Genomic DNA, 144,179 nt, shown 5'->3' with positions numbered 1-144,179 from the left:
CCATAGAGGAGCATAGAAGATGTAAAATAGGAGAACATAGCATACAAAGGACGAAATTTCATTAACTATCAAAGTTTTAGAGAAAAAAACGAGACAATGGAAATTCCTTCATAGCAGATGAAATAATGGTAACTAGAAAGAGAAACTCAAATTGAAGATTGGAAAACTTTCAGCTGGAAATGAGAATGAGAAATAGGGAAACAAATTAAAATACCTAAAAAAATGGGTAAATTTTATTTAGGCGACTTTGAATCACGACTTTACAAGGATTACAAGGAAAAGAAGAAAATAAATCCACCACCAAAAGTCAGGGGAGATGGCCAACAAACCAAGAATCAATGAGATTGCATGCTAATGTAGCACATGGCATATAAAGATTCCGCCATTAAAAATCAAGTCATTCATGCTGTTACATATTACCCAGACATTTACATCAAAGTTTAACCCAGATTCTTCCTTTCCAACTTTGAGAGTGCAATAGATGGCCAGGGACTTCTTATCCGATTTTTCCTTAAACATCAAAATCAGAATTGGTAAAGCGGTGAAGAGATGGGAGAAATAAGAAAGAGGAATTGTCATTGGATTATATTTTGAAAATTTGAAGAGCAATAAAGTGCAAATTTGACAAAAAGGAAGGTTTTGTCAATTATCTAAAAATCTTAAAAGATACTTTAAATAATTTTTCAAACAATACAGTAAGTTTTAATCTATATATGTTAAAATTGGTAGTTTACGCATTTTAATTGGATTGGAGTGGATGCAACCCAAAACACCCTCGGTCCATTTACTTGTCCCATTTACCCATGTCAGTATGTCACCAACAATTTTAACAAAGGGAGGGAGAGAGAGCCATTTTTATCTTTTCTAATAGGAAAGGAGCAGAATGGTTTCTAGCTAGTTGAAAATATACTGGATACCCTTTACCTAAACTAACCTAACCCATTTAAATTGGTTTTGATCATTAAATGCATTCTACAAAATGGATTTGTTAGGTGGGTTAAACTGGTTTGATCGTAAACTTTAAATTGCCACCCCAAAATCTCCAAATGCTTTTGTTTTTCTTTTGGAGGTCGTAGTGTGAGCTCATTTGCATAAATATTTGGGCAAATTTTTTAAATTACTCTTACTGTTTGGTTAATTGACAAATTCTATTTTTACTATTTATATAATGTCTTAAAGTACCCTACTGTTTCTAACAATTGACTAATTACTCTCCTACCGTTAGGGTTTCGTCACAATCTTCTTACGTGCCACACCATGTGATTGTTATATATTGAAAAATGATAATAATACCCTTTCTGTTATAAATTATTGATTTATCATTAAAACCTTTTCTGGTGCTAGAGTGTTTTTAGTAATGTCGCTACTCGAAAATCAGCATCACCTCCGTTAGAGCTGAAATGTCTTTCCTCGTCCCACCAAAACATCTCTCTTCTATTTTCTTCAGATGGAGTCAAAACTAAATCTATGGTTCCAACTGGTCTCTCTCTCCCTTCCCATTCACAGTGAATTAAAACTAGAGAGTGGAGAACCAACCTCTTCCTTCCCCATCTCAATAGTCATTACTCAAAGTTGAATCGATTTTCGTGGCCGCCATTGGGGAGAACCAACCTCCTCCTCCATTAAATGAATCTCATAAAATGTCTTGAAAATTTACTTCCCCTTCCTTAAAATCTCTCCATTTTTACAAGAGGAAAATATTTTTTGAATTTTGAAAAGCTTACTTAGACGTTAAGCAAACAATGGAAAGCCCTTCTTTCTCCTTCATTTTCCTAGTGGTTGCTGCCCATGGACATGATATTTGACAAGACAATGGGAAAAGTATAAAGTAATGATGGACTGTATGGACATTTGCTATTTAGCTTTGCCCTTTGCCCTTTCTCAAAGAATCTTTTGATTATGATATTTTTGCTCAAGAACAAGGTTTAAACACTGAAGATATTTCTTCCGAATGGCATCTGCATTGGGGATAATTATCATGGGCCGATGAGTGGAATCCATCCAAAGTTGACCAAAGCCTATATGATCAGTCCTCTTCCTTGTGTTATTTGTCGTGTATGTGTATGTTTCTTTCCAGAGCTGATCCTCCCAACCATACTGCTTTGTCTTTCTTTTACGGGTCTTTGGCGTTATCGCTCAACACCGCATCACCCACCCCACATGGACACTAGACTCGTACTGTGAGGTAGTGTTTGTTGAATGAATTGGATGAGGAGTTTGAAACAAACAGTTGTGTACAAATGAGGTATGATAAGATGAGATGACAGAAAATGGAGACAAAGGTGGAAATAGAGTAGGAGATGGAGATGGAGATGAAACAATGATTTGCTTCTTATCATCTTGAAATTTTAGGGTTTTATTTTGAAAAATTGAGGAATAATGGAAGGAAAAATTAACATTTTATTATTTTATTAACACTTAACGATGATGTCAATTGCCAAAAATAGTAGGGTTGCTTTAAGACTATATATATACTACTTTAAAAAGCACAAATAGCCTCAAGAATATTTCTAGAATTTTTTGAGTACAGAATTTATCCCTCCATATTTAAATTTATTGATAAAAGATGAGGGCAAATAGGATAATTTGTTATTGATATTAAATGAGATGAAAATAGGTTATTTTAAGATATTCAAATGCATTCAATTCCCTCTCATTAAATCGAACATTTAAGGTATTAACTTGCATTCACCTTCATTTAATTATATATTTAATTCATTTTTATTTCTTTTCATCATTAAATTCTTTAATTAAATCCATACATAATAAACTAATAATTCTAATAACATAAAAACTTATACTTTTAAAATCAACATTGAAAAAGTAATAAATGTAAAATATAGTATCATATATTCGACATATTAAACAATAATAAGTATGAAAATTAATAAATGTTTTTATTAATGATGGAAATGAAATGTAAAATTTAAAACCAATTGGAAATAAAACTATTTTCTTATTCTCTCTAACGCTGTGTTTGGAATCGATGTACTTTTACATTGATGACATTTTACATTGAACCGTGAAGAAGTGATTGTTGCACTTTTGAAAAGCGTGATGTGATCAGTGTAAAGTTTTACGTCGCTTTTATCAATGTAGTATTTACATCGATAATCGATGTAAAACTTTACGTTTGATGAGGTTTTACATCGATTCACGACGTAAAACTCCACTCCATCCAAACATACGCAAAACTGAACCGGAGAGGAGTTTTATGTCGATCATGATTACATACTCCTTCCAAACGCTGACAAAATAGGATCGTTGTAAACTTCTACATCTTTCTTGATTTACACTGATTCCAAATGCAGCCTAATTAAATCTCATATCTAAGATATATTCTCTCATTAAATCCTATATTTAAGATATATTTTTTTATCATTAAGATCTACTAATTACAGCCAAATTAAATCTCATATCTAAGGTATATTCTCTCATTAAATCCTATATTTAAGATATATTTTTCTTATCATTAAAATCTGTTAATTAAATCTACAATATTAATTTTAATAGTATTAAAATAAATATTTTGAAAAATAATTTGAAAACAAAACTACTTTCTTCCTTCCCAATGGTGAGTAAGCAATACAAATATTCAACTATTTGGCGTCAACTGGGTTAATAAATAATGTCATAATTAAATAATAAAAAATAAAACAAATAAAATATATTGTATATTTATTATGCTAAACAAAAATAAGTGTTAAATGTATCGTTGGAAAATCTTCCTCCCTCTGATCTCGTGCATATACAACTACTTTGAGGATACGAATCGAGGACGATGATTCCACTGTGGTAGCTGACTCAGCCGATGCATCCCGATCAGGATTACGCATCCGCCTGCCTGCACCCTCTTTTAATCGCCTGTCCGTTACCAAATGATCCTGGAATCATCACTGGGAAATGGGAATATTCCCCTGATTGCCTGACATGATCGTTATAACGACCTAGTACAATTGTAGCTCGATGTACTGAGCCTTGGAAACCAGAGAATAAAAATATCCCTTTCTTCTTCTTCTTTGGTTGTCCTGTTTTTAGGCTAATCCGTCCCCCTCAGAAAAGTCTGTTCAAACAACCATCATAGTCTTGCATTGGAAATATAATAGAAGTACGGAGATAATTCCGATGCAAGACTATAAAAGTTGTTCGAATAGTGTTCAAACGGGCCTTACACTAACCGAAGCCAATCCCCGTCTTCAACAACTACTATTTCATCTTCTTTCCGCAATGATTTGACAATAGTGTAATTTATTAAGTTGGAGTTTGCAAAAATCACTTCTTCTCTGTCGATTTGAGAAACACATCCAGGTCTAAATCGTTGCACAAAACTTCGAAATGCTTTCTTTGAATCAGATCATATATAAGGCATTTGTTACTTTTCTTGTTGCCTTCTAGACACGGATGTCTTCATTCTGCGGAGAGGATATGACACAGTGACTCAAATCTACAAAAAAAAAAAAATCACTTTTAAAAAAGTTCAGATCTGTTAGAAGAAATCAATTTTATTGATTCCATCCATATTAGCTATAGATTTCTGCATACAAACCAGATCTGACCCTTATAAATACAATGGTTTGTGATATGTTCGGCGGTAGAAAGAAGGAAGGTTTATGGTGTATTTCCGTAAAACATGGAAAGCAATTAAAAAGCAATTGACCAATAAATTGGAATCATAAACCTGTTAGAGAATAAGGTGTTGTTTATCAAAATTCATCGTCAAAACCTATTCCATACAACAAACATAATACAAGGCATTGTATTAATTGTGTGGAAATCTATGATGCGGAAAAGATAATACATGTAACATTTTGTATTACGAAACGGCTAGGGCATTAGGGGTGAGAAAAAAAATTAAAAAACCAAATGACCGAAAAAATCGGTTGAAACCAAAACCAAAACCAAATTTTGGTTAACTGGATCAGTCGGTTCGGTTTCGGTTTCGGTTTGATATTTTTAAAAAATAAAAGGGATCAATTTGATTTTGGTTAACCAATATAGAAAACCAGTGGTTAACCGAATCGACCAGTATACATATATTTCTATATATTTTATATATTTAAGTATATATAATATATATTATAAGTTAATAAATATGCATTATATATAAATATATATTTATATTATATTATATGATATATTATTTATTATTTTATAAAATTTTATTATATATTTTATAATATATTTATATATATAAATTAAAAAACCAAAAAACCAACAAACCTTAACCGACTGGTTTTGATTTAGTTTCAATTACCGATTTTTCAAAAACTAATAGTACCGGTTTAATTCAAAAAAATCCCCACAGTTCGATTAACCGAATCGTGAACATCCCTACAAACCGCTACAATCGAGGAATGCCAAATGCTAAGTAGCCCCATGAAAGTTAAAATAGATTATAGACTTGTGCAAGTCTATATTGAGATTTGAGCACAAAAGCGGTACAAAAGTCATACTTAGACGATTACCGATAGCGTGATGATGTAAAGAAAACAAGTGTGATTGGTGACCAGACTTCCTACTCACTATACAGGGATGCGTGGCTGCAATTCAAAGTCGGGTAGAGTGACTTGATTGACATGGCATAACTAATTAACGTGTCCTCCCAACAATTTTGTCATGATGAGTCTGGATCTATTCCTCACTTAACCCTCTATACCAACCTCACATTAGAAGGGGTGATAAAAAAATCCTAAAAATTGAGCCAAATCATCAAGATTGAACCAAAAACTTTGATTAACCGAATCAGTCGGTTTGGTTTTGGATCAGTATTCTCAAATAACCAGAGGTATTGGTTTGGTTTCGATGTACCAATATAAAGAACTGATGATTAACTGAACCAACTGGTATATATATTTATATATGTTATATATACGTATATTATATATTTTTTCATATATTTTATATTATCTGTATATTATAAATGAATATATATGTATTATATATATAATATTATTATTCATAATATAATATTGTATATGTATTTCTAATTTTTATTATATATTTATATATTTACTTATAATATATTATAAAAACTAAAAAACCCAACAAACTAAATCGGTGGTTAACCAAATTGATCAATCAATTAACTTATCGACTTTAGTTACTGGTTTTTCAGAAACTGATACTATTGGTTTGATTTGGAAATTAAGCTCACATGAGGACCACTACCTCACAACACATCCCAACCCTATAATGGGAACATCTCCCATACTTTTGTGTGTTGTTTTCTTGGGAGATGTCCCCAATACATGGTGGGATGCGCTGTGAAGTTGGTATGAGATGCACTCTATGAGGAGCAAATCCCAGTTCTGTCATGATAGATAAATGTATATGTTAATTATTTGAGAAGATCCAATTCAATATATATGTTAATTATTTATTTATATAAATGTATAACACACACATACAAACATATATATATATAGTATAAATGTATTACTTATATTATATTTTTATAAATTTGTTATATTATTTATTTTTTATAAAAAATATGTATATATATGACAAATAGTTGAAAAATACTTGTAGTTTTTGTTTTTATTTATTTAAGTTGTTATGTTTTATTTTTTAATTATTTATTAAATTTTTATAAAAAAGAAATTGGATTGGATCACATCCAAAAATCCGATTCGGTCCGTTTGCATCCCTACCAAGTTGCCCCTTCTAATTTGTGCATATCTTGAGAAGTAACTTGATTCCTATGCTCATTTCGTTTTATCCCTTTTCCACCTCTTTTTCTTTTACTTAGGCTGTGTTTGGTTGCAATGCAAATTTATTTGCACTAATGCAAAACTATGGCAGTGTAAGTCATGGTTTTCAAAACCGAACCAGACCAGAAAAACTAGGAACCAGTCACCTGACCGGTTCTATTTTTCCCCAAAACCGCTTTTTTCCCCATAACTGTTGATTTTGGTCAGCAAACTGCTGAATCAGCCGGTTAACCGTTAGAATAGTTTTGACCATTTTTCAATTTTTTTTTATTTTTTTTGTTAGAACGGGCCGATCACTCAGGTCAAACGGTCAGACCATTCGAACTAGTAACCGGACCCCTGATCGGTTCGGTCACCGATTCAGTTTTAAAAACCATGGTGTAAATGATTTTAGTACAAATCATGATTTATTTTCATTTCAAAATTTACCTTATCTTGTTTGATTGCAGTACAAATGAACAAATCAAGATTTGAAGTAAAATAAAGTAACACCCAAAACAAAATTAAAGCAGAATTTGAGTTATTTTTATTTGCACTCCCATGCATTTGTACTGGTATAAATAAAATTGCACTACACCCAAACACAGCCTTAGATACAGATTGCAAATTGCAAGACGTTAATGCTGATGTAATCTCCCATAAACCCACTACTCTTTTCCATTTAAACGATGCGACGATGCCTTCCAATTTCATTCAGGTGGATCCATCAATTGTCGGTGCAGCTGGGTCCCACATGTCATAGATATATACCTAGGTTGTAAGATCCATTTGTAAACTCTTACATGAAAAAGACGAAATTTGGATCAACGAAGGAAAAATATTGTATTAATGAAGCTGTGAGCGGGAGTTCGGTTTCAATCGGTGCAAGCCTATGCTCAAATCGTTCCAACAACCTCTTGTTACGTTATATTAGGAATATTTTCTTATAAAATAAAACTCATAAATGTAAAAATATTTCGAATAGAAGGCTGTAAAGATTGTTCGAACGGATTTGCACTGACCGAAGCCCAATTCTGTGAGAGGCGGATCTGCTCTGCTGCTTGGACTTTGGCCGAAACAGGTTTTGATTCCACTTTCGACATGTGGCAGATTGGTAATCTCCCCTAAGAGCGTTCACACAAGTCTTCTTCATTTCATTCAACAAATCGCTTTCTTCACCCCTTTTACTTTTTTTTTTCTTTTTTATGAGAATACAAAATGGGCTGGATCTTGGATGCTGGGAGGCCCACCCTTCACTTTATCCAAATATACAGTACATAGTGGGCTGTGAGAAATGAGATCGATGTGGACATGGACCCTGCACCTGCGACTTATCCGAAGCCCAAGGGCCATCCTTCTGTCCCTCAGTCTTCATCTCAAAAGATCCTCTTCCGGTCTATCCCAATTCTAAGGGTTAAGCTTGTCTTGTCTTAATCTGATTGGGCGCCACCAAAAGAGACTGTTCCGGGGCTGGACGTATTGGTTAAAGATGGTCCAAAATGCTTGCAAGCCCGAAAAAGAAGTGGCACAAGCCCATAAAGGTTCAAAACCTTTTGACAACCTGACTTTCGGTTTTACCAAAAGCTCAACGCAAAATGTCAAAAAATGACAAGGATGATGTGGTAATCGTAATGCCGACGTAGACGAACAACCTAATACGGTAATTACGTGTTCCTCCCGTCGGGAGATATCCAACAACCCAATGCGGTAATGCCGACGTAGACGAACCCTCACCATTCGATATACCCATTCATCAAATATTCTATAATTAAAAAACCCACGAAGCAAGGAATATTAACCACGTGGCACTCTCAGCCAACCCTTGCCTAGTACAGTGTACACGTGTATGATCGAATGATGTGAACGTCATCACTTAACGGCGTTCAACATCTGTCGAATAGCTTTCTGTCAGGACTCCGGTCAAATCAAAATAAACCCGAACACGGCTTTCTTTTGAAAGAGTTCGGTTAACGGTCACCCCCTTTCTATTTTCCTGCCGTCAAATGTTCACCCAACTTTTGCTTTTTACCCCTTTCGGGCTCCAGCTAATGTCTCCGCATTTTCACTCGTGTTTGACTAAAATACCCCTCGTCCTGGACAAATCTGGAACCCAGTTAGGGGTAGTTCAGTCAGTTCAAGAAATGTAAGAGAGAGCTGAAACATCGGCTTCGTCAACGACAAAGTCTAAGCCAAGCTAGATGACAAATATACCCTTATGACCGTTTCTGAAACTCCGAACGTGTAAATCATACTCCCCTCTCTGGTTCTCTCGGGCCTTCTCTATATAAAAGCACGAATGGCTTCCGTTCGCACAAAATCAATCACAGAAGCCAAAAGACTTGACCTTTGCATCTCAACAAGCAAGCTCTTATTGTAGCGTTCAATTCGACCAATCCAACTCTCGAATTTGATGGCAGAGTCCATGGCGGACATACAGGGAAGAAATTCCGGGACGGGGAACCGCCTGAGATCCCCGACGAGACTACAGGAAAAAGCACCGGCATCCATACAGGTGAGCCGGGCGCCGTTCTCTTCCGGGTGGAAGATAGCGATCCCTCTTCTAACGCCGTTGGTGGTGTCGCCCACGTCGCCCAATACAGCGCAATGGATGGTGGAAGTGCTGAGAACTTCTTCGTCTTCTTCGTCTTCTTCATCTTCTTCGTGCTCTGGAGAGGAATCAAGACAGCAGCAGCAGCAGGATCTGCAGATACCAGAGGCGGAGAAGTCCATTTTCAAGGGATGGCAACATCCAGCGGCCCCTTTCTTCTACGAACCGGCTCCTTTGGTGCTCCCCTTTTCATAGAATTCAGAGGAGAGAAATGAGGGCCATGCATATACATTAATTCATGCATGATATTATGATGTATATATGTGTAGTACAGTACACATATCATGTATTTATACTAAGTGTGTAATATATGATTTTGAATTGCAATCTGATCTGTGAATACTAATGAGTAATGACCCAACAACAGCTCATGCCATAGATTTTTCTTCCTCTTCCATGGGACTAATTCTAATGTAATTTTTGGTTATTCTGTGAGAGTTTACATACGGGAAAATCAGATCATTTGAAAGATATGAACGGTTTTTTCTTTTTTTTTTTTTTTGGCAGAGGTTAAAATATTGGAAAGGCTTCAAAATTGTTTCTCCGGCTAATATACACGCCCTAATCCATAAATCCTTTCAAGGGAGACGAGGGAACCATGACCCCCTATGGCTCATAAATCCTCATATCTATTACATTCTCCTATGTATATTTCCCCATTCCCCCACTAATGGTCGGTCCCACCAATGATCCATCCATATTTATTTTCTTCCCCTAGCTTCCCAATCTATTTTAGGTTTTCGCCCCCCCTCATAAAAAAATTCTGTTTCTTCCTCTGGATACGGTGAAGGTAAACCCTAATTGGAACTAGGCTTGTTGTGTGTTTTTTTTTTTAATTAAATTTAAATAGAATTTAAATTAATAAATTTACTTTGAATTCGTCTTGTTGTGTTTATTACTGTTTAAAATTTTTAAAATTTTTAATCTCGTTACTTGTTATTACAAATTAAGTATAATATTACAGTTAAAAAATAGTAATTTATTTTGAATTTTATGTTATGTTAGTCATTTTTAAGTTAAAATTATTACAGTATAAAATAAATTTATTACAACTAATTATTAAATTTTCAATGTTGATATGAAAATTATTATGTATAATTATAATAATTATTTATTTATTAAACTTTATTATTTTTATTATTTGTTTTATTGTATTATTTATTTTATTCTTATCAGCCTTTTAGATAGCTTTTACTCAATTTATTAGTATTTTAGATAGAAAAAGAGAGATAGGGATTGGAAAAGAGACATTAGATTAAGTTGTTTATTATGTGATAGGTTATGAGATGTTTTTGGAGAAAGTCTTAAGCGGGTGAGATAGTTGTTTAGGAGAGGAGATGATTTAGTTGATTAGGAACGTGTTGTATGTCTGTATATGTGAGAGAGAGAGATGGGCAATTAGGTGAAATTAAAAAAAATGAAAAAATAAAAAAAAAGAAATTAACATTGGACAACAAAGAGCAATATATAGAAGAGAAGCCCAAATGGAGTAGTAAATGATTGGCACAATAGCACTAAACAAAGTTGGTGTTGTTCGAAGTGAGGTGGATGAGCAATGGATGGATTTGTTGCTGAGTTGGATAAACTAATATGGATGGTGATGGCGTACAATCCGGCCGGTCCTACCTGTCAATGAACTTGCCTCTGACTAGAGCAACAAGGGGCCTAAAACGGAGAATAAAGTGGGGGATCTCCGGGGAGGAACCCAGTGAGATTGCTCCGAAGCTCAAGTTAGTACTCTCTCAAAGGCAAGATAAAATCAGATGGCGCAAAGTTCACATACCTTGTTCTTGGGGGGTAGGAACCTTTTATAACCACTTCGCGTACTCACTCCTAAGCTTTTGTCAGGTCAGGTATGGTTATCTCTGCGCTCCTGCCAGTTCGGGTGTCATCACTTTTGCTGGGGTAGAACCGCCACTGATCTCTTTGTCGGAGCCATCTCTGTAACTGGAGATGGCGGTGGCAGGTGGCCGTTGAAGTGCGGCTGTCAAGCGATAGATCCCAAGTCAGTCAGGTGCGCCGCCCCTGGATACGGACTTCCTCGGTGTCAAGAATGGTACGGTTGTTCAGTTCGGCATCCTGGAGGCGAAGTGCTGGAGTGGTGAGCGAGGTGAAGTCTTGAGTTCGGATAGAGGTGTGTCCCAAACTGCCATGGGGCAGGCCAGTTTGGGTTATTGCCCTTTGTGTTCGTAAGGCTCGGGGCCTAAGGGAGAGCTCGGGTTCCTTGTGGGGAGTTCGGGCTCCTTGTAGGGAGTTCGGACTGTTGGTTCCTCCTTTTGGAGCTCGCGCCTTGGGCGTGCTGTTGTGCCGAGCTATTGCCTTTGCCACATGTTGAGTGATTACGAGGTTGGGCCAAATCTTCCTTCATCAATTGCCCCCCACTCCTCGCGCTAAGGGACTTGCCCTGACGCAGGGATTTCGCGAGGTGGCGGGTGGATTTGTTCCGTACTTCGAACTGGTTTTGACTGATAGCACGAAGTGCGCGTTCGTCAGGATTTTTTTGGGTTTCTCAAGCGCTAAAAAGACGGGAAACACACCGATCTGTCTATAAATGCTGACAAACATGACGACGCGTGCTTATTTCAAATTTCAAAAAGCGTGCTGCTGGGAGACGTGACAGCAGGCGTCTTTTCAAATTTGAAAAAATGCGCTGCTGCCGCCTTTAATGCGAGGAGACGTGCGCTGGCGTTCTTTCAATTTCAAAAAGATGTGCGGCCAGTCACGTCTTGGTCTCCAGAGATGTGCGGTTAGCGCGACTGTGGGCCGTTGGATTGGCTTTGATACGAGCCGTTGATTCTCAGTTAATATGGGTATAAATAGTGGGGGACCCCAGTCGCTGTCATTATCCTGCGTTTTGCTTCTTGAGCTTGCGCCCAAGTTTTTAGCTCGCGTTCAAGCCTTTATCTTGCGTTCATGTTCCCGTAGTCCGTTTGCTTTTTTCTGGGTGAGTACCTTCCTGGAATCCTTATTCTTCTTCCGATGTCTAGCTCAGATAGCTCATACAGTTCTTCAAGGGGGTCGGATGCAGGTTCTATGAACTGAGTTGCATCCCCCGACAGTCCTAGTGAACTTGAGGTAGAACTCGAGGAAGAGTTCGAACCCGTAGGCCGAGTCACCTCGGGTAGTTTGGCGTCCTCCTCTCGTCGAGGTCGGACATTAGACAAGTTTGGGCCCTCGACCATGACGCATGAGGGGCTTCACTCCCTTATTACCCAGTTCAACTTGCCTAGGGAGTACACCTATTTTATATCCTCGGGCAGTTTTCCTTGGGAATACGGTCTTGATGAGATCGTGATATTCCAGGAGCAGCTCGTTGCGGGGTTGCGCCTGCCTTTCCACCCCCTCATTGTCAAGGTTATGAACCACTTCGGCATTACTGCAGGCCAGCTTCACCCGAACTCCATTCGTAATTTGGTAAGGACAATCTCCCTAATTTGCGAACAGGTCTTGCCTTTAGACATGGAGATATTCTCTTCCATTTTAATGCTTAAGAAGCAAGCGGGTCCCCTTCCCGGGCGTAGGCGGACGTATTAACTGTCTCCTCGCCCGAGTTTTAAGCTTTTACACGAACTTCCCAACAAGGTCCCAACGTGGAAAGGGGACTACTTTGGGGTGCGAAGTGCATTGGGGTGGCCGTTCCAAACCGGGTGGGGGATGGCCGCCCTTGACGCCAGCGTTACGCTTGATAAGGAGACGGCGAAGGGCCTTCGAAAATGGGCACGACTTGGGCTAAAATGCCACCATTATCTAATGGAGGCCAAGCTTATTGAGGCAAGTCTGAGTTTGGGTAGGTTCCTTACTTAGTGGTTTGTCTTTTGTTTTGCTCTGTTCTTTTCATTTTTTCTAATGCTGAGCTCTTTTCGCAGGTGTGATGGACTTAGAGAGGACTCGTGGTGGGCACCTGTTTCACAGCATGAAGAGGAGGAAAAGAGTCGCCAAATGAACTCGTGCTGAGATGCCCCGAGATGCGGAGCCCGAGGTACCATACTACCCGTCAATGGATCCTCCCAGGGAGCCCAAGATGGCCCCTCCAGTATATGAAGCGGCAGGGGCCCCTTATGCCGAGGCTACTTACACGGGGGCTCCCGCTTACTCTGAACCTGCTTATACGCGAGCTGGGCCCTCAGGCTCGGGAGCCCAAGGCGAGTTCAGGAGCGTGTTGTGGCCGAACCACGCTCTTCAGAAGAGTAGGGAGGCCATCTATTTTGAGGAGGTCACGGCATGGACCGAGCTTCCTTTGAACCAGGTAGCTTGTCGTGTTGCCACTCATGCCATGGTGGTAAGTCAGATTTCTTGTCGGGCTCTTTGCTTTTATCTTTCTTGTTGTTGTTCTTTTGATCATTTGTTCTTTCCTTTTGGTAGGTGAATTCTTCTATCCATGCCTTGGCGGCCCAAGTGGAAAGGAGCTCGAGGCAGGCGCGAGCTGCCGAAGAGGCTTTCCGTGCTGCCGAGGCGGCTTTCCGAGCTGCTGAGGCGGCTTCTCGCGCTGCACAGGCCATCAGGCGAGGTCTCAGAGAGATGCCGAGGCCATGGGAGTTGTAGTAAAGCAAATGGCGGACATGAGGCTGGATTTGCAGCATCAGGTTGAACACCTTCAAGAGGATATTAGGGAGAGGATACAAATCTTTTCTCAAGGCATTGAAGATGCCAAAAAGAAGGCCGTCGATGAATATATTGCCCCGTCGCGCTTTGATGACCTGATGGTGGACTCGTATAGAAGGGGCTTTAAACTAAGCCGGTGGATGATCCGGAATACGTACCCCAAGCTCGATATTAGTGCCATATCCACTTTGCGCATTACTCAGGAGATGGCCGACGCCACTGATGGTGAGCTAGATTCTGAGGGCGAGGCAGGAGTTTCGGGTATCATTGAAGTGCCTTCTGATGGTGAAGAAGTACCTCCTGGCCTGCGATTTTCTTTTGATTAAGTGTACACATTATTATTTATTTATTTATTTTTATTTTTATTTTTTGAAATGTACACAGTATTTTGCAATAGAATGATTTTCTTTTGATTAAGTGTTGGTTGCCCTTTCCTCTGAACTGGCTATATTGCCGAACTGACCAAATGCCGATGTCCCTATTAGTTTGTTGTTGGCACTTCGCCTGAGCTTTTAGTTTGCATCTTTTGCCTTTGCTTGTCCATGCCGAGGTCCTTGTTAGTTCGGCATCCTAGCCCTTTGGCTCTAGTAGTGACTTATTCCACTTCGTTTAGTGATCTATAGGTAGTACCGTCTCAAGTTAACGACGTTCCAAGCTTGGGGTACTTGTTTGCCCTCTAAAGTTTCGAGCTCGTATGCCCTCCCGAGCGCTCTCTTTACTTGGTAGGTCCTTTCCCAATTCGGTCCAAGTTTGCCCACACCGGGCTCGGGTGCCATGATCTTACAGAGAACCAGGTTGCCGACGCGGAAGTTTCGCTTTTTTACTCTGGTGTTGTAGTACCGATCTACCTTCTGCTGGTAAGCTACGGTCTAGATGTATGCAAAGTCTTACCTCATCCAGTAGGTCGAGATTGGTACGCAACTCATCTCCGTTTGTTTGATTGTCGTATGCTTCTAGTGGTAGTGTAGGTATTTCGATCTCTGTCGGGATTACCGCTTCAGTGCCGTAGGTGAGTTTAAAGGGGGTTTCTCTTGTGGCAGTTTTTTCCGTGGTTCGGTGAGCCCATAGAACACTTGGTAGCTCGTTTGCCCACAACCCTTTAACTCGATCTAGTCATGCTTTTAGTCCATAGAGGATAGCTCTGTTCATTACTTCTGTCTGACCGTTTGCCTGTGGGTGTGCGACCGATGTGAAGTTCTGTTGAATTCCCATATCTTGGCACCATTCCTGAAACTTGATATCCTCGAACTACTTGCCATTGTCAGAGATCAGTACCCGAGGTAACCCGAACCGACATACTATGTTCTTCCAAAAGAAGTTTTGTACGTGTCGGGCTGTAACTGTTGCCAGCGGTTTAGCTTCTATCCACTCTGTGAAGTAATCTACCGCCACCACTCGGAACTTCCTCCCACTTGTTGTTGGCGGGAATGGCCCCAGGAGGTCGATGCCCCATTGTGCAAAGGGCCATGGACTGGTGAGATACTTGAGGACGGTGGTAGGCTGATGGTGGATATTGGCATACTTCTGACACTTGTCGCATTTTCTGACGAGCTCGACAGCCTCTACCTTCATCGTTGGCCAGTAGTACCCTTGTCGAAGTGCCTTTTGGGCGAGGGCTCTGCCTTCCAAGTGTCCGCCGCACAGACCTTCATGAGTGTCGTGGAGTACGAGCTCTGCTTTGGTAGGACGCAAGCAACGCAAGTAGGGGAGCGTGTAGGACCGTCGGTACAACCATTCGACTATTATGACGTATTTGGCCGCTTGGCGTTGCACCCTCCTAGCTGTATTGTGGTCGGGAGGGTTCCATCTAGCAAGAAACTCACGAGTGGGTCGATCCAGCTCGACTATGCTTCAAGGACGGGAGCGACCTCCTCTGCCCCACCGAGAATGCTAGGCCGAGGTAAGTCTTCTATGTACACGGTTCTCATGGTATTGTGACTCGTGCTGGCTAACCGGGACAGGGCGTCGGCCTCAGTGTTCTCTGACCTCGGGATTTTCCTGATGAAGTGTGATTGGAAGTTGAGCAGAGCCTCCTTTACTTTTTCCAAGTATGCGATCATATTGAGCTCGCGTGCTTCGTATTCGCCCGTAACCTGGTTGACCACGACATGGGAATCACTGCAGATAACTTTGTTTTGCTCTTACTTTTTGCGCTAGGTTCAGCCCGACTATCAATGCCTCATACTCCGCCTCGTTGTTGGATGCCGCGAACTCAAAGCGTAGTGCGTATTCCAATTTCGTGCCACCCGGGCCGTGCAACACTATTCCAGCCCCGTTGCCCTGCTGGTTCGAGGAGCCATCTACGTGGAGGATCCAGGGCTCTTCATCCCAGTTCGCGTTTGGCCTAACCAGGAGAGATGCCACACTGGCTGCTACTTCACGGGGTTCAGACTCTATTGGCTTGGGAGCTCCGGGCTCACTTGAACTGGGGATCTCGGGCTCAACCGGCCTAGGGACTTCGAGGCTAAATGTGCACTCGGTGATAAAATCTGCTAAGGCTTGGGCCTTAATAGCAGTTCGTGGCTTATACTGGAGGTCGTACTCGTTGAGTTCGATGGCCCACTTCGTTAGCCGACTAGAAACCTTGGGCTTGAGTAAGACTTGCCTCAGAGGTTTGTTAGTCAAGATGGTGACAGTGTGAGCCTGGAAATATGGGCAGAGTTTCTGAGTCACAATTATTAGCGCGTATGCTAGCTTTTCTATCTATGGGTATCTTGTCTCTACTCCCTACAGAATTTTACTAACATAATAGATGGGCCGCTGGACCCGATCTACTTCTTTTATTAGTACCGAACTGACCACCTCGTCGCTTGCCGAGAGGTACAGTTCTAAGACCTCACCCTCATTGGGCCTGGCTAAGATTGGAACACTAGCGAGGTAGCTTTTTAGCTCGTCGAACGTGACCTGACAGTCTCGGGTCCATTCGAACCCTTTGCCTTTGATTGCCTTAAAGAAAGGCAGATAGTGGCCTGCCGATTTGGATATGAAGCAGCTCAGAGCGGCTATGCGACCGTTTAGCCTTTGAACCTCTTTTACTTCTTGGGGTGGTCTCATATCTAGGATGGCATTTATCTTGTCCGGGTTGGCCTCAATACCACGCTGGTTGACAATGTACCCTAGGAACTTACCCAAGGTGACACCGAATGCACATTTGTTTGGGTTTAGTTTCATGCTAAATTGACGCAGAATTTGTAAGATAGAATCTAAGTCTTGTATTGATTCCTCTGAAAACTGCGTCTTGGCGACCATGTCGTCTACATAACATTCTATTTTTGTGCCAATTAAGGGCCAAAATAGCTTATTCACAAGTCTTTGGAAGGTCGCCCCAGCATTCTTCAGTCCGAAGGGCTTGACCTTGTAGCAGTACAGGCCGAACTCGGTTATGAAGTAGTCTTTTGGGCAAGCTCGGTTCAGGTCGGTGTAGTCGACGCACATGCGCTAGTTGCCGTTTGCCTTTTTCACCAGCACTGGGTTGGCTACCCAGTTCAAGTAATGAACTTCCCTTATGAAGTCTGTAGCAAGGAGCTTTTCGACCTCCTCGTCGACTGCCCTCCAGCGCTCTAGGGCTAAGTTGTGTTTCTTCTGTCTAATGGGTCTAACTACAGGGTTAGTATTAAGTTTGTGAGTTATAAGGATAGGGTCAATACCAGACATATCGGCCGCAGACCATGCAAAAATATCTAAATTTTGAAGTAAGAAACTCACCAGTTCAGTTCGTAGAGTCTCCTTGACGGAAGCACCGATTTGTAGCGTTCGACTCTGGTTCGTAGCCAAAGTCGGGATTGCGATCGTTTCCTCTGTGGGCGAAGCTCGTTCCTCACCCTTCTCCATAGGCCGCTCTAGCTCGAGGTCGTTGGCCGCCTTGGTTTTTCCCTTCAGGGCGGCAACATAACACTTACGGGACTCAAGCTGGTCGCCCCGCGCTACCCCCACACCGAAGTCTGTAGGGAACTTCATTGCCAAATAGTAGGTGGAGACCACTGCATGTAGGACATGCGTAATTGGCCGCCCTATTATGGCATTGTAGGAGGAGGGGGTCGCGACCACCAGGAAATCGTGGTTGAGTCTGACTGCACAAGGCCATGTGCCAACTTCCACAGGTACTGTTATTTTCCCAAGGGGCCTGACTTCCTCTCCGCTGAAGCCCACCAGAGGAGTGTTCGTGGGCTTCAACTCGCTTCTCTGCAACTGAACCTGGTCAAATGCCGACTTGAAGAGGATGTCTATCAAGCTACCTGAATCCACAAGTATGCGCCTGACTTCGAAGTCGCTGGTCCTTAGTTTTATGACGAGCACGCCATCGTGGGTGTAGTGGACACCTCGCGCATCATCTTCCGTGAAGAAGATCGGTTCTTCCGTCTTCGGTCTCTTTGGAGGGTTCTGTTCTTCTCGGGCTGCTTCGCGAACGGACGTTTGGGCCGCTGCCAAAGTACAACCTACTACCACTGAATCTCCCACTATCACGTGGATAGTTCCCCGAACTGGCCTCTCTTTTGGAGGCTGTTTTTGCGATGGTTCGGCTGGCCTGCTGCTGGGTTCGGGGGCATCTCTTCCGTGCTCCCCTTGCCGACCTGTCTTATTATTATTATTATTATTATTATCATCATTATTATTATTATTATTATTATTATTATTATTATTATTATCATCATCATCATTATTATTATTATTATTATTATTATTATTATTATTATTATTATTATTATTATTATTATTATTATTATTATGCTGTACAAAAATTCTCAAGTACCGGTGGTGGATGAGTCCCTCTATCTCGTCCTGGAGATTATTACACTGTTTGGTACTATGACCGTGATCTCTATGAAAACTACAATACAAGTTTTTATTTCTCTCGTTTGGGTTTCCTTTCAGTTGAGGTGGCCATTTGACGTATGGGGCATCTTTGATCGTCATCAAGATCTCAGTCCGCCTCATGTTTAAGGGTGTGTAGTCCGTCCGAGTTGCTAAGGGAACTCGAAACGGTTGGCTCGGCTTCGCCTCCCGGGCTGGGTTTTTCCTGTCAACTGGGTTGGAGGGCTCACCTTCCCTCTTCCTTTTCTCGATCCCCCTTTCGGTCCTTTGGTTGATCTCTTCCTCTGTTCTCATGAACTTGTCCGCGAGCTTGAAGAATTTGGATACAGTTGCGGGCTGGTTAGCTACCATGTGCCATTTGAACTCCTTGTGCGTTACTCCTCTCTTGGCCACCGCGAGCTGCACCCCGGGGTCCAGCCATGGTATCTACAAGCACACGTCATTGAACCGCTTGATGTAGCCCCGAATGGACTCTCCTTCTCTCTGGACTACTCTGAAGATGCTTTCCTCGGTTCTGGGGCACCGCTTGCTGGTAACGAAGTGTGCGGTGAAGACCTGCACGAACTGGGTCCAGCTTCTTATTGACCCGGGGGCCAGGTTCCTGTACCAAGTGCGGGCCACCCCCCTGAAGGTGGTGGTGAAGGCTATGCACATGCACGATTCACCGGCCCTAGCTAGGTGCATTTGGGACAGGAAGGCATCGATGTGGTCGTTGGGGTCGAAGGACCCATCATACTTGTCTAAAGGGGGGAGCTTGAAGTCTCTGGGCATGGGAACTATGAGGAGTTCTGATGAGAGGGGGGAAAGAACTGATAGAATAGGGGCAACTTTTACCTCGTCTGAGCTTGTCTCTTCTTTACCTCTAAGCTTGGGTTGGACACGGGTGGCAGTTCGGCAACTTCGCCGGCGCCTTCACTGCTGAGTGGGTCTGGTACTGGCGCTGCTGGCCTCTGTGTTGCCAAGCTGGATGGGCCCAGACCGTTTGTAGTCTGCCGCTAGGACGCTGAATCGATTCTCTGTCAGCGGGAGCTCAGACTTGGAGTGTCGAGATACTGACTTGGCGGGTGAGGTCCCCGACCCGCCGGCGAGTTGCGAGGCGGGGGTGATTTTTCTTTCCCGTCGGCCCAGGGATGAGGCCTAGCTCTTGTGGCGGTTCTGAAGCTGGGAAGCTTCTCATCGGTGATGGCGTCCACCCTGAGGGGAGGGCTTAACCGGCTTTGGAGCAGGGTGCCGAGGTGAAAGCAGTAGTTGGAGCTGATGCTGCTGGAATTGTTGCATTTGGGCTTGCATTGCCCGCATGCATTGCATCAGGTCGTCGAACTGGTTCTGGATGGTCATCAGGGGGACAACAGTTGGTTCAGTAAAGGTTATTTCAACAGGGAGTGGAAATGGGACATTCATGGTGGGAAGGTTTACGGGTGCCACCGTTCGTGGCGCATTTAGGCTGGGGATCCCATCCACCGGAAGGGGGATGGTGAACTGTCCAATGCACACCATGGGGACTTGAAGTTGTTCCCTGGTGGTGTTCATCTCCGTGCCACGTCCAGCGTTGCTGGAAGAAGCCATGAGTGTTGGGGTTTTTTTGGGGAAAAAAAGAGGTTACGAGAGTTTTAGAGGGAGACTTTTAGAAGCTTTCCCACAGACGGTGCCAATTGATGGTGCGCAATCCGGCCGGTCCTAGCTATCAACGACCTTGCCTCTGACCGGAGCAACTGGGGGCCTGAAACGGAGAAGAAAGTGGGGGATCTCTGGGGAGGAACCCGGTGAGATTGCTCCGAAGCTCAAGTTAGTACTCTCTCTAAGGCAAGATAAACCAGATGGCGCAAAGTTCACATACCTTGTTCTTGGGGGGTAGGGAGCCTTTTATAACCACTTCGCACTCACTCCTAAGCTTCTGTCAGGTCGGGTATAATTATATCTGCGCTCCTGCCAGTTTGGGTGTCATCACCTCTGCTGGGGCAGAACCGCCACTGCTCTCTTTGTCGGAGCCATGTCTGTAACTGGAGATGGCGGTGGTAGGTGAAGTTGGCAGGTGGCCGTTGAAGTGCGGCTGTCAAGCGTTAGATCCCAAGTCAGTCAGGTGTGCCGCCCCTAGATACAGACTTTCTTGGTGTCAGGCATAGTACGGTTGTTCAGTTTGGCGTCCTGGAGGCAAAGTGCTAAAGTGGTGAGCGAGGTGAAGTCTTGAGTTCGGATAGAGGTGTGTCCCGAACTGCCATGGGGCAGGCCAGTTCGAGTTGTTGCCTTTTGTGTTCGTAAGGCTCGGGGCCTAAGGGAGAGCTTGGGTTCCTTGCGGGGAGTTCGGGCTCCTTATAGGGAGTTCGGACCGCTGGTTCCTCCTTTCGGAGCTCGCGCATTGGGCGTGCTATTGTGCCGAGCTGTTGCCTTTGCCACGTGTTGAGTGATTACGAAGTCGGGCCAAATTTTCCTTCATCAGATGGTTTGATGACCTCTACACACATGAAAGTCAGAAGCTTCGAAGTGGTTTCTCGAAGAGGAGCACTCTGATGCTCAAATCGAAAATGAAAAAGTGGTGATCAGCTGGACTGAGTTTGTTATAGCCATATGAGATGAAGCAAGGTTTTTAAAAACGAATCGAAAATAGAACTGATTAGGGGACCGGTTTCCGGTTAAGCGGTTCAACTGTTCAGCCCGTGATATCATAAATAAATTAAAAAATAAAAAATATATGTTCAATTTTGGGAACCACCCAACCTTCAGTCCTTCGAACCTGAAGGTATAAGACTCAAAAAAAAAAAAAAAACTCGAAATTGGTGTCCCCCAAGGAAAACTTTTGGGAACCACCAATTTCGAGCCTAACACTCTATTGGGAACCACTAATTTGGAAACCCAAAAGCTTTGCATTATTTTTGAAGGTCGGGTGGTTCCCAAAAGTTGTAGATAGAACAAGCATGGCAGAATAGTGGGCAGGAAATATACCATAACCACTGGTATAGGTAACGTTGCAAAATCGTCGGCCGCCGCTATAAGTCGGTTGCCAGACCCGTCACTGCCGCAACCCACAGCTGTTACTATTGGATCTGTTGCAAAATCAACGTTGTCCGCCATAGACGAAGCTCACTGCCGTCGCTAGTCACCGTGAATCACCGTCAGTCGCTGTGTCACCGTCCGATATCGTAGGTCGTGGCCGCCATAGGTGGTCGATTGGGTGTAATGGATGAAAGGAGGAAAGGATTAGAATGAAAATGAGGTCGTTCTAACTATAAACGTAAGAGATGGGATTGGGGATATGGGGTCATTTTGTTTCTTTTTTTTTTTATTTAAATCAGTGAAAATAAAAATAATAATCTGCGAACCGCTGCCCGGATCGAATGGTTTAGCGGTTCAAGGTGATTTTTTGAGTTTTTCAACGAGTTTTAAAGATTTACCGGTTTATAGTATAACGGGACCCGGGGGGCTGAACGGTTACTGGTTTTTCTGGTCCGACACTCCGGTCCGGTCCAGTTTAGAAAAGCATGAGATGAAGAGCTTAAGTGAGCAAGAAAGTAGAGAAATTTAATTAGGGAGTCTGAGAGTTAGAGAGGATGAAAAGGGTCTCACCTTAGGCGGTGTGCCCTTATATACCTACGGGCTACCGGGAGTGTTGTTGTGTTCTTCATGAGTGGGACATGGGACTGGGACCTGTAAGCAATTAGGACCGAGATAGGTTTGAAGAGAATGTGCCATACGTAATAAGTTCCGTGTGAGAAGCTCAGAGACATTGGTGGGCTTCATCTTGTGTTGTTTGTGTCACATGTCCGGATGGCCCTGCATTGTTCGAGGGACGTTGCAAGTTGCAACATGCATCGACATTAGCCTTCAATTCAGGGTGCATGAGGGCGTGCCACATGACCATTCCTTGGCTCGTCTAAATTTTTTCGACTTGACCAGGTGTCAATTTCTCCGTCTTCCACATGGCGGTGGTTCAACCCCGACCTGACTCTCAAGTCTCAACCATATCAATTGCCCCTACTTCTAAAGATGAGGTGTGTAGAGTGCTTGGTACGTACTACATAGTAGTACGGGGACTAGCTCTTGGCAAGCTCGATATGGAAGTACTAAGCCATTATTCGACTGCGTTGACTAATCAAACTTAATTTGGTAATTTCCATATATCATAAGAAAATAGTGCACTAGTTTTTCCCTAAATTCTTTTTCCTATAACCACTTTTCCCTTGTAGACTCACGTCCTAATCCCTAATAAATTGGGGCAAATCCTAAAGAATATATAAAAAATTGAAACCCTAAAATTTTGATCTTAACCCTAACTACCAATTGAAAATAGACATATAACCCTTGCATTCCCCAATAATTTGATTGGATGCCATGATAACATCTAAGTTGTTAGAGCTTCTCAAAAAGGTTCCTTAGATGCCTTATAGGTAGGTATCTTAGAAATAATAAGAAATAATTGTAGGCATTAGTAACCCTCATGTCATTGAAGGCTATCAAGGGTTTGTTTGGCATACGAGAATAGGTACTTGGAATCGAAATCAGAATGATCCATTTTGATTCCTATTGTTTGTTTAGCAGGAGTGAGATTTTGATTTCCATTCTTGGAGGAAATGATTGAAGATGGCTAAATGTTTCGTTTTACAGCTCAAACTCACATGGAAGAAGAGGAGGAGCATCCATGAGAGTCACTACAAGAAAATCGGTCTAAGCCGGCAGTCGCAAGATTAAGAAAAAAAACACAAAATAGTACTAAAAATAAAAGAGAATAACAAAACCACAGAGTAAATGCAAAAATGGACTAGTCCTCTCTTATGCCTTACCAGCTGAAGAATGAACGACCAGAGAAGATAAAGGTGGGAGAGGAGAGGATGAAAGAGAGGCCGAGGTGGTCTTGAAAATCTTGGATAGCATTCTGAGTCTGTGTAGTGAGAAAAATGGTTAGAAATTGGAAGGGGAAAGAACGAAAGAGACAAGAAGAGGGTTCTGGGATGTGGAATTCACTTTTTCAATCTTGCAGATAAGGGCAACTTTTTGCCCTTAATATCAATAAAAAATAATATTTTTATATAATAACTAAAATAGGGTATTTTTTTGAAAAAATATCAAGAAAGGGCATTGTTGTTCGTCTTCCTCCTTTGCTCTTTATCCATGTGAATGGATCATAACATTCCAGCCAAGTTAGAACCAGAAATGCTCTTCACGTATTAGAAAGTTGCCCTTATTTGCAAGAAACCCATATTCACACCACGAATATTTGGGGCTTTTGCCACCACCTCTGGCAAATCGAAATTGATTCCTTCTCGGACATGGGGGTGCTTCTATAGTATCATCTACAGGCAATCTTTGGTGCTTCCACCCACATCCACCAGGCGTTCCACCCCTTTAAACCCATCGTAGCCCTCCAATATCGTCTTAATGAACGGCACTGAATGACACGGGTACCCCCGACCTGTACTCTACTTGTTACTATTGTAAGGTCAAAGATATGGGTAGCAAGAACATCCGAAAGTATGAAGAGTGGGGAAATCAGGTTACCGATGATACAATTTCTCAAATGGAGATAGGATGCCAATAACTAAGGAAGATAGGCGACTTATGAGATATACTGCGGTTTCAAATGTTTCAGGCTAGAATTTGGAAGGATTTTTTTTAGTAGAGCCATTTTGCTCTAGTGTGTGTGGGCAAGAAAGGCAATGAATTATTCCTAAAGAGAGAAGAAGAGGAACAAGCCAATTATGCTAAGTATTGCCATCAATTTGAAGCATTTTAATTTTGCAATCAAATTGATTTTCACCATAGATTTAAATTGAGTGAACAAGAGTGGCACATTTGACTTGCACGTCATAAGATAGATATATGTGTATTTACTAAAAGCATCAACGAAATGCAAATAATAACGAAATCCGTTGATTGAAGAACAAGGAGCGGGGTCCCATACATAAAAGAAAATAAGTTCCAATGGTCTGATAATAGTAGTAGAACTGAGAGAAGGGAAGACTATGGCTTTTGCCGAGTTGACAGTGGTGACAGGGGACAAGCCACTTATTTGTGACAGGTAATTGAAACTTGGTGATGATATGCTGAGTACTTATAGGATTTGGGTGGCCAAGCCTTGATGCTAGATGAATGATTGGTGCGTTTTCCAATGAAAACTCTTGGTCTGCATGGTGAGTGAGGGCATGTTGTTTTTGCATCTGATACAAACCATTTTTAATTGGTCCGTGGAGAAGATTCTCTCCCGTGGCATTAATCTTAGCGAAGAAACCAAAATAATTAAAAACAAGTGTTGCATCATTGTCATGGTAGAATTGAGATACAAAAATCAAATTCTTCTTAATTTGAGACACATGAAGAGTATTTCTTAAAGAGAACCATGTGAAGTAGATAAAATAGCATGACCAATATGCGAAATTTTCAAACATTGGCCATTACCAATAGAGATCTGATCATTCCCACGATATTCTTGGTGTAGAAATTAGTTTTCAAGCTCTGATGTCATGTGATTTGTGGCACCTGAATCTGGGTACCAATTGAGATCATGATTGCAAGCAGAGGAGGAAGCAATCATAGCTGAACCATTGGAATGACCACCAAGAAGATCAAAGAAATGCCTACAGGTATGAATAGTGTGGCCACAATAGTTGCACAGTTGGCATACTACATTGTTGTCTTTCTAATAATTGGAAGGAGAATGATGAGAATTGCTACCTTGATTGCTTCTCTGGTTACTAGTGGTGCGCAATCCGGCCAGTCCTAGTTGTCAACGATCTTGCTTCGGGCTGGAGTAGAAAGTGCCTAAAACAGAGGAGAAAGCGAGTAATCTCCGGGGAAGAACCCGGTGAGAATGCTCCGATGTTTAAGTTAGTATTTCCTCAAAGGCAAGATAAAACCAGATGGCGCAAAGTTATCACATACCTCGTTCTTGGGGGGTAGAGAACCTTTTATAACCACTTCGCGCACTCACTCCTAAGCTTCTGTCAGGTCGGGTATAATTACCTCTGCGCTTCTGCCAGTTCGGGTTTCATCACCTCTGCTGAGGCAGAACCGCCACTGCTCTCTTTGTCGGAGTCGTCTCTGTAACTGGAGATGGCGGTGGCAGGTGGCCGTTGAAGTGTGGCTGTCAAGCGTCAGATCCCAAGTCATTCAGGTGTGCCACATCAGGATACGGACTCCTTCGGTGTCAGGTACGGTACGGTTGTTCAATTTGGCGTCCTGGAGGCGAAGTGCTGGAATGGTGTGCGAGGTGAAGTCTTGAGTTCGGATAGAGGTGTGGCCCGAACTGCCATGGGGCGGGCCAGTTCGGGTTGTTGCCCTTTGTATTCATAAGGCTTGGGCTCCTTGTGGGGAGATCGGACCGTGGGTTCCTCTTTTCGGAGCTCGCGCCTTGGGCGTATTGTTGTGGCGAGCTATTGCCTTTCCACGTGTTGAGTGGTTATGAGGTCGGGCCAAATCTTCCTTCATCAATTGCCCCCCACTCCTCATGCAAAGGGACTTGCCCTGGCGTGGGGAGTTCGCGAGGTGGCGGGTGGATTTGACCCATACTTCGAACTGGTTTTATTGATAGCACGAAGTGCGCATTCGTCGGGATTTTTCTAGGTTTCTCGAGCGCCAAAAAGTCGGGAAACGTGCCAATCTGTCTATAAATGCTGATAGATGTGATAACGCGCATTTATTTCAAAATTTAAAAAACGCATCGCTGGAGACATGACAACGAGCGTCTTTTCAAATTTGAAAAAATGCGCCACTGCCGCCTTTAACGCGGGGAGACGTGCACTGGCGCTCTTTCAGTTTCAAAAGACGTGCGGCCAGTCACGTCTCGGTCTTAGGAGACGTGCGGTCAGCGTGACCGCGAGCCATTGGATTTGCTTTGATCAGAACCGTTGATTTTTTGTTACTGTGGGTATAAATAGTGGGGGGCCCTAGTCGCTTTGTCCTTCTCCTGTGTTTTGCTTCTTAAGCTCGTGTCCAAGTTTCAGCTCACGTCCAAGTCATTAGCTCGCGTTCAAGTTCCCGTAGTCCGTTTGCTTTTTCCGGGTGAGTACTTTCTTGGAATCCTTCTCCTCTCGATGTTTAGCTCGGATAGCTCAGACAGTTCTTCGAGGGGGTCAGATGTAGTTTCTACGAACCGAGCTGTATCCCCCAACAGCCCTAGTGAACCCGAGGTAGAGCTCAAGGAAGAGTTCGAACCCATAGGCCGAGTCACCTCGGGTAGTTTAGCGTCCTCCTCCCGTCGAGGTCGGACGTTAGACAAGTTTGGGCCCTCGACCATGATGCCTGAGGGGCTTTACTCCCTTATTACCCAGTTCAACTTGCCTAGGGAGTACACCTATTTTATACCCTCGGGCAGTTTCCCTTGGGAACACGGTCCTGATGAGATCGTGATATTCCAGGAGCAGCTTGTTGCTAGGTTGCGCCTACCTTTCCACCCCCTCATTGTCGAGGTTATGAACCACTTCGGCGTTATTGTCGGCCAACTTCACCCGAATTCTATTCGTAACGTGGTGGGGACAATCTCCCTATTTTGCGAACAGATCTTGCCTTTACACCTGGAGATTTTTTCTTCCATTCTAATGCTTAAGAAGCAAGCAGACATTTTACCTGTCTCCTTGCCCGGGGTTTAAGCTTTTACATGATCTTCCCATCAAGGTCCCGGCGTGGAAACGAGACTACTTCGGGGTGCAAAGTGCATTGGGGTGGCCGTTCCAAACTGGGTGGGGGATGACTGCCCCTGATGCCAGTGTTACGCTTGATAGGGAGATGGCGAAGGGTCTCCAGGAATGGGCATGGCTTGGACTAAAATGCCACCGTTATTTGATGGAGGCCAAGCTCATCGAGGCCGGTCTAAGTTCGAGTAGGTTCCTTACTCAGAGGCTTGCCTTTTGTTTTGCTCTGTTCTTTCGTTTTCCTGATGCCGAACTCTTTTTGCAGGTGTGATGGACGTAGAGAAGACTCGTGGCGAGAACCTGTTTCACGCCATGAAGAGGAGGAAGCGAGTTGCCAAACGAACTTGTGCCAAGCTGCCCCAAGATGCGGAGCCCGAGGTACCGGACTACCCATTAGTGGATCCGCCCAGGGAGCCCGAGATGGCCCCTCCAGTACAAGAAGCGGCAGGGGCCCCTCACGCCGAGGCTACTTACACGCGGGCTCCCGCTTACTCTGAGTCTGCTTATACGCGAGTTGGGCCTTCAGGCTCGGGAGCCCAAGGCGAGTTCAGGAGCGTGTTGTTGCCGAACCACGCTCTTCAAAAGAGTAGGGAGGCCATTTACCCTGAGGAGGTCGCGCATTGGACCGAGCTTCCTTTGAACCAGGTAGTTTGTCGTGGTGCCACTCATGCCATGGTGGTAAGTCAGCGATTTCTTGTTGGGCTCTTTGCTATTATCTTTCTTGCTATCGTTCTTTTGATCATTTGTTATTTTTCTTTTGGTAGGTGAATTCTTCTATTCATGCCTTGGAGACCCAAGTGGAAAGGAGCTCGAGGTAGGCGCGAGCTGCCGAAGAGGCTTCCCGCGTTGTCGAGGCGACTTCTCGAGCTACTGAGGTGGCTTCTCGCGCTGCACAGGCCAGGCTGGCGAGGTATCAGAGAGATACCGAGGCCATGGGAGTTGTGGTGAAACATATGGCAAACCTGAGGCTGGATTTGCAGCATCAGGTTGAATACCTTCAAGAGGATATTAGGGAGAGGACAAATATCTTTTCTCAAGGCATCGAGGATGCTAAGAGGAAGGCCGTCGATGAATATATCGCCTCGTCGCACTTTGATGACCTGATGGTGGGCTCGTACAGAAGGGGCTTTAAACTATGCCGGTGGATGATCCGAAATACGTACCCCAAGCTAGATATTAGCGTTATAACCACTTCGCACATTACTCAGGAGATGGCCAACGCTGTAGACGATGAACTGGACTCTGAGGATGAGGCAGGACTTTCGGGTATCGTTGAAGTGCCTTTTGATGGTGAAGAAGTACCTCCAGGCTTGTGAGCTCGATATTATATATATATATTTTGGAAATGTACACTCGCTTATTTTGCAATGGAATGACTTTCTTTTGGTTAAGTGTTGGTCACTCTCTTTCCCGAACTAACCGTATTTTCCGAACTGACCATATGCCCAATCTATTTTGCTTGGGTTACTACACTCGTGCGGTCTGTTTTGCCTTTGCTTGCCTATGCCTAGGTCCTTGTTAGCTCGGCATTCTAGCCTTAAGGCTCTGGTAACGACTTAGTCAACTTCGCTTGGTGATCTATAGACGTACTCTAATTTAAGACCACCCAACATATAGTGAATTAGGTCAACATCTGAGGTTAGATAACTCAAAGCTGCCAAAGATTCTGCAAGACCCTTAATTTTTTGTATGTACTTTGCCATCATCATTCCTCCTTTCTGAATATGAGCTAACTCAATTTTGAGATCATGAATGCATGATTTATTAGATGATGAATGCAGATCATGCAGTGCTTTCCAAACAGAACAAGAGGATATGCAACCTACAACTTGGGCCAAGGCTGGTTCTGTAAGTGTTGAAAGAATCCAACTAAGGATCAATTGATCCTATTCATGCCAGGAGATATACTCTGGGTTTACTCTCCTAGAGGAAGACAATTCATTAAAAAACTGAGGACAGGGAAGCTACCATCAACATACCAATGTATTTGAAAATGAACCCATTATGTACCACTGAAATTGGAACAGGCCAAATCCCAGAATAAATTTGTGGCTTCAGTTGAATAAAACGCACAATCATCTTTCAGTCGTTTTAGTTTCGTTTTCTTTTTTCTTTTTTCAAATGGAAAAAGAAGTGTTCTTTTCAAAACATGAACAATTGATGATAAACAAATAACTATTGACAACAAAGAACTTTAACTCTTATTCCTGATCCTTCTAAGTATTAATTAAGATATAATGTGTGCAATTACATTCTAATCACTTAATTTTATACAAGCATTTAAGACAAACTTCACATTCTGGGTCTGTCCTGACACAAAGACCCTCTCAAATATTTTTCTCTACCTGACTTTATTGTTGGATGTGTACTCTGATTCTCATTGAGCAATCAATTGAAGTTTGCCTGACAGCATCAAATATTTTTCTTGATTTCAAAATTTGCAATTGTTCTGGTTTTTAAAAGTTCACAATTTTCAATTGAAGCATGTCAAGCAACCTAAATAGATGCCTCATTCTCCAAAATTCGCTCCAACTTAATCTATCTCCTCTTTTTTATAACTCCATTTTATTTCTTACTTTACAAGTTTCCTCTCCTTATCCTATCATCTCTCAACTCCCTAGAGTACAAATGAAAATATGTAGAGTGCAAAACCTTAGGCTGTGTTTGGTTGCAGTGCAAATTTATTTGCACTAATACAAATGCATGGGAGTGCACATGTAAAAAAAGCAAATTCTTGTTTAATTTTGTTTTAAATTTTACTTTATTCTATTTCATGTCTTAATTTACTTTATTTGTACTGCAATCAAACAAAATAAGCTAAAATTTGAAATAAAAGTAAGTCAGAATTGACACTCAAAACATTTGTACTGCCATGGTTTTGCATTAGTGCAAATTTATTTACATTGCAACCAAACACAGCCTTATGTTTTGTATTATTTTATTCACTGTACATATTTGCATTTGAAAAGAGTATTTGTATGTATAGTACAAATACAAACAAAATAATACAAAATACAAGGTTTTGCACTCTTATATTTTGCATTCTTTTATATAATATTTGCACAGTACATATTTGCATTTGAAAGTTCGATTTGGAAAAAGTATAAATACAAATATGTACAGTACAAATACATACAAAATAATGCAAAATACAAAATTTTGCACTCTACATATTTGCATTTGTACTCCTTCCAAACTGAGCTTTAAGAAATGTTACACGAGCAAGGACAAAGCACCCGAATAACTGCCGAAAGATTAGCAATAACTCAAATGATAATAAAAGGGTTAATTTTACCCTAATAACTTTTATATAAATAAATATTATGAATATATGTCCAAATATCATTACAAAATTCAGGTTCCTTTCTTTTGTTTTTTTTTTTCTCTTTTGCAGCCCTACAAAATGTGTACAAAAAACTTGAATGTTCTGAAAAATACAACAAGATGAAAAGAATAGAAGATTAAAATAAAAATCAAGTACTACCGAGTTTAAGCATGCTAATTTGACGACAGCCTTAAAAGTCAAAATCCCCATTGGCCTGTAATGTTCATTGGGAAACATGAGAAATTAGAAAGATACTACATCTATGCCAAGCTTCAGGTTCATTCTAAAAAAGCGTAATCGTAGGACAATAATATGAGACAAATAATAGTTAATAAATATTTCAAACTTAAATGAAAAAACCTTTCCTCCCCATTTTCCAATAGGCCTTAGGACCTAGTTAAGGAAACTAAAACTGTAATTGGTAATATCTGTTAATCCTTGGTGCTACCAAAGGTAAGCTGCCAAGTCAAAACCAATTAAGTGTCATGATCAGATTTTCTATAATATGCAATAAATTATCAGCCAATCAGTTGGGTCTTACGAACTTCTAGTGATTACGAATAGGAATCCTAGATGCTGCTCAAACTCCTTTCCCATTTTCCATGTTCTTAATGCTCTACAAAGAAAATCTGCTTAGATCTATTACAACAGACCCCCCTCCCCCCAATAGAATTTGGATTAGCTGAACATGATGGCTGTGTAGTAGGCTGTGGACCAATGTTAACACCCCACACCAGTCAAAAAGAATAATGGGGCCTACAGTGAGAGGTGGGTTCCATGTATTTTATGACTGCTTGGTTCCACAGCCCGCTGAACAGCAATTGCAACATCTGGAGGCACAATCTAGAAGCATACATACCATACAGACCCTTGAGGTGTACACCTCCAGCATGGGTGTGTACACTTCCAGCCTGTAGGCATATGAAGTGTATGGCTCTATTGCGCTTTATACACAAGAGGCTTAACCCTACGTGTCACACCTCCATGTGTGTGTATATATATAAATATATAAGAGAGAGTGAAAGTGAGAGAGAGAGAGAGAGAGAGAGAGAGAGAGAGAGAGAGAGAGAGAGAGAGAGGGAGAATTAAAAAATTAACCTTCAATATACACAGGATATATCCATGGTTTTTCATTTTTATATCCCAAGCCCCTATTCTATACTACCCTTCTAATGTATATTTAAGGATAAAGAATCTCACAATTAAATACTAAATTCAATGGTAAGATAACTTCTCCTGCATATAGTTTTGTTCCAAATAGCACTTAGGCAGAAGTCCTTTGCGCATGAACTCTTTTACCATGGATTTTGGGTGGAAAGGGGAAAGGTAAGATCACATGGAGGGCAATGATGCAGGGCAACTACACAAGAATTGAACGATGAAGAGAAACTGAAAAAACCAGTGTATTGTCAGTTAAGGCCACCTTAAACCAAGCCTCACTCTAAAACAGATCTGCCAGTTGAGAGTTCCTGTTACAAGAAGTCCGAGTGATGAGGCATCACCCAAAACAAAAAATAAATACTATATATATATATATATATATAGAGAGAGAGAGAGAGAGAGAGAGAGAGAGAGAGAGAGAGAGAGAGACTTCAAATTCTGTTAGAATCAAAATCCAGTCCAACAGCTTTGTCCCAATGATTGAACATTAACTTCTCCTTGCTTTCCAAGGCTCCTAGCACACTGCAAAGGGGATGCAACTCCACATAATTTTTGCTTTTCTGCATCCATTAAGCACAAGCCGAAGTTCAAAGATTTCTTTAGGCATCCGATGTGACCACCCCTCCATCTTGAAGAGTTGAGAAGTTGAATCCCCAAATGGCCCTTGAGTAGCCACAATCCAACAAATGTAAAATCTGATCCTCTTCTGATTCACATAGAACACACCTGTTTGCTATTTGTGCCCTCTTTTATTCAACTGGTCTTGAGTGAGAATGCTGCCCATTGCCACCAACCATGCAAAAGCTTCCACCCTTGGAGGAATTGGATTACCCCAAAGGCCCAAATATCTCCAACCAAGATCTTTACACTTGATTTTGAGCCAAGGCTTTGCCATTCTTACATTTCTTCTACCACTTTGCATCAGCGCTCCCAGGATTAATTTCCACCTCTTCAAGTCTAGACAGCAGAAACACACATTCATAGTTTTCAAGGCGTCTAGGCGATTCTGGGCGATACTGGGGCGCCTAGGTGCCCACCTAGGCGATAAGAATTTTATAATATAAAAAACTAACTCTTAGATAGCAGCTAAAGAAGGCTATTAACTTTATATGATAAATATTCAAGATGGAAATTAAAATAGAAAAAACAAGGATGGAGTTTCTGTTTTATTTAATTAGAGAGAGAGAGAGAGAATAGAAAAAAAAAAGAACCTCTTTATAATTCTATTCTTTCTTTCCTCTTTCTATTTTTCTTTCTTTCTTTTTCCCTCCTCAAAACCCTTTGATCTTTTAAATTTCAATAGTAAAACATTAAAACAAAGTATAATTGATATATATCATATATTAAAATCTTTTAACACATACATTAATAAGATACAGCAATATAAATGATATTATAATAGGCGCCCACCTTTTCATTTTTGTCACCTAGGCAGGCGCTTAGTCGCATAGAAGGCACCTAGTTACTAAAGTCAAGGCATTTGGGCGAGGTGCCCCTAGCCGCCTAGGCAACAACTTGACAACTATGCAAACATTCTTCCGCTTCCCAATCAAGCAAAGGTCTTCTAAACATTGTGAGAAACCCACACCCTCTCTGCTTAGCCTATACATTTTTGGACATAAATCACAAAGTTCCCCCACTTCAAACCATTCACCCCCCAAACGTAAATGATATTATAATAGGTGCCCGCCTTTTCATTTTTAAAACCTAGGCAGGCACTTAGTCGCATAGAAGGCACCTAGTTACTTAAGTCAAGGCATTTGGGCGAGGTGCCCCTAGCCGCCTAGGCAACAACTTGACAACTATGCACACATTCTTCTGCCTCCTAATCAAGCAAAGGTCTTCTAAACATTGTGAGATACCCATGCCCTCTCTGCTTAGCCTATACATCTTTGGACATAAATCGCAAAGTTCCCCCACTTCAAACCATTCACCCCCCCAAACGTGATACTAGACCCATCCCCCCACCCTCCAAGAAACAAAAGGCTTAAACAAGGATTGAAATTTCATTATTCCTTTTTACACATTTATGCCATATGAAGTTTTCGCCTCCCTTGAATTCCACCCAAAATTCACCACCTCATACTTACAAGCAAAATCTCTCCTCCAAAGTGCCTCCCTTTCCCACCCAAACCTCCAAATCCATTTTCCTAACAAAGCTTGATTAAGTGTTCTAACCCTCCTTATTCCCAAACCCACATCATTCTTGGCCATACAAACCCATTCCCACCTCACCAGGTGATATTTCCTTTGTTCTACATTTATGTTCCACAAGAACTCCCTTTGTGACCTTTCAATTTCTTCTGTCATTGATGCCAAAGCCTTAAGGATAGATAAGTAGTAAATCGGAAGATTAGACAAAACACTCTTATGTGATCCTAGCTCCAAAAGATGCTTCCCCTTCCAACCAGTCAACCTTTTCTTAATTCTATCCCAAACCAGTTGCCAAGTGGATGGTGCCGCAGTTTTTGCCCCAATTGGCAACCCTAAGTATGTGAAAGGGAATTCACCATTAGCAACCCAAAGCTACTGCACAATCTTCAAGAACTGATTGCTGAATGTCACCCACAATCTTCAAGTTCATGATCTCTCAATCTCCTAAAACCAAAGTTCCAACTTAAACCAACTTAGGGAGAGACAATAACAAATCTTCGAATAGGTTAATTTTTAAGTAGATAAAGAGAACACAAAGAGGGGAAGAGGTCTTTGAGACCCAAGTTACCAACCCAAACATCTTCCCAAAAGGGATTGTCTCCAGTACACACATCAACCTAACAAGGCTTATGAATTGAGATAGCATACTATGAATGGCTTTCCACAAACAAGCCAAAGTATCTCACTGCGTAACAACAGCATCCCACCCGTTTTTTTTTTTTAATGAATAAAAATTTGGACCATTTCTCGATTTGTTGCCAACTCTCCCATGAACACTTTCCACTACAATATGCCATAATCTCTCCCTCTCCAATTGCCACCTCCACAATCATTTAACCAACAGAGCTACATTCTTCTTCCCTAGATTTCCTATACCCAAACCTCCATGCTCCTTTCTTTTGCACACTATTTCCCACTTAAAATGATCTTTTCTCTCTTCACGAGGTTCCCACAAGAAGCCCCTCTTCTTTAGTGTCAACACCTCCCTTGGGGAATCTTAAAGACCTAAAGGTATAAGTTGGCAGATTTGTAATGTGGACTTGATCAATGTAATTCTACCTAGCAAAATGTAATTTATCTTCCAAACTGCCAATCTCTTGACAGGCCTTTCCACTATTGTGCTCCAAAACCTACTTTCACTAGAGTTATCTCTTAGTAGAAGACGTAAATATTTCGGTGGCCAAGAAATACATGGAACAACCTAAGGATTCATTTATTAAGTCCAACTCCTCTGTTAGATTAACCCCAGCCACAACTCTTTTTTAAGTTAATTTTCAACTTCAATATAAACTCAAATAACTTCACCACCCATTTTAAGTTCCTTGCCTTCTAGATATTTACTCCCTTACAAAAAATAATTGTGCCATTTGCAAATTGTAAATGTGTGACTATTGCATTATTACTTCCAACACTCTACCCTTTAAAGATACCCATCCTTTTTTTGGTAATAAATAAAAAATAAATTTTATAAAGAAAAAGAAAAACGTATAATAGAGGTCATAAGATATCACCCACTAAGAAAAACAAAAGCACCAAAGAGAAGCCACAAACTCCTGAACCCAAAAAGAGATACAACGACTTTTAACTTTTAACCCTTAGACACTAACCCACAACTTGCTTCAAAAGCCTGCATCCCCACCAATCCAAAAACAATAATGCTCAACCAATGAAACATATCCCCAAACAAAAGCCTCAAACTCTCACCAATCTGAGTTTGGACTTTCAGCACGCATCGGGTACTCTAATATTAATTCCCGAAACACTCTTCTAGTGTAGTCTTCCCCTCCTAGAACCAATCAACCCAACTTCTTGCTAACTTGGATTCCAGCTTCCACTAGTTTTTCCACATACATCACTTTCCAGTTTTACAAACTCTATCAAGCTCCACTCCTTCCTCTTTCTCTTCAGCTTCTTAAACTTCTTCTAAATCATTCTCTTCCCCAAGAATGCCCCTTCTTTTGCCAAAGATTCTTCAGTAATATTTGCCAATTTATCTCCCTTGTCACCACAAACTGGAAAAAGAGTAAGAAGATTCTCAACAATAGTGTCTCTAAGCAAGCAAATTTTTTCCTTCTATACACTCTTGAATTTGCTACTTGGTCCTGCACTTATGAGCCTGTCTTTCAACTTAGAGAAACTTTGGTAATGTGAATTAGATGCCCATTATTCGTGCTCTTCGTCTTCTTATACTTCACCGAGGATTTTGAAAAGGAATTAAATAGTCTCAACAGACCATCTTTTCTTGTTCCCTACTTCTTCCTGCCATGATTTTTTTCCAATTTCCCCACTATTCTGAGAAAATTACCTCTTTCCCCATTATTATACCCTCAGAAATATCTGACCTCAACATTGACACCAATTAAACATCCAAAAGAGAAACCTTACCAAACTCTCGCAAACTAACTTCATCCCTAATAACTTAAGCTTCCACCACTATCTTTACCTCACCCATAGACGGGAAAAACAAACCCTACCTCTCCACTGCAATTGACTTGAGGTTACTCTTGCTCCACCCTACCTCTTCGTTGTCTCTACTTCACCCAACCTGTCAACTATCATAATTACTCTACTAAATACATCTGGCTATTAAGGTGAACAAAAATGGTGAAAGTGGGTCACCTTGTCTTAAACCTCTACTCACTGGAAAGAAATCCTTGACTACCTACCCCATTGATCAACACCAAATAATGACAAATTTTTAAACAACCCTCAATCCATCTACACTTCTCTCCAAAACTATATTTTCTCAACACCTCCAGAAAGACCAATTCACCAAATCATAGGAGGTCTGCAACTGGTTATTGTGCTATGGTTTCAGGGAATAATGTTTTTTTTTGGAAAAGTAAGAATTGTTTGCAATCGCCAGATCATCAGCTAAGCAAAGTACTAGGCAATGGCCCATGGAGTTTTAGAGTTATTGTGCCTTAGATCTCTCCTACAAGAGTTAGGCATTGTTTATGATAAACCAATGATATTATATTGTGATAATCAAGTGACCATAAATATTGCTCATAATCCAGTTTAGCATGCTAGGACAAACCATATTGAGGTGGATAGATATTTTATATGAGAAAGAACATCAGGAGAAATATGCATGCCATTTATTGCCTTTGAGGAACAATTAGCAAATATCTTGATCAAGGGAATCCCAAAGGCAAAGCTATAGCATGATATAAGCAAGGTGGGCATGATCAACATCTATGCTCAGCTTGAGAGGGAGTGTAGAAATATTGGGTCAAATGGTCCCTAACTTGTTTCTTCCTATTTGTTCTTTTATTAAGCTGTATTTTCTTGTAATGGGCCTTAAGTATGTAGGTCCCTTTAATTCTTTTTTGTGTTTAATAAGTCAGCCGCCCTATTAAGGGCATCTATGAAATTACACCATCAGTTAATTACAGATTTATTAAAAATGATTAAGGGGACAGTAAAGAGACACAATATTCTCTTCTCCTACTCCCTCCTTCCACTTTTACTCTTCTTGTTGTGATCTTTCTTCCTTCTTCTCTCTTCTATTTCTTTTGATAAATCCCCAACTTTTTGCTGTTTTTTACTTTCTTTTTATTGGAAACAGGTTATTAAAGTGGTTTCAAAAACTTAGGTCCTCATTTGACTTACATCTAGGGCTGCAACGAATTGAATTGGATTAGATATAGGTAGATCCAAATATAATTCATTTATATTTGAATTTGAATTGGATCTTATCCATCGAATTTATGTCAGATTTGAATCAAATTCAGATTGCAACGGGATATTGAATAGTATAAATAAATTAAACTAAAAATGATCAAAATATTATAGTATTAATAAAATGAACTAAAAACGACTTGGATAATATATTTTATGAAGAAAATTAATCGAAACTACTTATATGAAATTTAATAAAAACACAACATCAAAATAAACATTATCAATAGATACAATATAATGTTCAATCCAACTATAAACACATTGAATTCAGAATGCCCTTAATAGGATCGAATTCAAATTCAGACAATCGGATACCATTCACAACCTTTCTTGGATCTTCAAAAAAACTGATTAGTGGAAATAGAACAAATAAGAAAAATAGAAAGAGTAAGATCTAGAAAGGTTGATAGGAAATTATTACTCACCTTTGTGAACAAGATATCCTTATTGTTCAAACGCATTATACCATCCTTGAGTGTACATTTCCATTTGCTTTTGGTTCTGTTTACCTGAGAAAATACAAAAATTACTTTTCAAAGAGCTACTTTCAAAAATTAAGGATACAACACCACGGATGAGTGTGAAACTAGGATAGCTGCTTTGAACAATCAGTACCATATATTAATTTATTAAAAAGATTATACAGGGTGATTTGATCCAAAAAGGTCACAACCTGAAATTTAGGTTCTAAGATTTGTAAAAGTAAGCTGCAAAGTTTTTGCTGGTACCTTTTCAAATTGCGCCAACACTAGATGGTTTGTATTAGGCTCCTCATCTCCCTGCTCTAAATCATCAACTTCATCATCATCGTCTTCATTTAGAGGTGGTTCTTCATCTTCTGATGCTTCAGCTTTTGTTGGTTTAGGAGTTCCAACTTCATTGCCAGGAATTGGATCTGGAACAAGAAAAGGATTTTTGCTTATCCTTTCTGTCAAAATATGCTATTCACAAATAGAAATCACAGAATATTTGCTCAGAAAAGAGCATTCAGTAAGTACAACAAATAAATCCATCTAGCTTTTACCATAGTATGATGGTGTATTGTAATCTTCAGTGCGGACACCCTTTCACCAAATTATATAGAAAAAAAGAGAGGAAAGTATTAGATATTTAACGGATGTAAAATAAAACATTTAGAAGTACTTTAAGTGCTTTGTCACTTACATCATCATAAACATCATCAAAGCCATCACATTGTGGAATGGTTAGAGAATGCCGCCTCATTCTAATTATTGAAGCAATTGCAGCATCAGCTTTCTTTCTTTCTTGGAGCTTTAATCTGTTATGGAGAGTCCCAGCATATGCCTCATTCGATGAGTTCTGTGCAATTGGGTTCTTCATAAGATTCAGTTTCCTCCATGGAAAGGCACAAACAACAGAGTTGAATCTGCAACTTAATGGCAATCTATTTTAACAGTTCATCTGTGAGACATTTAGTGCAAACATGGAAAGTGATTTCTCTGTAATTCAGTTATGATAGCTCTATCATTTTATCCTTTCCTTTTACATTCAAAAACAAAATATTTTATCATGCATCACTGGACTGCAAAAGTGGCAAATGGTAAGTCACACATGTTTGCTGCCTATGTGTGAAGCTCCACCACACTCCCAGCCAAACTCCCTAGGTCAACTGTTAAACCTCAAAAGACACCATTCTGATGATACAGATTGAAAGAATCATTAAGAGATAAATTCTGTGTTGTTTGACTTCAAAGTCCCTGATCAGACCTTACCACTATCACTAAGATATTAAAATCAAGCGCAATAACCGATATCACCACCCAACACTATGCTTGGTATATGGAGGGAAAGTGAACCACATTCTAACACTCTAGCCATTTGTCTGGCATTGAGTTCTCTGTCATCAGAATGTGCAGAATCTCCGCAAAAGTACATTTTGCAAAGCTAGAGGTACAGCTTTGTCAATGTACATTTTGCATGTGTTTCTTATAAAGGAAGAAACAAGTTCAAAGAATAAAGATAAGACACTCTGTCATGCAGTGATTTGATCAGACATGGTAAATATGAAAGGGATTATAGTAGCTAATCAGAATAGATGATTATCTTTAATGGATATTCTCTATACAGATTGCATATACTGAATCATTGGATTCCCTTATGTGAACTCCATTAAACTAAACTTTATGGTGATTCCCTAGGCAAACCAGGATCATCAAGAATTGGAGAATTTAGAGAAAAAGCCCTTGCATAGTAATTCTCATTTTCTTTTTTAATTCCATTTTAAGTTTTCCCTATTGACAGGCCGGTATATTTTGATCTTACTTCTTTATGGGCCTGATTTATGAGTTATTATGTTTTATGTTCACTTTTTGACGTACTACAATGCTGCCGCTTATGAGGGGCTCTTCCTTCCACTTTCCATCTTCCCTCCACTTCTCTTACCGTTCGAAGTACTTTTCTGCTTGTTCCTTGGCTGCACACTGATTCTCTCTGATTTTACATTTTAGTGGCTGAAATATACAAGTACTTTTCCACCCAGCTGCCTCCCTGTGCATCCTGCTCATCCCCTGTTACTCTATTTAAAGGAATGCCAAATTTAGTTTACAGTTCAGTCCTGTATTCAGGTTATTCAATCCAATACCATCCCAAAAGCAGCCCACACAGTAATTGCTATATCCATAAAACAAAAGGACTTTGTAGAGAAGATGGGCCGAATGGCCCATAGGCTGTTACTGTATATTATCTTTATGTTCTTCTCTGTAATGGGCCTTATTCTGGGCCCATACTCTTTTATGTTCCTTTTTGTAATTTCTTGTCCAACCAAGGACCTCTCTTGTAATTACTAAAAGATTAACTTAATAAAAGAGTATTAGAGTGTTAGAGGGAAGTTAAGTTCGAACACCTCATCCACTAACCCTTCTTGCCGCAGCTCTCTCTTCTTCTCTAATCTTCTCTAATCTTCTCTTGCTAGTTTTCTTTGTTTCCAACACAGTCCCTACTTCTAGGACTGTTTTTCAATTTGGTATCAGAGCAGGCCATTGCTTGGCATATCCCTCATGTGGTTCTAGTTCAGCCAACTACATGAGGAGGTTCTAGGGCTGAAAGTTTACAGTCATCCGCCTGGTTCTTGGAGGTCATTGGAGGGTGCCCAAGCTTCTACACACTTGGAGAAGGGTTCGGTGACCAGGAAGAATCAGAGAACAAGTTGTTTGGCCTGATTTGAAATCAGAGAAAAGGGTTTTCGAAATCATCTTAGAGAACAAGTGTTCGGCCTGGTTTATAATTCAAACCAGAGACTCTCTTACTGTAAGTCTTTTCTCAGTCCTTTGCTGGGTTATTTCTTGTTGTTTGGAAGAACTGTTAAAGCATTTAAAGCCCTCCTCCATTTAAAGTCCTCCTCCATGTGAACTGTATCTCCTATATCCATGAAGGTTAAAAACTCATTCCATCAGAATGGTGCAAGTCAGAAAGGTCTTTTGACTAAATGAAATCATAAAATAAATTCACTTGCAAAAAGTATCTACATGACTTCTGGTAGAACACAAAAGCATAAAGCAAAAGCAAAATATGAAATTTATCTTTCAATACAAACCAGAACCATGGAGACATTGTATACAGAAGGTCCACATTACAAACCAGAGCTATCAAGACCTAACAATCATTTTTAGGGAGAAAAAACTGAACTAGATAAACATATCGCCTTTGCTATCTGATGCATTAGAAGTAAAAATATAGTCTGATTTAATCCAACTTGATATTCACAGCTAAATATGATTCTTGAATAGTAATCTATTTTTTTTGGTAACCAAGTAGTAATCTATTCAAAACACTACATGTTCCCCCAATTATAAGGTTACAATTTCTTTTCCTACAAATTGCATAACTATTATCTAATTTTTATTTCTTGCAGGAAGTTGTAACCATTACATTGTGTGTTATTATCATATAAATTCCATACACAGAATTGTAGCATTGTAAATACAAAAGGAAAGATTGAAGGTACCACGGCTTGCTAACAGACTAATAGATGGTGTGGCAAAAGAAGAGGCATTAAGCAATCAGATGTTCTGGGGGACAAAGGGGGATTGTAATTGAATATTAAGGAGGTTATCAACTGAATCTAACCACCTCTTCTGGAGTACTGATGATGTAATGAAGCACATTGCACTCTAAACTTTTTTGTTGCTTTTATCAATATAATTTAGACAATTATTATTAAAAAATGCCTCATCTTTTCATTTTTTTTCTTCATATTACAAGTGTATTCAATTTCCACTTATAAAAAGCAACTTGAATAGCCTCATCTTTTCATCTTTTTCTTCATATTACAAGTGTATCAATAAAATTTAGTCTTCCTTGCCATAAGGATGGTTTTAATATACCCTTGATATGATTTCCACTTATCATATCATGTCACTTTGGAACATATACAAATTATTCCAAGGCCATGCCTAACATTAGAGCCTCAGCAACTATGCCAATCATATTAAAAATAAATTACGGATGACGTCCATTCCTATGCAATAGACCAATAAAACTATGCATTTTTCATTGGCAAAAGTACAAACTAGAAAATAAAAAACATATAGGAAAATGAGAAATGTTAATACAGGAAAGGATGATCCTAGAAGAGGAAGGCTCCCCATAAAGAGGGGGGAGGGGGAGGAGGATGGCACAATATAAAAAACAACTTGAATTGCCTGTACAGAGCCATATCCCAAATTCCTAGCTATATGTGATCAGTTAAATGAATCTGGTTGATTCCCTTCTGTCAAGGAACATACCCTCTAAGTTGTGAACTCTCAAATAATCTGTCATTTTTTGGCCTTTCCCTACCTCTCATAGAAGTGGAGCAGAAAACAAATCAGATTTGGATTGAAACAAGGTACATAAGAATTCAATGGATAAGTCGAATACTTATCCTGGATTGGATCTGAAAACCAGAAGCTTCCCACTTAATGTTAGTGTGGATTCAGCTATAAATTCTAATATTTGAATTCTATCCTAATTCAATTTTTAACAGAAATAATAATCAATATCTTATTAATTCAATTTTTTAACAGAAGCAATAATTGATATCTTATTAAAATCATAAATTCAATAAAAAGCTCCCACTTTTTAATGTCTCTTGAAATGAAGTACAAACAGCCAAAGACTGACTGAAGACTACAAATGAAACACACTTTCTTACATTTAAGCCTTTACATTTGCATATCTTAACAAACATATGAGTGTGGTGGGATCAGTTTATCAGGTTGTCAGGAATGATTTTGTCATCTTAATTAGGTTCTGGTTTTGTTTAGGCTTGGGTGAGCAGTAGGATTGATAAGACTGGGATTGTGCAGGATTATTGATAATCTTTGTTATGTCAGAGCGGTGTTGATGTTTTTGGGAGGTTATATTGCAGGTCTTTGTACTGTGTTGCCGATGCCTCATCACCTGAGCTTGCATCCTATCTTCCTTTTAAATGAAAATTTTCTTGTTAATATGAAAAACTATTATCCCCCCTAAAGAAATGCAACTTTTTATCCACATCCTCAATTTTTCCAAAACCTCTCTACACCCTATCCTAAAAAAAAAACTCTAACATCGGGTACATCTCTAATATTATACATACATCATGTTAAACAAAAATAAGTGAAAATAAGAATTAATACTATTAATAATGGAATTGCAATAAAAAATCAGAAAAAAAATCTAATCTGTAACCCCACTGACCACATCAACCAGTTCAACAATTTATCAATCAAGTCATTGGGTTGTTGACCAAGACAGTTTTTTTTTTTTTTTTTTCTTTTTGCAAACAAGCAATTTGGTGGTGAAATGGACTTGAGAGTCTCAGAATCTTGGTTAGGTGATGGGTTGACTAGTCCAACTGGCTGATTTATCTGCAAGTTGAAAACAATGATAAAATTCAATTTGAACCTCCATGTAGTGGGTCAACAGTTGAACTGTCCAAGTCAAACAAGTCAAAACGTGATATCCTAAATTAAAAAATAAAAATAGAAAAATATAGAACATTTGATAAAACATATAGAAAAATTGGGCATGCCTCTCATATTATATATTCATCATATTAAAAAAACATATGTACGATAAATTATTATTGCATGTTCACATTTTACAATGTTGGATAAAATGATCCAGGACAAGGTAGAACCATTCTGCACCACATCCTATCAGTTCTATAATATCAAACCAATCATTAATCAGGATAATCAAATCTGACCCGATTAGATTCAATTATACTTGAATTCTATAGTTACCTATAATATAACAATTTGGAAATTCATTTTCAACAATATAACCTTAATAAAAATGACAGGAAATAGAAACTGTTTATATGTTCACAAAAAAATGTTTTTTAACTAATATTATTGTATATACTGTTTATGAAACTTACCTTTTTAGACAAAGATTACAAGGAAATATATTATAAATTACATAATTGGATTGTGTGTTAATCTGTTCAGAATAGCAAGAAATGGTCCCAACACAACATGCGGATGTAAAAAAGGAACTGGTACAATCAGTTTGGTTTAGTTCTAGTGAGTACACCCAACCATTGACATCTCCAAAAAATAGGTTGAATATGTTTGTACTTCTATAGCCTCGTGTGAATCCATAGATCCATAGACCAAGATTTAAATTTAACAAGGTATATCCTAGTTCCTATATCAATAGTAATTTGCATCACCTACATGTGTAGAAACATCAATTAAGGTGCTAATCAATGGATACACAAGTGAATTGTGAAATGGGGGATCTGCTATGTTGGAACTTAGTGCTACACCCAAATTCCAAATAAAATACCATTAGATTAAAGAAATATGAATTATATCCCATTATAATTGAATTAAATATGGATGCACTCCAATCCAATAAATACTTGTATACATGGTTTGCAATATCAACAATATCTGGCGAAATTTCCCCAAAATATCCCCACTTTACTAGATGGTGATACAAAATCTCCTGGGAACCTTTTTTTCCCAAATATCCCCGATATTTTGCCAATATGGAGGTAATATTTCAGATTTCATTGATAGACTATATATTTAAGGTTTAAATTTTTAGAATATTATTAAAAACTTTATGATGTTTGATTAAAATCATCATAACTGCATATACCTACAAAAGAGTATTCTTAATCTAATCAAAATTCAAAACATATAGTAACAATAAAGGCAAAAATCAAAATGGCAAGTAATTACATATTTAAGAAACAGAAGATGGCTAAAGACCAAAAGGGAGGCAAAGAGAAAGATATCTATTATAGTTTCTTAATTTTCTCCTACTTGATTTATACAATTCTTTCCCATAGTTTTTTGGGCCTTAGTGTGTAATTATTTTTCTTCAAATGATTTCCTGAAGGTTTATTAACTAATTCTACATTTCTATAAAAATTTCTTGATTTCTTAGGCTTTCCAAATATCTTATAGAAATTAGCAAAGTATCTCCGAAATTTCTCCAACTCTACATGGCAAAATGTCCATCGGTATCAAAATTGCAAACCATGCTTATATCAAGATTAAATTAATATATATCTAAGAGTAAAGTTAATTTGAATGCTGTAAATTTACGAAAGAGTTTTAAGTTCAAATCTGATAAAAGTTATTTCTATGCAATCGCATTTATGATAGATATATCAAGCTTTATTAGATTATTTTATTAATGGTGTTCAATTTCCATATCTAATCCAACTTTAACCTAAAACTGATGAATAAAGTCAGAATTCAAATATTAAAAAAATCATTTTTAATATAGGTATATCTGATCTGATCCATGATAGTCCTATCTTTCCTCATAGCTTGAAAGGAACCTCAGTGTTTATCATTTTTGTATTTTTATAATAAAAATTGTGAATATATAATCAAAGGCAACAATTCAAGTCATTTTAAAACCATTGACAGCATTTTTTACTAATCAATAAACAAATTTCTTTAAGATTATGTCCCTCTCTCAGAAGCAACATATAAAGTAATAGCACCACAGAACATGGAGGTCCTTTTAACACCAGTCTGTATGTTGCTTGGGTCCCTTCTAGCTACTTATAGATAACATTACAATTTTATTAATTATAATACAAGAATGATGTACAAGAAATTTTCATTGATCCATTGTGTTATATATAATTGCAATGTTTAGGAAACCGGACTAGACCAGCCGATGGAAACCAGTTGAACCATGACCCGGGGCCTTGGCTGTTTAGTCACACCCCAAGAACCAGAATTGCTAAAAACCTGATGAAAACTGGATGATCAGCGGGTTTAACTAGAAAACTGGTCCTGGTTTCATGAAATTGCATGGATCATTAAATAAATATTTTTTTTATCATAACAAGAAATTTCATTAACAGAATAAATTTAACTTACAAAGGAGGGTAGCTAAATCATTTTAACTCCCCAAGGATGCCAGACACCCAAAAAAGAAGAAAAACAACTACATCTGAGCGCAGATAACAGAATTTCTATTCACCTCTTCCCTAGCAAACCCATCTGTGAAAGAACTCATTAAATAAATGAAATTTCAAAATGCATGCGACAAGAGTAGACCCATGGCCTCCTATTTTTAGGTATTGCTTAATTACCATGAGTCCACTTCTTTATTTGTGTTAATTAATGACTATTGTATTTGCTACTTTATTACACACGTATTTTAAAGAAAATGTAAACTAATAGACTTGAACCTTGGTCGTATGCTTTAAAAATTAAGGAATTTGACATCCATATTTTAGTATAATAACGTTTACAAATTTATTAATATAGTATTTATATGATCCATAGTATATATACGTATATGCCACATCATCACGGTTCAACCAGGGTTGAACCTCTGACCCGTGAACCTCTCCCTTTTTTGGTTTTATGCACAGTTCAGTTCTCTAAATATTGATGTGTATCGTAAATAAAACCGACCAAAAAATGACTTCAATGTTACATATTTTCACTAAAAAAGATAGAAATGATTTTGATATTATATCTTCAAAGTGATAAATTAAAAATGACTTCCATGATATTTGAACCTAAAACCATTTAGCAAAAAATATAATACTTCAACCAAAATTTTATACAGTTATCTGTGTTTATATAGTAATTTTGTCAGATACAGTTTAATTGAATTGAATCAGACTGGATCCAGATTGGATACTATTATAAGCACACTTATGATATTTGACATTCGTATCCAACTTAATCAGATTAAGTTCATAATGATTCCAGACCATGATGTAATCCCATGATGACTTTAGTTATCCAATTTTGCTTTATCTTGCAAATTTGCATTTGAGAAAAAAAAGTGAGGCATTGCTCAGTAGATTGTATAATCTGATCAGTGCATGAACAGAAGAGAAAGAGAGAAAGAAAGAAAAGATTTGTTAGAGACAAAAGTTTGGAGTGGTGGCTCCCACATCTTATTTATATAAGAGAACCTTAAGGTGATGCAAAAAGACCACAATGCCCCTTTGTCACGTAATATAGTAATAATTACAACACACCCCCTCAAGTTGGGTTATATATCTAGCATTCCTAATTTGTTATATGTAGGTTGTCAAGACTGCTATTCAGTCTTGATCACTAAGAGATTTCAGGTTCGATAAGAAGAGAATGTGAAGAAGATGTAGAAGGAAGAGTGATGGGAGAACAATAGAACACAGAATTTTAGGAGAAGAACAGAATGTCAATCTTCTGCAGCCACCACTTTAAGTTAATATATATAGGTTATGCTAGTTACATGAAAGGACATATCTGCCCTTGGTGTTTACATCATAACTGCTAACAAATAACAAACAATATAAAACTGAAACTAGAAATAACAGAACAGAAAAATAACCACAGCTGTGACTAGATACATTCTACCCTACGGACAGAGTGGGACCACAGCTGTGGGGCCCACATCACTGTTCTCTACATTATATATAGCCACATTGTTGTCACAGTGGAATGACATTAGGCTGGTCACCGACTCACTGGGAATCCCAACTCCTGAAGGACAATTTTCACCCACATAAATTCAGCCACACCATGCACCATAGCCCAATACTCTACCTCAGCACTTGATCTGGCATTTACTGTTTGCTTTTCTGCTATGCCAGGTCACAAGGTTGCCTCCTACAAAAGTGCAATACCCCAAGGTAAATCTCCTGTCATCTATGGAGCCAGCCCAGTCTACATGTTTGTATGCTTCAACTCTCAAATGGTCATGTCTAAAGAATAGGATACCTCTACCAGGTGCCTTTTCAAGTATTTGAGGACTCAGTTGTAGTGAAAGTGCCTCCTTGAGTGCATGCATGCATTGGCTTAGAATTCCAACAACACAGGCTATATCTGGTCTGGACATAGAAAGACAAAGAAGCCTACCTACAAGCTTGTAGAACTATTTTACATGAGAAATCGTCACACTACTAGCTTACCCAAGTCTGTGGTTTTGTTCAATAGGGGCATCTTACACCCTAGTTTTCTTGCACCCTGAAGAAGATCTACGATGTATTTCCTTTGGGAAACAATAAAACCCTCATCAGATCTAGCAACTTCAATCCCTAGGAAATGTTTTAGTGGGCCTAGATCTCAAACCTCAAATTGAGTACCAAAGAGCTCCTTTAGCCTCTAACTTTCCAACTACCAATTCCCAGCGAGCATAATGTCATCACCATACACAATTAGCATCGCAACATTCTCTTCTTGCTCCTTAACAAAAATTGGTACAAAGTACCTGGCATTATTTGTTTAAAGTCCACAAGCTGCACTACCTTGTTTATCTACTAAACCACACTCTCTGTGATTATTTTAAATCATAGAGCAGTTTCTTCAACCTACACACTTTTCCTTCACTACATTGAGCATGGAATCCAAGCAGTGTACCATATAAATTCCTCCTCGAAGTCACCATTTATGAAGGCATTCCTGATATCTAACTAATGAAAATACCAACCCGTGTTAGCTACTAAAGCTAGGAGTATATGGAAAGAGTTCATCTTTTCCATTGGAGAAAAAGCTGAGCATTATTCAATTAAAACCAAAAAATGGGTTTCGGTTTTCAAAATTGAAAATTTGGTCAACCAAAAAACCAAATTAAACAAAATTCATTATATATAATATATATTAGCAAATATAATATTTTTTAATAATTAGCATATTTTAATATATAAAATATATTAATGAAATTCGATTTTAACCACAAAGTCTCGGTGTAGTCAATTCCTGCATCTACATGAAACCCTTAGCAACCAACATGGCTTTGTACCTTTCTATAGATCCACCCAGCACTTCACTGAGAAAACCCACTTACACCTAATTAGCTTGTTGCCATCTTGAATGTATACTATTTTCCATGTTTTGTTTAAAAAAGGGCATTCATCTCTTCCACCATTGCATTGGTCCATTCAGGCAACTTTAATGCATCTGCCACATTTCTGGCCATCACAATTCAACCTATATGGCTATGAAACAATAGTGGGCTTAATCAGAACTACCATCGCTTGAGAGTAGTCACATACCACTAAAAGAACTGCACCGACTTAATAGAGCAGGACCCAACACATCAGAATGAACTTTGAAAGGAAAATCAACCCTTTTATTATTCAAAGGATAAGAAGTTCTATAATGTAGAACTTAAAATTTTGTCTAATCAACAAATTTTCTTCTCATACCTTCTACTTTTTCCTTTCTTATATTCCTATAACAAAAATAAGGGTTCAGCCCCTATATTTTTTTCAATTTTCTTTTTTTTCTTCTTTTCCTTCTCATGAATATGTTGATTTTCTATACCGAAACATGAACTTTATAGTTTTCTTATGAAAATTATTAATAATTATTAAGAAAATATGGTTATGGTACCTAGGGAACTACCCTAGGATCTATGTTTTTACATAAAAAAAATCCATCACCTAGGCGACTAGGCGCCCCCCCTGTCGCCTAGCCTTGCCTTGGCACCTTGAAAACTATGCTGACCAATGCATTGACTCGAGATCCACAAAAGATGAAAAAGAGGGAAAAAAGGCTAGTAGTCTTCAATCAGTTCCAAGGAGAAACAGGAAAACCAATCCCCATTTTTCAGATCACAAGAGAGATTAAAAAAAAGCAGAAAAAACTGATGTAGATCATGAAGAACACTAGTTGTGGATACAGTGCTCTGATACAATGTAATCTTGATTAGTGCGTGAACAGAAGAGAAGAATAAGAGAGAAAGAAAAGATTTGAGAGAGCCAAAAGTTTGGAGTGGCACCTCCCATATCTTATTTATTTAAGAGAACCTTAAGTTGATGCAAAAAGACCACAATGCCCCTGCACCACATAATACAGTGATTACAACAGATTGATAAATTATGCCATAGTGCATTGAAAGCCTCTGCTTGAGGACCAATTGTTTTGATTTGCAACTGTCAACTTTATCTCTGCAAGTGGACCAGTTAGCATGATGCATTCTGTTGTTGACAACAGAAACAAGATCCAGCTATTGCACAAAAGAGCACACAAAACCGAACAACTTGAAATAAGCATCACAAGGCCCCTTATAGAAGTGGGATTTTACATTCCAAAAAATGATGTAACGCAATCTTTCTCCAATGCTTTGGGAACCAAACTGGATGTTGAAGTAGAATGTTGGGTGGTCCCTGGTTTCCCTGTTTAAGCAACGGTTATAATTGGTCTGAACAATCTAACTAAATAAAACCTGGGACCAGGACAGAAGGACTGTGTCCACATTCTTCTTCTGTTTCAACTGTCCAGTGTGATTCAGTTTTCAAAACACTGCTAATTTCACATGAATAGTTTTAAGTGAAAATAAATTCATATATCAAGGAACCTGTCAACCAAAAGGAGGTTTCAGGAATATGTTAGACCTTTTCTTGAAGAGAACAATCCAGAGAATCTCCAGATCCATCTTGCTGAGGAATATATCCATTTGGAAGGATATGTGGCTGGTAGTCCTCCCGTTTTCGTTTGCCCGAAGTCATCATGAAAAAGTCCTGGATGAGAAAATTCTTACTGTAAGGTACAATTAAACATCATACTTAAAGAGAACACCAATGATTACTCAATTTTGCTTTCCCGCCAACAGTCAAGAGAGATAAAAAAAAATCAAGCAAAGCTGTAACAAGGATTGAAGAAAAATATATATTTCATTAGATGAGACCCTTTCATGCATCAACTAGAATTTTAATTCATAAACAAGAAAGGAATCACCATAAAATGTGTAAAACAATGCATAGAAGTTGTAAAAGTGACCTGAACTTCCATAAAATGTGTAAAACAATGCATAGAAGTTGTTACTTTTAGGCAACATGTTTCAAGTTTATATGTAGTTCTTTATGTGCAATGTGCAATCTCCTATCTCTTTGCTTTGAGGATATAGGATTTTTCCCTTATCTTGTTTGGTGACGTGGAGTTTTCCTAGAGACTTGGGAAGCATTTTCAGCTCTTCTCTCTTCTCTCCCTCTAGGAAGAGAGGAAAGATATTACAGTGTTGCATGATAACCAGCTATCTTCAGTGCCTATGGGAGGAGAGGAATGCTAGGATCTTCAAAGAGAAGATACAATATAAAGAAGCCATAATTGAAAATATCACCATTAGAGTGACTCATTGGATGAAATCATTGAAAGAATTTAAGCATTTTCCAACAAACAATGCTATCAGGAATAGGCAAAAGATGGCAAACTCCTCTACATCAAGATCCCTTCCTACTACCTCTTGGAGTCATCCAGAACCTGTACTTATAAAACTATATTTTTTTTGAAGATAAATAAAAAAGAAAAATTCATTAAAGAAGAAGAAAGAAATACAAGAAGGTGATATCACCCCAAGGAAAAAAGAAAGACCACCCCCAAGACCAACCTAACAAAAACAAAACCCACAAACTCCCCTACAAATTTAAACAATGACTCCACCATCCGACATATGTGGAAGTGGTATATATAAAGCGGTTCTTTTGTGGGATTATAAAACAAGCCCCTGTGCCTCGAGAGAGAAAACGTATCCAAGTCTGTCCCAAGTCAGCAAGAGTGCGACCTGACTGATCCACAATGTTGAAAGATAGCCTATTATAAGGGACGCTCTGGTCATATCCTAAAAACCGAGCAAACCTATTGGGGAATATGGCGCTAAAGCAATTTCATTATTCACCCATACTGGAAGTATACGAGAACGTATACACACCAAAAACTCAATTTCTCTTGGTTTTATCTCACGAGTATCATACTCTATATCTCGCTCCAACCCACTATTGAAAGTAAAAACAAAAATTTTTCGCAAACCGAAAAAACTTTCTTACAGCCCAAGCATTAAAGATCTAGCAACCCATGCTACTATAGCGACACATGCGAGGGTAAGAACGGGAATACTCGCTACTAGGACACCTCCTAGTGAGATTTGGAAAATATTCTCCTAACATCTCTTGAGAATCGTAATTGCAAAAGTTGTTTCTCAAAAGAGTTGTATTTTGTATGCCCAACATTCTTCCGTCCAACACTTTTCCTCCCTATATTTTTCTTGGGTTCACTCACAACTCCATAAACCATGTCACCTCTATAAAAGTATCCTATCCATAGTGAATAGGAAATGAACTCCAATCCGTAATGTTCATATAGTTGAGAGAAAAGTTGTAAGAGTTCAGTTGCAATAGGATATTTTCTCAATTCACCATTACATGGAAGGTATTCTTCATAAGGAATACATAGGATTGGTACCACATATCCTTTTTATATCCCAAAGTGAAATCCCCAATTCAGCAAAGGGAGTATGCAAAGTGTTAGTTGTAAGACACCATAATTCACAAAAAGCACACAAAATTTCGGGAAAGCGATTATAGGTGTATTTAGAAACACCAATGGCTCCATATATTTCCACGTGTTTTAGAACTTCTTTATGTTTGTCCAAAATAACTTCAATCCATTCATGTAATAATGGCAAAAAAGAGGCACAACCAAAAAACTGAAAGTCATCCCATCTCATACCTCGCACCAGCATACCATGCAAAGTAGGGCCTTTGCTCTCATCCCAATTCACCCTAGTTATAGCATTGAAACTAGGGTCAACCTTTTCCAATAGCAGCATATCATGCCATTAATGGCAGTGAATATTTCTATTGTACCAGATTTTTCCTTAATAGTCGAGGTGGAGCCCCCAGACCCCCTTTGACAAGACCCCCCCCCCCTTTCAACTAGTGTTATGCACCTTCATTTTTCTTAATATTAAAGATTTTTATTAAAAATAAAGAAAAATGAGATCCTCCTTCCTCTTCTTACTTCTCCCCTTTCCCCCTCCTAGCTCCTCATCCCCCTCCTCTTAAGGAGGCTTATGCCTCCGTGTGTTCAGGAGTCTTAGGCCTCTTGCATTCTAAACTATGCCTCATGCCTCTAGCTCTAGGTAGTGGAATGCCCCACGCCACGCCTCCACATTTTAAAACATTACTAATACATACCTCACCGAAAAACATGTTGGTTCTCATGTTTCCACACTCCTTAATCATCTCCTCAGAGCTCAAGGCATCTCACGACTTCCCCTCCAGCCTCTTCTCCTTCCAAGAATCTACTTCACCTTAAGAACTCCCTACATCTGCAACTAGCAACTATTGCCCTTGAACGAACTCCTAAAAAACCCCTGGAATCATCTTCTCCAACTTTGGAGATCCAGCAATCACCTCGTCACCGCCAGATTTACCAAAAGCAAAACCTGTAATCTTTGACTTCCTTCCCGCTGACTTTGCAAAGGTTTTGTTCTCAAGGATCCTTCTCTATCGTAGCCATAGAACCAAGACCCTTTCCATTCACCAAATTGCAAATGGGTAATAAAGACCCACCAATAAAAGGGGATCATAAAAAGTCCCAAACCGACCCATTAGATCTGGCTCAAACCACGACTCAGCACCAATCCAATTTGGACCAGCAAAAGCAAGAGTCACCCGACCTCTAACCATTCATAAACCCCAATTTAGAACACTTCCCAACGAGTTTCACAACTATGCCCTCCACCTCCAATCCTAGTTTATTTAAAATTCAAGGATGAGCTCATCTTCCACCTCTTGCCCCTGGCCCTTCATCTTTCGTTTTTCTATCTCCCACTCCATTTCCAATCCTGTTGCAACTTCCTTCAAAGAAATAGAATCAAACCATCTAAAAGGAAAACTCCCTTCCACCTGCTATCCTTAAGTCATCCCATACTCTTGCAAAGTTCAAAACCAAAGACGTCAAAATTAAATGAATTTCTTACACTTCAACTAAAATTCTTGTTGTGATTCTATTTTTCTAAGCTTGATTTCTAGCATCAATTTTCTTAAAGCTACCATAAGCATCTTCCATTGCTCTAAACATTTGCAAACATCATGTGTGAAGAGGTATAACATACACCATGATTCAGACTATGCTTCTTGCACCCTCCCCGACATTTCTAATGGCACCCACAAGAGGACACCATCTGCCCAACCTAAGCTCCGTGAACCAAAACTAATTGAATCCTGTTAAAGCACCTCATCTAATTCTTCTTTACAGCTTAAAATGAAAAGAAAGAAACCTCCATTAAGTTTTCTTACCTGAAACTTTTTTTTGAAGGTGAAGTATTGTATTATGTATCAAAATTAAACAAAATATACAATCATCTTAGACCCATGTACGATGAGAATCTGTGCTAGAGGAGACCCAACATTCCCAAAATAAACCCAACCAACAAGAAATTACATAAAAGTATCCAGAAAGAAAATCCTTATCAAAAAAAGAGCCTGTGTGTCTAGCTTTGGAAAGAGAGTGATTAGCCAACCAAAACTACAACATGCCCAAAATTTTTTTGAGAACCTCTTTTGAGTTTTGACACCCTTCAAAAATTATAGCGTTCCTTTCACACCAAGCTGTCCAGAACACTTCTGCAGGTATAATGTCCCAGACTACCCTGCCAGCCTTACTTAACCCCTTTATCCACCAAGCAAACATGAATCTCTTCACATCAACTGGAAAGCACATCTTTACCCCCAAAAATTTCCAATATTCCAAGCAAACCCATTTCACGACCTCTTCCTCATCAGGTTCTGCGAAAGCAAAGACTTGAGTCCAAAACTTTTAAGTGCTCTTGAAGTTCAACGTCACAAACAATCACCACCTTCCCCATTTCCTTTTTTTTATCAATAACTGAGGATTGAATTAATATTAAAAATATGAGAAAATTACAGGGCAAGGGGGCTAAACAATCTTAGCTCCCAAGAACAACCATTAAGCATCAAAAGAACAAAAATTACAAGACAGCCCAAAAAATAAAATGTTTGTTCACCCCTTGTCTAGCTAGACCATCTGCCAAAGAGTTCGCACTTCATTTTACCCATTTGTATTGGATTTCCATATCCTTAGTCAGCCACTTGAATTTCCTCTTTTCAATACTGTAATTCCAAAGTCTAAGACTATAGTTTTTCAGCCAGTTTACCACCACTTCAGAATCTCCTTCTATGATCAGTTTGTTAATATGCATATCTTTGATTCTTTGTACCCCTTCAAGAGCTGCAAGAATCTCAGCTCTCAAAGAATCTCCCACCCCAACTGGTCCAGAATACATAGCTAACAGCTTCCCTTGTTCATATCTTATTGCTCCTATTCCGGATGACCCTGGATTGCCCAAGCTGCTGCCATCAAAGTTTAGTTTAACAAAGTCATGGGGTGGGGGGATCCAACAAACATTTGAGGCCTTCCTCATTGGAACAAGTTATGCTATCACCTTCCACTTTCTTTGCAGTTCATCAACTGAGAATTCTGCGAACAGAGCCAAGGTTTTCAGCCAGTGTATAACCCTAATGTGGATGACCTCCAGCATTGCTTCCAAACTTCTCTCCTTATCTGTAAGTATTTGTGAATCTCTCCTCCCAAATAGTCCAGTAGACTGCAGCCCTCATACACCTCCACATAAACTTGGCCCTTTTTGTTGGCCAAAACGACATACATGTGAATAGGCTTTGCACATTCGAAGAGGGGGTCCACCTGCACCCAAACAAAGAAGTACACCACTCCCAAATGATGTTAGTGAACCGACAGGAGATTAGTAAGTGATATCCAGACTCACCATCAGCTTTACAGAGGACACACCAGTGAGGACAAAAACAACTATTGGGTCTTTTTCTTTAAAGTAAATCTGCTGTGTTAACTCTTTCCAAAAAGGCTTCCCAACAAAAAACTCCCAACCTTAGGAGGTATAGGATGATACCACACCTCTTTAACAAGGAAAGACAAGCCCGTAGAAGAAGAATGTGTGAGAGCGCAAAAGAAAGAGGCACAAGTGAAAGAACCAGAGGGGGTGAGAGTCCAAAATTGACTATCTGCCTTTGTTGGCTCTAAGAACACCCCTTCAAGAATGGATAAAAGTGATGAGATACCATCAAGCTCTGTGTCCCTGATATCTCTTCGTAGGCCCAAGTTCCAGTCGACCCCAGAAATAGATTTAGAAGGAACCATGAATGAAGACACCGGTTCATTTTTAAAAGTGGAAAGAGCAAAAAGGCTTGGGAATTGGTCTTTTAGGGAGGAATCCCCAATCCAAACATATTCCCAAAAATTAATGTGATTGCCTGAGTGCAAGTCATACCTGATCCATGGAGAGAACAAAGGTAGAATAGCTTGAATAGATTTCCAAGGAGATGCTCTTGTACTCCTTGCCAGAATCCCAGAGTCTCATCCATTTGCTGCAACCCCATGAATACTTTCCACTATCTTCACCCAAAGTTTGTCCTTCTCCAATGAGAACCTCCAAAGCCATTTCCCCAGAAGAGCCAAGTTCCTGTTCCTTAAATTCTCGATACCCAAACCTCCCTCCCTCTTACTCCTACAAACCATCTCCCACCCCACCCTATGGTCCTTCTTCTCCTCCCCGGCTCCCAGAGAAAGTCTCTCATTAGTTTTTCTAATCTACTAGCCACCTTTGTCGGAATCTTGAAGATTGACAAAAAGTAAACAGGAAGGTTAAGTAAAGTAAACTTGATTAGAGTGGTTCTCCCTCCAAGAGAAATAGTTTTTCTTCCAAGTTGCTAAATTCTTTTCAAACCTCTCACCAACTGGAACCCAAAACTCACCTTTCTAAGGGTTATCACCCAATGGCGAACAAGGTAATTAAGGGGCCAGTTTGTTATTGCACATTCTAAGATGTTTGCAGCCTCAGAGATCTGCCCCTCGCCCATATTTACCCCAACTATACAACTTTTCTCAAAATTCACCTTAAGGTTTGACATTTGCTCAAAAAGTTGTATAGTGAGCTTCAAATTTCTAACCCTTGTTAGGGTCCCTACTTCACAAAAGAGTATGGTGCCATCTACAAATTGCAAATGTGTGAGTGGCACAAGCTCCCTCCTGTAATCTGAAGAGCTATACTCGAAGTAGTAAAGAAGAGAAGAGAACCACAGAACTGAAGAGAATGTCGAACTGTACTAGCCAGTCGACTAGTCCTTTATTTATAGATGAATATAGTACAAGGTACAAGAAAATATTGGGATGCCCCTGATTAGTGATGGGACACCCAGATGACTTAAATCATTAAACAGGATTAGGCCCATTAACACAGGTTCAGTTACAAGATAAGTTAAACATAAGAATGGGCTAATAAGAACTCTTATCAACCGAACATCACTCTAACATTCTAACACTCCCCTCAAGCTAAGCATGGATATCAATCATGTTTAGCTTGCCAAGTATGTCCCTGAACTTTGTTGATGCCAGCCCTTTAGTTAATACATCTACAATCTGCATCTCTGATGGAGTATAAGGCATACAAAGTTCTCCTGAAATAATTCTCTCTTTGACAAAGTGTCGATCAATTTCAATATGTTTTGTCCTGTCATGCTGCACAGGATTGTTGGCAATGTTGATAGCAGCTTTATTATCACAATACAGCTTGAGAGGACCCTCAGTCTTGATACCAAGCTCATTAAGGAGAGTTCTGAGCCATAAGAGTTCAGCAACCCCGTGTGCCATAGCCCGGTATTCTGCTTCTGCACTTGATCTAGCCACAACATTTTGCTTCTTACTACGCCATGTGACTAGGTTTCCTCCCAAGAATGTACAGTAACCTGAGGTTGATTTTCTGTCTCCAATAGACCCAGCCCAATCAGCATCAGTGTAGGCTTCAATTTCAAGTCTGTTGTTTTTTCTGAATAGAACTCCTTTCCCTGGGCAAGTCTTCAAGTATCTGAGGATTCTTTCCACTGCTCTCATATGAGGGGTCTTTGGTGAGTGCATGAATTGACTGACAGCATGCACTGCATAGGCAATGTCTGGCCAAGTAAGGGATAAGTATATCAGTTTTCCTACCAATTTTTGGTACCTTTCCTTATCACAGTATTCCTCACCCATTGATTCTTGTAATCCATGGTTTGGTTCTATTGGAGTGTCTGCTGGCCTGCATCCCATCATACATGTTTCCTCTAGGAGATCTAGCACATACTTTCTTTGACATATGTAGATTCCTTCTCTTGATCTAGCAACTTCAATTCCAAGAAAGTATCTCAGATTTCCCATGTCTTTGATCTCAAATTCTGAAGCTAAGAACTCCTTCAGCCTCTTCATTTCTTTCACATCGTTTCCAGTAATCACCATATCATCCACATACACAATGAGTGTTGTAAGTTTGTCATCCTGACTCCTTGTAAACAATGTATGATCTGCACTGCTCTGAGTGTACCCTACTACTTTCTTCATGGCCAAACAAAGTCTCTCAAACCATGCCCGGGGAGATTGCTTCAAACCATATAATGCTTTCGTTAGTTTACATACCTTATTTCCAACATCATATCCAGGTGGGGGTTCCATGAATACCTCTTCATGAAGATCACCATTTAGGAAGGCATTCTTCACATCCAACTGATGAAGTTCCCAAGAGAATTTTGCTACTAGTAACAGTAGAATCCTGACTGCGTTGAGCTTTGCTACTGAGGCAAAGGTTTCCTTGTAGTCAATTCCTTCCTTTTGTGTAAATCCCTTTGCCACAAGTTTGGCCTTGTACCTCTCAATTTACCCATCTTCCCTGTGCTTTACTGTGAATACCCACTTGCACCCAACAGTGCCTTTCCCCTCGGGCAGGTCCACCAATTCCCACGTCCTTGCTTTCATTAGGGCTTTCATCTCCTCATTCATGGCTTCTTTCCACCTTGGATCAGATGCCGCCTCTGAATACCTAGAAGGGACACATATAGAGGAAAGAGCAGACACAAAGGAATGATAGGCAGGGGATAAGTGTAAGTAAGAAACATAATCAGCTATGGGATGCCGAGTGGTACAAGAATGAGCAGGCTTACGGAGAGCAATAGGAAGATCCAAATCTAAATTGAGTGAGTCAGAATTACCTTGGATTGCAGAGACAGATTGATCTGAGTTCAACTGGTTGCAATCATGAGGTTGAGGGGCCTTCTTCCTTCTACTGTATGTAAGTATCTCTTTCTCTTGTTTACAAGAACCTTCAGAAGCATCAGCCAAATCTAGAGAAGCAACTGGCACAGTGGAAGTCTCACTAGGTTGACCCGGAATGTTACAGCTAGTAGTAGTGGAAGGTGATGAAATGGGAACAAAAAAGAAGGGAGAATGAGAATCCTCTTCCAACCCACTACTCTCCCCTTGAAGAGGATTCTGAGAAGACTGGAAATAGGGTTGAGACTCAAAAAAGACTACATCCCTGGTGACATATTTTTTCTTGGAGACGGGTTCATAACATTTATACCCCTTCTGCGTAGGAGAGTACCCAAAAAATATTCCCTTTGTAGCCTTAGGATCCAGTTTGGTCTTCTTTGGATCATTCACATGTATGAAGCATGTACAACCAAAAACCCGCGGGGGAAGAGGAAATTCTGGATGAGTGGGACACAAAACAGAGAAAGGGGTCTTCATACCCAGTACCTTAGATGGCATCCGATTTATCAGGTATGATGCAGTGAGAATAGCTTGAGACCAATATTGCTTGGGCACATTGTGCTGGAAAAGAAGGGCTCGAGCTGTCTCCAATAGATGCTTGTTCTTGCGCTCAACAACCCCATTTTGCTGAGGGGTGTAAGCACATGATGATTGATGTAACATGCCTGCATCTTCCGTGAATTAGTTCAGGGATCTTTCAAAGTATTCAGTTGCATTGTCTGAACGGAATTGCTTGATCTTTTTATCAAATTGTGTTTCAACCATCTTGCAAAACATCATAGTTATCCAGGGAACTTCATCACGTCCTTTCAACAGATAAATCCAAGTGCACCGAGAATAATGGTCAATAAAACTAATAAAGTAACGGAAGCCATCAATGGAAACAATGGGTGAAGGACCCCAAACATCAGAATGAACCAAATCAAAAGGGGCTTGAATTTCATTACTAGAAATTGGATACATTGATCTACATTGTTTTGACATTTGACACACATCACAACTTAAACTCTAACTCGGAACGCCCTTACATAATTCGGGAAACAACATTGCTAAGGAAGAAAATGACAAATGACCTAGCCTAGCATGCCACAAGTGCAGCCTAGCTATTGACTCCACACTTTCCGGACTAGTAGTAGAAGCTTGCAAGGCTGAGCTGACATCTTCATCAAAATAGTAGAGGCCCCCATACTCATTACCACTCCCAATCGTTCTCCTCGTCAATCTGTCATGAAAGACACAATGAGAAGGAAAGAAAGCTATATTGCAGTTCAAATTTTTCGTAAGCTTTGAAACAGACAACAGATTTGATGTAAGACTAGGAACATGTAGGACTGATTTAAGAGAGAGATCCTTGCTTAGGTCAACCACCCCCTTTCCAGAGATGGTGGAGAGGGACCCATCAGCTACTCTCATCTTATCCTGGCCAGACAACAAATGATATGTAGAGAATTAGGACATATATGTCATATGGTCAGTGGCTCTGGAATCAATCACCCAAGAGGTAGAATTAATGGAACTAGATGCACTAAATGCAGAGGTTGTACCTGATTTGGCAAGAGAGGTGGAAGCTAAAGAATTGTTCTTCAGACGAGCTAATGCCCGACTGAGAACCTCTACCTCACTAGCTGTGAAGCCCGAAGTACTTGGTCTAGAGGAGTCGGCAGCCTACCTTGCGGTGGAAGATGACACTGTCTGAGTACTCTGTGAGTTGTCACTACTGTTGTTGGTGGCAAGATTCCCACTTGTTGTGTGGCCCTTATGTTGCCTTTTGTCCTTTCTCAGAGCAGCTGGCTTCAGATGAGGGTACAAGACCCAACATTTCTCCTTCGTGTGTTTCTCACCACCACAATATGTACACTTGAGGGACTTCTTGTCTGAAAATCTATTCCCCTTAGTGGAGACTAAGGTTGAATGTTTTCCAGGTAGTTATGTTGATTGTGTCTGGGAGTCAACTTGCATCTCCTTTCTCCTTACTTCTTCATTCCTCACCAGGTAGTAGACATGGTGAAGCTCAGGTAATTCATCTCTCCCTAGAATCTGTGACCGTATACCTTCATATACAGGGTCAAGACCCGCCAGAAACTTGAAGGCTCTGCCCTCCTCAATCTACTTGTCATGCCTCCCCTTATCATTAGAATTTTCCCAATCCAAAATCAAATGGTGGTCAAGCTCTTCCTAGAGGCCTTCTAGTGTTGCAAAGTAGGTTGCCATGGACATGTCTCCTTGCCTTAGGGCTGCAATGTCTTGGTTCAGCCTATAGATTCTAGCATTGTTATTTTTCTGGCCATATGTCTTAGATACTTTCTCCCAAATTTTAACAGTTCTGGGGAAGTGATGAACAGTTCTGGCCACCCTAAGAGTCATAGAGGCCAGCAACCAAGACATGACTGTGGCATTTTCCTTGCGCCACACAGTGTATTCAGGACTGCCAATTTCTGGTTGTTTCTTGTCTCCATCCAAATAGCATGTGAGCTCACGAGAGGTAATGAACAGCATTGCTGAGACAGACCACTCTCTGAAGTTATACTCATCTAGCAGCACACTTGTAATCTGCAAGCTGTGCAGATTAGGGTTTTCCAGGTTTGAGGACCTTGTAACAGGTCTGTTATCTCTAGAGGAAACTTCACCGGATAGTGAGGACATCCTGACTTCAGTCCAAGAGTTGTTCACAGTGTTGTAGGTGGTTCTGTTTAGGATTGGCCGAAGTGGTCACAGTGCCGGTAGAAGTGTTCACAGTTCGGGTACTGTGCAGTGCTATTTAGGACTGGCCGAAGTAGCAAGTAAGGGGTTGTAACTGAACCAGTTCACAGTGCTAGTAACTGAAGTTACTTCAGTTAGGGCTTGTTCTACGACCTAAAGTAACTGTGTAGTGCAATAACTAAAGTTCACAAAGTAGGACTGATAACCGACCTGAAGAAAATCTGTAACTGAAGTTACCACAGTTCTGCGCAAGTCTTGCTGGGGCACGAAGCTGCAACTGTAGAGAAGGCTAAGTCTTTACCACTTGTTCTGCGCAAGTCTTGCTGGAGCACGAAGCTGCAACTGTAGAGGAAGCTCTCCCCCTTTCATCTAGTGCTAGGATTGCTGAAATCAGTCCTCAACTAGGTCTGTCCTATACAGACCTCTCTTAGTAGCCCAATAGCTACTATTTGCTGGAGATAATCTAGTAGGACATCTACTTCTGGGTCTTACTTCCCTTGAGTCCTACAACCAAGAGAAACCCTAGGTTCGAACTTGCTTTACTCTCTTACACTCCTAGGTCTTTACTGCAGCAACCAAGAAAAGGAAGAGAGAAGATGAAAAGACAGCAAGAGAAGAGAGTGTGCCAGATGAAACCAGGAAGGACCTAATGCTCTGATACCATGTAATCTGAAGAGCTATACTTGAAGTAGCAAAGAAGAGAAGAGAACCACAAAACTGAAGAGAATGTCGAACTGTACTAGCCAGTCGACCAGTCCTTTATTTATAGATGAATATAGTACAAGAAAATACTGGGATGCCCCTGATTAGTGATGGGGCACCCAAATGACTTAAATCGTTAAACAGGATTAGGCCCATTAACACAGGCCCAGTTACAAGATAAGTTAAACATAAGAATGGGCTAATAAGAACTCTTATCAGCCGAACATCACTCTAACATTCTAACACCTCCCAACTCTCCAACCTATGATTAAGCCCTTGGAATCTACTCTATAAATTAGTCTCCCCAGAACTTCAGCTACCAAAGTAAATAAGAAGGGAGGGAGGGGGTCTCCTTGCCTAATCCCTCTCAAGGCTAGGAAGAAATCGACCATTGTCCCATTTACCAGTATGGAGTAATGGCAATTCCTGATACAACCCAAGACCCATATGCACCAATTATCCCCAAAACTAAAATTAGTCATCACCTCCATCAAGAAAGACCAATCCACCAAATCATAAGCCTTTTCCAAATCCAGTTTACAAATCAACCCTTTTTTCTTGGATCTCTTAAACTCCTCCAAGCTCTCAGAATCTGATCCGTTATTTGTCTCCCCTTCACAAAGGCTCCTTGATTATCTGCTATAATTGTTGGGAGCATTTCCTTATTCTGATGGACAGTACCTTGGTGACAATCTTATAAAGGTTGTTGACTAGGCTGATTGGCCTGAAATCCTTTGGGTGACATGCATTCCTCTTCTTAGGAACCAGTGCAATAAAAGTGGAGTTCAGCCATGGGTTGATCACCCCTCTAGAGTGGAATTCATCAAACACAGTCCATAGATCTTCCTTTAATATTTCCGAGCAATTTTGATAAAAAGCCATCGTAAAACCATATGGACTTGGTGCCTTTGATCTATCTATAGAGAACACTGCATCCCTTATCTCTTCCACTTCAAATTTCCTTTCCAACCAATTCCTATCCTCTATCTGCAAAGTTGGTCATTCTATACCCTCAATCCTCACCCCATGATTTAGGGGTTTTCTAAAGATAAACCTAAAGTGATTTGCAAAAGCCCCCGCTATTTCTCTTTGGGTGGATATTGTAATAGATTTCGTGGCTTTTGGTTCTCTCCCACCGACTTTTCAGCTTCCTTTCTAAGCTGCCCCCCTATGTTCAGTCTTACCCTCCAGCTGTAGGCCCCTAGTAATCCAACCCTCCACGTCAGCATCGTCTTCTACCTTGGGTCTTTGTCCCCACAGCTCTGCCTCCACCTCTGAAACCAACCATACTTTAAACCATGTACCTTCAGCAAGAACCTCTATTGTTCTTGGGAGCGATTCCGGTCTCACCCCGACCATCCTAACCACAGCAGCACGAAAATCTTGCAGATGGACTTCCTCCATTTCTCCGCCCAGCAGCTTCACAATATTTCCCAGATTTGCTTCACTCCAGAGATGGAAGGGAAGACCTACCAATTTGAGCAGGAAACTTCCGTAGACATGCTCCATCTCATTACACAACGGTTTCCAGTTTTGAATCTGAATCAAACCTTCTTCATCTTCAAAAGATGTAAATCCTTTTCATCGTCAATTCTCAACACTGCCTTCCTGTCTGAGAATGGTTTCAGAGCAACCTCGGACTCCAGCTTCAAGTTGTGCATCACTGAGTTTAGGACCTTCCTCCAATCTTGTATTGCTTTGCTCGCTGAGATCACCATTCTCCGCTCCCAGTCTTCTTTCTCACCCTCAAACCACAGCTTCACCCCTGTATTAGAGCTTGAAATAAGTTCACCATCACTGCATGAGCTCTTCTTCAACGGCTTCTCCAGGCTTTTAATGGGTGCTGAACTTTGTTCTTGCTCCAACACCACATCGACAGAGACAAGAAACTGCTGCAACCCCTCCGCAAAGGCCATCCAACCTTGTTTCTTCTTCCCTTCCAGTAAGCAAAGCAATTGTCTTCTTGCATCAAAATATTCTGTGATCATGATGAACCAGCCTTTACCATTGCATCTCAGTTCCACTTCGTACCTCTTCTTTCCCAGTTCGAAGACATTTTTCCATCCTATTGTCCTAACCGATTGTATAACACCATCAATAAAGCCCTTTAACCATGCCACTGCTTGCTCAAACAATAGTATCGTGGCCTTCCTATCCTCCCTAATTTTTAACAGGTTCTTTCCTCTGGCCCTTTCGCTCTCAAATAAAAATTTCTTCGCTTCAATAATCAGTTCAGACTTCCATCTACCCACCAAATGAAAAACTTCTCCACTTCGGATTCCCATCCTTTCAGTAGTATTTGGGGCAACACTTCTAGGGCATTAACCATTACATGCTAACTCTGCCCAGCAAGTTACCCCAGATAGACTGATAATAAAGATAATCATAAAAATTAGCTAGTTGAAGAAATATTGTCTCTCAAATTACTAGCAGATAAGTCACCATGATTAAAAGGGTTACTTGATGGCAAAGGGCTTGCTGCAAATCCAGTTAATGGGGCAGCACTTTGCCAATTATCATTACATCTACCTGGATCAACCAAGTGAGAAGAAACACTAGTACCACCTTCCCCATTTCACTAATGTCACCAGTTCACCAATGTCTAGACAAGGAACTCTGGCCACCAGACTAGGTTTTCTAAGGAATAAGGATTTGCATTTGAACAGCCCTAATTATTTGTTTTTTCCTCAATTGGTAAGTGGAACATTTGTTATTACCCAGTATGTTTCCTTTATAAGTGGAACATTTGTTATTACTCAGTACTTCTATATTGACAGATCTAGCTTGGGAAATCCCAGGCCTTCCAGTACACACGGAGTTTATAAAAGCAATGGGAGAGATATTTTGGCTTTGAATTCAGAAATAATTGGTTGAGGCCATTCAACTAGAGCCAAACTGGTGGCAGTGTTACAAGGATTGATATTAGCTAAATTTCTAAACTACAACAACTTGATGGTAGAAGGAGAGTCTAAAGTTGTTGTGGACTAGCTAAAGAAAAATGAGAAAGGTTTTTCATTTATATACACATTACAAGAGAGAAAAGTAAAGTGGTAGAGGAGCTTAGAACAAGTTATAAATGGACATCAAGATCAGCCAACAGTTTGGCAGATGGGCTAAGAAAACAGAGAGCAGCTAGCAATCATTTATTTTGGGGTGTAATCCCTGAAATGGAATTGTAAGAAAAACTAATGGGTGGCTAAAGGGAGTTGGCCAACCAAAGGGGACCTAGGCATATGATTGTACATATTCTTAATAAAATTTTCTAATGGTAACTGATAAAAAAAAAATCAGAAACAGCTAATAGATTTACCTCCCAAATGCAGAAGCAAGAAGCAAAGTGGTATTTGTCCAACAAGGGTGAAATGACTGACTACATAACCAGACTTTCTCGACACAGGGCTGGAAGAAAGGAAAGAAATCATAGAAGAAGCCAAGTTTTCATATTCTTGAACCAGTGGTAACTTAATAATTTCTGGGCATTTGAATTTTGGTATTTTTGAGGGCCCATAATTTAACCACAGATATGGGCACTGAAAAGAACACAATGGCTGGATTCATCATGTAGCTGGTCCCAATGTCCCATATAGTTGGGATAAGGCTTAGTTGAGTTCAGTTCAAAGGGTAAATTATTAGAGTTGAACTAATGGAATAAGAGTTTGTTTCGAAAGTATGACTACGAGAGAGATCTTCTTTCTCTCTAGCTATAGAGGTGCATTCTTTCTTCTTTTTCTCATCTCCATTGCAGATGTTGATCTCTTTATTCATGACTCATTACCTTAATTCCCCCTCTTCACCCACCATTTTCACTCTAGTAGAACATTCTCATTCCCGTTCTATATCATTTCTATTATGAAATAAAGAAAAAGATCCATGTATCAGCATAATATTGGAATAGTGGAGCTGGAGGGCACAACCCTAAAAAAAATCTTAATAGTTCAAATCCATAAAACTGTATAAAACATGATAATGTTATCCTTTACAAATTTCTATAGAGATCAATCATGATTGCAGGGCAAATGAGAAGGCAAAGGAAAAAGTAATCCAAATTAGAAATTTCCAATGAAAGTTATTCAAAAAGAACAACATGATAAATAAGATAGCAATGCGGAACAACCTTTATGGGAGGCTGTGGCTGAGATATTCCACCTCCTTCCTCATCCTCTCTTACTTCCTCGTAAGCTGAAATTATTTGAACTAAATAAATCAGGTACTGCAGATCATACACACTGGATATAGTAGATACAATTTACATGTTGCATTAAAGATTTCCATATACCACCCACCACTTACCAACATTGACATCAACCCCGAGTGGTCTTTGATTCATCCAGGGAGATGGTGGCTGCTGCAAGAACAAGAAACCATAGACTTCAAGAATGATGTAAACAATACAAAGTATATTCCAGTTCTAATCTCCTATCACTTCTATGATAAATCAAAAGAATTCAAGGTTGTCTTTTCAAGGTTGTTTGGAAACAAAGGAACAAAATATTCCAAAATGAAAAAAGAAGTTCAGAAAAGGTACAAATATAAGCATAACATCAAATACCATGTAAGGAGCAGGCTTTCCAGCCTTCATATCTGCAGAAGCAGCACCAGTATCAGGTACCGTTCCATATTCAGAATGACCTACAGGGGTGTATGGATATGCTCCAGGTTCAACAGGCAATGGTGTCTGCATGGGCGTCTGCAAAGGAGTCTGAAGAAGGTGCAAAGAATAAATTATAGTACCATACCAACATGGAAAAAAAATAAATATCGTGTTCGTGTTCCAAAGTAAATTAAATAAAATGATCATTGGTTTATGGAAAAAGTGTTTCTATAACTCTATGGTTTAAATAACTGAAATATTTCCTAAATGTTTCCATAAAATATTTTCGATCTCCATGGATACCAACACAAAATATCATTGGAACATATCATTACATATCCCACAATGCTGTAAGAACTTTTTTATCAATAATTCTGTAACAACTTTTATATTGTTTTCAACAAAATTTACTTTGCTAATTATCAAAGGCTTTTGATTTACATGTACATACATATCGTGCAAAATAGTTTGTTTTAATATGACTCCATTCTCTTTAAAAACCGTTCTTAAGTTTATCATTATATATAACTCTTTACTTCATATTTTTCAAATTGTGAAATACTTTGAAACTATATATAATTTAGTTAAATATGGTTTATGTTTTAATATTTAAATTCTTATAAAAGGATAAACAAGATAATAGCATGAGAAGAAAATCAGAACTTTCTATCCAATAAAATATAATAAAATAATACAATCTAAATTATTAATAACAGGTACTTACCAATAAAAAATGGCACTTTTGTATGTGATATGATAATTTATAGTCATATAATAATTTTAAACCCTTAGGTCATAAGCCTTTTTAAAAATTGGAACTTTTTAAACCTCTCTCAAAAAGCACCAATCCACTAGGTTATAAGCCTTCTCATGACCAACTTGTAGACCAAACCTTTTGATCCAGATCTTTTCATGTCCTCCACGCATTCATTAGCAATAAGAATTTAGTCAATTATATGTCCCCTGAAAGTGATTGATGATAGAAGGGAGTGCACTTTTTAATCTCAGAGAGAACTTTAGCCAAAATCTTATAGATGCAGGTCACCAAACTAATTGGCCTAAAATCTCTAAGGTAAATAGCATTGGGCTTTTTAGGGACCAAAGATAAAAAAGTTGCATTGATACCATGACCAACATAGTGTCTCTCTGCAAACTCAACAAAAACCTCAAACATCCTTCAAATTTTCCAAACAACCTTGATAGAAGGCCATTGTGAAACCATTAGGGCCTAGAGCTTTGAATCTGTCCATAAGAAACACTGTCTTTCTAATCTCTTCTACATCAAATTTCCTCTCCAACAACCTAGTCATATACTTGTCCAAAGAAGGCCAATCAACTCCCTCCAAAGTCATCTTTTCCCCCAAGGGCCTCCTATAAATTTAAAATCATCCACAAATGCCTCAGCAATCTCTCTTGGTTAGAAATCACCTCTCCATTCATTTCTAGTTCAGCCACAAAGTTCCTCCAATCATTTTCTAAGGCATAAAAAAATAAAAATAAAAATAAAACTAGTGCCCAATCCACTTGCTACATCCACTTATGCCTTGACTTTGGTCTCCAACACACCTTAAAAAGAATCCGTTTCACTTCCTTCTTTAATCTCCACCTTAGACTTCTCTCCTCTCCACTAAGGGATCTAACTCTCCAACCCATAAAATTATATTAGAGACACTACATTTAACTTTTCTCCTCTAGTCTACCAAAATGCTCCCCATTCCTTGACATGAGTTTTAAGTCTGCAATTTTTTGTGAAAACCTACACTAGTCTCAACTCTTCCCCCCACCACTTTGTAACTTTATTTTCAAAGTCAAGATGGGTTAGCCACACATTCTCAACCCTAAAAGGTGAGGGACCACTCTTGAAATCTTCACACCCTAACTTAATTGGCCAATCGTTAGAAGTCACCCTAGGTAATCTCTAGAGGCTAAACCATCCCAGTGGTTCCCTAGTCATAAGAAAAGAGGAATGTGTCCTACTTGGAGGTAACAGAATTTCCTGAAGATTGGACCAAGTGAACCTAGACTGAAGCAAAGGTGGCTCAAAAAGTTCACATCCATCAATGAACCCATGCTAGTAGTGATTTGTTGATTGGGGTTACTTGTTTCATTTGAGTATCTAATCATGTTGAAATCTCCTCCCAAACACCAAGGTCCAACCCATGAACCCCTAATCACATATAATTTTTCTCACATCTCACTCCTCTCTTTATAGGCATTTCGTTCATAGACATTGATCAAAACCCAGGTAAAACCATCTCCTACACTTCTAAATTTTATTGAAACTAGGAACCAACCTATCAGCTCTCTAAATCCTCCACTATGTCTACCTTCCACAAAGTGACTAGACCCCCTGAAGCCCCCGCCCAACAAACATGTCTTTAGCACCACACACTTCTTACCCATTTCTGATCCAACCCTGCTAGTTTAAGCTACATTTGGTTTGAAGGAAAAAGTAGGGAAAGGATAGGAAAGGCAAGGGAACCTTTACAAACCTTGTATATGTTTCCTAACTTTCCCTTCCTTTCCCTACCTTTTCCTTCAAACCAAACATAGCCTTAGAGAAGTCTAGAGTGTCTGTAGTGAGCAGCTAGTTTAATCCCATTTCATCACAATGGAGATTGTGATGTGACTCGAATCATCACGATGGAGATTGATGGCCATTAGATTGGTTTTTGGAGTGCCTAGAGCGAACAGCTCCAGTTTCTCTCGTCCCAGAGGTGCCAAGGTTGTTCAAACCTGCGAGATAGTCTTGTTTGTTGATTGTAATTTGAGATATGATCTCTACATTATATATTGATGTTTTCTTCAAGTAATCTGTTCTAATTTAAAGTGATGGAATCAACCGAAAGTGATTAAAAACAATTGTTGGAGTCTATAACTCTACAAGGAAGCACTAGAGACTCTCAAAACATTGGAACAATTAATACAGTTAAGGTAGATAATACAAATTATTTAGAATGGGTATGGTTAACAAGAATAGGAATTGGTGGAAGAGGAAAACTGGGATATATTAATGGTGAAGGAACTCAATGCTTTAAACCCTTGACGTCCATGATAGATTCAAGAATACTAAATGATAATGCTGTGGCTAGTTAAATGTATGCAGTCACACATCAGTAGAAATTATTTATGGAGTAAAACTGCTGAGGAAGTTTGTCATAGTCTTGAAGAGACATACTCCGAACATTTAGATATTGTCAGAGCTTATCAGTTGAAGATGCAAGTGATTACTTGAGAGGGAGAGATGTCCTTGGCTTTGTACTTTTCCACTTCACAGTTCTTTTGGAAGGAGATTGATCACTTAGAGACTGTCAAGTGGATCGCTGAAGAAGAGACAAAAACTTACAGTATTTTTTTTCTTTTTGATCAGCAATCAAAGGCATTTCATTTCATTAAGAGAAAAATAATTACAGATTCATAAAGATTAGAAAAAAGAGAACTACAGATTTTCCAATTTACAGAGATTATCCCATTTGCTTCTTACTTTTCCATGTCACCAGGTTACCTCCCAGAAACATGCAATAGCATGTAGTAGACCGCCTATCAGACATAGAACCGGCCCAATCAGCGTCAAAATACCCTTCTATTTCAAGTTTTCCCCCACTCTTGTATATCAGACCGCGACCCGGGGCCTCTTTTAGATACTTCACAATTCTCAGAACCACATTCCAATGAAGAATCAGAGGTTTTTGCATGAACTGGCTTACCACACTAACTGCAAATGAGATGTCTGGTCTGGTAATGGTTAGGTAGTTTAGTTTGCCCACAAGTCGTTGGTATCTGTTAGGGTCTTCAAACACTTCACCCATATCACTACTTAGCTTGGTATTTGTGTCCATGGGTGTTTCAGCTGGTTTGGCACCCAACAAGCCTGTTTCTTCCAGCAAATCAAGCACATACTTCCTCTGGCACAGGTTAATCCCATACTTGGATCTCGCTACCTCTATCCCCAAGAAGTATTTCAGTTTACCCAGATCCTTTGTCTGAAAGTGATCCTGCAGATAAGTCTTCAGCCTATCAATACCAATGTTATCATTCTCAGTAATAACAATATCATCTACATACACCACCAACAGTATTTTTCCTCCTGGAGAGTCATGACTAATACAGAATGGTCAACTTTGCACTGTTTCATGCCAAACTTCTTTACCACCTCACTAAACCTACCAAACCAAGCTCGAGGAGATTGTTTAAGCCCATATATAGCCTTCCTTAGTCTGCACACCTTACTATCCTCCCCCTGAGCAACAAACCCTGGAGGTTGCTCCATGTAGACCTCCTCGAGTAAGTCACCATGCATAAAGGCATTCTTGATATCAAGCTGATATAGTGGCTACTCATACATGGCTGCAAGAGAGATCACAACACAAACTGACCCTATCTTAGCAACCGACGAGAAGGTCTCTGTGTAGTCAATGCCATAGGTTTGGGAGTACCCTTTTGCAACTAATCACGCTTTCAGGCGTTCAACACTACCATTAGGCATATACTTAACCGTATAAACCCACTTACAACCAACAGCTTGTTTCCCATGAGGAAGAGCAGTGAGGTCCCAAGTATGATTATGATGAAGGGCTGAGAGTTCTTCCATGGCACGGCACCACCCTGGAGAGGCAAGGGCTTCCTGAACATCTTTATGAACAATAACTGATGATAACAAGGTAACAAACTGGCGATGGGAAGCGGAAAGTTGAGTAAGAGAAACATAATTAGAAATGGGATGAAGGGTGCAAGTACGTTTACCTTTCCGCAAAGCAATGGGTAGATCAATCTCAGATGCTAAGTGGGGGTCTGGTGTCGGATCCGTCGACGGAGATGTAGCCGGAGGAGTAGTAGCTGGTGGACATGGGCGATGTGCATACACATGACGAATAGGTGGGCGTTCAACAGGTGGTGGCACCGGAGGCAAGGATTTGGTTACGAATGGAACAATGAGAGGAGGATCGACAACGGGAAGCGGAAGAGGAGGAGGTGATGAGGAGGAAGAAGCATCACTAGACCCCAAAAAGAACGGAGTAGACTCAAACTGACATCAGCACACACAAAGGATCGTCGAAAACCAGGATGGTAACACCTATACCCTTTCTAGGTCCGAGAATAGCCAAGGAAGATGCACTTGAGAGAACGGGCATCAAACTTGTCGTTCCCAGGACCCAAATTATGGACAAAACAGACACACCCAAAAACTCTCGGCGTAAGAGGGAATGGAGACAAAGTGGGAAACAAGACCTGAAACGGAGACTGACCATCAATGATGAACGTGGGCATCCGATTAATAAAAAAACAAGAGGTAAGCACTACATCACTCCAAAAAGGTTTGGGAACATGCATGTGATGCATTAGGGATCTTACTGTTTCAAGGAGATGGCGATTCTTTCTCTCAGCCACCCCGTTTTGTTGTGGGGTGTAGGTACACGAGGTCTGATGTATAATGTCGTGTTGGTCCAGGTATTCCTGAAATGATGAGGACAAATATTCGTGGCCATTATCAGAACGAAAAACTTTGATGTGGGTACCAAATTGGTTACGAATTTCAGCATAAAATTTTTGAAAAATGGTAAACAATTCACTTCTTTCTTTCATTAAATAGAGCCACGTCATCCTTGAAAAATCATCCACAAAAATGACAAAATATTTGTATCCATTATATGACATTACTTTATAAGGACCCCAAACATCTGAATGAACTAAAGAAAAATGACTCGACACACGGTTATCAACCCTAGAACCAAAGGGAACACGATGGTGTTTCCCAAACTGACACGACTCACAATCCAAAACAGAAAGCTGACTCAAGGACGGAACCAAAGACTTCGAGACTTTGAGCGACGGATGACCAAATCGGCAGTGCCACTAGAGAGGAGAAAGGGATGACTGGAGAGCTGTTGAAGTTCTACCACCACCACCGTCAAGATAATACAGTCCACCTGCTTCATGCCCTCCACCAATCTTCATCCCCGTCTTGAGATCCTGAAAGACACACATATAAGGATAAAAGGTAATGGAGCAATTAAGTGATTTGGTCAGCTTACTAATAGACATAAGGTTAAAAGGCAATTTAGGAACATACAGAACTGGTGAGAGGGATACAGGATCTAGGTCAACATTACCAACACCACAAATTGAGGATGTGGAACCATTAGCAAGGGTGAAAGATTGTGATGTTGAGCAATGAGATAAGGAGGAAAACACACTTGGAGTTCCAGTCATGTGATCGGAGGCTCCAGAGTCCATGATCCATGGATTGGGTGTAGATGCCAGACAAGCCATACCTGAGTGAGCAAAAGTCGTCGTGTTCTGCTGTGATTGGATAAACCTCTCATATTCATCACGGGGAACACTCACCATCTCCTTCATGGGACCATCTGTGGATGTAGGAGGCAACTGGTCAGATGAGTGATTCTCTTGTCTAAAGCTGGAACTTGAGTCATCGGCCACGACATGATTGGCCCAGGTTGAGGGAGGATCATGTAAATCATAACAATAGTTGATGGTATGTCCATCCATACCACAATGAGTGCACTTCCTCCGGCCTGAGCTACGTCCTCTACCATGGGCTCCCCCTAAATCTCTGCTCTCAGTACGACCACCACAACGATTATAAGTAGACCCACCATTGCCACTTCGGTCACATGCAGAACCACTACCACCACCACGGCCAGACTGAGCTCCCCGAGCTCCACCTCTACCACCATGGCCTCTCGATGCAGCAAAGGTAAATCTATCTGAGATATTAGAGTTCTTAATAGATCCAATATAAATCCTCCGAAGTCGAGCAAATACCTCTTCTAGGGACGGAAGAGCTGATCCCCCTAATATCTAAGCCCGTACTGGTTCATATTCAGACTTTAGTTCCACCAAAAATCTAGTCACATCAAGCTGCTCTCTCTGTTGTTGCTGAATCTTGACATCAGAAGTGAGAGGATGATGGACATTCAACTCATTACGTATGTTCCTCATGTTGGCATAGTACTCCTCAAGACTCTGATTGCCCTGTTGCAGATTAAAGTACTCTTGATAAAGCTGATAAACACTAGTTGTAATGTCTTACCCCGAATACAATTTCTTCGCATGGTCCTACACATCTTTGGCAGTATCAAGGAACATGAAGTTCACACTAATCCTGGGTTCCTTACTGTTCCACAACCATGTGATGATCTGAGCGTCCTCTTGCTCCCAGTCTTCATACTCGTGAGAGTCAAATGAGGGTTTCTCCTCTCTGATGTGTTTTACCTTCTTCTTTGCCTTCAGAAAGACTTCAACGGATTTAGCCCAAGGCACATAATTCTCTCCATTTAACTTAATGGAGGTCATCTGAACATCCAGGTAGTCTGTAGGCACCATCACACTAGGTTTATAATCATTATTGTCTCCCATTATGTTATCACTAATTCCGCACACTTGCTGAATTCTATTATCACTGAGATCTGCACACTACACACCACTAGGTCACACCTGTCACACTGATTGCAGCACTAATTGTTGCTGGAATGTGTGCTCTTTACACCACAAACCCTAGATCACACCTGTCACATTGATTTCAGCACTTGTTGTTGAAAAGTGTGCTCACACCACAAACCCTATTCCTACAACTACCTAAAATCTCACCACTATATGATCATATCTCTTCCTTCAAAATGCACAAAGAAACCAGCATAAACCCTAGAACTTACCGGCCGAAACCCTAGCAAATGGTCTGAAACACACCTATTTAATCCATAACAGATATCATGCACTGAAATCTCTTACCTTATCGCTGAAGTAACACCCATGCGAGCAGGAGAGCAGTCCACACACAACAGCCACTTCACACACAACAACCACTGCCCACACAGTTCGGCCCTCTATTCTTCCTATACTAGGAGAGGGCGATCTCATAAATCACAGCAACCGACCACATACGACCTGACTGGATGTATTGTCCTGCCCCGAATACAATTTCTTCGCATGGTCCCACACATCTTTGGCAGTATCAAGGAACATGAAGTTCACACTAATCCCGGGTTCCTTACTATTCCACAACCATGTGATGATCTGAGCGTCCTCCTGCTCCCAATCTTCATACTCGTGAGAGTCAAAGGAAGGTTTCTCCTCTCTGATGTGTTTTACCTTCTTCTTTGCCTTCAAAAAGACTTCAACAGATTTAGCCCAAGGCACATAATTCTCTCCATTTAACTTAATGGAGGTCATCTGAACATTCAGGTAGTCTGTAGGCACCATCACACTAGGTTTATAATCATTATTGTCTCCCATTATGTTATCACTAATTCTGCACACTTGCTGAATTCTATTATCATTGAGATCTGCACACTACACACCACTAGGTCACACCTGTCACACTGATTGCAGCACTAATTGTTGCTGGAATGTGTGCTCTTTACACCACAAACCCTAGATCACACCTGTCACATTGATTTCAGCACTTGTTGTTGCTGAAAAGTGTGCTCACACCACAAACCCTACTCCTACAACTACCTAAAATCTCACCACTATATGATCATATCTCTTCCTTCAAAATGCACAAAGAAACCAGCATAAACCCTAGAACTTACTGGCCGAAACCCTAGCAAATGGTCTGAAATACACCTATTTAATCCATAACAGATATCATGCACTGAAATCTCTAACCTTATTGCTGAAGTAACACCCATGCGAGCAGGAGAGCAATCCACACACAACAGCCACACACAACAACCACTGCCCACACAATTCGGCCCTCTATTCTTCCTATACTAGGAGAGGGCGATCTCAAAAATCACAGCAACCGACCACATACGACCTGACTGGAGGCATAGAGACCCCCAAGGGAAGAGGGCGACCACTCCTTTTCAGCCCTTTCCCTTATCTCCAATCGAAAACACAAAAAAAAAAAGAGGAAAACCTTAGATAGGGTGCACAGAGAATGAACCCTACGCAAGCAGAAATTAAGGCAGATTTAACCTGGCTCTGATACCATGTTATAATTCAGGTCTGCCTTAGAGTCCGGCCTGACTGAGTTCAGTGATGTAGAAGAAGAACAAGTGATAAAGAAAAAGAGAAAGAGAAAAAGAAAGAGAGAATTCTAGTTCGAACTGAAAGAGTCAACTTGACTTCTCCCAGTCGGCCAGTAAGTATTTATATTATTATTAAACATGACCAAAAAGACCTATGTGCCCTTACTTAAGTTATGAGCACATGTTTCAACACAACATTACAGATCAGCAACATCAATCAAGGTATAAAGACAGAAATACCCCTACGCTAACATTTATCAATAATTGGAATTCATTAGATTAAAAGAATTTAGTTACAGCACTCCAAAGAGAGATAAACAGGCTTAACTCTCTCCAAGAAGAAAACAAAAAAGAAAAAGTTACAGAAAAGCCCAAAACATTTGATCCCTTCCCACCCCCTGCTTTGCCAAAGCATCAGCAAATGCATTTTTTGTTCTCTTTGACCCACTGAAACTTGATTTTTAATCCTCTACTTAGCCACTTAATCTCCCTCCTCTCATTAGCGTATTTCCAAAGTCCACTACCTTCTTGTAACCAACTTAAGACCGGCTTTGAGTACCCTTCAATGACTAACTTTTGTATAATTGGTTCCTTAGATTTCCTTATACCCTCCAGTACTGCATGAACCTCAGCTGTAAGAGAGTCTCCAATCCCAATGGAACCTGAATACAAAGCAAGCACCTTCCATTCCTCATCTCTGAAAATCCCTCCTACACATGATGGACCTGGATTTCCCTCACTACTTCCATCAAAGTTTAGCTTTATAAATCCATTTCTTGGTGATGACCATATAGGACAAACTAAAGAGCAAGCAGGAGCAGAATTTGCAACCTCCAGCCAGCTATTCAGCAACATACCCGTAGAAATATCAACAAACAGATCAAGGATTTCAGCCAATGTAAGGAAATCCTTGAAATTAGATGCCTGAACTTCCACACTCCTGGATTGTTGTCATCCATCCATGAAATTATTAATTTTGAATCACCTTCTATTTCTAAATTCTTAAAACCCTTTGTTTTGCTAGTTTCAGGCCTTGCAGTAAAGCTGATATTTTTGCTCTTGCCGAATCCCCTACTCCTATCAGACCTGAGAATAGTGTTACCACTTTCCCTGCTTCATCCCTGAACACTCCCATTCCCGACAAACCAGGGTTTCCTAATGAGTTTCCATCGAAGTTAAGTTTTAGTCTGTTTGATTGAGGAGGTTTCCAGTCCAGAGCTACTCTTTCTTTCACAACTGCTGGGTTGGCCACTTCAAACCAGGCTCTGATAATATCATCTACTGCCGCCAATTTGAAAGTTTCCAAAGATTTTACCATCATTGTTGTTTTGGTCTTTATGTTTTCAACAATGTCCTCCAAGTTCCTTGCCTTGTCTTTGAACAGTCTTTCATTTCTTTCCTCCCATAGAGTCCAGATTGTAGCTGCCCTTGCTGTCTTCCATAGTAATCTTCCTCTCTTTTTTTCTTGCCTAAAGAAAGCTGGATTGAAAAGAGCTGCACAGTCCTGTGGAGGGTCCCACCTGCAACCAAATAGAGAAGAGATGCACGACCAAACAGAAAATGCAAGAGAGCAGGATAGTACTAAGCAATGTTTTAAAACACAGAGGCGTGACGCGAGGCGTTCCACTACCTAGAGGTGTGAGGCGTAGTTCAGAATGCAAGAGGCATAAGCCTCCTTAAGAGGAGTGGGGTTAGGAGGAGGATGAAGAGGAAGGGGGGATCTCATTTTTTCTTTATTTTTAATAAAAATCTTTTATATTAAGAAGAATAAAGATGCATAACATTAGTTCAAGGGGGGGTCCTTGTCAAAACGGAGGCGAGCGAGTGAAGCGAGCTCGTCGAAGCGGAGCAAGACCCCCCTAACTCAAAAGAACAAATTGGGCTGGGGGTCGGGGGGGCAAGGGGCAAACCACTTTCTTTCTCCTTATCTTTTCTTCCCTTCCCTTTTCTTTCCTTTTTTTTTCTTTTTTTCTGTCTTTTTATATCAGATGTGCATGAGGCATGCACCTCTAGCACGCCTCATAAAAAAAGCGCAAGAGGCATACGCCTCAGAGGTGTCAGCGCCTCTACCATACGCCTCAGGGCGTTTTGGGAGTGCCTCGCCTAGAGGCACGCCTCTAGGCGTACACCTCCCACACCTTTTAAAACGCTAGTAGTAAGTGGGAAGTAGTTTCACCATTTGCCTTGCATAAAATGCACATGTGAGGGGATAGACATTTATTCGGGATTCTTCTTTGGAGAACATTGCATGTATTTATCATTCCCAAGTAAACTTCCAGCAGAAGACTTGGACTTTTGGGGGAATAGGCTTACTCCATATTTCTTTCTCAAGAAAGCTACCTCCCCTCCCTGAGTTTAAGGAAACTAGAGTGTCAAAAAAAGAAGCACAAGTGAAATATCCAGAAGGGGAAGGTGTCTAAACTCCTTTATCTTCCCCCCTTACATCCAAGAAGACTGGCCCCAAAGCTTGTAACAAGTTTATCACCAGTTCACATTTTGTGTCCCTTAAACCCCTTCTAAAACCAAGGTCCCAGTTTGGACCCAAGGGAGAAAGACTCCAAAAACAAGCAATGAGCTTCATTTTAAGGTTAGAGAGAGCAAAAAGCAAAGAGAATTGAGATTTTAGGGGAGTATTCCCCACCCAAACATCATCCCAGAAGAGGACATTTTACTATTTCCCACATCAAATTGTGTAAAGTTCAGAAAAGTAGGAAGTACCTCATTTATGGCTTTCCAGGCAGAATGACCTGAAGCGAGAGATGAGATCTTTGCATCCCATCCATTGCTCGAAGCACCATGAATGCTCACTATGACTTTGTGTCACAAACTCTCCTTCTCTTGAGGCAAACGCCACAACCATTTCCCAAGTAAAGCTGTATTTATATGTTTCAAGTTTCCCGACCCTAGTCCCCCTTGAGTCTTAGGTCTACACACAATCTCCCACATCACCAAGTGATCTTTTCTTTCCTCCCTGGTTCCAAAAGGAAATCTCTCATGATTTCCTTTAGCTTCCATGCTACTTTGGTTGGGATTCAGAACCTAGAGAGGAAATAAATTGAGAGGTCTGCTAGGGTCGACTTAATCAAAATAATCCTTCCCCCAAAAGAAATGTAGTTTCTGTTCCAAACTGCAGGCTTCTTTGTAAACTTCTCCAAAACTGGCCTCCAAAAGAATTCAGATTTTGGGTTGCCACCGAAAGTTAAGCCTAAGTAGGTCAACAACCAAGACCCTAGTTGATACCCCCAAGCAATCAGCTAAGGCTTCTACCTCTTCCTCTTGAGTATTTACCCCTACCAGGTAACTCTTCCCCAAATTTATTCTCAATCTGGAGCCACACTCAAAGGCCAAGATAGTTTCTTTCAGATTTCTCCACTAACCAAAAGTTAAGCCTAAGTAGGTCAACAACCAAGACCCTAGTTGATACCCCCAAGCAATCAGCTAAGGCTTCTACCTCTTCCTCTTGAGTATTTACCCCTACTAGGTAACTCTTCCCCAAATTTATTCTCAATCTGGAGCCACACTCAAAGGCCAAGATAGTTTCTTTCAGATTTCTCCACTAACCCTCACTTCCTTCCTCACAAAAAATGATAATGTCATCTGCAAAAAGGAGGTGCGCCACAACTACTTCTTGCCTCCCTACTCTCCAACCCCCCTTTATACTATTACTTTCATCTACCTTTGAGATCATTCTACTTAGCACATCAGCCACCAGCGTGAAGAACATCGGAGATAGAGGATCCCCTTGCCTCAAACCCCTCTTTGCTGGGAAGAAATCTCTTGACACTCCATTGATTAATATAGATAAGTGGCATGAGCTTAGGCATCCTTTCATTCACTTTCTTCATCTAGCTCCGAAACCCAATTTCTCCATAATCTCCAAGAGGAACTCCCAATTAACAAAATTGTAGGCCTTTTCAAAATCTAATTTGCAAATGAAACTTTTTTCCTTTCTTCTCCTTCTTTCCTCCACACATTCATTTGCTATCAAAATTTGATCTATTATTTGTCTCTCCTTAACAAAAGCTCCTCGACTTTGGGAGATCACCACAGGTAGAACCTTTCTTAGTCTCCCAGATAGGACCTTCGCTAAAATTTTGTAAAGGTTTCCCACCGAACTAATTGGTCTGTAATCCTTTGGATGTAAAGCTTCTTGTTTCTTGAGTATTACTGCTATGAAGGAGGAATTTTCACCCTGAGTTACTTATCCTTTGAACCAAAATTCATTAAAGACCTCCAACAAATCAGCTTTAATTACATCCCAACATTTTTGGTAGAAAGCCATAGTAAAGCCATCTGGCCCTGGGGCTTTAGAGTTGTCCATTAAGAAAACTGCTTCTTTTATCTCCTCCAAAGTGAACTACTCTTCCAGTAGTTCCTTCTGGGTCCTAGGCAATTTGGTCCAATCCAACTCAGGCAAGGGATCTCTTTCCTCAATTTTTCCATAAATGTCTTTGATGAAAGCTCTCACAATTTCCTCCTCCCTTGAAATCACTTCCCCCCCAATCTCCACACTGTAAATGTAATTCTTTTTTCTTCTTCCATACTAGGCAACATATTCTTACCTATGGAAACTTGCCACTATCATAGGCTTATTCTCGAGTTCATAGTCAAAAGAGCAGAAGGAAGGTGATGTTTCACCTCCAAGTGAAAACATTGCTCATGGTGTGGCTGCTAAGTCTTAACAGACCAGTTAAGCCTAATTTTGGACATCTTGTTGGAGAAAGGAGGTTGTGTGTGAACACTGCAAGAAACCAAAGCACACTAAGAACAGTATTTTAAAAGCGCAAGGCGCAAAAACAGCACAAGGGCCATGTTAAGATGTGTCGAATAGGGGTAGTTTAGTCTTCTTCTGTTTATTAAGTAACTTGCTTATGTGGCAGTTTTATTAGAGTTACTCTGCCCCACACTTAAGTAAGGGCATTTATGTCTTTGTAAACATTATTAGAAACCAATATAGATTAAAGGGGTCGACTAGATGGGAAAACTATCAGATTTTCGACAGACCCTTCTTTTCTTCTTCTTCTTCTTCTTCTTCTTCTTCTTCTTCTTCTTCCTATTCGGACTACTGTAGCAACAGTCGAAACATGGTATCAGAGCCATGCTCCTGACCTACGTCAGTTGGTAAGGCACCTCAGCATTGTTTATGACTCTTTACCTTCGTTTCTGGTCAATCAATGGAGAGAACTGGTTCGCCCTAGGTCAGAAACATTACAGCTTGTCTCTCTGCTGCGCATAACCTTCTTCAACAAGGAAAGTGACTTCAGCAGTGAATGGTTGATTGATATTCTCAAAGGAAGGTCGGTTCTCTCTTCTTCTAGTGAGACTTATATTTTTGGGTAGAAACCCTACAAGAAACTGTTAGTATTGATTAGAACCTAGAAAACTAGGTTCATTGTTGCCCTAAGAAGGGTTGTGTGTGCAGTAGCCGAATGGTGTAGGGCTGCTGTAAGTTGTTGAATGGTGTAGGGCTACTTTAAGTTGTTAAGTGGTGTTAGGCTGCTGTAAGTGGCCGAGTGGTGTAAGGTGGAATGCAGTGACCTTGCCAAACTCCTTGTGGTTGTGTAATGCCCTCTTAAGTGTGTTAAACAAGTCTGAAGATGCAGCAGATTTGACCGTGTTGTGGTGCCTGTGATGCACAATTTGTTTTGAGATTTGACTATGTTGTGGTGCTTGTGATGCACAATTTGTTTTGAGTGGTTGTAAGAGGGCCTACGTGTGATTAGTGAATGGTAAACTGATGCTTATGTGTGACGTAAGAGTGCGAAGTCAGCAGTAGTGTGAATAAGAACAAGTGTGTGCTTCCACTGTTGTGTTTAGAGGCTGCAATAGGTGCTGAAATATCAAACTGTGAAAGAGTACAATGGCAGCAATAGGAGATGGCTACACTAGGAGAAACCTAGTGTAGTAATTTCCTCCGACTACCTAGGGGTACAAATGACCTCAATTAAGCTAAATGGGGAGAGAACTATGTTCCATGGGCTAAATCAGTGGAAGTTTTTCTCAAGGCAAAAGGGAAAGTAAAGCATGTAAGAGACGAGAAGCCACCAGTTGACTCTCCAGGGTTTGATGATTGGGAACAAGAAGATGCTCAAATCATGACTTGGCTGTGGAATAGTATGGAACCCAAAATCAATGCCAACTTCATGTTCCTTGATACGGCTAAGGATATATGGGAGCATGCTAAGAAGTTATATTCTGGACAAGATAACACAACAAGAGTATATCAGCTGTATCAGGAGTACTTTGATTTACAACAAGGAACCAAAACACTAGAAGAGTACTATGCCTGCATGAAGAATATAAGGAATGAACTCAATGTCTATCATCCCCTTACTCCAGATATTCAAGTTCAGCAACAGCAAAGGGTGCAGCTAGATTTCTGTTATGACCTACATGTCCCTCTTTCTAAATGGGCTAATCATGTTGTAGCAGGCGAGGTTTTTATTAGTGACAGTAAACTGGCAGACCGAACACCTCTCACATCTACATCTACTTCTGGGAGAGAGATGGTGAGCGTTTCGCGTGATGAGTATGAACGGTTCCTTCAAACTACTTCACAGCATACCAAGCTGGGATTTGTTTACAAAAGCTCTAAGCTCAGGGAAAGTGAACTATCTATGTAACAAGCTGGGATTATATGACATATATTCTCCAGCTTGAGGGGGAGTGTTAAGATGTGCCGAATAGGGGTAGTTTAGTCTTCTTCTGTTTATTAAGTAACTTGATTATGTGGCAGTGGTATGCTGTGAAGTAGTTTGAAGGAACTGTTCATACTCATCACGCGGAACGCTCACCATCTCCCTCCCAGAAGTAGATGTAGATGTGGAAGGTGTTCAGTCTGCCAGTTTACTGTCACTAATAACAACCTCGCCTGCTACAGCATGATTAGCCCATTTAGAGGGAGGGCCATGTAGGTCATAACAGAAATTCACTATGTGTCCTTCCCTACCACAATGAGTATACTTCCTTGTAGAGTTATTTTCTCCTCTTCCACGGCCTCCCCGAGTCACTGCCACATATGCCCAATCAAGTATTGCTTGCATGTTATCTAAAACTCCTTCCTGGATTATTGACTCTAGAACCTCAGATCATATGACTAGGACTCTAGGTGTGTTCTCTTCTCTTTCTGAAACCTCCACATCACAAACTGTTACACTTGCCAATGGGTCCTCATCTCCCATCTGTGGTGTTGGTAAAATTGACATGGCTTCTGTCCCCTTATCATCTGTTTTATATGTACCTAAGTTTCCATTCAATCTTATGTCTGTTAGTAAAATAACCAAAGCTCTTAACTGTTCTGTTACCTTCCTTCCTTCCACTTGTGTTTTTCAAGATCTCAAGACGGGGAAGAAGATTGGTGGGGAGCATGAAGCTGGTGGATTGTATTACCTTTACGGTGGTGGATCTTCAATTGCACTTCAGACTTCTCTTACTCCTCTACAATGGCATTGCCGACTGGGACATCCATCTCTCAAGGTTCTCAAGATGTTGGTTCCATCATTGAGTCAGTTGTCAGTTTTACGATGTGAGTCACGTCAGTTTGGTAAACATCGACGTGTGTCCTTCAATCCAAGAGTTGAGAGTCGTAATGTTGAGTCATTTTTCTTTGGTTCATTCAGATGTTTGGGGTCCAATCAAAATAGTCTTATAATGGGTACAAGTAGTATTTTGTCTCCTTTATTAATGACTGTTCAAGAATGACATGGGTTTACTTAATGAAAGAAATAAGTGAATTATTTTCCATTTTTCAAAAATTTCATGCTGAAATACGCACACAATTTGATGTTCCAATCAAAGTTCTCCGTTCAAATAATGGTCGTGAATACTTTCTTACTTCATTTCAATAGTATTTAGAACAGCATGGCATTATTCATCAGACCTCGTGTGCTTTCACCCCTCAACAAAATGGGGTGGCTGAACGGAAGAATCGTCATCTTCTTGAAATTGCTCGGTCTATGCTTCACCACATGAATGTTCCTAAACGGTTTTGGAGTGATGCTATACTCACTGCATGTTTTCTCATTAATCGGATGCCCTCCTTTATTCTTCATGGTCGGTCCCCCTTCTCCATCTTGTTTCCCACTTTATCTCTGTTTCCATTAACTCCTCGTGTCTTTGGTTGTGTGCTTTGTTCATAATCTGAGTCCTGGAATAGACAAGCTAGAAGCACGTTCAATTAAATGTATCTTCCTTGGCTACTCTTGGACTCAAAAAGGGTACAAGTGTTATAATCCCATTGCCCGAAAGTGCTATGTCTGCCCTAATGTCACCTTTTTTGAGTCTGTCCCCTTCTTCTCCAGTCATGAAGCACCCTTGTCCTCACCCTTACCTCATCTTCCTCTTCCTGTCAGTGATTCAGTTCCAGAGGTTGTTGTTGGAGTAGACTCATCATCTCATCCAGTGCAGGTCACCACTGAACGACCACCGATCAGACAAGTGTATACACGTCGAACGACACCAGCCCCTCCTCCTGCTTCTACCTCATCTGCGGATCCTCTCATGGCTCCAATTACTGAACCTTCAGACCTTGACCTACCCATTGCCTTACGGAAAGGTAAACGTAGTTTTACACTCCATCCCATTTTCTACCTCACATCGCCAGTTTGTTTCACTTTTGTCTTCTATTTCCATACCTAACAATGTTCAAAAAGCTCTTAGTTCACCTGGATAGAGGCAGGCAATGGAGGAGGAACTTTCTGCTCTTTAACATACTCAAACGTGGGAACTTACTACCTCCCACCTGGCAAGCATGCTATGGGCTGTAAATGGGTGTATACTGTGAAATACATGCTATATGGTAGTGTGGAGCGTCTAAAGGCCAAACTTGTTGCTAAAGGTTACTCACGGTTGTATGGTGTGGACTACATGGAGACATTCTCTCCGATGGCTAAAATTGGTTCCGTTCGTGTCCTAATTTCCTTGGCAGTTATGTATGATTGGCCTCTCCTTCAACTTGTCATAAAGAATGCCTTCCTCCATGGTGGTTTAGTGGAGGAGGTATATATGGAGCAACCACCTGGGTTTGTTGCTCAGGGAGAGGGTTGTAAGGTGTGCAAGCTGAAGAAAGCAATTTATGGGTTGAAACAATCTCCACGTGCTTGGTTTGGGAAGTTCAGCGAAGTGGTGAAGAGTTTTGGAATGAAGCAATGCCAGGTTGATCACTCAGTGTTCAGCTATGACTCAGAAGCTGGGAAGATTTTATTAATGGTCTATGTGGATGATATTGTCATCACTGATAGTGATAAATTGGGGATTGGCAAACTAAAGGTATTTCTACAAAATCATTTTCAAACAAAGGACCTTGGAACATTAAAGTATTTCTTGGGAATAGAGGTTGCCAGGTCAAAACAAGGTGTGAATCTGTGCCAAAGGAAATATGTCCTTGATCTATTTGAAGAAACATGATTGTTAGGTGCAAAACCGACTAAGACCCCTATGGAACCAAATGTTAAGTTGAGCAGTGATACAGGAGAAGTATTTGAAGATCCTGGAAGGTATAGATGAATAGTGGGAAAGCTGAACTATCTGACTATCACGAGACCCAACATCTCCTTTACAGTCAGTATGGTGAGCCAATTCATGCAAAACCCCCGTCTACCTCACTGGGATGCAGTCCTTAGAATTGTGAGGTATCTGAAAGGAGCTCCAGGCCGTGGGCTATTGTATAAACCAAGAGGAAAACTTGAAGTAGTTGGGTATACAGATGCAGACTGAGCAGGCTCAGTGAGTGACAAAAGATCTACTACAAGCTATTACACATTTCTGGGAGGAAATTTTGTGACATGGAAGAATAAAAAGCAGACGGTTGTGGCCAGAAGCAGTGTTGAAGCCGAATATAGGGCCATGGTTAACACTACCTGTGAATTAGTGTGGCTAAAGAATCTCCTACAAGAAATTGGGTTTCACATGGATAAACCTATGAGATTGTATTGTGACAACCAAGTTGCACTCCATATCTCATCCAATCCTGTCTTTCATGAGAGAACAAAGCACATAGAGGTTGATTGCCACTTTGTGAGAGAGAAGGTTCTTGCTGGAGAGATAAATACAGAACATGTGGGCTCCAATGACCAGTGGGCAGATTTGTTTATAAAAGCTCTAAGCTCAGAGAAAGTGAACTATCTATGTAACAAGCTGGGATTATATGACATATATTCTCCAACTTGAGGGGGAGTGTTAAGATGTGCCGAATAGGGGTAGTTTAGTCTTCTTCTGTTTATTAAGTAACTTGCTTATGTGGCAGTGTTATTAGAGTTACTCTACCCCACACTTAAGGGCATTTCTGTCTTTGTAAACATTATTAGAATCTAATATAGATTAAGGGGATCGACTGGATGGGAAAACTATCAGATTTTCGACAGACCCTTCTTCTTCTTCTTCTTCTTCTTCTTCTTCCTGTTTGGACTACTGTAGCAACAGTCGAAACAGGCCATTTTGCGCTTGAGGCACAAGGCATACATCTTTTTGAAGCAAGGCGCAAAAATGCTAAAAAATCTAGAAATTTAAAAAAAAAAGCAAAAAATTCAAAGAAATGTAACATATTAAAATTTTTAAATACATTATTAATTACAAATATAAACTTAAATTTTAAAATTAATGCTTTAAAAAAACCTATTATCTCAAATTAAAATACACAAACATACATGTAAAACATATTTAAAATGAAAATTTAAAAATAAAATCAAGCATAACATATTCAAGCATGTAAACTCTTAATCTCTTTATTTTTTTTACAATTGCATTACTTCAAATAGTTAATGCGAATATGTGATGTTAAAGATTATGCATTCCTGATTCTACAAGCTACCTTTGTACCAAGCCCAAACAAGTCCATATCAAGGTCTTAAATTCTTAAGCCCTATAGTAAAGGTTTTATAACTTAAATGTCTTTTAAAAATATCTTTTATTAGGATGAATGAATGAGCAACATTAGCAAATATGGGGTTTTCGAAGCCCCTGGTCCAACTCCTAAACACAAAAAAAATAGAATGCACAGATTTTCAAAAGGGCCATGCCTGGGCTGAAGCGCAAAGGCGCACCAAGCACACACCTAGGTGCACCAAGTGCATGCCTTCTGAAAATGTTGTGCCTGGGACCTAAGTGAGGTGCATACCCTAAAATGCACCTCACCTGTGCGCCTCATGAGCGCCTTTTAAATCACTAGCTAAGAATAATTGTTGGAAGCTTTATCCCATTAAAAACTTTTCAGGTTCAAAAAATGGTCAGAAGGGCAATGTTAATGTGCCTACATCATCTGATAAGACTGCATTCGTGGTCGTGGTTGTTCCACCTGGGATTCCATTTCCAAATACTCTTGTAGTAGTTAGAGCAAAACCACATATATTAAACACAGAAAAATACATATATTAAATGCAAGGAGACCTACACCTTATATTTTAACTTTTTCATTACTCTCTCTTCTTCTCTTCTTTTTTATTAGTAAAAAAAATTATAGTTGCTTTTATTTTTTTGACATGCAATTGCAATATTAAATACTACCATTGAAATTAATAAATTTAAAATGCCATTGTCATTTAGGTATGATAACTTACCATGTTTTGATATGAAATTCATCATTATCCAATTAAAACCATCGTTATTTTTCAATTTATCAGCATGTTAATTGATGTATAAAACTAGAAAACTAACCAAAAATTGAAGTTTTTTTGTCAAATTCTAACACATATGCCTTGACAACTATGTACTACATAGAGATTTCCTTTGGTAAGGTTGGAAAGATAATGAGAAAAAAAAAATTGACAAGTGAAGGATAACAAGAAAATTCATCTTGTTGACCGGGCAAAGATTTGTTCCACCAAACAAATTTACTGGATCAGAAATTCGAACATGGCCATTTATCAAAAAAATAAAAATTTGAGCATGGCCCTTCTCGGTAAATGGCAATGGAGATTCAATGCCAAAAGGAATAGTTGGTGGAGAGTTTTGATTGCAAATAAATATGGTCTCTCTTTAATGGAGACTGGGATACTAACCAAGCATCCCATAGTTGGTGGAGAGTTTTGATTGCAAATAAATATGGTCTCTCTCTAATGGAGACTGGGATACTAACCAAGCATCCCATACCACCGCTACTGCTCTTTGGAAAGGCATTCAGAAAACTCATTCTCAATTTCTAGAAAAAACTATCAACAAGTTGGGAAATGGTTCTCAGCTGAGATTGGTAGGACTCTTGGTATGAAGATAGATCTTCCGCTGAATCCTACCCCAGCCTCTTCAATTCAGCAACCAACAAAGAGACAATGTTGCTGAGGTTTTCTCTAATGATGGAGCTAATGGCCACTGACCCAAGTTTTTAGAAGAAACCTGTTTGACTGAGAAACTGAATGTCTAGAATACTTGCTTCTCCAACTTCAACAATTTCAACCCGTTAGTTCAGAAGAGGACCATAGAATCTGGAAATATGGCAAATGCCTTTTCTATCAAGTCCATGGTAGAGCATCTTAACTTGAACAGGCTTACCTTGCCTCACAAAGTCGTTTGGGCACAGAAAGTACCTTCCAAAATAGCATTCCTAGTTTGGACTGCCGCACGTGGCAAATGCCTCACCAAAGACAAGCTAAGGAAGAGAGGGATCCCTATTGCTTCCCTTACCGTTTTGCAATACTTCTCAGGAAGATGCATATCATCTCTATCTACACTGCCCTGTCAGCAGGCTTGTTTGGAACAAGGTGTTGTCCAACCTAAACTATGCTGGATCTTCCCCAGTTCTGTCCTAAACTTTCTAAACAGTGGGAGTATTGAAGAACTTTCTAGTAATCACAAAATCATCTGGAATATGCTACCTGCATCAGTGATTTTGTCTATTTGGATGGAGAGGAACAGAAGAATTGTTGAAGGCAAATCCTCTCATATTAATGAAATTAAGCACATTCTTGGGCAAAGGCACACAACACCTCAGTCAATGCCCTCTTTTTGTAATCATGCAACATATAGTTAACTTGGTGATCCTTCACCCCATGTACAGCCATCAAATTTACACTTAATACAATATACTTACCTTTTCTCAGAAAATAAAAGAATATATAATAAAGCATGGCAAATATTCCTTATATGTGCCTGCCCATAACTCTGGAAAAGGACAAGTTGACCAAGGTGACCAGAGGCAGAATAGAGAACATTGGGATAATGAATCGTGCTAGAGAATTTCATACATGGAGAAAAGGAAATGAAACAAAAGAATAAACCATACCGGTGGAAAAAGCATCTCAGCAGTTGGAGTTTCATATTCTTCTGTCCCTTCATATGGTACATTTAGATCATGTACAGGGGTTGGTACACCTGAACCTCTGGGAGCAGAGTTTCTTTCTATGGGACCTTGTACAACTCCACATTGCATCATTTTCAATTCCCAGAGCTGGTAAACAAGATTCAAATATATCAAATAATATGAAAATAGCCTGTAAATAAGGTATCTAAAGTAAGAACAACTAGATTAAATTGTGATTGTAATATGTTTCTTACACTAAGCATAAATTTCAAAAAGCATGCATTTATTATGCAACCCCAAACACTACATTCCCAATCAGGTAGCACATGATCTAAATTTCTAGAAACACAAATATAAAAGACTGGTTGATTTGGGCTTTAACCAGAATCTGAACCAAGACAGATACATCCCAACACAAACCCACCCCATCCCTGACTAGACTAGAGTAGGCAAAACCAAAAATGGGGCACAGTAAGGCAAGAACAGAATAAATAAAACATAATAGAAAAATAAATAAATATAAAAATGCTTAAAATCTATATAACTAAACAATCTAGAAATAGGATACATCATAATCTATATCTATCATAGGTTGACATTTCACAATAAAATTCGATCCTAAGCCAATTATGAACATATTAAACCCATTCCAATGGGACAGCAGGACAGGTTATACAACAATATAACTTACTGACAATTATCAAAAAAACAATCTAACTTATTGACATCTCTATCCAAAATGATATGGCCATCAAAGCAATTCAGGGGTCTGCAGCTCCATCAAAAGTAAAGCTTTTTGTTTGGGTAACATCCTTGGAAAAGTGCCTCACTAAAGACATGCTTCAGAAGAAAGGTTTCAACATTGCAGACCTTCTGCGTTCATTTTGTGATTGGAAGGTAGAGATCTCAATCATCTTTTCTTGCACTGCAACTTCAGTGGAGCTCTGTGGAATCATTTTCTAAAGGTAGTAGATTTGAACTGGTGCTTTCTGAAATCAGTGAAAGCACTTTTAGAAGAGTGGCAGATTGACAAAATGACTAAGGGAAAGTTTGCTGGTTGGCCATTCCCCTATCTTTTGGGCTACTTGGTATGATAGAAATTGCAGAAATTTTTAGCAGAAAGCTTCAGCTAAAACAGTAGTCATTAACATGGTGGGACTTCTCAGAGATTGGCTGTCTATTCAATAATGCTTTTAAGGATGCTACTTTGGATGTTTCTTTTTTGCAGGTGAATTCCTTTTGATGTCCAAGTCTAGCATATACTTGTACAGCAAATCATTGTACAAAGGACCATATACTTTTTGAGTTAATATATTATACTTTACCTTTCTTCAAAAAAAAAAACATGATATGGGCAGCAGTGCCATAGCATGGGACCAAAACCAACTTAACAGTGGCAAATTAAATAAAATAGAAATTGCTACATTACCATTATGATTTTTTGATCAAATATTACCATTATGGTTAGAATAAATAACTATCTATTATTTGTTAGTAAGCATCATAAGGGATGGCACAGAAAAAATGGTTATCATAAATATGCATATTGTATTAGAGATGTTTGAGCCTTGCAGATTTTGCTTTTATCTTAATTATTTTAAAATAATGGAGACCCCATCCTCAAGGTCAAAGCAGAATAGATCCTCAGCTTTTACCGTTTCAACCAGATGGAGTAAACCAGGCGAGGCTCCCCTAGGGGTGCAACTTGGGTGGGCTCAGGTTGGGCTTTTGTCAAAATTTGAATGGGCCCAATCTCAAAGCAGTGAAAAATACCAAACCGGGCCAACCCGAGTTGTACCCCTAGGCTCCCGCCCCCTTCCCCTAGCAACTCAAACTCCAGCTCCAAACAAATAAGCAACCAGCAAATAGTAAAAGCTACAACAGAGCAAGCCAACCCTACAACCTAGATTTCATGCAGAACTACTATAAATAGTAAAGCTGTTTAATTTTTCTATGATAAATCCAGATATCTGTGCTATGAATCAGAGAGTTCATATAGTTAGAAATGATAAGTATAGAAACTAAATTGCAATGCCTAGCCACTTCTTGATAGAAACATTGATAGATATAATCTGAAGTTAAAAGAATACATAAGAAGGAAGTGGAGTGTGGTGCAAAAAAAAAAAGAAAGAAAAGAAAAGGCATTGGTTTGAAAGAACCGGACTCCCCCAGCCAAGGGATTCTTCAAGCTCAACTTTTTTATCAGCAACACAAAAAATTATTCATTCATTAATATTTTAAAAGAAAAGGATTACAACAAGAAGTTGTGAGAAACTAGAAAACCCATTACAGAACAAGCCACCCAACACTTTATTACAATTTACACTTGTGCCCAGTACATTTTTTTTGTCTTTGAACCCCTTGCTTAGCTAAACCAGTGTTTTAAAAGCGCAAGGCACAAAAAAAGGCACCTTTTGGTAATGTTGTCCATTCATTCATCCTAATATATCTTCTTAAAAGCAATTAAAACTATAAAATTATTATTTTTTGTGTGAAAACTAACAATTTAAGACCCTAACATGGACTTGTTTGGGCTGGCCTCGAGGGGGCGTGGCACAGGGGTCTAGGGGTGGAGCCCCCGGCCCAGCCGCCAAACTCAAAAAAAAAAAAAAAGGAAAAAGCGGCAAATTTTCAAAAGGCGCACGCCTGGGCTAAGGCGCAAAGCGCACCAGGTGTGTGCCTTTTGAATGGGCTGCGCCTAGGACCTGGGCGAGGTGCCTACCCTAAAATGCGCCTCGCCTGTGCACCTAGGCGCACCTTTTAAATCACTAAGCTAAACCATCTGCCAAGCTGTTAGCAGATCTTCTAACCCATCTTATTCAAACGTTCATGTCTTTTGATAGCCATTTGAAACGTCTGAATACATTTCTAAGCTACCAAATCACCCCCTAACCTTCCTTCAACCATCCCGCTACTATCTTCAAATCGCCTTCAATGATCAAACTACCAATTCCTATCACTTTAGCTTTCTCAACCCCAAAAACTACAGCTGAAAGTTCTGCTCTTACTGAATTACCAATTGGGCCTGAGAACAAGGCACATATAATACCACCCTCATCTCTAATCACCCCTCCTATTCCTGAGGGGCCCAGATTGCCCACACTACTGCTATCAAAATTTAGTTTCATCAAACCACCCACTGGGGGCAACCAAACCTCTAAGGATTTTGTTTCTTTGAGCAAGAGCCAGCTATTGCCCTCCAACTCTTGAAAACCCTCCACCTTTAAGTCTGAAAAGAGTTTTAAGGTCTTTAACCAATGTGCAACTCTCCGCCTCCTTACACCTATCCTTTCCCCAAAAATTATTGTATTCATCAAGCTCAAATTTGATAGAAGCAATAGGGAAAATCCAAGGCCAACAGGGATTGGAGGCATATTTAAAGATGAGATAGGGTTTACCTTGTTCTAAGGGGCCTGAGTATAATACTAGTACATTACCTTTTGAATCTTGAAAAACACCTCCTAATCCAGCCCCCCCTTCATTTCCCACAAAGCTTCCATCAAACTTAAGTTTCACAACTGACTGCTGGGGGTCTCCAATTCATTGATCATTCCTTTTCTTGAGCCAATTGTGCCACTTCCATGTTCTCAGGATATCATTAAAAGAGAATGCTTGGAAGGGATCCAAAGTCTTCACCCAATGCGCAACTTCTATTTTTATGTTATCAATGATCTCCAACTCAGACCTCTTTTCATTGAAGATCCACCCATTCCTTTATCCCCATATAGTCTTAGACCAGTGCCACTCTCACTGCTTTCCACAATTATCCTTCCTCTTTTCTTTTGTTGTCTCAAGATGGATCAAAGAGACCCACCACATCCTGGGGATGGATACACCTACTCCTAAAGAGAGAACAAAAAATGCTCCCAAATACAAAGCACAAAAGGACAGGATATAAGCATATGAGGGAAAAGGCACTTATTTGGCCTTCTTTTCTACAACATGTTATAGGTGTTTATCTTTCCGAGACCTCCGAACAAAGGGCCTGAATTTTAGGTGGAATTGGCAGTAGAAGTTCAGGACTGTTATCAGTCTTGAACCCTAATGGATTTCAGGTTCAAAAATAAGAAGAAAGGTAAAGAGAAAAGAGGAAGAGGAGGAAGAGGGAGGAGAAGCAGTAGAACACAAGAGTTGAAAAAGGAGGAGCAGAAACTTCATATTCTGCCGCCGCCATTTTAATTAATATTTATAGGTTATGCTCATTACATGGAAAGGACATATCTGCCCTTAGTCTTTACATAACAAATAGAGCAAAAAATGACTAAAATAAATAACAATTGAAACAACTAAATGACCAATAGCTAACCCTAGGAAGACTAGAACACCTTCTACCCTACGAACACAATGGGTCCGTAGTTGTGGGGCCCACATCATTGTTCTCTACACTCCCCCTCAAGTTGGGAATAAATGTTTATCATTCCCAACTTGGATAGATCCGCCTCTAGCTTCTTCCGTGGTACAGCTTTGGTGAGAATATCTGCCAACTGCATGTTGGAGGTGATGTATGGGAGACGCACTTCTTGTGATGAGACCTTCTCTCGTACAAAATGTCGATCAACTTCAATATGTTTAGTTCTGTCATGCTGCACCGGGTTGTGTGCTATATTAATAGCCGCTTAATTATCACAATACAGCATCAGGGGCTTCTCATACTCATACCCAACTCCTCAGGTAGTGATTTCAGCCAAAGAATTTCAGCGACTCCGTTAGCCATTGATCTGTACTCAGCTTCAGCACTAGATCGGGAGACAACACTTTGTTTCTTACTCCTCCAGGAGACGAGGTTACCTCCCACAAGAGCACAAAATCCAGAGGTAGACCTTCTGTCATCAACACTCCCAGCCCAATCGGCATCCGTATAGACTTCCACCTTCATGTGGTCATTGTTCTTGAATAGTATACCTCTACCCGGGCATCTCTTCAAGTATGCTAGTATTCTTTCTACTGCTAAAAGGTGTGTTGTTCTAGGAGAATGCATGTACTGACTGACAACACTAACTGCATAACTGATATCTAGCCGAGTGAGGCATAGATATAGGAGCTTTCCCACTAACCGCTGGAACATAACTTTGTCTTCAAGCAGCTCCCCACTCTCTGCAGTAATCCTGTGGTTCTGTTAAATGGGTGTATCTGCAGGTTTGACACCCAGCTTTCTAGTTTCAGCCAACAGATCTAGAACATATTTCCTCTGAGAGACAAAGATTCCCTGTTTAGATCTAGCAACCTCAATACCCAAAAAATACCGTAGTGTACCCAGATCTTTCACCTCAAACTCTTGATGAAGGAACTGTTTGAATGACTCAATCTCATGGCTGTCATTTCCTGTCACCGCAATATCATCAACATATACTGCAAGTAGTGTCAGTGAGGACTCCACCCTCTTGATGAACAGTGTATGATCTGACTGGGCCTGTACATAACCGAACTTCCCAAGGGCTAGTCTGAATCTGTCGAACCAAGCTCTAGGTGACTGCTTCAAACCATACAATGCCTTATTGAGCTGACAGGCCTTCTTACCTGCCTCTGTATCATAGAATCCAGGAGGCAACTGCATGCAAACCTCTTCCTACAAGTCCCCATTCAGGAAGGCATTTTTAACATCCATTTGGTACAAAGACCAAGTGTAGCTCGCTGCAAGAGATAATAGAATCCGAATGGTGGTCATCTTGGCTACCGGGGCAAATGTCTCCAAGTAATCTATACCATAAGTCTGAGTAAACCCTTTTACAACTAGCCGAGCTTTGTACCTCTCAATGAAACCATCTGCATTGTGCTTCATAGTAAATACCCATCTACATCCAACTGGTTTCTTTCCTTTGGGCAAGTTAACTAGCTCCCAGGTATTATTTTTCAACAGGGCATCCATTTCAACTTGCATTGCACATCTCCACTCCGAGACTGATAGGGCTTCTTGCACTGTTCTTGGAATAGGGACATTAGCAACGGAAGTGAGATAGGACCTGTAGGAGGGAGATAGGCGACCACAGGACAAAAACCGGGAGATGCAGTGGGCTGTAGATGTGGTGCAATGACATTTTCCTTTACGGATGGCAATGAGAAGGTCAAGGTCATCTACAGGGGGTGAGGTAGCAAAAATGGAAGGAGTCTCTGTGGGCCCTGGGACTGTAATATCTGGACTTGGAGTCGTAGAAGAGGTTGGAGCTGGCCGGGACTGCTGATGACCGGGATCAACCTGCCTGCATCGCTTGTGATAGACTCTCAACTCCCATCCCCCTGACCACCCTCACTACTGCAGCCCCCATCACCCACTGGAATAGGTAAGGGAACAACCCCAAAAGTATTAACCCTGCCCTCACTACACTCCCCCTGAAGAAAAGGACCCAAATCTCCACGCTCACTACTCTCCCCCTGAGGAGAGACCCAAGAATAGTAAGGTGTCTCCTCAAAGAAAGTGACATCCATGGATACAAACTTCTTCCCTGAGACAAGATCATAGCAATAATAACCCTTTTGAGTTTGTGCATAACCAAGAAAGATGCATTTGGAGGCCTTGGGTTCGAACTTGGAGTGATGGGGACTGAGAAGTTGAACAAAACAGGTACAACCAAATGTTTTGAGGGGAACAGTGAACAACTCCTCATCTGGGTATAGAAGGGAAAGAGGAGATGACATATTAAGAACTCGGGAAGGAACCCGATTAATAAGATAAACCGCCGTGAGGATAGCATCACCCCAGAATTGAATAGGGACATTGGAGGTAAACATAATGCTTCTAGCCACCTCCAAGATGTGCCTATTCTTCCTTTCTGCAACCCCATTCTACTGAAGTGTATGAGGGCAAGTGCTCTGGTGAATAACCCCATGAGTAAGAAGGTAAGATGCCAATGGCTTAGTAAAGTATTCATTTGCATTATCAGATCTAAGAACTTTGATCTTGGCATCAAACTGGGTTAGGATCATTTGGTGAAAGTTTTGGGTCAGGGCGGGAACCTCATCTCGAGAACGCATAAGATAAACTCAAGAAAATCGGGTATGGTCATCAACAAATAACAGAAAATATCTGTACCCACCCATGGAAGGAATGTGATATGGCCCCCAAACATCCGTATGCACAAGATCAAAAGGACGATTGCTCCTTTTATTGCTCAACGAATAAGAGTGTCTACAATGTTTAGCAAACTCACAGCTTTCACATTGCAACTAGGACAACTCAACAGACTCAAACAAATCAGAAAACAGACTCCTTAAGGACCGAAAAGACAAATGACCCAATCGGTTATGCCAAAGCATAACCGAACTCACACTCTGGGAAACAAGTGACTTCTTATCCCCTGACTCTTTCCGACGAGAACTCTCCCCGAGCAGATAGATCCCATTCGTCTCACGGCCAGTCCCAATCACCTTCTTCGTCTTCAGGTCCTGAAAAGCACATCGGTCAGGGAAGAAGGTTACTGAGCAGTTCATGTGTTTGGTAATACTACTGACTGAAAGAAGGTTAGTATCAAGCTTAGGGACATGTAAGACGGAAGACAAGGAGATGGTATCTGATAGCTTGATGTCACCCTTGCCAGAGATGGGGACAAGAGAGCCATCAGCAATAGATACTTTATCCCTACCAGAAGATAAATGATAAATGGTAAACAATGAAGGAAAGATAGTCATATGGTCGGATGCACCTGAATCTATTACCCAGCAGGGTTCAGTGGTACCTGGGGCTGAGGCATGGCAGGCTGAGGATTGAGTACCTAAATATGCGAAAGCAGCTAATGGTGACTGCGGTGGTTGAGCTGAGTTCCCAACTTCCCCTTCCAACTGTATAAGGGCAGCCCGAACTGCGGCTAAGGTCTCTAAGAATGTGCCTCTTGTGCCAGACGAGGATGCTGAATTAGTATGCACTGCCACATGAACGTTACCCTTCTTGCTTCTTACTTTGTCGGGACCAAATAAGGATGTAGCTTCCAACATGTTTCTTGTGTGTTTGGGTTTCTTACAATGCCCACTACCACATAACTGTTGTTCCCAATACTGTCTTCTGCCCGATTCTTAAACTCTATTTTGGTCAAGAACCAGAAGTCTCAAAAGTAGGGTTACTACAGTCAAAAACAGCACTTGGACTATCAACCACAATCACAAAATCAGTATAGAACCAATCTGTACTCACAGTAGATGTACATGAAACAGGTATAAAACTGATCTGAAATCAGTAACCACACACAACAGCAACAGTCCGAACTGTTTTCACCCCCTTAGAAGAGTTCAAAACCCCAAAAGAAAACTGAAAAACAGTTTGAAGAACAATCTGATATGCTGAAGCCGAACTGGGGTTTTAATCAGTCCTAAAAGCAAATTCTCAGCCGTACACTCCAGACAGTACCATACGGATAAGGCTTGTAGTAGGGTTAATATGAAACCCTAAAACTGATCAATATTGAGGAGAGAACTATTAGGGTTTGCCACAGTATTAGATCACAAGGTTCAGTCCGGTACTAGGGTTTGCCGCAAGATTAAGACAAAACCCTAGAGAATAGAAAGATAAAACCCTAGAGTGGTTCGGCCGCCCTTGCTAGATAGGTCCAACCAATCTTCTCTGATAGTACTTCTCTTAGAAAATAAAAAACTTACAATAGGATGTTGTTCACTACCTTCCAAGGTTACCCAAACCCTAGTCAACAAACTCTACTTTCTCAGCTTCCAGCCTTAGATGGTTCTCATGTGGTCGGCTGACTAGACTAACATGAGAAACCCTAGCTCTAATACCAAGTAGAAGTTCAGGACTGTTATCAGTCTTGAACCCTAATGGATTTCAGGTTCAAAAATAAGAAGAAAGGTAAAGAGAAAAGAGGAAGAGGAAGAGGGAGGAGAAGCAGTAGAACACAAGAGTTGAAAAAAGAGGAGCAGAAACTTCATATTCTGCCGCCGCCATTTTAATTAATATTTATAGGTTATGCTCATTACATGGAAAGGACAGATCTGCCCTTAGTCTTTACATAACAAATATAGCAAAAAAATGACTGAAATAAATAACAACTGAAACAACTAAATGACCAATAGCTAACCCTAGGAAGACTAGAACACCTTCTACCCTACGAACACAGTGGGACCGTAGTTGTGGGGCCCACATCAGTGTTCTCTACAGCTTGCTGCAAATCTCTTTCACCAAGAGGCTCATCCTCATAGCGGTATGCTGTATTAGGTTATTGAAGAAGGATGCACAGGTAAAAATACCATCAGAGGAGATTGCCCACACCCTTGTGTCTTCTATATTTTGGTCCGAGAAGACTGGACCTAACTTGCCCAATAGAAGAATGAGAGATTCACATTCCATCTCCCTTAGTCCCCTCCTGAAACCAAACTCCCAATTTATCCCAGAGGTATTGAAGGTCACGAATTAGATCTTTAGAGGATGTTCGCTTATCCAAAGGGCTTCCCAAAATAACACTTTGCTCCCACATCAAACCAAATATGGTTAAGAAATGATAGATATACCTCATGTATTGCTTTCAAGGGAGAGGTTGACAATGTGAGGCTACTTTTGCATCACAACCATTGTCCAACCGCCCATGTATGCTTTCAATTACCTTGTGGCAAAGCATTCATCCTTCTAAGGGATATCTCCACAACCATTTACCTAGGAGGGTTGTATTTTTTCCGGACTCAGTTTCCTACTCCAAGCCCCTCTCCCCTCCCTCCCCCCCCCCACCCCCAATCTTTTAAACCTACTCACTTCTTCCCATTTCACCATGTGGTCTTTCTTCTGACCTCCCAATTCCAATAAGAAACCTTCCATAATCCTCTCCAACTATCTTGCTTCTACTAGAAATTCTAAAGGTGGATAAAAAATACATAGGAAATTTAGCCAATGTTATTTTTTATTATGGTTATCCCCCTCTCCCCCCCCCCCCCATTGAAATATAATTTCTTTTCCAAAGGGCTAGATTTCAAGTAAATCTCTCCACCACTACTTTCCAAAAGCCATCTTTTCTTGGTTTACCTCCCAAAGGAAGACCTAAGTACTCCAAGGGCCGAATTAGACTTCACAGCCTAAGAGTTTTGTTACTCTATATGGATTTCCTCTTCTTGCAAGTTTATCCCTGCAACACAGCTTTTCTCCAGATTAACCTTCAATTTTGCAATACTTTCAAAGGAGTCAAGAAGCTCCTTTTTTTTTAAAGGAAGAGTCAAGAAGCTCCTTAGGGAGGATTGGTTGTCATCATCAAAGAAGAGGATTATATCATCTACAAACTACAAATGGGTAACCACAACCTGCTTCCTACCCACCCTCCAACCTCTAAACAAATTGTTCATATCAGCTTTGGTGATCATTTTGCTTAGGACCTCTGCAATTAGAACGAAAAGAAAAGGGGATAAAGGATCCCCTTGTCTTAGGCCTCTTTTTGCTAAGAAAAAGTCTCTAGTAGTTCCATTAATCAAGACAGAGTAATACACTGAACTCAAACATCTCTTAATCCACATTCTCTACCTTTCCCCGCCAACCCAAACTTCCACATAATCTCAAGTAGGAAAGACCAGTCCACATAATCATAAGCTTTCTCTAGGTCCAATTTACAAATGATTTTTAAGATCTTGATCTTATTGAGATCCTGGACCAAAGTAGGATTTGATCCATAGGTTTTAGTAAAAAAGATTATTTTTCATAGAATTTAAAAAAAAAAGACTTAATCCACAAATTGGAATACAATATGTGATTTATGCTCACACACAAAATTGTGCCCTGTCATTATGGGAATCCCTTTCTATAATAAGCAATGCAAATGGTAACTTTAAGCTTCTTAAAGTCACCTTATGAAACATATCCCAAAACAAATGCCCATTTCATAATATTATAAATCTTGATAACTTCAAGGAAAATTCACTGAACTTTTCGTTCAAACAATCACATTTGTTTATATTGCTTGTTCTACCAAAAGTTAATTGGGAATGTCAAAGTTTCATTTTGTTTATGCATATTCCTGTTAATAGAATATGGCATTTTCCATGATCGAAAAAATAAAGTTTTGGAGTTCTCATGTTTCCAGGAATTCCTGAAAACCCCTCTGTAGCAGTTGACAGATTCTTAGACTTCACTAGTTTCACTCTAAAATTGTTACGGTATACAGATATTTAGTATCCCTATAGCATTTCTCTGACCACAGAGAATGCTAAATGCATTGTCAAAAGAGTAATTTCTCAAATAAGAAAACATTGGCATCAGATGATTTATAAAGAAAAAATAGCATATATAAACCCAAAAAAGAAAAAAAATAAACACAATTGAATTAAGAACTCAAACCATCGTATTATACTTCTCTTGTCCTAATCAAAATTTTACTGATCCTTCGTCAAAACGAAATCAAGCAAACACTTTTTGATTCCTTGAACATATTTTTAACTTAATGACAAATCCAAACCCAACCAAATCCTTGGTAACTTGTCCAGATAAGCTAATAGATCTTAACAGTATAACACTATAACTCATAACCCAGTTAAGCCTCTCTCAATATTCGACGCTTGCCCTAGAACAACATTGACTCAAAGCGCCCTACCATTTCTACCTCAGCATGACAATACCCAAATCGAAGTATACCGCCCCACAGGGAAATGGGATAATTTAGGACCTAACGTTTTTTCAGCAGAAATAACGCCCAAGCAGAAACGCAAGAACATAACAATAAAACGTAAAATAAAAATCTACTCCAAAGATAAGGAGAGACAGGCAGAAGTACCCCTTGAAGCTCGTTGAGAACAGAATCATCAACGCCCTCGTTGATGAACTCATCCCGCAACTTACTGACTACGGCATCGACAACGTGAAGATAAACGGCGGAGACACTCGTCGACATTTTTCATGAACTCAGGATCTCTTTCCTCAACCCAGCTCTCACGATTGCATGGATTGATCGAAAGAGATCGCTAGCAGTGGAATCCTCTCGAAACCCTAACGGAAAATATCTGATCAATTAAGGAATCTTCAGCTCCAGATAGGGATTTTGGGGTTCGCACTTCGCCGAGAGAGAGAGAGTGAAAGAGGAGAGAAGAGGGTACATTAAAAAAAGGAGGATTTTTTAAGTGTGGGGAATATAAATAGGTTTCCATCCTGCGGCGAAACTGCAATAGCTCTCGATGTCGAAATTCGAAACCATCCTCCACTCTCGCTCTCCTCAAAATTGGATACAAGAGTCTTGTGAGCCTCCAATACGTGGCACGTCACTGGGTCGCCACGAGTACACCTAGGTTTTTAAATGTTGGACCAGTGATCAGTGAGTGGCACAGGTAGATTTTTGGGAGATGAAATTGGGAATGGGGAATTGGAATTCAGATCTGCGCCCTACTACGTCCCATATCACATCCCTGCCGTGTATTGGGAACCTCTTCCGATGATGTATAAAAATAATAATATCATCATCGAGAGATGTTCCCAATACACGGCAGAGATGTGCCGTGGGACATTGTGAGGCGCTCTCTTGTGGGGAATTCGGGATGAGATGGATCTGGAGTCTGCACACTTGTTACTACAAAGCTGGTGGAAAGACAGAAAAACCCATATGGTAAAAACCCTAAGGGTTCTGCCCTTTGTGTAAAAATCTTAACAACGTGCTGTCGTGCTCACCAAATTTGTCAAAGCCCCTTAACAAATAACGACCATGGGCTGACTTCGGACTTTGAACAGCATTTTTTGTTAGAATGGGCTGAAATCGGACTTATGAGCCGGGCTGGGCTGGGCTGTGCACCTGTGATAAGGGGTACATCCTGGGCCTAAACTTTTAATTGCTATGTATAAAATATTAAATATTTTATGTTATGTATCATATAATATGTATTATAGGTATCATATTATAACATTTATATGAAATATAAAATATAAAATGACATTTATATTTTATATTTATATGAAATATAACATTTATATGAAATATAAAATATAACATATAACATAAAATGACATTTATATTAAAATATGTACACGGCAGAAGTATTGGACCCGCCCCTGAAATTTGCAGCCCGGGCCTGAGCCCAGGCCAAACCTGAAGACAAAATCTAAGGCCCAAGCCTGGAATTTTCCAGGCAGGGCTGAAAACGACAATACCTACTAATGTGATAATGTCAAAGACTCAAAGCTAACATTTTAAGCCCATTTTATGACAAATTTGTGTGTCGGGGATGAATGTCTACAACAGTACCTGAACCACCCACTCCAGGTTAGTTAACAATGTTTTGACAATTTAGCTCTAATTTGAGCAAACATTTTAGATGATTTACTACCAACTCATTTTGACTGTTTAACAACCGATATTATCAGTAAAACAAAACAAAACTTATTTCCTTTTTCTTTTTTTATGCCATTTGACATGTTTTTTAGGAAAATCTTCTGACAGCCTAGATGGGCAAAGGATGTAATAAGTTTTTGGGGTTTTATCTTTAAATATCTAGACTGTTTGTTTAGTATCCTAATCTACCATAGTCCACAGAGTTGTTAAATGAAATATTTTAGGTGCAGAAAGACATAAAGTTTCATTTGAAGTTTCTTGATTTTTGGTCATTTTGGGATACTATGAGCTTTTTAGGGCATAGGTCCTTCTGGCTTCCCAACTTTCATTATCAAATGGAGAAAACCAAATTTTGGTCTTTTAAGCTTTGAAAACACTGAAAGAGCACACGAAAGAACCTACCAAAAGCCACCTTAGTCTCTAAGCAATAAAGACCCAGGTCAATTGGGCCACAAATTTGGATCATTTTCATCATGGTCCCAAACCAATGTTCCAAAACAAGAACCGGCTTGATGAAATGAATCAATGAACTATCAACAAAGTCTTGAACCAAATTGGGTGAGTTTCACTTTAGACCAACTATAAAACAGAACCAGCAAGAAAGTCCATGCATTGCAGCTTTGGCCCCCTACAGTGGAAAGATGTTGTATGCAAGACCTAATTGATGGATTAGTGGATTAATGAGGTTAGTGATGGAGTGTGCAAAGGGCCCAATGGCCTAAAGTGGAGACCCTGCCTATCCATAGTTAACTTGCAGTTATTCATTAGAAGAGATACTTTAAGACCAACTTGACAGTAAGGGTCCATTCATTTTTTGGATTTTAAGAAAGGGAGAAAAGTCGGTCAATGAGATTTTGACTACCATTAACCAAGAAATTCATGTTCTTTTTTCAGATTTCTATGGGTCCATGGAAATTTTATTTTTCTTAGGTATATCGTAGGTGGGTAAATAACTTTCCTACTTGGGGAGAAAGTTACCAACACTTAGGGAGCGTTCTTTTTTTCAGATTTTGAGAGGGGGGAAAGTTGGTCAATGGGATTTTGGTTCCCATTGACCAAGAATCCAATGTTCTTTTTTCAAATTTATGTGGGGATCAAGAAAAATTTATCTTCCTAGATATCACATCTCTTAGGTGGGTAAATAACTCTCCCGCTTAGGGGTAAGTTGCCAACACTTGAATGGGACAAAAGTGCTCCTTTTAATAATAGATTTTTATGGATAAAATTCTACAAATCTTTTGAGAAAAATTATAAAAAAACATAGGAAATGTCGCATAATTGGAGAGAGAGAGAGAGAGAGAGAGAGAGAGAGAGACAGAGAGAGGGAGAGAGAGGTGTTTAAGTTAGATTAGTCATGGCTGTCTTGTAGGTTGCATTTCAATTTGGTCTGAGCAATGTGTGAATACAATTAGTCATTAGAATCAAAATTAATCCTTGTTAATATATTAGTTGGAAGAGAAGTCTAAGAAACTAGTAGGAACAAGTCATGCATGTATTTAGGGGGCGTTCTACAACATGAGTGTTATTTTTTTACTCATGTTTAAAACTGCCACATCAGCAAAAAACTTGAAAGAAGTTCTTGAACCATGTTTTCATTTTGAAAAAAAAAAGTCTATTTTTTTAAACCCATGAAAACAAGTTTCCGAGTATTATGTGAAATATGGAAATAATGGAAATAAATCATTATATGAAAACATGTTCTTTAAACCAGAAATTTAATAACAGGTTTTTGTTTCAAGTTTTAGTAATGAAAAATACAACCAAGATCATGTTTTTCATGTTTTCGTTTTCAAACCAGATGGCTTAATTTGTTTTTGGAACTCACAACAGGAAAAAAATCATATTAGAGAACACTTCCTTAATGATACAATTGTTTTCCTTTTAAAACTTGTGTGCTTTTTTGTTTTAATAATTACAACATTTTTTTATAATTCCATTTGACAATATTTTAACTAAGTATACTAAAATTTGTATTTCAGTTTTCCCATTTAAGATTGGGTTTGGTTGTAGTGCAAATATAAAATTGTTACTACACAAGGTCCAATTTTTTTATCTAATTGCTTGTAAATTGTAACTATGATTACCATTCCTATATATGATACAAAATTTGTACTTTTCTTGTCTCACTAGTAATTAAGTATGTGCGTTGCATGTGAGAATTTTTTTTGTATTAATTACTTAAATTTTAGATATATCATAGTTAAAATAGAAATTGAAAATTAACAAAAGTAACAATATGATTAAAAATAAACTTAAATGCTTGTTGTAAATGTGCACATGCATTGCATGTGAAAATTTTAAATTACAATAATAATAATAATAATAATAATAATAATAATAATAATAATAATAATAATAATTGTTGAGGTTTAAGACAAATCGTGTGATAGTAGTAGTTTTTTATTATTTATTGTTTAGATAGGAAATGGGGACCACATCACTCTTGTTGTGTCCTTTTTGAGCAAATATTTTAATTGTTTTGTGCTATTTTATATGTTAGTCGCCCTATAAGGGCATATTTGTCTTTGTACTCTTTATTATTTTAGACTATAAATAATAGTGAAGAGGGCGGCTAGTATTATTGCTCTCTTTTCTCTCTTAAATCTCTTACCTTCCTTTTCTCCTTTCTTCTCTTCTTCTTCTTCAAGAAATGTTCTTTTTTTTATAGATTTTTTTATTTCAGCACCTTTTTACTTGGTATTAGAACAAGGTTAGGGTTTCTTGAAGTTTTTTTCATGTAGTCCTAGATCAGCCAATTGCATGAGGAGATAAAGGGTTGATCAATCTACTTCAGATTGCCCAGTTCTTGGATTTTTTTTTTTTTTTTGTGATCTAGTCATTAGGAAGGTGATCTATGTTTTGGCATCAAAATCAAGAAGAACTAGAGTGCGGGGAAGAGCCTAGTCAAGTTGGACTCTTCAATTTTGATATGATCTTGGGAGCTCATGTATTGTTGGACTTCTCTAGGTATTATATAGGGGACGTTTAGGTTTTTGGAATTTTTTTTGGGCCTTTTGGAATAGCCGATTCACTTTTCTCTTCGGTGGGAGACAATGGGAGGAGAGAGATTTCTTTCTAGATAGGGCTTTCTTCTTTGGGAAAGGTTTGTTACCTTTGTGTTGAGATCAATTTAATCTTTGAGGCTCTCTACCTGTTTTTTTTCTACTTTTGAATTGCTTGAAGTAAAATGGGGAGTTGGAGTACCGAGTAGAAGTCCATCGGTAACATGGGGTCTAGGTGTTGGAGGTAGTAGTGATATTTTTGGGTTTGGAATTATTACTACAATGAAGTTTGAAGGTACAATTTATTTAGAATGGATACAATCATCCAAGATGGCCATTGGCACTTATGGGAAAATAGGGTACATCATTGGGGAGGAGAAGAAACTTGATACAGATCCCTCCCAGTGGGTACAGAAGAATTACATGGTGATGACCTAGTTGTGTAACTCTATGTTACTTCACATTGGTAAAATTTTTTGTGGGCTAATACTGTAAAGGAAATTTGGGATGGAGTGACTAAAACCTATTCCCATAAATAAAATGTAGCTAGAGCCTATCAGTTAAGGAATCAAGTGATTAATACAAAATAGGGAGATATACCTTTTGCCACCTATTTCTCCATGCTGAAACTCTTTGGCAAGAGATCGGCCACTTAGAAATTGTGGTTTGGGAGAGTATGAAGGATGTAACAACCCATCAAGGGTATGCACTTTTGTGGGAGGAAACTTGGTCTCACGGAAGAGTAAACAACAATCAGTTGTGGTTAGGTCAAGTGTAGAGGTTGAATATAAATCTATGGCTCATGGTGTTTCAAAACTACTTTGTGTGAGATATCTATTGAGTGAGATTAGAATAAAAGTTGAGGAGCCCATGATGTTATATTGTGGCAGTCAAGATCCAATCAATATTGCCCACAATCCAATTCAACATAATAGGATTAAACACATTGAGGTTGATAGGCACTTCATAAGAGAAAGGGTAACAACTGGAGAAGTCTACTTTCCTTATGTCTCTTGGGTAATGTATTCACCAAAGGGATTGCAAAGATTAAGCTTGAATACAATCTATGCAAATTGGGAATGTGTGACATTTACTCCCAAATTGAGAGGGAGTGTTAAAGTATTAGACAAATCATGTAATCTATAGTAATAGTTTTTGATTATTTATTGTTTAGATAGGAAGTGGAGACCGCTTCACTCTTGTTGAATCCTTTTTGAGCAGTTATTTTAATTATTTTATGTTGTTTTATATGTTAGTTGCCCTGTAAGGGCATATTTGTCTTTGTACTCTTTATCATTTCAAACTATAAATAATAGTGAAGAGGGCAGTCAGTATTATTGCTCTCTTTTCTCTCTCAAACCTCTTCTCTTCCTTTTCCCCTTTCTTCTCTTCTTCTTCAAGAAATATTCTTTTCTTTTATAGATTTTTTATTTCAGCACTTTTCGACTATAATAAAAATAAAAATAAAAAATAATAATAATAATAATAATTTTTGTATTCCATTTCTATCATAAGTGGAAAAGTTATTTTAATAGTGATTTTTATTTAACATGAAGGATATATAATATGAGGAATGTTTCCAAATGTTTTTGACAAAATTCTGTACTTTTTCATTTTTTCATTCTATCTTTTTTAAATATTTATTATTCAATTATGACATCATGAGTTTCTTTGAAAAGTTGAATTGACCCACTATTTGGATAAGAAAATAGCTTTGCCTTTAGATTACTTTTAAATTATATATTTCATCTATATTGTATAAATAATTTTTACTTATAACACTTAATTTTTGTTTGACATAATTAATATATTCTTTTAATTACTTATACATTTTATTTTTAAAGATTTATTATTTAATTATCATATCATCAATTAATTCATTTGATCCAAACCACTAACTCACCACCCAAAAATGAAAATAGTTTGATTTATAGGTTGACATTAAATTTTGTATTACATTTCCATCATTGATAAAATTATTTCTCATATATAATATTCATTTTTATTCAATATAATGAATATATAATATTAAAGATGTACCAAATATTTTATTTTTTATAACTATATAACATTAGATATGCCCCCAAAATTTTCTCTATTTTTTACTTTTGTGATTCTTTTTATTTTCTACTTTTTAAAATTTTATTATTTGATTATGACATCATTTCAATTGTACGTTGATTTTAGATTTGGCATTTCATTTTCATCATTAAAAAAATACTTCTTATATTTGGTACTTATTTTTGTTTAGTATAATGAACATACAATATTAGAGATATGCCCATTTCTTTTTATTTTTTGTATTATATTTTATATTATTTAATTATGATATTATTTATTAACCCACTTGACCCCAAATGGTCGAATTGCTTACCCACTAGGAGAGAAGAGAATGACCTTGTTTTCAAATTACTTTTCAAAATATTTATTTTTATACTATTAAAATTAATGTTGTGAATTTAATTAGTATAATTGAATGATGAGAAAATACATCTTAAATATAGGATTCAATGAGAGAATATACCTTAGATATGAAATTTAATGAGAGAGAATAGGAAAATAATTTTATCTTCAATTGGTTTTAAAATTTACATTCCATTTTTATCATTAATAAAAATATTTCTTATTTATCATACTCATTATTGTTTAATATGTCGAATATATGATGCTAAAAATGTTTGTATTTTTTTTATTTCTATATTTCTTTTGCATTTTATCTATTTTTTAATTTTATTATTTGCCACCACCTAGATGAAAACACTATTTTTTCTAGGTAAATTTTAAAAGAATCACCACAAGAACCCCAACAACCTAAATAAGACGTCATATAACAAAAGAATCACCACAAGCATTTATTGAAACAACACAATCACAACCAGAAACAATCAATAAACCTCCCATGGTTTCCCATCCTTAAACACTGTGCCTAATGCCTTCTAGGAAAAGAATCCCACTTTTTGCTAACCACAACACCATGATCATTAAAATAGACTTTGGATCCTGATCATGATTAACCAGAACATTTTATTTACTCTAAAATGGGTATAATTTCTTATCCCAAGCAGGTAAGATACAGATATGCATTCTCACATAAAATTCTTTAGACCAAACATTGTACACTACTCTGGCCATTCATTCATTCTCACGCAATAAGATGACATTATATTATTATAACAACCACCTACACAAGGCTTTTTTCCCAAGCAAGACATAAAATCTAAAAATTTGATCCTATCTCAAGTTCTTCATATCAGTGAGAGCAAAAGCTTCCATGAAAGACTACCAAACCCAGGAATTTGGGTTCCTTAAGAAACAACAAATTAGCTTCCCTTACTATTAAATTAATCTCTTATTGGCATCTATATCAAGAAGAAAAAATAAAGTTCACTTAACTCTTTTACCATCCCCAAACTTACTAGTAAAATACCATCAAAATAAAAAGAACGAATGCACCATACCTTGTTGTGTCGTTCAAGTGGAATGAACGGAGCAACTTTTTCCTTCAACGAGTTTCACTTCCAATCGGTTGCTTCATTCATGACCCATGATGATGCTAACCCTTTCTTGTCTTTCTTCGATTAGAACACTATTTATTCTAAAAAATATCAAAACCCTAAAGCTTTGGGATTGGGGGGAACTCAAAGTTTATGCATATTGTACCCAACTAGAAGAGGAAGGGGAGAGATGAACTCGGAAAGTGTAACTCCAACTCGAATAGGAAACTCTAAATTGAAGAGGAAGAGGAAGAAGATACTCAAAGGGAAACTCTAAATCGAAGAACTGTCAAAGGGGAAACTCCAAATAGTGCAGACTCCACGTTGAAGAAGGAAATGCGGGAACTCTGCGTCTAGCAAGTCACAAAGACGATATTAGCGGCCCCATTTTCAAAATTTTTGTAATTTTGAACTGGTTCGGTATTGGTTTATGACTGGTTAAACTAAAAACTCTCGGTTTAATTTATAAAACCGTCGGTCTAAATTGGCATTTTGCTTTTAACTAATAGACGACAATGTTGTTATAAATGGTGGCCTAGACACATCTTGGTTGGCGCTTTTTAAAACCACCGGTTTAGCCGATTTTTCTTGTAGTGATATATGATTCAATGAAGGTGAATGCAAGTTAATGCCTTAAATGTTGGATTTAATGAAAGGGAATTGAATGCATTGAATATTTTAAAATTACCTATTTTCAACTCATTTAATATCAATAACCAATTACCCTATTTGCCCTCAATTTTTATCAATAAATTTAAATATGGAGGGTAAATTTTGTCCTCATAAAATTTCAGAGATATTCTTGAGGCTATTATAGGCTAAGGATTTAGCACTCATATTATCGCACCAAACAGTAGCAGGAGAGAGTTGAACACCAAGTTCAGAGAGGAGCATGGTAATATCTCTATAGCAGATAGACCTGTTCATGGGTGGGGTAGCCCGATGGCCCGGCCCGCACCTTGGTCGGGCTTGGTCATGTAATTAGGCCCACGGGCCTAACCTTGGGCTTAACACAGTAAGCCCAATTGTGTTTCAGGCTAGGCTCAGGATTTGTCAAAAAAACTCGGCCCGACCCGACTCAGCATTATATATTTTATAAAATATATTATATGTATTTTATATATTATATAAAATATATATTTATAATTTAATATATACATTTTTTATTCTTTTCTTTATAACATCTCTCTCTCTTTGCTGCTAATAGTATGGGCTAAATTTTGGGCTCGGGCCTAGGCCCGGGCTTGAGCCCAAGTTGTAGGCCCGATGGTCGGGCCGGTCTCGGGCTCAGGCCTTAGAAAATTCTGTTAATACAAAGTGAAAGCCCGGCCTGAGCTCGGCCCGGCCCGACCCATGAACAGGTCTAGCAACAGATGAGGCAAGGCACACATACTCTGCTTCCGTACTAGACCGAGAGATAGTAGATTGCTTCTTCGACAAAACACAAGATTGAGGCCCAAAAATATAGAGTAACCACTTTGAGACCGCCTATCAACAGGGCAGCTTGCCTAATCAGCATCAACAAAGGCAGTGAGAGTGAGAGTTTTGGATGGAAGAAGAGATAGTCCATATGTGATAGTACCCTTCAGATAACAAAGTATGTGCTTGACTTCCTTCTAGTGAACGGTGGTGGGAGCTTTAAGAAATTGGTAGACTTTGTTTACAGAAAAACAAATGTCTGGCCAAGTTAGTGTCACATATTGAAGCGCACCAACAGTTCTCCTGTAGAAAGAAGGATCAGAGAGAGATTCACCCTATGAGGAGTCGAGCCTAGTGCTTGCAGGCATCGTGGTAGGGGATGGTTTGGCTTCATGCATCTGAGCACGTATTAACAAATCTGATATATACTTATGTTGTGACAAATGAATACTAGAAGAAGAGCGAGTCAACTCAACTCCCAAGAAGTAGTGTGCGGGGCCAAGATCCCTCAAGGCAAACTGATATGATAAATCAACAATGAGAGATGAAATAGAGACAGAACTAGAGCCTGTATTTAAAATGCCATTGACATAAACTAGGAGAATAAGAGTCTCCCCTTTGGTATGATGAAGAAAGAGAGAGGAATCAACCCATGATTCAATGATGCCCAAGGTGAGAAGATAATATCGAAACCTAGTGAACCAAGCCCGTAGGGCTTGTTTGAGGCCATACAAACTACGATTAAGCTGGCAAACATAGGAAGGGTTCCGGTGATCAACGAATCTAATGGGCTGCCTCATATACACCTCATCAGTCAAAATACCATGTAAAAAAGCATTACTTACATTCAGTTGATGAACATCCCAGTTGTAGGAGAGAGCAAGTGAAAGAACGGTACGGATAGTGGTAGGCTTGACAACTAGACTGAAGGTTTCATCATAGTCGACACCAGCCTCTTGAGTATACCCCTTAGCAATGAGTCAAGCCTTGAAACGTTCAATGGTACCATCTGATCGTCGCTTGATCTTATAAACCCACCAACTGCCAATGATGTTTTTGTTGGGAGGAGGAGGAACCAACGACCAAGTATTGTTGGATATTAATGCCTTATATTCATCTGCCATTGCAAGAACCCAACGAGGATCTTTTTAAGCCTGAGAATAGCAGCTTGGCTCAGTCTCAACGCATATCGAGGATTGGGCTTGAAGATACCATGCCTAGAACGACTCACCATAGGATGAGTGGAGATAGCAGTAGGAAGCATGGGCGGTAGAAGGATCTGATGGTTCAGGAGCAAGAGGTGTAATACTCACAGAAGGGGGTGGAGTTGTACCCATCGCTGAAGTAGTGCTGGGAGAAGCATGCCAAAGTGGGGGAGGACCAAGGATCGGCGGCGTAGAGACAGGAGATGCAGACTCATCTATAGAGATATCAACAAACGGGAACTCCCCTTCATTAAACACAACATTATGAGAGAGATATAAACGAACAGTTGGCAAATGAAGGCACTTATAGCCGTTATGGATAACATGAGCAACCAAAAACCCTAAGTAACGTGTAATCAGGAGCAGTTCCAAATAGTTTAAACCATGGGGAAGCCATGGAAAGAGTATGAGTAGGTAATCTATTTACGAGAAAAACAATAACCTCAAAATCATCATACCACCTATTTTGTAAACCAGAAGCCATAGCCATGAGAGTTAGGCCTATCTCCACAATAATACGATGTCAGCATTCTACAGCATCATTCTATTGGTTTATATGCGGACAGGAGCGCCAATAAAAGATTTCTATAGAACGAAAAGGATGGCACTTGAGATTTAGCAGTCATAGGAAATATCCAAATAAATTTACTAAAAAATCCATAAAAGATAAATAGTATTTAAATCCTTTAACTGAAGTGGTGGGCGCAAGACCACAAACATCAGAAAAAATCAACTCTAATGGTTTCATAATAACTGTATTACTAGAAGAAAAAGGGAGAGAATGAGCTTTTCCTCTAGGATAGGCCATACAGAAGGAAATTTTTTTATTGGAAACAGGCAAATCATATTTGGAAATAATGTGAGAACTAATCATTTGACTGGAATGCCCTAAACGCAAGTGCCAAACATCCTTAGAGGTGCGTTCTTCAATCAAAGTTGCAGGATTGCTAGAAGAAATGGATTGCACCTTATATAAGCCATCTTTAATTGGTCCTCTGAAGAGAGTCTTCCCTGTCATCCGATCCTTTACAAGAAAACCACAAGCATCAAATATAAACACTGCATCATTATCCTTGTAGAATTTACTCACTGACAACAAATTCTTAGTGATTCGAGGTACATGCAAGATATTATGTAAATCAAAAGATCCAGAGGAGGTGTGAATAGTGGAAGAACCAATGTGAGAGATAGGTAAATGCATACCATTACCAATAGTGATTTCTTCAGAACCATTGTATGAATTATGTAAGGATAAATTATTGAGATTTGTAGTAAGGTGATTCGTGGCGCCAGAATCCAAATACTAGACTGTGTTGTGAGAAGACCCTACAGATGAGGTAGTGCGAGAAGCCACATTGGCGTTCTTGTTTGAAAATTTCTTCACCCCTAGAAGATTCAAATATTTCTTGCAAGTGGCAGTAGTGTGTCCAACATATCTACAAATCTGACAAACAACAAAAGTATCCTTACCAATGGGTTGTTTAGAACCATTGTTGGGATGTTTTTTGTTGCCCGAAGAAGAGAATTACCGAGGTTTGTTTGAATGATGCTGCTGTGAGTGGCAAGAGGTATTCCCTCCTTTTTTGCTTGCAACATTAGCAGAGGGAGAATCAACAGAAATAGCATGGCGAGCTAGGCGCTTCTCAAAAGTAAGAAGTAAACTCTGCACATATGGCATGGTCAAATCATCCAAACGAGCAGTAATTGTGATAACAAAAGTGTCATACTCTGGCGGCAAACCAGTAAGAAGATAGTGAATGAGATCTGAATCTGATATAAAGTAATTAGACGTAGCAAGAGCATCAGAAATCACTTTAATTTTTTGAATAAAATCTTCAATTGATAGATCACCTTTTTTAATATGTGCTAACTCTAGCTTCAAATCATGGATCTTGGATTTGTTAGTGGAGGAAAATAAATGGCTGAGCCAGTCCCATACTTCCTTAGAAGTTTTGCATCCTATGACTTGAACAAGAACATGCTCTGTGAGAGAGGAAAGAAGCCAACTCAATCTGAGTTGATCCTGTTCATACCAGGAGGTGAATTTGGGGTTGATATGTTGATCATTAGTTCCAGGCATAAATTTTGATGGACATGGTAGTGATCCATCGACATAACCAGTGAGTTAATACCCATTAAGTGCAGGGAGAATTTGCATAGGCCATAAGAGATAGTTGCATCTATCTAAGCGTACCATGATGACATTCATGAAACTGGACAGAGTAACCAATCCATTATTTCTGGAAGAGGACTCACCTTGAGAATTGATCGAAGAACTTTGAGCAGACATGACGTTAGTCTTCTAGGGCTTTGATACCATACGAGAGTCAATGAAAGTGGTGAATTCTCATTGAATGAATTGCAGAGGTTACATGAGTTTATATAGGTGAAGATACAAAATTTGGAATTCAAATTTAAATGTACAGATAAAAAGATAAGTACAACAGGATAATGATTATCATAAGTTGATAACAAGATAATTGTTATCTGGGATTGATAAGTCCACAGATAACAAATTATTGTTGTTATTTAATTGATGACCTGGTTGATGACGTGGCCAGCGTGGAGTTATCTCTAGCACCATATCATCATCATCTTGCTTCCTACCTCACTTCCCAACAAATAATCATCTCTTACCTCCATTCTCTTGAATATATGGAAAGAGAAAACCATTCTACTTCCTATTTTACTTTTCACAAGCAAACAAGGCAAGGTCAAATATGAAGCAAAAGTAAACCAGAATTTGCACCTATCCTATTTCATTTCCATGCATTTATACCAATGCAAGTGCAATCAAATGCAGCCTAAGTAAATAAAACCATTAATTATACACTTTAGTTGGACGGTACAATGTATTATTATCTATAAAAAGAACATGTATGTGTTTATAGACTCTTGTATCTAAACAAGGAAAATAAGAGGTAGAATTGAGTCCATTTGCTACTATATAACAATTGAGAGATTCATTTCTTGTGACTTGTTGCATATAAAAGTTTCTCATTGTTAAATGTTTTGTTATCTTCAAGGGCCTATTCATTTTTTTGGATTTTGAGGGGGGGGGGGGAGTTGGTCAATGGGATTGGTCAAGATACTCATGCTCTTTTTCAAATTTTATATGGGGTCCATGGGAAACTTATCTTCCTTGGGTACTAAGTATTCATGGAAATATCCTTCTTGCACACCGAGTAAGTGATACCCATCTCCTAGGTGGGTAAGTAAGTTTCCCACTTAGGGGAAAGTTGAAAACAGTTGGACGGGACAAAATTGCCCCTTTTAATAATGATTTTTTATGGCTAAAATAGTCATTATCTTATTTACTTGGGAAATAAAAAGAACATGGATACATTCACTTACCTGGGTAAGTATTTCCCATGAAACATTTACCTAGATAAGTAACTTCTCAAAAAGTAGACAGGGCCTAAGTTTGGGAAAGATATTTTCAATGAAATGTGCATTTCTCAAATTTTAAGGATTTTCACCAATGTAAATGATTTTCTTAAAAAAACTACCACATAAGCTAAAACGACATAATTTTATTGATGTGGCAATTGCTTTGTTTAGGAAATAAAATCAATACATATTGGAAAGCATCTATGTTTTTTTAAACATTGTTTTATGCTTTTTCAAAGAAAAAGCCCAATATATTGTATTTTCTAGCTCAATTGGTTGAAACATCTTCTGCCCACCTTTAGTCCATTTAGTTCAGCAGGAAATCCCTATCTATTTCTCTCTCTCTCTCTCTCTCTCACACACACACACACACATACATACATACATACATACAATGCTCATACGTACATAAAGAATTGACTTCAAGTCTTATAGAAGTTATTTTTAAGTCATTTTATTCATAATATCAAAGTCATTTTTGTTCATTTAATTAATTAAATAGAACGTTCCAATTTTCTTTTTATAACTGTAAGATTTACCTTACCTTGAATTCAAATACAAATATATTTGTGCTCAAGGCCTTCTCCTTCAAACACATGGCTAGGTCTATTACTTAGAAAAGTGGCTAAATAAGTTAGGCTCAGTTTGGAAGGAGTATAAATACAAATATGTAGAGTGCAAAGCCTTGTATTTTGTATGTATTTATACTATATAAATATGTATTTGTACTCTTTCCAAATTGAGCCTTATAATCAAACTTAAGATAGATGCAAAGTGGCATGGGCTTGAGTGAATCTCTAAAACTTCGTTGTTTCCTTATTCAAAAAAGAAAAACCCTTACCTTATATCCTTCAGTTGCAAAGCAGATCTAATTCAGTACTGGGGAATATAGAGTTTATATGGTCGGGAACCTTGGGCCTAATTTTTTTCAGGCCCATGTTTTGCCTCTCTGATACTGATAGTGGGCTGTGAAAAGCAGCGCAACGTGCGCCTAGAGATAAAAAGGCATGACCTGGGCCCAAAAATAAAAGAGTGATGCTAGGAAGCAGCTGAGCCACAGAAGCAATATATGCTGCTGCAAAAACGGTCCATGGAATTAGAGATCTAGTGCCCATTTTTTGTGCTTCTATTGTGTTTTCCACATGGACTCAGCAATGAAATATTGAAATAGGTCTCTAATGCTACTGGCAGGATTATGATTAGCAACTTCGTGGCACCATACAATTCCTTGGTGTTTTCCGGTTGGTCTACATTCTGGCTTAACCTGGTCTGATCTGGTTTACTCAGCTTGATCAGGTATTTGTCCAAAAAATGACATTTATTTATTTTTGATAATATGGGGGTGGACCGTGGAGAGTGTGAAGGTGGGAACCAAGCCCAGGTCAATGGAAACTAAATCCACTGACTTCACCAACTTTAGCCAGTTGGCGCCTTTGCTGCCCGGGAGTAATTCATTCGATTTGTCTGTGTCAGATCGATATAGTGTTGACTGCTAGCTTTTGTTCTGACTTTCTATTACTGTTAGCATATGATAAAACATGGAACTTCCTGTACTTCTGATAGAACAACTCGTCTAACAACTCAACATTATCACGTGACGTGAGTCCCAAACATCTACTCGTTTCCCGCACTCTTGTTACATCATCCACTGTCAGTCAATACGCAAATTTACCACTTCAAGGACCAGAACTGAGCCATTAGAGAGAGAGAGAGAGAGAGAGAGAGAGACCCGTTAACGTGTTGACCTGAAAAAGGAAGTTACAGAGGCCAAGCTAGGAGATGACAGATGAGTTCTGTGGGACATTAGATTGAAAAAAACCGCTGCAAACTTACTTGACCCACATAGGACCAACCTGTTCATCTAATTCCCGAGTCAAAAATCCTCTGAATGAAGTAAAAATGCAGCTCCAAATTGTCCATAAGTGATGAGAAAAATATTCCTTAGCTTCAGCCAGACCAAGTCACAGAGACAGAGGACCCCATTTAATTTCTGAACGTATTCTTGATGAAAATTGAAAAAACAATGGAATTAAAAGAATCTCCATCACCAAACTTCGAATGACGCTCCTGAAGTGACCACTTGCTTGTCTTTGCTGGTTATAAAAGAGTAGATCACCCTGGATCATGGTGTAGACTTAGAAAATTTGCACCCCGTTCAAACAACAAGCTAACTTAATCCAAATAATACAAGGCAACCCCCCCCCCCCCCCCCCCCCTCACAACGCTAGCTCATCATCAGATCAGACTATTCCAAAGATTTGCGTTCAGGCTTGAAAATGAAGCACAGATCATACGTCTTGATGTCTCACATATGTCCCTCCATCATCAGGCAATGCCTATATGCTATCATTTATGTCGTCGGTATCGAAGCCGCTGATCTAACGTCTCCAGCGATAACCACCAGCACACACAAAGCCATCGGGAATTCCTTACTTCATCACACCAGGCCTCCATCCGACAGAGACCTAAAATCATAAACTAGGGTTTATGACATAATAAAGGCTCGTTTGTTTATTGATCTACAGCTGCATTTAAATAGGGTACTGTTTTGGTCAAGAAATAGAGCCAATAGGGAGTATAGTATTATGGTGGAAGAAACCCTAGATGTCTGGCAATCATCCATACACGTGCAGCTTGGCCCCACCGGCCACCTCCCTGTCGGCTTGACCAGTCGCCGGGGGCCACATGTCAGCTTCATTCCTCCAAACCATCGTTGTCCGGTATCTTCTGATACAACCAAATTTGACCCCCCTCTCCAATTCTCTACGTGGATCAGAGAAATTGATCGAGTTTTATTGAAGTGAGTCATTCATCTAATCATCTCCGTCTATGAAATTCAATAATGAGATATGAGACACCAACAACCGTGTATTCAATCTTTCACTATATAGTAATCGAAGTAGACTAGACTTGGAGAACCATACGAGCTGGTGGTGACGTGGATTGACATCGTCCGGGGCCCGCTTTGACACTCGTGCGGCGTGACATGTCACGGTTGGGGTGGGGAGAGTCGGAGAGAGAGAGAGATGGGGGTGTCAGGATGACCTCAGTGGCGAGGGGTTGGTATTTGCACGTGCGTAGCAATCCCGAGGAAAAAAGATAACGGCGTGACAGCTTTTGCTCCTCTCTTTGCTTCTAGCATCTTCAACAAAGACAACTTTGACCTTCCTGAATCTCGTGGGTGAAAAAGCTGATCCAAACAGATGATCGACACCATTTAATCTATAAAATACTTATTTTGATCCAATTAAAAATAATCTTATTATTAACTCTTTTTTTTTTTGTTTTTTCGGATTGTCTTAATTGGATTGATCGTTGAACCAGATAGATCTTGCATGGTTGTTTTAGATATTATCACAGCTAAGAAAAAAAAAAGAAGAGAACGATTACATACTGTAAATTGGTTCGAAAACCGTCGGATTCGAATATCTGAACATTATCCAACGGTTGCGAGGACCCATTGGAGAATTATTTTCTCATTTTACTTTAATCTTTAATGTATAAGTTCAACTTTTTAGTGGAGTACGGTTTTCAGTAACAAGCTTGACACTAAAAACGGTATAATGAGAACCAGGTGGCGGGGCTTCCGATGCAACCAGAGAGAGAATTGAAGCATTCTTGGGCTATGTTTGGTTTGATAAGCAACAAGTAGATGAGAGAGAATTGAAGGAAAGTTCTGAATGAGCCTAAATGAATTTTCAATTTTGTAAAATTTCTTAATAATTTTTTCTCAACTTTAGGCTCAATTTGAAAATAATACAAATATAAATATGTATTGTGTAAATATATACAAAATAATATAAAATTTAAGATTTTATACTCTACAAATTTGTATTTATACTTTTTTTAAAGGCTCAGTTAGGCTCAGTTTGAAAGAGTATAAATACAAGTATATAGTATAAATATATACATAATAGTACAAAATACAAGGTTTTACACTTAACATATTTGTATTTGCACTCTTTCCAAACTGAGCCTTAGGTCTTGGGGCAGGGGGCTTTGTCTACCCATGTAGTAGTTTTGTTGTTTAAAATCATACACAGATTAAATGAATTTTCAATTTTGTGAAATTTCTTGGAAATTTTTCCTCAATTTTTTGTTTCTTAGGTCTCGGGGCAAGGAGACTTTGTCTATCTTAGTTTTGTTTATCATTTTGAATTGGTTTAATAAAATTTAAGTTGGCCGCTCCTCTACTTGGAGTAAAGTTTGGGTTAAAAAATGAATAAGCCTGTGTAAGGAGGCCTAATTAACATGCAAATGATTAAGAAGAGGGTTGATAAATATATTATTAAGTACAAGAGGGAGTCTGACTTTGCTCCCAACAAAATAACTCCAACATGCTTTCAATTCCAACATGATCTGAAACCACACATCTAAGTCTAACCATGAGATTGGAACCCAGACATCAGGCATCTCACCATGAGACTTGGACCCATTATAAGACAATAACCATCAAATATGAAATGTGCAAATTGAGATTTGTTCCTCACAGAATGCACATCACACCAACTTCACAGTCCTATCCCATCATGTATTGAAAACATTTCCTTATAAATAATCGGTACAGGAGATATTCCTGATGTACAGCTGAGAGGTGTTGTGAGGAGCGCTCTGTGAATAACAGATGAAAATCGAAATGTGTGATTGTAAGCGTGTTGGAAGGGTTTGTTGATCCCAACTCTAAAAGAAAAGAATATGATAATGGTTCATAGTTAGGCTTAATAATGTTGTGTTAAGATCCTGCACTTGAATAATGGAATGGCTGGTGTTTGTACTGCCATGCTTTCAGGACAGAGGGGTGCATATTATCATCAACTCAACCTGTATGGTTTCTTTCCATCGTACCTAGCTAGGGGTGCGCCCCCTAGTCCGGGCTGTGGCGCGTGAGCCCCGCCTACCTGCTCTGCCGTATCCTAATTGTCTCCTAAACTGCCAAGCCTTTTCCAGCCTCTGTGCTCCCGCGTGGGACCTCCCAAGTCCCAACAGAAGATGTGTCCAATTTTCTGAGGCCCATTTCAGAATTCAGATGACTGCTCATTTGGGTTTCCTTTTAATCGCGTGAAATCTAAGGCAGCAACAGCATCTAGAACGAAGACTCTATTTTGTGTGAAATCCTTCTTCTTTAATTAAGATCTCTCTTAATTAGTGGAATCCAACAACCAGAGAAAACCATAGGAAGAGTTCTTTAACATATATGGATGTTTTTGTCTTCATTTGATTTTGTTGCTACATCAAACAAAAAACGGAAACATGCTCTTGAATTGTTTCTTTTACTTTAAAAAGCAAAAAATAAGTTGATTTCTAAAATAAAACAAACCTTTTTTTGTAATGACATGGTACGGAAAAGACATACAAGTATATAACCAATCAACGGGCATCATCTGATCAGTTGTAACCAATAAGATGGGTTTTCATTAAAATTTACAGGCGGTTTTGATTGATCAAAGCCTTTCCCGTAGAGTCTAGCTCCAGTCAGGGCAAAGCCCGTTCTTTTACAGCCTTGTGTTGGGAATATCTTCATATGTGATTTATTTTAATGTAGATATTTCTAATGTAAGATTGTAAGGGACTGTTCAAACGGTGCGAATATAAACTTGCCTTGATGGAAGCTGAACTCTTTCCCGTATCATAAATTTTTTCAATATTAAATAGTTAGAGGAAAATATATCATTTAAGAATTGGGATTTAGTTTTTACAGAGTACAACCTCACACCAACTTCACAGCCCTATTCCACTGCGTATTGAAAATATCTTTCTATAAATAATAATATAAAGTATGGAAGATGTTCTTGATGTACGGTTGAGATATGTGAGATTGATGTAAAGAACAGATCCAGACTCGCTATTTAAACCAAACATTTAAGAACATATTTTCAATTTCGATTTTGAAAACAAAAAGCATGTATTAACAAAAATCCAAGAATATATTTTCTATATTTTTATTTTAAAAATCAATTTATTTTCAAATCAATTAATTTTATTTTCCTTATTAATTTATTTACCGATTATTTCAGTATGGGCTGGATGTGTAATAGCAAACTACCAATAGTTGTTGTCCATGACCATGTACTGATGTACATAGCTAAAAAAGCTAGAGAGTCGTGTAGTTTTGTATAAGGTAATTAATCCCTAATGAAATGATTAATAATTCGTGGTCGTGGTGTACACATGGGCCGACTGGACCCACGCATCAATGGAATGATTAATAATCTCACCTATCTAAATATGGTCAAAGAAACCAAATATATTATTCAAACTTTCAAACTGAATAAAAAAAGGAGTTCTGTTCTAACTTGTAACATCCACACCGCAAGGATTGAGCCTTTTTGGAGCAACTCGTCACTCCTCTCTTTCTGAAATGCCGGCGGCAACCCGCTAAAGAGGGATGCACGCCTATACATGAATAAGTTATATATTAACAAGGGAATCTCTATCCCACCTCTTGCCTGTCTTCAGTAGGAATCGGCTTCGATCAGGGCAAAGTTCGTTCGAATAGTTAATCGGACGGTTCAAAAATCAAAATAGTTTTTGAAAAAAACGAAAAATTTTCGATCCAATTATCCAGTCCGATCCGGTTATGAAAATATATAAAGTATAAATACTTACAAAATAATATAAAATGTAAAGTTCTACGCTATAAATTTGTGTTTATATTTTTTCCAAACATAGCCTTTGTTTTCAACCTACAACATCTATTACCAATACTTTTTAAAGCTACCGTATCCGGATGGTTGAGCGGATTAACACCTGGTTTTTGCAAATGTGATCATTCAAAGGGCGTTCAGCAGTATAGTGTTTATGAATCTATTGGGTCCCATTGTGATATGTTTGAAATGATAAGATTTGAACCACATCGTTATAGTTATATATATTATCATTTTTTTAAATAAAATATTTTGATTAATTATTATAGCACACATGATAATCGGTCAATCTATTGTGTGGATAGAACCACAAGATTGACATTAGTTCCCTTTGGGAAGAGTGAAAATTTCACAAAAATGCAAATAATTGATGCAGTTTTGCAATGACAATTTCACTCTTGTCAAATTATCTTTAGTTTCCATGATATAAATGCATGGATTGAACTATGATATGCTGGAAAGATATGATATTGGAAAAACTTACAATCAATCAATCATCATCATATATAAAAGTAGTAATCAGAGTCAGGTGGATTTTCATCAAATTTATATGAGGTTTTGATTGGTCAAAGCCTTTCCAGTATTATGTCTTTCACGCATAATAGATTTTCTTTAAATACAAATTTCAAGATTGATTTACCTTTTTTTACATTTGACCATCATTTTGAATGCAAAAGTGTAATGGAATTCAAGTTTTCTTATCATTTTTAAAACACAAATGTATTCTTCCCAAATACATGCAAAATTGAACAAGGGAGAGAGAAATAGCATGTATGCACTGAGATGGTGTTTGTACTCTTCTCAAATGGAAGAGAAATTATGATATTTTCTTTTTTTAAAATTGTCTACAAATAGTTTGAACATACAGTACACATTAAAGAATGCCAAATTAATGGGTGTGTTGTGTTTTAAAATTGGGATCAACAAAACATCCATGCTACAGAATACCCCCTTCGTTCGAATTCATCCTATTGCTCAACCATTTAGGCGTTCAACCAACTGCAAGGTAGCATTCCACTTTGGCATCCAGATCAGCCGGCCACCGGCCACCAGTATGCCCTTGTATCATGTTCATAAACTTCCATTTATCATTAATGCTAACCATCCACAGAAAAACAAAATCAATGTAATAGTTTTATAACCTTAAAAAGCTGTGTATGATTTGTTTATCCAGCTGACTAAGAAAAAGAGGGCTATATAGATGGGAGGAGGAGAAATTTGTGTTTAGGTAGCTAGGCTAATTAAAGATTACATAAAGCCACTTTCTGATGAAATACTAAAAAAAAAAGCTCAGTCAGGTGAGTTTCTTGGGATGCTAATCGTATAAACAAGTAATAAAGATGAGTTCTGAATGTTAGTTGAATTAAACCGGCCTTCCTGTCTCCAAGGTCACGATCTCTGCTTTCATGGTTCAATGTGGCCAACAAGCAAGTGACATGGCTGAAAGCTATTCCGAAGATCTGATAATGGTCTCCAGGGTGGCTGGTGCATGCCATGCAATAAACCCTGTTGATATGTTGGACTAGTCTAAGAGCTAAAAGTTGTTTCTTTTCATTTTTTTTTTCTATCAGCTGGTTTAGTCTTAACTCTTAATTAATTAAGAGTTGCTTAAGCTAATGGGAGGATTAACAGGCTAAGCCATGTAGGGTTTATTATTATTATTATGGATGGAGACTGCAACACTAAAACAAATGCAAATCTCTCTCTCTCTCTCTCATATTCTGTTTCATTCTTCTGTTTTTGCATTGAAATTTGGGAGCTGAAGATAATTTGGGTATGTTACCGAAATCACTGTACGCCCATTTAATGGGTTAGACATAGATCTCTCCCAAGTAGAACCTGGTCAGTTGGATTATCGGAGTTGTTTCGAGGAACCCACGACTCTATGGGTTACACCTAACTAAATCTCTTGGGTGAAATTCAATCAAACTGGATGACAGTAGCTGTTTCTGTATTGCTTTATTTTGGACCGAGCACGTAAGTGTTTTGACTGGTGAAATTAATGAATTTGATAATTGGATGGCTTATCATCTTAATGGATCAAAGATCTCTTATCTCTAGCCAAAGGAAGTATTCCTGGGTGGGCCCGATCAAACTATTAGTCCTCCCCAAAACTCCAACTTGTCTGAACATCCATGGGTACAAGTGGGTGGCTGTGGGTCTGTGGCTATACATAGTGGCTAAGGTCTATAAAGCCTAGATGTTCAGATTTCATTTACCATGCACATTTGTATCAAATCTAACTATCCAACCACAATCTCAGATCAATTAATGAACTTGAATCTATTACAGTAAAGAGCAAACCATCAAAAGAAACGACTGAGAGACCAAGGGAAATTACTGCTATATATAATGATCAAGCAAATAGAGATGAGTTGGGTTTATGTTAGCTCTTTTGTCGTTTACAGTGGAATCTCATGTAAGCATAAAAATTTAAGATGGGATGAAATAGGGCTGTGACATAGAAAAATAATGAAATCTGTAGCCCATTAGGGAGACCAAGACTAGTTTAATATTCACCAGAATATGGTCCACCTCCATCTCTCTCTCAGGATTCGAGTGTTTATAAACATTGTGAAAGTGGTTGCACTGGACTACGAGCAAAGTCACCAAAACAAAGAAAACAAAGAGAGAGAGAGAGTGAAATCACCAAGGAACTAAGAGCCAAGATGACAGGCTTTGGATCTCCTTGTGGAGCCTGCAAATTCTTGAGGAGGAAGTGTGTGAGGGGCTGTGTGTTTGCTCCTTATTTCTGCCATGAACAAGGAGCCACACACTTCGCTGCAATTCACAAGGTATTCGGTGCAAGCAATGTTTCTAAGCTCCTTGCACACCTCCCTGTAACAGACCGTTGTGAAGCAGCGGTGACAATCTCTTACGAAGCTGAAGCAAGAATCCAAGATCCCATATATGGATGTGTCTCTCATATTTTCGCACTTCAGCAGCAGGTAAATAATATATATGGTGCTTACACTTTTCAAGATTTCTGAATTTCTCAGAATCATATTCTCATCGGTACTGTGTTATCTGCTTGAAATTCTGCAGGTTGTCAACCTACAAGCACAGCTCGCCACTCTCAAGGCACAAGCAGCACAGAACCTTGTCAATGGCTCTACTACCTCAAGCCCCCAAGAAGACAAGTTCTATGGAAAATTTCCTTCTTATCCACAGGATGTCCAAGGTTTGTTTATTTCAGAGAATTCTCGGATGGCACAGCAATTCCTTCCGAATCAGAACACCAATGTGGATTCCTTGATGTACTATGACAACGGATACATGGATCCCAACCCTATGGATGAATATCAGAACTCTGTTGTGCCTGAAGAAACTGTCTCGTTCACTAGTTTTGAAGACCCATCTCATGCCATGGCTTCACTCGACATGCAAGCAAACAGCAGGAAGTGGGCGTTCCAAGATATGGATGACCTTCAATCAGTGGCCTTTTCCTATCTTCAACGCTCATGAGATGAAGGAGATCTAGCCTGGGCCAAATTAATTGGTGCAGCAGAAGATTTCATCAATTTTGAAGTGCTACTAAATACTTCTAAACATGAGCCGTTGCTACTAAAATTGAAGTAAGCTAGCTAGGATCCCTAGAATTAATGCTTAATTATTCAATTAGAAACCCTATATATGATCCATCTATGGTGGTTTCTTAGATCTTGTGTATCCTTGATTAGTAATTGTGTATTGATAGGGTTATAGTGTAAGCATTTGTCAAAGAGGAAAAATTAATGGGGAATTCATTTTGTTCTTGTTAATTAATTAGCCTCATATCAATATATAATTAATGGACCAAAGATTTAGACCTAATAATGCCTAGCTAGCTAGCTACCTATATAATATATATATATATATATATTCTAATTTTGATACTCGATCCGCTTTTCCTTGATTCACCTAATTAGCTTGGATGATAAAGTATTCCTAACCAGCATTGAGCTTATTTATTCCATGCATACATCTGAAAAGATATATATACTAGGATAGCTCTAGTCTTTCACTTGGTAATTAAGGGAAGAGCTAAATGGTTGCAAGGCAGTTGGCATTCATAAGGATAGCTCTAGTCTGGTTGAACTAATACTCTAATATTGGAGATTGGAATTGGGGGTTTAGCCGTTTAGGAATGGCTCTAAAATCTGAAGAATCTGCTGAGCAAAGCTAAAACAGAAGTTCATGGCATATTAACTTGGATAGAACCGATTCTCCTCTGCAACTTGAATATATATCATCCTTATTCTGATCATCCCCACAAACCCAATTATCATTTTCTGTCCTTCCACTTCCAGCTAGTCTCAGTGCACTTATCTTCACTTAGAACAATTAATGTGGATAGTACGTCCTTTGACTCTATTTAATGGTTGTTTCTGATTGTCTACTATACGAAGGCTCATGCATAAGAGTGGACAAAAGCCCGTGAATTCTACTACACAGTAGTGAACATTTCCTGCTTCCAATTATTAAGAGGATGGCCCGCCTTCCAATTAGATATATGCCTGGAGAATTGAATAAGATGGAAGAACTTAAAAGCGGGGAAAAACAGTTTATTGTTCATGAGCTTGTTTGCCTCAGGAGAGTCGTGATCTGTATAACGCTGCTTCCCAACTACGGACATGTCTGTTCCTGTGAGGATAGTAAAATCAGGTCTGCAGCCTCTATTTTGTGACAAACATCAAATTATTGGGCACCCCTATTCAAGCACTACAGTCCGAAACTGAGTTCCTCGTGCTTATTCTTCATCCAGAAGATGAATTCATTTTAATTATTAGTTTGGTTTTCAGAGATTTGGTGAAAGCTTAAGTGTTTCTCTTGAACGAAAGTTTGTCTGGAACATGACATTGGTATCAGAAAGATTTAATTTAGGGAAATGCCTTCTTCCTCCTCCTCCATTTCCTTTCTTTGGTTGCTACAGCCCCTATTTTTGATTCATGTGCAGCTGAAGCTGTTTTATAGCACTCCTATTGCTAATATCTACTTTTGGCCTATTTCGTGCTTTGTACTATGCTGAATTCATATGCTACAAGATGTCTGTTTGTGCATGTTTGTTTCTTGGTAACTAAGGCGCTATTTGGATTTTGGATAAGCATTTTTTAAGCTAGCTTCGGGCTTTGGGAGTAAAATTGAGACACAAGGCATTAATTTTGAGCTAGTGTTTGGTAGGAGTTAATTAAAAACATTTCAATCTAAAGCAAAAAAACTTCAACAAAAACTCAAAGCATAAAGCCTAAAACTGGAAAGTCCATGCTCTTGGACTTTAAAAATACAAATTGAATCCCGAAACTTATCCAAACACAACTTAATTTTTCTTAATTTAATTAAGACTGTACCACAAGAAATTAACCCCTCAAAAAATAAAAATAAAAAAGAAATGATTGAAATTTTTTGGGTCTGGTTCAGGTGGGCACACTTCAGTGTTATAATAATAAAACCCAGAACCTTATTAGTAATAGAAACCAGAATTTTTGGAACAATTTTTGTATATGGATCAGTTAATACAAAATACGGGGACAGTTTTGAGAGAGAACTTTTTTAATCTTCCAAATAAGCGTTATCCTTTGATCTAAGATAAGTTGAAGAACGTACTCATTAGACTCTGAGCAGAACAGTAGAAAGCATTATAGTTTTGACTAGAACACTAGAGAACTGTTTGAACAGTAATGTGAAATTAATTCCTCCTGAAAGTGGTATTCTTTGATGCTTTAAGAAAGTGATTTTCAGGTCAATGTGTAAAGGAAACCTGAACATGCAACCGTAAATTCGTCCACCTCAAGAGACTAAGGCCAAATGTGGTATGCACCCTGATGAAAACCATTAATTTCTTTTGATCTCTGTGCTTCTAAGAATGAAAATGATGTTTGGATAAAGCTTCTTTCTAAAAAGTGCTTCCATTCAGAAAAAAGCAAAATGTCCTTGCACGGTGGATTGAAACTGTGGAAACTTGGGACCTACCCAAAACTGGGTGAGGGTCCAGGTCACTCAGCATTTTGGGCTTCCTGTGTTGACCTGAGTCATCTGGGTTACTTGGATCTTGTGCCAAGAACAGTTTTGTTTATTAGAATTTAGACCAATCATCCAAGTTTTATTTGATTAATTACCTTTTATTCTCTTTCTCCTAAAATGTAGAAATTATTGTAAAGCAAGAGAAATGTTTATAATAGAACACTAAGAGACATATTTCAAAATGGGAAATCCAAATAAAGCAAACCCATTAATCCTATAGTAAAAGGACAAAAAAAGGGAAATAAAGAGAATCCTTTCTCTTTGGATCGGCTAAAGTAAACCTTTTTTTTTGGGGGGGGGGGGTTCATTCTTTATTACTAGATACCTGAACCAAAAGAAGGAATAAAAAAAAAAGAAGCGGTCTTACCTTATAATTCAGCATTTGAATGGTCAAAACGACATGAACTTGGTGAGTATTTTGCTTACAATTTATTGTATGTTATAGTGTTTTAAAATCAGTAGCTTGCATCTTGCACATATTCTACTCCAAATTCCAACTAATACTGTTTTGTCTTCATTTTTAAGGTGGGTATTATATCCTACTCTACAGTGCAACGACTAGTGCATGCTCTCCTTTCATCTCTTCATATTATCCTTTTGCATCCATTTTATAATTTTATATTCATTATTTATACATACATACATACATATATTTATAAATGATGGTTCGGCGTATCAATTGTTTAAGATAGTTCAAAACTATATATTGATACTTATGATACACAAAAATGGCATATTGTGATTTTTCAAATGTCTGCAATACTCATTTTTTTTTATTTTATTTTGTTCAGTTATCAATATTTCAAAAAATAAATGTATTAAGAAAAATTTTAATGTTTAAACCTATAGAAACCCCCCAAATCCTAGCATTTAATTTATCTGACTCTAAAAAGTAAGAACTGATGTATATTATATGATATATTAAAGCATTGGTCTGTTACGAACTTTCGATGATTGTGGCCCAAACTATAACTATACAAAATTGCATATCGCGAGTTTAGCAAGTAACAATACTTGCATTTTTTATTTGTTCAGTTATCAATATTTCAAAAATAAATATATTAGGAGGAATTTTAATGTTTATATATATCGGCAATGTTTGATTTGAAGGAAAAGGTAGAGAAAGGAAAGGAAAGGCAAATAAACCTATACAAAATTTGTAAAAATTTCCTTACCTTTCCCTACTTTCTTCCTCCAAACCAAAAACAGCCTTAGTGTATTTATGACCTTTGAAAACCATCTTAAGTACTTTCCCTCAACATCTGATGTATTAATCAAAACATACTCAAAAGAGTGGAATTGAAATGCGATCAACCTTTATCTTTTCCTGGTTGGCACACACAACAACCTCAATATAGACTATAGAGAAAGATAATTTCTCTTGAGAAGAGTTTGAAATGCCAAATTAAATAACTCGTATAGAGCCCCAAGTCTACATTGATTTTATTAGAATAGTACTATAAGATGAGGGCGTCCTCAACATAAGAACTATGAAGTGGCCTCCTTAGCTGGCACATATATATATAAAAGACATCAGCAGGTCCCGGTATTGGAAGGATCCTACTTTAGACATTTGACTACACCAAAAATCAGCAATGATCAAATCATCACATTGTGTTTTACAATTCCAGACCACGCTTTGTTGAATGAATGGTCGAAATCATTCTATATTTTCGTTTGAGCTAAAAAACAAGAGAAATAATGATAGTAAGCAACTACTTGAATCAAATAGCTATTGCACTTCTTCACCCTAAGGACAAGATGAGACCTATCAAAGGACATTTTCAACTTTGTCTTCTAGCGTGCAATTTTTAAATTTGAGGAGTTGTAGCAAATAATAAGCTTATGGGCCTCTAGAAAACTTCACCATAGTAGGACCCCTGAAAAGACACTACAAAGACAAAGTTGGACATGTCTTTTCATGGGTTCAACCTTGTTTAAGAAACTGAAGAGTAGAACTAGCTTGTTTTACTAGCATTCCTCTCCAAACTTAATTTGATGTTTAAATTCTAGCTGATCATGCAAAGGCATCCTCTAGGACTGCTTTTATTTTTATTTTAGGGTAAATTATTTGAACCTCCCCTATGTTTTATGATAAATGGTTTAATTTCCCCTATACTTTGATCTCTCCAATTTCTCCCTCATTGAAATTACTGTCATACCCATATTACCTTTCAGACAGAAAAGTATGACATTTTCATATAGCAACTTTATTCTTCTATTGTCTTCTCCAATTTTACAGAGCTGCTCAAGCCCTACTTATCTCTATTATTTAGAAGGCCAAGTTTGCATTGAATATGTTAAAAAAAAAGCCTTTTTCGGGGGTATTTTAGTTGATAGACACTCAAATATTGTCATTTATGAACAAGCTGAGTGTTTAAAAGCATGACATCATCATTTTCAGATAGATTCTTATAGCCAAAGGGAAAAAGATCTATTTGTATATTTGGAGAGGTCAAAGTAGAGAAGAGATTAAAACAGAAAACATAGAGGAGGTTATTAAAAGTTCACCTTCTCAACCTCCCCTTTAATTTCTTTTATTGGATGATAAAGATAAGACACAAGAGAACTCAATATAGTAGGCTGCCTACCCTTACCTAACTGGGGTTTGGATGCTTGAAAAAGATGAGGCTGGTAATCATAACAACACAAACTACATCACCAAAGAAAAGGAAAAAAAGTAGAAAAGCAGAGAAATCCATTTTTTCACACAAAATTTTCATATCATAATCATCCACCTTCATATTTTGTGAAGGTCAGGTGATGTTTGGAGAAAATCGATGATTACTGAAATCAGTAATTTTTCAAAAACCACTCTTTTATTGTTATTTGGTATCATTTCCATCATGCCTGCTGATTTTTTGAAAATCACTTTTGAGATTGTTTGGTATTGATTTTTAAGAGTGACTATTTTTCATTGAAATCACTGGAACACCTTCTTGCTCCTGCCACATAGGATACCGCCTCACCCAACAAAAATCGGAATCACGTGAAAATTGGGGAATCGCTAAATGTTGTAATCCCTCACTCAGGTTGATTTTAGGGATTGATTTTTTGCTGATTTCCCAGAAATTGACATAATAGGCCAATCAAATAAGAAAAAATTACTGATTCTTCAAATTCTGATGTTAATCCATTTTTGTTTTGTATTATTGAATATTTCTTGACCTCCTAAATACAACTAACTATTGGAGTTATAATGAATGAACAAAAGAAATGCTGTATGGATTCCGAAGTTTTGAGTCAGTATATAATTCCAGCAGTTGGCCCCAGCATCCATGGTGGGGGTGTTGCCTCGTTGTAAGATGTCTCAAGAGCCAAACACAAAAGTCTAAAAGTACTTTATATAACTATTATGCAAAGGCCATGGATCCAACCCATTAACTGTACGGTTCCTCAATAATATTCTTATGGAGGTGGCCCTTTGTGAAGCCCACCCAAGTTGTACAGTTGAAAAGGTGGCAGGAAGTTTGGTGGAGTGGGTTCCTTCACGATTAGTTAGTTTTCCAGCAAATAGAGTCTCAAATTCTTGATTAAGTGGACTGCTTGTATTAAATTATTCCTTTTTTTATTCAAGTGCCGCTGACTAATCAAGAGATGCAACATGTTTTGATCGAAAAGTTTTGGTTCCTGTTTGGATCTTTGGAAATACTTATTGGATAAGTAAGTGTTTATCTTAATAAGCGTAAAAAGTGTTTCTTTGAAATGGGGTAATATAGGTATTTTGAAAATTATGTGGCGGGTTAAGATGGACCAGAAATGCTTAGTCTTTAAAAAACACATGAAAATGGTCAAAATTTTGAGCTTACTTAAAACGGATTTATTTCCTGAAAAAGCACTTATTTGGCCTCATTTTCTAAATACAAACAAGTATATTTTGGTCTCAGCCTAACATAAGCGCTTTTCAAATAAGTGCTTAAAAATAAACACTCCCAAACAGGGATTTAGTGGGTTAGATTTACTCGATCCATCATTTGTTAGGTCATCATATCAAGAAGACGATGAAGCCCAAAACTATTGGACCCCTAGATAGAGATCAAGTGAGGGTCTACCTCCATCCTGCATGTTGGTCTCCTCAGGTAGAGGCTAGAGCAAACCAATCCAATGGTTAAACCGAATTGTGGGCTCTTCATTCATTGAGTAAATAAAAAGAGTTGGACCCACAACAAAGAAAGTCCTAACCATTTGATCAAAGTCAAAGTCCAACTCAACTAGATGCATCTTAACCGTCCAACTTGTGGACTTTGTCCAGGATCGCAATCAAAATTAATCCAACTGATTTTCACGAAATGAGGGATCACTTAAGTAGTATAGATTTTTCTTATGGATAATCATACCGCGTCTGCATTTATGGAATACCTACTTGCATTGCATCATTCGACATAACCTCTTTTGTACGCTTTCGAGGCCTTATTGGGCCAACGTAAGTGGTGGGGGCCCATCAAGCACATCTCGTCTTGTACAAACTTTTAAAAGAAGAGCTTTGGTGTGGCCGATTTCTTTTAGGAACATAAAATAAAGGTCAGCCGTTACTGAATGAAAAGGACAAAAGAACCGTCAGATCTACAATCGGCGCTCTACATCTGGACGGCCTGGATTGCCCTCTTGTGTTCACCTAACGGTCAAAATTTTGTTGGTTTTCATATCATAACCTTCCTGCTTTTTTTTCCTACACTTAGGTCTAAGTCCAACCGTTTCCCAAAGAGTGAAAACACTAAACACACCGACTGCTTCATAATTAATGAGAGAGAAAAGGAGGTCGCCCAAGTGCTTGTCAGGATTCATTCCAAATTTCAAACATTTCCCCAGAAGAAGAATCCCACAAACATTTTAATTATTTTCTCCTCTTTTTTCAACTCATCTTCTCATCTTCATCTACTTTTGGCTAAAGCTCTCATCTTCTTTCCTCCTGTCTTCTTTTCTTTGGGCTCTTAGCTTAGATTTTAGTGGAGGCTTTTCTGAAAACTCACATTGTGTAAAGCTCATCTAGAACACTTTTGTTTAGTGGCTCTAAGCATAATTTACTTTGCAATTTTCATTAATGGGATGGGGATCATTGACTGAATACTAATTATAGATTCCAGAACTAAGCTTTTTGTACTTCTTCTTTTAATCTGGGATCGGTATAATGCGGCCAAGTGGAATAACAAACAATTACCCAGTAGGATTTGATTGTGTAGGATATACATCTCTCTACTCCTAAGACTAGGCTTTGGTGCTAACCCAGCATCTCTACAGAATCTAAATTTTGATTTTAATATCCATCGACCCATGTGTGGTGACAAACTAATTCATCACATTCAATAGATTTGCTGTCTTTAGAGTCACTGAAAGGTCAGAACTTGATGACAATAGAATAGTTCATGAATGAGAACAGTCTGGCTCAAGCTTCATCTAGTTGCCTGTTGAAAGCGATTGTTCTGTTGACTGCAAATATAGCATATTAGTATTAGTTACGCGTTTTCTCTATTACTTACTAATCCATCAATGAAGATCTTTCAACGGGTGTTTGATCCCTCTCGCCTATCCAAAGCATCACAAAGGAATGATTCGTGGAGCCAACAAAGATGGGATAATACTAAAAGTAGTGTAATCCGAGTCTAATCCAACTAAGAGATTAAGATGATATTCCCACTTTCCTCAAGCCACACTATCTCTCGGAGTGACTGAAGCCTACTCTTTAAAGCTGCTACCAGGAGTTTGTGTTCCTCCTCTAAGTGAAGGACTTCATTAATAAAGTAATAAGATTATAAGGCAAAGAGAATTGCTTGAATGGAGGTTGATCTTTGATTTAAGTTCATCAATTTAGGGGTTGCAGATCCTAACAAGTTAATTGATTATTGATCCTCACAAGCAACTGAACTTGATATTGCCCTGTGCTTTCAATCAAGGAGACATTTTGTCTATCTATTTGCATGCAAAAGTTGTGAGAAGTGACATTAGCATTTATGTTAGGTTAGCCAACTTCTAGAGAAGAAAAAAGGGGGCAAGTGGGTTTGGTGGGTTCCATTTAGACTCAAATCGGGGTGTGAGAGTGTGTCTACTCCAACTACAATGATGGCATTAGCCTCTGAGGCTCTGATCCATTTGAAAGGTCTTCGACGAGAAGGGATTTCAGAATTTGCAATTCATTATTATTTTGATTAATATCTAAAACCCATCATGTTGAAGCAATGGAAGCTATAGTCATCAAGGGTCACAGTCATTGTTGAAAGAAAACAAATATTATATTAACCTTGGAACCACCATAGCAATTTCAACGAGGGGTTTCCTCTAGAAATCTCTTTAACCCTACTTAATCCGAAATATCTACTAGCTGTAAGAAAAGATGAGAAAGACTCCATAAAGAATGCATTTTTGACTATTAGTTTTCCATTTTTTCTTTTCAAGTTTCATCTTCATGCTAATCAAGATAAGTTTGTAACAGAGAAGATGGTAAATAAATAAATTGAACATTTCTAGGAAATCCTAAGTTTTCTTACCATAAAGAGCCAATTTATGACCTTAACAACCTGAGAGTCCAAACATAGAAAGGAAGGAGACAGATGCAAGTTTAAGTGTTTAACTAATTGAAGTTGATGTTGTATTTCTCTTCATGGAAAGGGAAGACCCAGATTTGGGTTTCATCACATTAGACTAAATTTTCTTTGTTTTTTCCTCTCAGGCTCCCTTGTATTTACATCATACGAGACATGGAATTACCCTGGTCATCGTCAGCATCTGAGAGAGGATATGAATCAGTTCCTCATCATCCTCAGAGCAATAGCTTGAAGCTCACTCAATTCATTGTGGGACAATCTTTTCTTGTCACAATAAGGTAGGGATGGGAAATCTTCTCTGCTGTGCATGTCTTGCATCCCAACCTCGTCGTTGAGGTCCACTGAATCAGGCGAGCTCTGGGGTGTGATGGAGTTTATATATGTTGGATAAGTTAGGTGAGTTTGCCCAGCAGCAGGAGTATTCCCCGGCCAATGGTTCTCTAGTGACCGTGTATTATTAGCAACAAGGTTGTGAGCCAACTGAGCCTTCACTTGCATCAACTGTGCTTGCAGCAATGCCACCTGTGCAAATAAATACCAACAATCTGTTAATCAGTGTTCAATCCTGCAGACTAGAGAATTTGTTCAGGTGAGCAAATTTATCTTCTAGTAGAGACCCAAAACAATTAATAGGCCAGTGAGTTAAGCAGGAGAACAACCTGCTGTTGCAAGGCAAATATATGGGCGACACAGCCGTAGACTGGATCACGGATCCTGGCCTGAGCTTCATAAGCAATTGTGACGACGGCCTCGCACCGATCATGGAGCGGAACATGCAGCAACAATTTGGAAACGTTGCTAGCACCGAACACCTTATGAATGGCAGCGAATCGGGCGGGGCCTTGCTCAGAGCAAAAATAAGGTGCAAAGATGCAATCCGAGGCACATTTTCGCCTGAGGAACTTGCAGGCGCCACAAGGAGACCCAGTTCCTGCAGCCATGGACGAACCCAGAAGAGTTGAGCTAGAGTTACAGTCACGGACACACAAAGGAAGGAAGAAGTGGTGAATGGTGATGACTGATGAATGAAATGGGATTGGGATGAGAGAGTCCCTTAAGGCACAAGTGGAGTTAGGGGGCGTTAAGGAACACAAGGTGTCTTATAAAGGGCCTGAATGGGGGACATGGAAGGTCTGTGTGTAGGGTTGTAAGGAGACATATTTCAATGGTGTATACGAAATGGGATTTGTTTTGGAATAGTTTATATACTAACGTTTTTGTTTTTATTAATGTAAGATCGATTCATAGATTAATAATTTATGCAAATCAGTCCGCCGAACGCCGCACTTGGGTTCTGCTTCTATTTGTTTGCGTTCTCTCCTTATTTTACTGCTACCTGTCAATAAGCTTCACCAACAGTTGTGCTTGCTTTGTTTTATAGTTTTGTTAGTTGTTTGTATTATAAACTGATGAGTATTTTATAATAAAGATTGATGATTTTTCAAGTACTGATGAGAAAAAAGAGGTCGGTTTTCAGTTTTCTTTTTTGGCGGGGGCTTGGAATTTGATGAATCGCGCGGTATCAGTTGGAGGGTTGAAGCAGGTTTAAGGTTATACCTTGAACAACACTTCACCTTTTTCCTTCTTAATTGTTTGTTTATTTTCTTTTTCCAAATAAACATTTTGGGTATTTTAATGGCGATGCCAGCAGTACTGAAACATGGCCCACTTGACCATCCACAACTAATCATATACCATTGATGAAGATCTATTATGATCACTTCTTGCACTCCTGTGAACTGTGAATTGTGATTTCTATATGGGAATATGATGTGCTGGGATGCACCCAATTGATGGCCAAGGTACGAGGTTGATGCAGTCCAAGTGACTGGTAGAAGTACACAAGGGGCCCACCTAATAACTTGATAAATGGGACCCTACAACAAGATGGTTGGATCAAAGGGGAGATGAGATTATGAGATGTTTGCCATATCATCACAAAGATCTTACGTCAAGTCCATCTTTACATTACTTACAGATATACGGGTAAACTATATGCCACATAAGTTAAATAGGCAGTAGTGCCCTTTGACCTTGCATCAGATGGTCAGGATTTTATCAGATGAACTAATACAAGTCTTAAGGAGGCCCACTGGCCACCCTAAAGTCAAAAAACTGCCAGCGTTTACAGAGCCCGCCGCAGTGTGGGACCTCATTCCTTGCATGTATGTTACTTATCATAATGTGCCTATTAGTGGTCATGATCTGCTAATAATACTCAAGGGTAGATCTCAATTTGTTTTCTGTTCCTTGATGGAAAGGATTTTACAGGATTTTTGCATTACAAATTACTCAGCACAGAAATTTGGTAGATTTCCACCCCAAATGAGATCTTATCAGTTATCAAAACCCTAGATGCTTGTCAACAAGACAAAATGATGGAGGAAAAGAAAGAGAACACGTTTTCTATATAACCCCAACCACTAAAAAAGGCTCACCCTCCTTACATGACTGCATACAAACAAAATATCATTCCCCAGAAAAACCAATACCTCTCAAAAAAGGGAGCATCACTCACCTCTGTTTCCTTATCTAATCATCTTGACCTGTTCATATTACAAAACCTCTGAATTTACTCAAAACCCAGAGACCAGGGTATTAAATAACTATGCTTGGTAAACCAAAAGCAATGAAAAAGCCATAGACCATGAGGGAAGTGATTCTGCGGGTATCATCCAGTGTATAACCCAGTTTATTGGGGAGATTAAATTCATTTTTTAGGACCTTCCACCCTACCATTACATGGGAAAAGAAAAAGAAGGTTGACCCAACAACCACCAACTCTATCACTATGAAAGGATCATACTGATGACTTGTAAAACGTTTTGTCCCCTTGTAACCAGCAATTTGGTTAAGCTTATAAACATCTAATCTTAAATGCAGGACTGAGTAATAAAGTTGTTGGTAGGTACCATAAAGAAAGGTATAAAATTTTCAATCAATACCAAGAAAAGGAGAGATCGGCTTCAGTGCTCGCAAGACTGCGCTCACACCGTTCGCACAGCCTTTTACAGCTGTGCATTGGGAATATCTCTGTACTGTATGCTTTTTTTCATGGGGAGATATTCCCAATGCAAGGATGCAAGCGACTGTGTGAACGGTGCGAGCACGGTCTTGTGAGGACCAAATCCGATTTCTAGTCTGAGCTGTTTCATACAGGATATCTTCATACATTAGCTCAGAAGACTTAACTTTTGACAGCACCAGTTTTCCACATGGCACAACCGCATCATCCATCCACTTCACATGGTCTCGACTCCTTAGGTATCTTTCATGTCAAGGCCTTGGTTGAGTGCTTTCTTTTTGGAGGTTTCTCCATGTGCAGTGGTGGGAAATATTAGTAGAAACAGAAGTTAGATGAAAATAGAAATCAGGGGTAAAGATAAACGACTCCAATGCAGGAATATGGAATAGATATTATGTCCATGACAATAAGCAATTCCAGTGTCATATATGCATCAGTACTTGATACTAAATGTACCTGTAGATCTATTACTTAAATGTAATGACAACAATATAAATGCAAATATCTGTTACATCATACATGTATTAAGTATTAATGTAACTTCGATGATGTGTCATGGACTTAGCAAGGTTTTCTTGAGTTCATAGATCTCACCTAAGGTCACCTCACCAAGAAGCATCAGACTTGCTGGATTCTTCTTGTCTGCATGGAAATAATGGGCAATGTTTTTGAGCAGGTCAGCAAAATAGATTCCTTTGCTGAACTATATACCAAAGGTTGCAACAATGGTATGAAAGTGATTGTGAATGTGAATTTATGCATGTACCATGGTTAGAAATAGTGCAAAAAGTGGTGCATGCATTTATATGGTCATATTCATGCATACATTCACATTACACTGTAGTACACAAGCACATGCATGCCCATATGAGAAAAGATTTCCTACCAGGGTAAAGCAGGCCACATTGGTTTTTCCCTGCACACCCTCCCCCATGTCTGCCACATGAAGTTATGTGGCAGATCCAAATTGTCCAATGGACAAGGAATCCTCAAATTTGGCTTCATGTTCACTCCAGGTTGGCCACATGTTTGTTCACTCACCCCTTAAATCTATGCCAACCTATGCCCCACCTTGCATTGGAGTTTACCCAAGCAGGTTTTATAATTTAGCATGAAAAATTGTTCACAGAAGAGGGGTACATGCATGTGCATGCATGCATGCATGTGTGCACATACACAGTGTTATTCTCAATCCATGACAAAGGATACCTACAAAGTTTGTCAATTGTGAACTTGTAGAATACAAACTCCGTTATGCATGCATGTGTGCACACACACAGAGTGTTATTCTCAATCCACGACAAAAGATACCTACAAAGTTTGTCAAGTGTGAACTTGTAGAATACCAACTCCACTTTCTATCCATATTGTTCTCTTGAAGCTTTATCAGAACTCAGAAGAGGTATAATTCTCGATATCCATATTCATGTAGGTTGGCCACATGTTCACTCCCTCACCCCTTGTCCATGCCACCCTATGTCCCACCTTGTATTGGAGTTTTCCTAAGCAAGTTTATAATTTAATTTGAAAAAATGTGCATGGAAGATCACATTCTTGAAATGGAAAGTAATACTGCCTCATAAGAGAGAGACTCGGCAGTGAGTGCTTGCCATTCTCAAAGAGTAAGGACTAAGGATACATTGGCCATGTGATCAGAAACACCTAATTTGGCTATCAAGGGAACTCTGATTACCTAATACAGATGCATGGTTGACTATTGCTCAAGTACCTGTCTAAGCAAATCAGTAAAACCAGTGCCTGTATACTCTTTATTGTGTTCTCCAGCTGGCTCAGATACTTACTGTACCTCATAAATTCTACTCTGGCTACTGAAAGATTCTCTAGTGAAGAATGACTAGTAGATGCTGGCATGGGATTAGATGAAGAAATGGACTCACCACTTGTGCAGGTTTCAGGTTAGGATGCAACTTCCAGTAACCGTCTCAGGTATGTTTAGGCTTCTTTTAAAAATCACATCACTTCTTTTCATTAGACCTGTTAACATGGGGATGACTTAGGCTTACTACAAGTGTGTAGACAGGAAATATTGCAATTTGCAAGCAAACAACATTCTTAAGAAGCAATAATCATCATTTTGATTCAAAGTAGTAGGAATGCAGAAAAATCAAGTTGATATTTGACCCACTTGGGCATGGTTTAAGATGTGCCTTTCAAGGTCTATAAGCTGAGAATCTGGATACCAAGGTGTAGTCACATGAAGAATCGTCACATGCTGCAAAGTTTGACATCTTGGAGGCAACATGGGGCCTTTGGTGCATGAGTTACCTACTTGGGCTGTTGCATGCGCAACCCTAGCTTCTTGCCGGTGTTCTCTCTATTTGTGTGTCATGGAGGAAGGGAACAACGGTGATGAGGGGTGGATTTGAATCAAAAACATCCAAGAGAACACAAGGGGAGGCAAAGAACTCAAACTAGCAGAGCTAAAAATATAAAGAAACTCCGGGATATGGGGCAGGAGGCATAAACAAATGAAGGAGAAGAGACAAAACTTAAGAAAAAGAAGTGGAGGGGAGAAAAACACAAAGAACTTCAGGGAAGGGAATACCAAACATAAAAAAAAGGTAGTCTGACTCCAGAGTTGGTAAAGGACGCTTAACACCAAATTCAATTGATCCTATAATAATAGTTGGGTTTTGATCTTGAGACATCTTTCAGAAAAAACATAGAGTAAATCAAAGATAAATTAAACAGTAAGATCATCCTTTCTCATAAACTACTACTTGACATATATAGGCAGATCCACTAAAATACCAACCCAAAATTACTCTTATAGGTTATAGGAATTCCCTTGCAGATGTAAATTAAAAAATAAATACAATAAACTTAAAACAAATTGCATGACGCTTGGGATGTTAATCCCAAAATCAGAAGGAACATTCACATGAAAATCAACATGCACTACAAGGGAAAAGATTGTGCCTTGGTGCATCATGAATACCACATTAGGCTCCAAAAACCAAGTGCCAACCATGGGTATGTAACCCAGCTTAGACTGCTCAGATGAGATTGAAGAAAAATGGTGTAATGCAATTGGCAGGTCCATAAATTCTTGGCCTTTCCCTGCCAATCGGGAGTCAAAAACAACTTTGATTGGTGAACAAAATTTTCTCTTTCAATTAGTACCATTGTACCAGCAAAGTTTGACATTAACTTGGTTTCCTCATTATGATCCTCCTCATAATAATCAAAGAATAATTCTTACTTGCATTTGAGATAATCACCCCTAGGAATATTGACAGCTCAGGTTTCATGTTTGGTATGTGTTTGCCTCAATCCGATCTCCACTAGGGGTGTAAAGGGATCGAATCAGTCAATATCCGATTTCGATTCGATATCCGACAGATAATGAAAATTAATATTCGAATTTGAATTCAATTAATATTCGAATATGTGATTAGATTCAATTCGAATTTGATCAATTAATTATTTTAGGTAAGTAATAAATATATAAAATGAATATTTTATTTATAGAAAGTATATAAATATAATATAAATTATATAAAACATTTAAATATTTTATATAAGAATTAAGTAATCAGTCAAATTTGGATATTTATCGAATCGAATCAGGTCATATCCGAAATTTGATTCGATTATGTCGAATCATGAATTTGAAATCAGATTTTCGAATACTGTTGACACCCCTAATCCCCACCCTAAGGACATGCTACCAAACCTACCCCCAACCCAATTAAATGAAACAGAAGTACTGAACCCACCCTGACGCTATAGGGTTCCAACCAACACTACCTAGCCCATCCCTGTGAACAGTACCCCCTGTTCTAAGTGAAGGCTGTTCTTCAATGTCACTGTATCACCTGTTATTTAGGTTTCATGAACATTCCATTGTAAATATCCATCTGCTGTGTTGTCACCTGTTGTGTATGCAGGAAAGTTTCACGATAAACAGTTTCAAATTTCATTAAAGGACCAAAAAAAAGATTCAAATTACAATTTAGAGGAAATTACAAGACTACCCCTTTATATACAGGGGACGGTGACCGGATGGGTCAGAGCTAGCAAAATCCAATCTTGGCCAAGTCCAATGAATTGAGAGGTTAGACTCATTTAGCCCAAACCCAAACCAACCCAACAAAGGCTGTCCTAAACTTGACCAAATATGCTACAGATCGGCATCCCTAACCACATTCAAATTCTTTGTAGTCAACTTTGCATTCCTGCTCAAGTTTTTCAGAACCCCAAGTCAATTTGCCAACATTAAATTCTAACCACAGAGCATCCTTCACCTAGTCATCCATATCATGAGCCAAACTGATATGAGGCAAGTAACCATGTTCTTTCATTTGTTCTTGTAGTGAACTCCAAACATTCTCAATTCCAATGTTTCTATCAACACATCTATCATTTGCATTAAATACATATATTTTCTTCCCAACTTCAATCAAGCTAAATCCAACAATCTTATTAAGTCCCTTCTCACTCATCATTCCCCTCATCTTCTTCACCATTCTCCACATCCCAACAGCTGCATATATATTAGAAAGCAATACATACATGCCTGACTGATCAGGCTCTAAAACAAGCAGCTTCTTAGCCACTTGTTCTGCTAATTCAACTTTTTTGTGAATTCTACAAGCTCCCAATAGCGCTCCCCAAATGCTAGCACCAGGCTGGATTGGCATATTGTTGACAAAATTTACTGCTTCATCAATTTGCCCTGCCCTAGCTAATAGGTCAACCATGCATGCATAATGCTCCTCTGCAGGGGAAATTCCGTGATCCCTGCTCATTGAATGGAAATAGCGCCATCCTTCTTCTATCCTACCTGAATGACTGCAAGCAGACAGGACTGAGACAAATGTAATAGAATTGGGTTCAAGGTTTTCAGACATCATTTGAGAAAAAAGATTAAATGCCTCAGAATACAAACCATGTATTCCAAATCCATTGATCATTGCACTCCAAGAATATACGTTTCTCTCAGGCATCTTATTAAACATTCTGTAGGCTATCCAAACATGGCCACATTTGGCATAAATATCAATAAAAGCAGTATAGCTTACCACATCCAATTCAAAATCATTCCGGGTAACATATCCATGAATAGCCTTTCCTAGTTGCAGAGAACCCAAGTGTGAGCAAGCAGGAAGAACGCTAGAAAACGTTACTGCATTTGGCACTATTGACTCTTCCAACATCTGATGGAAAAGGGAAATTGCTTGCCAAGTTCTACCATTTTTTGAAAAGCCAGCAATCATTGAACTCCATAAAACAACATCCTTATCAGAGATTTCTTCGAACAATTTGAGTGCACATTCGAGCAAGCCACACTTCGTGTACATATCCACGATGCATGTCTGTAAACAGATGACAGAATCCATGAAGCACCTTTTTATGCAATATCCATGAAGTGCATTTCCTTCTCTACCAGCACAAACATTTCCACAGGCTCTAATTAAACCTTCCACTGAAAACGAATCCAATTCATAACCAGCGCTAACCATCTCATGATACAACTCAAAAACTTCATATTCTTTGGAAAAATTCAAGTAACCTCTAATCATACAACCACAACTAACATCATTTCTCTCGGAAACTCTGTCAAAAATCTTCTGGGCCTCTTCCAGAGAACCCAACTCAACGTACATGGTCATAAGTGAGGGCGAAACATAAGAATCACCCTCTAATGCCGATTTGATAGCATGAGAATGAACAGATTGCCCCATTCGTAGATTACACAATCCAACAGAAGCCTTAACCGCAAAAACCAAATTGAAACTATCAGCTGTATGTCTCTCCCCCCACATCCTTTTACAGAGATGCAAAACATCAGAAAACCGTCCGTCCTTGAAATATCCGGAGATGATTGTGTTCCATGAATGTGGGTTCTTGGAGGAGATCTGTTCAAAAGTCTGGGAGGCGTTTTCCAGGAAACCCACTTCGATATAAGCATTGGACATCTTGGAGCCGAAGAGAACCAATCGATGAAGTCCATTTATGATGATTTGCCCGTGTAGTTGTTTGAGAGAGGAAAGTGTTTTAGTGAGGCTGAAGAGAGAAGACAAGGCCTTGGCAGGGTTTTGAGGAGAAATGGCGGGAATGGATTTCACACTTTTCACTCCACTCGGAAGAAGCATTAACGTTCTTATTTTTCATACAAAGAGCAAAAATGAATCCCTTCCGACTTCCGAGTGTTGAGTTAGCGAATGGCAACCCAAAACAGTGAACTTCTGCGCGTGCAAGGTGCAACTCAACGCCCAGGCAAGCATCTTTCTGCATGTCCCATGACTCTGCGACTCCATATGAGATTCCATGGCTTTTTTTTGCCACATGGCAAGAGTTCCCATGAATGGTAGTGTTTTCTTGATAAAATACTTGGCTCTACACGGTTGGAGTAGAGTAGACCGTCAACGAGTAGGGTCTGGGTCGGGTTTAGGTAGAACCCGTCCTGACAATTATTAATCGGGACAAAAAATGGATCCAAAACCATCCCGATTAATGGTCGGGTCCTATCGGGTCTTATCCAATAGACTCAATTATTCTGAAAATTATATTTATTTAAATAATAACTTAAAACGTAAATTTTGATAATATAATCTTTATAAAAATGATAGTAAAGTACTAAATTATTTATATGTTAATAAATTAAACATTTTTAATCAATATTACCATATAAATTATCTATCAAATTTACCATTTCAAATATAAATATAATAAATTATGAAACATTATATATGTTTAAAAAATAGTTGGTTCGGGACAAGCAAGAATCGAAATCGACCCGATTATTAATTGGGGCAAAATCATGGAACCAAAATCAACATATTTAGTTCGGTTCAATTGAGACAACCAGGCAAAACCAACCCATTGACAGCCCTAGGTTGGAGGCATTCATCCAATGGCATTTTCACATTAACCTTTGGATTTATAATTACGGTTTACGGTTTTTAAGGGTTTAGAGTTGTTGTGTTGGTGCCTCGAATTCTTATTACGATCTCATTCAAGGTTTAAAATTGTGCAATGTATTGGCCCATATCGACTTATATATATCGTATCTTTAAGGGAT

The 144,179-nt window shown here is 39.0% G+C and overlaps 4 protein-coding genes and 1 long non-coding RNA gene across 5 annotated transcripts; 1 reads left to right on the top strand and 4 right to left on the bottom strand.

The window, feature by feature from the left end:
- Positions 1-8,614: 8,614 nt before the first annotated feature.
- On the bottom strand, positions 8,615-21,933 carry LOC148864938 (uncharacterized). Its single transcript, XR_016110417.1, has 2 exons — positions 21,652-21,933; positions 8,615-9,482 (listed from the first exon to the last, which is right to left on the bottom strand). It is a non-coding gene; the product is annotated as an uncharacterized LOC148864938 (long non-coding RNA).
- Positions 21,934-30,600: 8,667 nt separating this feature from the next.
- LOC148864937 (transcription initiation factor IIA large subunit-like) lies at positions 30,601-101,478 on the bottom strand. The gene is made up of 11 exons (XM_088980018.1): positions 100,872-101,478; positions 89,170-89,334; positions 66,925-67,074; positions 66,666-66,720; positions 66,490-66,554; positions 50,456-50,581; positions 38,821-38,976; positions 38,681-38,720; positions 38,385-38,551; positions 38,082-38,165; positions 30,601-30,868 (listed from the first exon to the last, which is right to left on the bottom strand). The coding sequence occupies exons 1-11, from the start codon at positions 100,986-100,988 to the stop codon at positions 30,845-30,847; spliced, it is 1,149 nt and encodes a 382-aa protein (XP_088836144.1). The 5' UTR covers positions 100,989-101,478; the 3' UTR covers positions 30,601-30,844.
- A 22,686-nt stretch (positions 101,479-124,164) lies between these two features.
- LOC148864936 (LOB domain-containing protein 29-like) lies at positions 124,165-125,328 on the top strand. Its single transcript, XM_088981176.1, has 2 exons — positions 124,165-124,515; positions 124,613-125,328. Exons 1-2 carry the CDS (start codon positions 124,237-124,239, stop codon positions 125,030-125,032), a joined length of 699 nt encoding a protein of 232 aa, XP_088837302.1. The 5' UTR covers positions 124,165-124,236; the 3' UTR covers positions 125,033-125,328.
- An 8,694-nt stretch (positions 125,329-134,022) lies between these two features.
- LOC148864935 (LOB domain-containing protein 16-like) lies at positions 134,023-135,402 on the bottom strand. Its single transcript, XM_088975212.1, has 2 exons — positions 134,766-135,402; positions 134,023-134,628 (listed from the first exon to the last, which is right to left on the bottom strand). Exons 1-2 carry the CDS (start codon positions 135,045-135,047, stop codon positions 134,305-134,307), a joined length of 606 nt encoding a protein of 201 aa, XP_088831338.1. The 5' UTR covers positions 135,048-135,402; the 3' UTR covers positions 134,023-134,304.
- Positions 135,403-141,047: 5,645 nt separating this feature from the next.
- Positions 141,048-143,382, bottom strand: MEF3 (Pentatricopeptide repeat (PPR) superfamily protein). Its single transcript, XM_088975210.1, has one exon. The coding sequence runs from the start codon at positions 143,248-143,250 to the stop codon at positions 141,400-141,402; it is 1,851 nt and encodes a 616-aa protein (XP_088831336.1). The 5' UTR covers positions 143,251-143,382; the 3' UTR covers positions 141,048-141,399.
- Between the last annotated feature and the right edge of the window lie 797 nt (positions 143,383-144,179).

This window comes from Nelumbo lutea, chromosome 3 (genome assembly GCF_056320005.1).
Source record: "Nelumbo lutea isolate HS-2025 chromosome 3, American lotus-T2T, whole genome shotgun sequence".
NCBI classification, from domain to species: Eukaryota; Viridiplantae; Streptophyta; class Magnoliopsida; order Proteales; family Nelumbonaceae; genus Nelumbo; species Nelumbo lutea.
Note: the sequence above shows the minus strand (reverse complement) of the source record. Positions and strands in the feature narration are given on the sequence as shown.

Coding starts and splice junctions, on each gene's coding strand:
- LOC148864937 (XM_088980018.1), bottom strand. CDS start 100,988: ATGTCGACGAGTGTCTCCGCCGTTTATCTTCACGTTGTCGATGCCGTA. Junction 67,075..89,169: donor CTGAGATGCTTTTTCCACCG/GTATGGTTTATT, acceptor CACCTTCTTCAG/ACTCCTTTGCAGACGCCCAT. Junction 38,552..38,680: donor CAATACACCATCATACTATG/GTAAAAGCTAGA, acceptor TTCTTGTTCCAG/ATCCAATTCCTGGCAATGAA.
- LOC148864936 (XM_088981176.1), top strand. CDS start 124,237: ATGACAGGCTTTGGATCTCCTTGTGGAGCCTGCAAATTCTTGAGGAGG. Junction 124,516..124,612: donor TTTTCGCACTTCAGCAGCAG/GTAAATAATATA, acceptor GAAATTCTGCAG/GTTGTCAACCTACAAGCACA.
- LOC148864935 (XM_088975212.1), bottom strand. CDS start 135,047: ATGGCTGCAGGAACTGGGTCTCCTTGTGGCGCCTGCAAGTTCCTCAGG. Junction 134,629..134,765: donor TATTTGCCTTGCAACAGCAG/GTTGTTCTCCTG, acceptor TTATTTGCACAG/GTGGCATTGCTGCAAGCACA.
- MEF3 (XM_088975210.1), bottom strand. CDS start 143,250: ATGCTTCTTCCGAGTGGAGTGAAAAGTGTGAAATCCATTCCCGCCATT.